This window comes from Thermobia domestica, chromosome 15 (assembly GCF_964235325.1).
Source record: "Thermobia domestica chromosome 15, izTheDome1.hap1.1, whole genome shotgun sequence".
Classification (NCBI taxonomy): Eukaryota; Metazoa; Arthropoda; class Insecta; order Zygentoma; family Lepismatidae; genus Thermobia; species Thermobia domestica.
Window position 1 is genome coordinate 75,418,208 of NC_137468.1, and position 144,179 is coordinate 75,562,386.

Below are 144,179 nucleotides of genomic sequence, written 5' to 3' on the forward strand. Positions count from 1 at the left end.
GTAGGCGCTTTATTTACCTTTGTATTATGAAACGATGCATTGTTCAAACCAATAGTGGAGCGAGGAGGAATATTCGCGAGAAGAGTCTTGAAACCACGACTTAAATGTTTCGGATGTCATTTAATATTGGTAGTCCACTGTTTTTCTCGACTGGAAAAGAAGCATGCAATGTGGAACAAATCTATTTATTGACCCTGCATGTAAAAGAATGAGGCGACCGTCTTTTCCTATTGGGGTTTTAGAAGTCCTACGAATTGAGTTATTTGTCCAACCCCTAGACTTAGGCCAGTTTTAGACGAAAGCATTTATCGTAGCAGATGTGCTGCCAAAAATCTCGTATAATATTCTATGGCATGAAAAGTATATTGTGCTTTTACATGGTAGCATTTTGATAAGCATTTTGTCGTGACGTAGCAAACAAATCACTGAAGAAGAGCGCAATTATGGCTCCAAAACTAAAAACAGATATTTCAGTCACTATTTCTTCTAAAGCCCGTTTTCGCATATGGTTATTATGATACAAAGGACTTTTAACGGTGCAGTTATACTATACAGATCCATAGATTTTAAAATTTACAGAAGACATTTCTAATGTTTTAATAGAGTAGTGTAAAAGTAGTGAAAATATGGTGTGCACTTACATCTGAGATGTGTATTTATGTGGAAATATAGAAATTAAAGTCGAACCTGAAATGCACGTAATTGTCAATAAGCTGCCATAAAATTTTAGCAGGTCTGTAACTTCCCCATTTTGTATCGAAAACAGAACCCAACCATCTCCATCGGGGCTTCTAACCCGTTCCCACTACTTACTTCTCCTCCTACTACTAGTACTACTACTACTATTATTCTTACTACTACTACTACTGCTTACTACTACTACTTACTCCTCCTCCTCCTCTTACTACTACTACTACTACTTATACTTTGGATCCATATAGTAAAACTACACGTTACCACCTGCTAAAGTGAACCTGCACCGGAGAATGCAAGAGCACACCAATAAATGAAATGAGAAAGTTTTTTTTTTTTTAAATGAATTTCTGTATGTATCCGTATAGTGAAACTGCACGCTTTAACTTTGTACAAACAAGGATGTTCCTCATATTTTTTTAATCAACATAATAATAGTATCCCTACTCTAACTTTTTTCTTTACTACAATTCAATTTAACACACATCGCTTCCTTTTAACACACCACGGCGCTGCAATCGGAGCAGAAATGCTGGGGAAAATGCTACGAAATAGAGCAGGTTCTATCGACAGGAAATGCCATAGGATATGCCATGGCATGTGAAATGGTATAGCATTTGCTACTTTACACGGTAGGATATCGATGATACGATTTTTGCTACGAGAAATGCTACGATAAATGCTTCCGTCTAAAACTAGCCTAACTCTTACAAGAAGGCATTTGGTTTGGGAATTTTAGTTTCGAGCTAACTGTAGCCTGACAAGTATTGAAGAAGTGAAATACGTGTACTCGTAAAAACAATAATAATAATAATAATAATAATAATAATAATAATAATAATAATAATAATAATAATAATAATAATAATAATAATAATAATAATAATAATAATTTCAATACTTGTCAGGCTACAGTTAGCTCGAAACTAAAATTCCCAAACCGAATGCCTTCTTGTAAGAGTTAGGCTAGTTTTAGACGGAAGCATTTATCGTAGCATTTCTCGTAGCAAAAATCGTATCATCGATATCCTACCGTGTAAAGTAGCAAATGCTATACCATTTCACATGCCATGGCATATCCTATGGCATTTCCTGTCGATAGAACCTGCTCTATTTCGTAGCATTTTCCCCAGCATTTCTGCTCCGATTGCAGCGCCGTGGTGTGTTAAAAGGAAGCGATGTGTGTTAAATTGAATTGTAGTAAAGAAAAAAGTTAGAGTAGGGATACTATTATTATGTTGATTAAAAAAATATGAGGAACATCCTTGTTTGTACAAAGTTAAAGCGTGCAGTTTCACTATACGGATACATACAGAAATTCATTTAAAAAAAAAAAAACTTTCTCATTTCATTTATTGGTGTGCTCTTGCATTCTCCGGTGCAGGTTCACTTTAGCAGGTGGTAACGTGTAGTTTTACTATATGGATCCAAAGTATAAGTAGTAGTAGTAGTAGTAATAGGAGGAGGAGGAGTAAGTAGTAGTAGTAAGCAGTAGTAGTAGTAGTAAGAATAATAGTAGTAGTAGTACTAGTAGTAGGAGGAGAAGTAAGTAGTGGGAACGGGTTAGAAGCCCCGATGGGGATGGTTGGGTTCTGTTTTCGATACAAAATGGGGAAGTTACAGACCTGCTAAAATTTTATGGCAGCTTATTGAAAATTACGTGCATTTCAGGTTCGACTTTAATTTTTATATTTCCACATAAATACGCATCTCAGATGTAAGTGCACACCATATTTTCACTACTTTTACACTACTCTATTAAAACATTAGAAATGTCTTCTGTAAATTTTAAAATCTATGGATCTGTATAGTATAACTGCACCGTTAAAAGTCCTTTGTATCATAATAACCATATGCGAAAATGGGCTTTAGAAGAAATAGTGACTGAAATATCTGTTTTTAGTTTTGGAGCCATAATTGCGCTCTTCTCCAGTGATTTGTTTGCTACGTCACGACAAAATGCTTATCAAAATGCTACCATGTAAAAGCACAATATACTTTTCATGCCATAGAATATTATACGAGATTTTTGGCAGCACATCTGCTACGAGAAATGCTACGATAAATGCTTTCGTCTAAAACTGGCCTTAGCGTGTCCTGCATTTACCCATGTTTTATCAACCACACTATTTCCTCAACAGGAATATGAGTTATTTCCCTTACAAACCGATCACGATGCGCCACTGCATCTTCCGTTTCAACAAGAACAGTTATTCCGGAAATTTTCTTTCAAGTGAAGCCTAAGTTGTGCAAAATTTTGCTGAAACTACTTTTCCTTCCGTTGAACAATCTACTTTCCTTCAAAGACATTAGAAGTTTTTTTCTTGTTGGGTATTCTTTCCTCTTATAATAATCGTGGATATGACGTCGAATAGAATCTATGTCAAAATCATATAAATTTGTGACTGTACATGGCCTATTACGCTTTTTTCCTGGGGTAGATAAAGTTTCCGTCGGTTCAGCGACGTATTTCGAACGCTTCTCTTTTGTGATTCTTTTCAATTGCAGGGCTAATGTGTAAAGCTGAAGCTACTCTTTCAATTACTTTATTCAATGGCAATAAAGGGCCGTCGTTGTTACGTTCTTTTTTCGAAATATTCCCTAAGATTAAACACAAATTCCCGTGCCTGACTTGTTAAGGGCACCCCGTTTCCACACTTCTTGCGCACTTCAGCCATTGTGTTCATAAACACCAAGGATGTTAAAAATAGAGGATCTGCCCATATGTATCTTCATCCTATTAAATCGACGAAGCCAAAAAACAACCGAGCATCGGCACGTCTGGTTGGCTACTCTCGTTTCTGCCATCGTCTGATTGGCTACTTTCGCTTCCGCCATGATTGTTGGCTCAAAACATTGGTATCCTATTGGGCGGAGTGGGCAGAGTAGGGGTGGCGAAACTGTGACGTATGGCTTCAAGATTTTGTTGCAAGGGCAGATCCTCTATTTTATAAGATCCTTGATAAACACAAACACACATAATCTTACACACGCTAAATTTATTCGTTAGGTCTATATGAATAATACGAATACAAATTATGTTCCAATGATACCTAAGTGTATAGGACAAATACACTACGAAGGCGGGGTGAAAAGTTCCCGGCTGACCCAGAGATGGCACTCCAATCAGTAAAATTTTATTGTTCTTGCCTGGAGGTGCTTTTCAGTTGTTCATATCTCAGTTGTTGTGTTGTGTTGTTCTCTCAAGTAGTTTGTGTGCAGGCATTGTTGCAGTTAGACGTCTTGCGTATTAGTTGTGAAAATGGATAAACTTGAATATCGTGCGGTAATCAAATTTTGTTCTGGATGGATTAACCCTTACGGAAACTCATTAGAAGTTGACAAAAGTTTACAGGGACTCTGTTCCTTCTATGTCAACCGTTGAAAAGTGGGCAGCTGAATTTAAACGTGGTCGCACATCCCTCGAAGATGACCCACGTGAAGGAAGGAAGAAAACCGCAACCACACCGGAAACAATCGAAAAAGTGCATGATATTGTGTTGGACGACAGGCAAGTGAAGGTGAGTGAGATAGCTAAGAATGTTGGGATATCGGAGGAACGGGTGCGTAACATCTTGCACAAAGAACTAGGGATGCGAAAGCTTTGCGCAAGATGACTGCCGACCAAAAGCAAATGCGTAAACAATTTTCGCAGCAATCTTCGGACCGATTCAAAAGGGATCCGACCGATTTTGTATGGCGATTTGTGACAATGAATGAGTCATGAGTTCACCACAACACGCCAGAAATGAAACAGCAGTCCAAGCAGTGGGTGGAATCCGGTAGTGCAACGCCGAAGAAAGCGAAGACCATCGAATCGGCCGGATAGGTCATGGTCAGTGTGTTTTGGGATGCGAAAGGGATCCTGCTAATTGATTATCTTGCAAAAGGGAGAACAATTAAGGTGAATATTACTCCAATCTTCTTGAGCAGCTGGATGCCAAAATTCGCGAGAAGAGGCCTGGCTTGAAGAAGAAAATCATCTTTCACCAGGACAATGCACCTGTGCACAAGGGTGCGTTGGCGATGGGAAAACAGGGATTTGGGGTACAATTTGCTAGGCCATCCCCCATATTCTCCTGATTTGGCACCATCGGACTTTTATCTGTTCCCAAACTTTTAGCAATTTCTTGCTGGGAAGCGCTTCACATCGAATGAAGAAGTTGAGAGGGTCGTGAATGACTATTTTCACAACCTTCCTGACTCTCACTTCCGGGAAGGAGAAACGCTGGACAAAGTGTATTGAAGTTAAGGGAGATTATGTCGAAAAATAAAATCATTTTTGAACTAAAATTCACAGTCTTTCATTGTTCAGGTCGAGAACTTATCACCCCGCTCTCGTATTTCATTTTCACAAGTTTGAAATAAATGTAAATTTTATATTGTAGATTCTCCTGAAATGAATCTAATTATGAATCAAACAAATGCATTTGTCCTCAAACACATATTACTACATTAGAATTTCGCAAAAATGAAATTAAATGGAAGATTTGTTTTATGCCGTGCACGCTAAAAGAGTGTTATTCTGAGAATGGACGAAATTCCGAAATGAAGAAAACAGAAGGAAACGAGAAAACCCACACACACATGGTAATCATCCACCAGAAAGCTTACTTGTCACAAGCCGGGGTCGAACCAGAGATGAATGCTTTATAATTGACCCACCGCGGAACACTGCCGAGATTCAAAATAAAAATCTGAACAACGTCCATTATAATGATTGACTAAGCTGAAATTGATATACAATTAATGTTAGAAAGGATAAATTTTATAAAATTTCCCTGATTTCCAGTCTTTTTCCCTGAACTTCCCTGACCTGCACCATTTTCCCTGAGTATTTCCTCACCAGTAGGAACCCTATATATATATATGTAGGTAATAAGTGAACTTACCTCTTCGTTAAAAAAAAAGTTTAACGTCCCACGGTTATGCCGGTTAGGCTAAAGGAGACGGTGATAATGAGAAATGAGTGAAATGAAGAAAGTGGGAGGAAACGGGAGAACACCGAGAAAACCCACGAACACGGTGTTTGTCCACCACAAAGTCCACACGGCGCGAGCTGGGATCGAACCAGGGACCCCAAGCACCGGAGGTGAACGCTCTACCACTGAGCCACCGCGCCCCCGTAAAAGCACAAAAGGAACCCAGTAAACCTGCTTTAGTAATTTTCTCCTTTTTAAACTTCATAGTGTTCGGTACTGTAATGAATCAGTTTTCAGAAACCCTCCTTCCCTAACTATATAAATATCGCAGTTTGCAGAATTGTAGAAAGATATAATTATGTAGTATTCTTTAATTAAAAAAAATTCTCGCGCTATCTGCTTCACTCTATAACGATCAGCGTTAAAACGGGAAGTAGTTTTCTGCCACTTTCGATTTGAATATATTGTTCGGATGCTTGATTTCAGAAAACTGCTTCTGATTATCTATTGCTGTTTTTAGTCCATAGCGCTCAATATTAAACCGAAAGTAGTTGATTTTTGCCAGTTCCGGTTTGAATACAGGTTAAAAGAAGATGGCATCTATTCTTGGAACACTAAATCGATTCCAAAAATACTGCTTCTCGCTGTACTTTACCCTTTTTGCCTTATGTAGAGCCTTGGAAGTTGTCGTGCATTTCTACCACTTTCGGTTTTAGTACAGAGTTAAGGTCGGAAGTAAAATGTATTTTTGGAGTGCTTAATCGATTGCAGAAAACCACTAGCTATTAGTTTTTCCTCTGTGCCAATCTGTTAAATCCGAAGTGGTTTTCTGAAACTTCTGATTTAACAAAGAAATTAAAGAGAGGAAATATGTTCTTGACTGCAGAAAACGCTTTTCGCTATTACCCTTTCAATCTATAATGATAACGTTAAAACCGAAATTGTTGATTTCTACCACGTCTGGTTTTAGTACAGAGGTTACATTGGGATGGATTATGTAACTTGGGACACTTAACCGACTACAGAAAACAGCTTTTTGCTATCTACTACGGTTTTTATTTTATGGGAACAAACTTAAGAGCAGAACTCATTTATTTTTGCCACTTCCAGTTTGTATACGGTATTAAGAGAGATGGCACATATTCTTAGAACGCTAAATCGTTTTTAAAAATCTCGCCATATATTACCGTTCTTCCTCTATAACTGTAATTTCAAAATCTGACAATTAGTTTCTTTGGTTAAAGTAAGACAAATTCCCAGAAATATACTGTAGTATTGAAAGCTCTCCCTTTTTAAATTACAGTCCTACAATATATATATATATATATATATATATATATATATATATATATATATATATATATATATATATATAGTTTTCTACCTAAACTGTGTAGGGGTATATTAATTGTAGCAAAAGCGAGAAGAAAGTGTTTCAAAGGAATTCAATATGAAAAACAGTTAATATGGAAGAGGTATTTAACTTAAATAGAGCAAGATAATTATCAGGGTTATTTAAAAAGTATTCGGAATAATATACAAAACACTGATTACCTTTTGAAAATGATTTTTCAACCAGAAACCAGCTTTCTCCAACCTTTCAAAATATTCCTCCAATGATGCTTTCTGAAGAAAATCGAATTTTTTTTTTCTTCAGGTTCCTGAAGAGAAGTCGGATTAGGTGAAGAGCTTTTTCTTCGATAAATCCAGCCTTTCCCCCCCGTTATTTTTGTGTGTGGTTGGCTCACAAATTTTGAATAGTGTTGAGCGGCCCAAATTTTGAATAGTGTTGTTTTTCCAGATAGTATAACAGTCAAGAAAATAAATTTTGCATTCCAAAACAGAAGACAACCATTCCGGTAGAGTTCAAACACATGATCTTTGGAGGTAGAGGATCAGAAATGTTTCCATATTTTGACTTGTAATGGGAACTCATGTTGCATCGGTAGCCATCAACCATAAAATGTTCGGTTTTTTTTTCTTTTTTTTTAACAGGAGAATTTGTCCTTAAAATGTGCGTTCCAATTCGTTTTTCGTTAAGTGTCGGCAATCTCGGCATCGATCTTGCAGTTTTCTCATAAACAATTCTTCAGTCAAAATGCGAAATACAATGTACTTGTCCATCTCAAATGCCCTGAGTTTTTGTAATATCTATCAACTTTTAACTGACGATCCTGGAATACATATCGTGCACTTCTTCAATGATGTCTGGTCTAGTGGCAGATTTAGGTCGTCTATTTCACAGGTTATTTTCAATGCTTTTTCATGACTGTTTAAATACAGATGTTCACTTGTCAATTGTTAAAAATTACAGAGTCGTGAATTCAAAATGAACTGTGAATATTTTGATTGAAGATTATTACGTGAGGCATAGTGGGTTTCTCTACAAATAATTACTAGACCTCAAGTTAGAGAGGATTACATGAAAAATCAACGAACACAAAGTCGATGAGTTGGTTATTTCACATGCTAGAGCTGAGAATTGGGATTTCTTAAGTTCATTAATGAATAGATCAGATTTTGTGTTTTTTTTTCAACAGTGACAATTGAAAAAAGTACTTAAAAAATCAAAATAAATAGTAAAAAAAAAAAACTCTACAAAACTGACAAAGTATTTGATTACTTGTTCTCAATACGTCAATAATTAAAAAGTGACTATCTATTCAGTTCAAATGTCTGGTAAGCGATAAGATCCGGATTACTGAGTAAAATATAAATTCTCATGCTATTAAAACATTGTCCCCTGCATTTCACAAGACCAAGCCAGGACGTTCCTACCTCACCATAATGGAGATGTGCTAGTAATTTAAAAATTACACAATGAGACAGGGGTGCCCACAAGGGGGGGCTATGACGCAAACTGCGTCATTGAAATATTTGGGGGGGGTTAAAAATCTATATAAATATGTTTGATGGGGGGGGGGTAAAATTAATCGAAAAGAAGATTTTTTCATGGAAAAACACCTACGGATAGACAATTGGGGGGGGGTGCGTCATGGACATAAGGGGGGGTGGGCACCACTGCAATGAGAAAGTTGGCACCTACGCAATATATGTGCTAATTTATCTATACAGGTTCGTTCAATTTATGTTACAGCCAGAAAATTAGGCGGCGATAGCATATTGGACAAATCGAATACCGAGATGTAGCTAAGTTCTTCCGTCTTGAAGGAAAACTGGCACAAATGATACGTAACAGAGATGACAGCTGTATGGTAAGGAATGCCGATCTTACGACACTGTGGAACAATAGAAAAGAATTCAAATGTGATCCTGTAAGTCTACAAAATGACCTAACAGAAGGTCGTCCCTTAATAGTTACAAACCCAAACATGCTGGCAAAAGCTGAGCAGCTAGGCTTGAAGATAAACGTGTGACTATTGTTTAATTATTGAGGTGAATATTAGTCGAGTGCAGGCGCGGATCCAAAGGAAGGGCTATAGAGGAGACCTTTCCCCTTGACGCTCAGGTATACACTAGATAAAATAGGCTTCAATCCTACTTTCTTTACACTGGATAAAGTGGCAAAGTATGGTTTAGTCCCTCCCTTGATTATATCCCGAATCCGCGGCTCGTAGAGTGTCATATCATACTACACGATATTCTGCATATAGCAAAGTAGAAGCAAAGCGAGTTTCCAATTGTTGACAACTTTTCAGAAACACCTACATGTGCAATGTGCACAAAACATTTTTGCTCTATACCATAAGTACAAGAATGCTTTTGTAACCAGATTAGTGATTATGGATGAATGCTGGATTGACTCTGAAATCAAAGAATTAGGAGAACTTGGAAGCATAACTCAATCCCCTTTATCCCTTTCGCGACGTACCCGCACGATTGTGCGGATACCAACTAAAGTGAAACCTGTCTATGTTGGCCACCATCGGTTCCATTGAAAAGTGGCCAACTTACAGAAAATAAGTGTGATCGGTGTACTTTTAGAATAGGATTTCTAATATTACTTGATTGTAAAATTTTAATAAGCAATGACACGACAGCTAGTCTTAAATCATTTATATAGAGTAATCATAACAATATACAGTACTAGAAAAAATAGTACAGTATGTTTAATCTGAAAACTAGTTTGGTACACTGAATTATTCGGATTGAAAACAATAACAGAAACAACCATAAAATAGAAACATATGTATGCAGTTTATTGAAATTGATATTGTAGCACACTGAGTTATTCAGATTGAAAATAAGAAAAGCAAAATTATAAATTGAACAATTTATATGTAGTTTATATGACTTGTTTTCAGTTGTTACTGTTCTTTCTTGTTTTTGATTTTGTTTCCTTTTCATTTTGGATAAACTCCAATGTACTTCAATTCTGTTGTACAGACGAAGCATATCATTTGCAAACTCATTCTAGACTAGTGGCGGGCACAAAAACAGGTTTTTCGTTTTTTTTTAGAAAAACCGAAACCGGTTTCGGTTTTTCACCTGATCCGGTTTCGTTTTTTCACCTGATCCGGTTTCGGTTTTTCACCTGATCCGGTTTCGGTTTTCTTCAAAACCGATTCCGTTTTTTTTTAAAAATTTATTCTATTTCTGACCAGAATGGTGTTTCGTTGTTCTCCGGAAACCGAATCCATTTCCACAGAAATAGTCTTAAGTGTTTTCGAAAAGTTTTCACCGAAACCAGTTTCGGTGAAAACCAGTAGCGTAGCCAGGATATGTGTTTGGGGGGGGAGGCCCAAGTGCTGTTATAGGTACATATAGAAAATTTACAAACAAAAAAATATATAAACATAAAAATATATAAAAAATTACAAACATCAAAGTACTAAAGTACATTGTCGGACCTCTTTGGGGGGGGGCTCCTCCGGGCCCCCCCTTCCCTACGCCACTGGTGAAAACCGAACCGGTTTTGGAGAAAACCGAAATGTCGGTTTTTCGGGTTTCGGTTTTTATAGAAACCGGTTTTCGGTTTTTATAAAAACCGGTTTTGCAAATCCCTATTCTAGACGTATCTCTTTTATTCTTTTTGCCTTGATGAGCTACAAGTGTTTCCCTCGGAGCAAAAATGTTTTGAAAAAATGTTAGGGGAATTCACATCTCAAAACCTCCACTACTTTCCAACAAGTCGTCATGTGTCAATAGTTGACAACTGAGAATTTCAAGGAATTACTAAAGTTTTCCACTGATGAAAGGAGCAGATATAGCTAATGGCTTTACCGAAACGGATAGGGTAAACACATATATACGTACAACCATTTCCTGAATACGTGCTTTTTCTTATTCCCATCTGAGGGCGCGGTGGCTCAGTGGTAGAGCGTTCACCTCCGGTGCTTGGGGTCCCTGCTTCGATCCCAGCTCGCGCCGTGTGGCTTTTGTGGTGGACAAACACTGTGCTCGTGGGTTTTCTCGGGGTACTCCTGTTTCCTCCCACTATTCATTCCACCATTTCATTTATCTCTCATCATCACCGTCTCCTTTAGCCTAACCGGCATAACCGTGGGACGTAAAACTCAAAGATTTCATTTCATTTTCTTATTCACATCTTTCTTCACCATCCCTCATCAGGGCAGTGTTCTGGTCATTGACCTCCAAGAACAATTCGTGCGAATCCATGCTTCTCTGTCTGCAGTTACAAATACAGAATATCTGCCTCTTATATGAGAATACGATACAGTTAAGAAAGATAACAAAACGGTATTTTGCGTGGCCAAGATACGCAGGTAAATTTATCATTATCATGATAGGTAAACAATTCTTCAATGCGGCCAACTTTCAAAGTAATAAGTAACGAATGTCTTACGGGAAAATGCAGGTTCAAGACGAACCAGGCTAAGATAAGCAGGTAGCCGACTTAAAGAGGTGGCCAAGTTGACAGGTTTTACTGTAGAATCATTAATAATTATATATTTTTGTGTTGCATTTTATAGCTTCGGCCAGGGACGGCTCGCTACAATTTTGCGGGTTACATGAGTTGTACAGATGCGTCAATCCCATACGATAGTGCGTATTTCTTTTGTTTGCAGTTGAAGTTTGGTGGGGATTTATAAAGATGTTGAAAAGTTTCCTGTACGGAAAGGGCTATAATAAAGAAGTGAGTTTCGCTTCACGGTGTGAAACTACAGTAGACTTCCAAACTATGGCAATTCAATACTCAAACTTCAAGTACAGGGTGTTTGAAAAAGTACTCCTACCTATAAATATAAATTTAATTGGGAAATGAATGAAAACTTACATCAATGAGTACAGTAAAACCTGTCAACTTGGCCACCTCTTTAAGTCGGCCATCTGCTTACACCCTCCATTCCAAAAGAAACCGAACGTTTTAAAAAAACAAAAAAGCAATGTATATTTTGGAACAAATCATTTTTATTAATCAATGTATTCCCCTTCTGCATCGATACACATATTTGCACGCTCCAACAAGTTGTCAAACGACTTCTCCATGTCCTTTATTGGAATGGTCTTTAGGACGGCGGTCGTCGCCTTCTCAATGGCATCAATCGATGCGTGCCACTTTCCTTTCATCGCCAAATGCAGTTTCGGGAACAGAGAGAAATCGCACGGAGCGAGATCTGGTGAATACGGCGGATGATGCAACCGAATAATGTGATTTTTGACCAAAAATTCAGTTACAAGTCGCGAACGATGTGATGGTGCATTATCGTCCAAAAGAGTCCAACTGCCGATTTCGCGATATTCGGGCCGAATACGACGAATTCTTGCCAGCAAACGCTTCATGACGCGCAAGTAAAACTCTCCAGTGGCTGTCTGGCCGGGTATGAAGGAGTTGGGTTCGACTACCGTTTGTTCCTGTTTTATAAGAGGAGTTGGTTCCCGTGACGAAAGCCAGATATAATAATATTGAGATTCGAACCTTGGATCTCTTTTAGAGTCTTCTTAAGAACATCATTCATTTGTCAAAGACTAATAGATCCAATAAGGAACTGGCAAGTAAACAAATAGTCTCACTCCCACGGTCCTAGGATTCGGGCGTTAAATGTATCAGAGGCATGAGCCGTATACCCACCATCGCTGAAGCGTCAGCTCCAAAATACACTGGTCAATACCTGTAAAAGAGTGCAAGTGGGGCAGCAATGCATGATTCACGCCAGATGGATAGTGAGAGACGAAAGTAACGTTTGTTCTCCACTGCTTAGAAGTACCTTACCTGTTTGGTTTTATACCTGTTTGGTTCTAATCTAAGCCATGTACACTCTAAGAAGGTAATATTCTCCATTTACTGAGAAAGAGACAATATGGATCACACACTTTGAAATTATTAATATTATTTTCACTGCATATTAATAAAGAAAATATTATCGAAACACTTATATTTAATTTTTATCTTCAATGAATATAGAACATTTACAAGCGTATAACAACACAAGACACAATATTTCACTTAGACGAAAAAGATGGCCCAATCACGGTGGTGAACGTACCGAGACGATACCGAAATAATACGCGAAATTTTCGACCGAACGAAGATAATGAATCGGTTAGTGGCTATGCAGTTCACTACAAACTCTTCACTTCGATCGCTGTATAAAATTCACAAAACATACTTGTTTTCATGAGGAGGCGTAAAACTATTACTTGAACAGTAGACTATCAAGATTTACGTAGTATGAGTTCATTACATTCTTCCTGTTGGTTACACTTATACTTGATGCAGATTAATATTTGAAAATGTAAATTCAGTACGTTGCACTAGCCTGACATTGTAAAATATTCTAATTTTCACATTTTGAAAGAATAATACTCTCTCTTTTGAGAGTTCTTAGAAGATTTTGTTTGTGTGAAAACTACTAACACACTTTTACACTTCACATCTTGGAAGAGAATGAGTGTCCTCTCTTGCAGTCCTTGTCCTGCGTCGCATCGTTGCCAGTTAGCGGCGCAGGAATACACTGACAAACTAAAATATAGTTCGTAGAGAACATTAAGTTTTTACGTTATTATATTGCTAATAATATATAATGAATGGTCCATAGGTTAATAGAAATCACATTAAAACACTGATTGTTCCAATAAGTTGTAGAATTGACGATTATTAATAATTTTTACATTGTCACGTAAAAATCTGTCATCGTCATGAGGGCTTGTGCGTGGGTGTTTACAACGAGAGTAGCTAAATTTTTCCTCCAAATATGGGCTGACGGGAGGAAGCAAGACTGTCTAGAAAAGTGAGGTACCTTCTGGGTGACAAATTCTTAAGTATTGTTCTCCTCCAACTGTTAGCTGATTGCATTATATTTCTAAGAATTGACGCTGGGGAAATACGAGGGTTGGTTTAAAAATCCAAGCCAATCCATACTGTTATACGGGCTGAACAAATTCTTTGTGGATAATTCCTTTTGAATCGTAAAAACAAATCAGCATCACCTTAACTTTTGACTTCACCAAGCGACTTTTTTTTTGGGTGTTCCTTCACCGGCGCTCTCCATTCAGCACTTTGCCGCTTTGTTTCGGGCTCATATTCAAAACACCACGTCTCGTCACCAGTTACAATCGATTTCAAGAAGTTTCGATCCTGCCGAGCACTTTTAACGATGTCTTTGCAATGCGCAATTCGATCAACTTTTTGGTCTTCGGTGAGTTTGTGTGGTACAAACCGCGAACTAACCTTCTTAAGGCCCAAAACTTCGGTCAAAATGCGGTTGTTTGAGGAATGCCTAATTCCATTTAAATAACGTTCACCGACGATTTTTTGTTATGTTTGATGAATTCACGCACTTTTTCGATGTTCTCTTCCGATAATCCGGTTCTGGGACGGCCTGATCTTTCGTCATCATCCAGCGTCTCTCTACCCGATTTGAATCGCCTGAACCACTCGTAAACTTGCGTACGGGATAGACACTCATTACCATATGCATTTTGTAGCATTTGGTGCGTTTCACTAAAAGTTTTACCCAGTTTAACACAAAACTCAATTGCAGCTCGTTGTTTGAAACTCATTTTCCGACCGATGTACACAACACACTGACAGTTGAAACGCAATAACTTTGTTGCCGTGCATCCAAATGTCATGACATTTATACCAGTTGTCAATGAGGAACTACGCCATCTATCGGTAAAATATTACAACAGATGGCACTAGTGGTACTATTTGTTTTCAAAAGTTCGGTTTCTTTTGGAATGGAGGGTGTATCTTGGCCTGGTTCGTCTTGAACCTGCATTTTCCCGTAAGACATTCGTTACTTATTACTTTGAAAGATGGCCGCATTGAAGAATTGTTTACCTGTCATGGTAATGATAAATTTACCTGCGTATCTTGGCCACGCAAAATACCGTTTTGCTATCTTTCTTAACTGTATCGTATTCTCATATGAGGGGCAGATATTCTGTATTTGTAACTGCAGACAGAAGCATGGATTCGCACGAATTGTTCTTGGAGGTCAATGACCAGAACACTGCCCTGATGAGGGATGGTGAAGAAAGATGTGAATAAGAAAATGAAATGAAATCTGAGTTTTACGTCCCACGGTTATGCCGGTTAGGCTAAAGGAGACGGTGATGATGAGAGATAAATGAAATGGTGGAATGAATAGTGGGAGGAAACGGGAGTACCCCGAGAAAACCCACGAGCACGGTGTTTGTCCACCACAAAGGCCACACGGCGAGAGTTGGGATCGAAGCAGGAACCCCAAAACCGGAGGTGAACGCTCTACCACTGAGCCACCGCGCCCTCAGAACGACCCGCTCGGGAGAGTAATACTCCCGGAAGTACTTTTTTTCGCGCGCTACTCTAGCCAGCTGTTTTACGCGCTATCCTAGTCAGTTGTTTTAAGTTGGTCACAAAATCTATATCATTTAGTACAAGGGGAACTAAACGAGCCTTATATCATGAAGTACAAGGGTAACAAAACGAGCCCTGCGGGGCTTCTAACCCGTTCCTACTACTACTACTACTTATCTGCACAAAAATAAGTAAATCACATTTTTGAGTATTATTTTCGTATTATTTTAATTTAAAGTGTTATAAAAATGTAAAAAAAATGTTAAAAATTTCCTCGGGCCGGGTTTGAACTCACGCCAAAATAGATTTTCGTTAGTAGCTTATAGCGCTAGCCCACTCGGCCACGAGGACCGACAACAACAATTGTCTGAATTCTGCTATTTGAATGCAACGTGGCAAGACATAGATAACGCCAACCAATCAGAACTGTGTTTTCCGTTCCTACTTCCGGGAGCATTACTCTCCTGAGCTAGTCCTGCCCTCAGATGGGAATAAGAAAAAGCACGTACAGGAATTCAGGAAATGATTGTACGTATATATGTGTTTACCCTATCTGTTTTGGTAAAGCCATTAGCTATATCGGCTCCTTTCATCAGTGGAAAGCTTTAGTAATTCCTTGAAATTCTCAATTGTCAACTATTGACACATGACGGCTTGTCGGAAAGTAGTGGAGGTTTTGAGATGTGAATTCCCTTAAGATTTTTTCAAAACATTTTTGCTCCGAGGGAAACACTTGTAGCTCATCAACAAGGCAAAAAGAATAAAAGAGATACGTCTAGAATGAGTTTGCTAATGCTATGCTTCATCTGTACAACAGAATTGAAGTACATTGGAGTTTATCCAAAATGAAAAGGAAACAAAAACAAAAACAAGAAAGAACAGTAACAACTGAAAACAAGTCATATAAACTACATATAAATTGTTCAATTTATAATTTTGCTTTTCTTATTTTCAATCTGAATAACTCAGTGTGCTACAATATCAATTTCAATAAACTGCATACATATGTTTCTATTTTATGGTTGTTTCTGTTATTGTTTTCAATCCGAATAATTCAGTGTACCAAACTAGTTTTCAGATTAAACATACTGTACTATTTTTTCTAGTACTGTATATTGTTATGATTACTCTATATAGATGATTTAAGACTAGCTGTCGTGTCATTGCTTATTAAAATTTTACAATCAAGTAATAGAAATTCTATTCTAAAAGTACACCGATCACACTTATTTTCTGTAAGTTGGCCACTTTTCAATGGAACCGATGGTGGCCAACATAGACAGGTTTCACTGTACATATCATGAAAGAGAATTCCTTCAAGTTTTGTTTAATGTTGGAAGACTTCAACGTGGGATTCATTTGTGGCCATGCACACGTCAAGACGATATTCCACTTCTCGCCACGTATTCACCAACATTTCAGGTGTAACTGTCCCAATCGCCGCGACGATTCTTTCCCATAAATGATTGATGTCTCTGATCTTTTCACTGTACACATTTTTTATGTGGACCCAAAAGAAAAAGTCCAGTGGGGCTTCGTGGTGGGCAAGGTATTGGGCCAGCCCTGCCTATCCACCTTCCTGGAAAGCGAGTGTCAAGAGCCGCACGCACATGGTTACTGAATGAGGTGGAGCGCCATCTTGTTGGAAAAACAAGCTCCTATTCCGCCTCAAAATCGTCCATTTTGGGAAAGACGTACTCTGTCAGCATGTTATAGTAAACGTCCCCGTTTATTACTTTTTCTACAAAAATGAAAGGACCAATCATACGATCTTCCGTCAAACCGCACCAGACATTAAGTTTGGGAGAGTCGCGTTGATGCTGAATAACTTCATGTGGATGCTCTGCCCCCCAAATTCTGCAGTTATGACGATTAACTGTTTCATTAACATGAAATGTAGCCTCATCAGAAAAGAGAATCTTTTTTAAAAAATTGACATCATCAATTCCGTATAGAAAGTGAGCAGCAAACTCATACCTTTAGATTTTATCAGTAGGTTTAATTTCATGTAACAGTTGCAATTTGTAGGCGCGCAACTAAAGTCTTTTACACACATCATTATACACAGTATCTTTAGGCATTCCTAATTGTAGACTACGTAGGGCTAATGACTACTTCGGGCTCCGAACACAAGAAACACGGATCTGTTCAACATCATCTTCAGAAGTTTTCGGTCTACCTGGTGATTTTGCTTTTAAAACACTACCGGTTTCCTTGGAAGTCTTTAGCCAATGACGGATAGTTTTTACTGTAGGTGGTTCACCATCATACTGACTCTAAAATTACGTTGCACTGTTATAACTGACTCAGTTTTTACAAGCCAAATAACACACTGCGTTTTCCATTGCGGAGTACACATTGTTGCTGAGTTGCTCTGCACTGAACTGAGGAAACAGAGGGGGAAAAAACACAGCACAGGTGCCGTCTTAAGGTCAAGCAGACCTGCCAACTGCAGGTGAGCCAACCTTGGAGAGCTGATGAATCAAACACCACAAACTAGAATAGTGTATGTCACTTTGTACAGATTCTAGGACATATTAAAACTAGGGAGTTCTTTTTCAAACACACTGTATTACGTTTATAATTAGTGGCTGCAATAGGTTAATAAAATCACAGAGAACCTATTCCTCGGACGCTGAATCCCCATCAAAAAGTCATTACTCGCTCTGCCTTACTATTTTTGTTGTATGGTGATACAGGTTGAAACCGGAAATCGCTCATTTAAGCCACTTCCGATTTTAATATATGGTTAAGGAAAGAGAGAGAACTTCTCTTGCGAAACTGAATCGATTGAAAAAAACTGCATTTCGATCTCTCTTACAGTTCTTGCTCTTCGGTAATCAATGAAATAGTAGTAAATTAAAACCATATCTGGTTCTGGTAGAGTATTGCGGATTGACATATTGTCTCGACACCTTGAATCGATTCCAGAAAAACAACTTGTCGCTATTACTATTTTTCACGACGATAAGTGTTGAAACCGGAAAGTTAATTTCAACCACTTCCGGTTTGAACAGAGGGTTAATGGAGAAGGTAGAACCTATTCTTGGAAAACTGAATCAATTGCAAAAAAACGCATCTCGATGTCTTACCGTTTTTGGTCTATGAAAATCAGTATTGAAACCAGAAGTAGTAAATTTCAACCAATTCCGGCTTTGATAAAGTGTTGCAGTACTGATGGTATGTTCTCTTGACAGTCTGAATCACTTGCAGAAAACCGGTTCTCGCTATCTAATACCGTTTTGGACTCTGGGGTAACAGCTGAAATCTGGAAGTCTTATTTTAACCACTTTCGGTTTGAACATACGTTTAACAGGAGAGACTGAACCTATTCTTGGAACGCTGAATGAATTGCAAAAAACCGCATCTCAATATACCTTATTTTCGGTCTGCGGATATCAGTATTGAAACTGGAATATTAAATTTGAACCACTTCCGATTTTTGTAGAGTGTTCGTTATAGTCACGGTACACTACCTTGGACCGCTGAATCATTTGAAAAAACCGCTTCTCGCTATGTTTTCGTTTTATGGCGATAAATGTTGAAACTGAACTAACTTGGGCCACTTCCGACTTGAATAGTTAACGAAGGAGATTGAACCTATCTTTGGGACGCCGAACCAATTGCAAAAACCACATATCGATATCTCTTATCGTTTTTGCTCTGATACCTGTAGACGGACGGACGTTCGGACAAAGGTGTTCTATAATATTTCCAAAAACTTATACATAGCACTTTGAAAGTTAATTAATTAATTATTATTAATAATAGCTAACTGGACAATTCATCAAGCAAAATCATGTTGTCTCTGTTTGAGGACATGAATTTGTACTCTTGGCTGATTACTTACGAAAAAGGGGTTACACAAACAGAAACATATTACAGAAATCTGCTCCAAAAATGTTATGAGATGCTATCAAAACAAGAGACGGAATTTACTCTAGGAAAGTAGTTGCTGCTTGCGGACAATGCAACCTGCACACCGAGCAACAGAAACACTCACCTTTGTGTGTCATGTGACTACGAACCTACCCGATCTGGCTCCGTTTGACTACTTCTGTTTTCCAAGTATGAAGAAACATTTCCGAAGTAGGCCTTTTGTGAATGATAGAAAGTCTTTAATGTTTAAAAAACCGAGTTTGCTCAAACTCCGCAGCCCTTTATGCAGGTAGTATTAACTGGACTGATCCATACACACAAGGAATGTACGGAAACACGAGATCAATATGTAGAAAAGGACACGTTCATAAACTAAACTGCAGGTCTCTAACTCATCTCATTATGGTGAGGATAAGAACTTTCTGATCTTTCCTCATAGCATTGTATGAAAATAATATGAGAAGTCAAAAAGTAAAGGAACTTTTGCAATTTCTCGCACTAGGGTTGGGTAACAATGCTAGTATCCAGCGTTGAATTGATGTTGTCCGCTACATTTCTATGCAACGTGTCATTCTTAATCCCGCGTTAGTCGTTGTAGTGTAGCAGACCGTTAAACATGGCAACTCCAGTGTCGATCTGCACCAAGGAGGAAATGAGTGTAGTGATTCGCTTTTTGTTTGCGAAAGGTGTTAAACATGCGGAAATTATTCGTCTAATACAGTGCTGTCCAAATGGCGGCCCGCCAAACCGTTTTCTACGACCCACAAAACTTTCACGATTCACGATTTTTATTACTGATAATATTTTCATTTATATTTATTTATTCGTTTAATGTTTCCACTCTTCTTTTGAAATAACGCATCCATTTAGGGCTTCTGTACAACAAAAAAGGGCGTAGACATCCATTTCAACAGTTTTCCCTAAAAACTGTGAGTTTGGTGGGAAAATAGTGTCAATGTTTGATAGTACTTATGTGTGTGAAAGTGCATTTAGCACCATGAAAATTGTGAAGAATCGCTTCAGAAATTGCCTTGGAGATTCTTCTCTTTTACATCTCCTGCGGCTCGTAACAATAGGAATGGATGTAGATATCCCAGCCTTGTAAGCTGCTAGTCACCCTCATTTGTCACAGATTGAATAGGTAATATTTCAAATACCTTTTTTATATTTTTCTTTTGTAGCGTAATAATAATAATAATAATAATTATTATTATTATTATTATTATTATTATTTAGCTGCGGCCCTCCACTTTACTAGTAAAGACGGTTATGGCCCTCAGGCTCATTATAATTGGACACCACTGGTCTAATACAAGCGCAGTACGGTGACAGCTATTTATCGCGAAGCAAGATTTACGAAGGGATAGAGCGTTTCAAACAGGGAAGAACTTTATGTAACGAGCAAAAATCGCACAGGCCATCTACGTCAACGATTGAAGAACTTGGGTACATCATCATGAACCGGAAAGTAAGGTTGCGAGCATTGTTTGAAAACACCCAAAAACTTTTTTCCGACGGAATCGAAACACGTGTGAAACGTTGGGGAAAATGCGTTGAAGTGCAGGGAGATTATGTAGAAAAATTGTGTATTTCAGATTTCTATCATTAGAATAAATGTATATTTTCTCAAAAGTCCCTTTACTTTTTGACTCTCGTATACTTTTGGTATTACCTTCATTTAATTTTCGTTTCCGCCTCAAGATATGTTTGTTTATATAAAATGGCAAATCTAGGGGGGGCGACATTCAATATATTGAAAATATAGACACTATATGAATCTGAATGCAAGTAACAATTCTTATGTACACACACACACAATATATATATATTTTATTGCCTTTTATTTATTGCCCATACAGATATATATATGTACATATGTAATTTACATATGTAATTTACATACACACCATGTAATTTACAACATGCTTTGTACTTCAGTTACCTTCTTTGACATATACGTTTTTTGTCTTTATAAGAAATTTTTACAAATCCAATTTTTTGGTTTTATTTACCTAATATTACATAGTTAGCTAGTTTCTGAATATATATGTTTTGTATATATATATATATAAAAGTATTCAAATTTATAAAAATTTTGTACTATTTAAAAGAAGAAACAGGATTAATAAATTATTGCATTGATTACAAGCTATGCAAATGTTTTCTTTCAGTAATATCTGACTTTAAAGTAATGAAAAAACAATGTTATAGCACAAAATAGGAAGTAGATAGTACGAAGAAGTTACCATTTTTAAATGTTACCACACCTACTACGTATCACACGTCACAACTTCAGTTTGTTTAGTATGTTTTCAGCCTTAGATATAATAAGGGAAGAAAAAGTTTGGATATTTCACAAACAAACAAAACAAACAAACATTATAAGAAATAACAAATATACTTACAATCACGCTTGAGATTTTCCCAGAGTTCTCGCCACGCAAACACTGAACACATCACATATTTTTTTAAGTACCAAAACTCTGAGGCACTTCTATAAACATTACTTTATATTTTTATTCTCTTATTACTAAATATATATATTTTATACTATATTTTCTCATATATATATATTCTTATATATTCTTAAACTTCAGTAACGTAATATATTCACAAAGGCACTTTTTTTTTTAATCAATATTTGGACAGTCTGCTCACAGCCTCAAGATGCAAGTGTTAATTTATTTTTCTTAAATCTCTGACTTGCAAATCGTATCTGTTCTAGGTATCTTTCATGTCCCTCACTAGCAATGACTAGCTAAAACCTGAGAAAAAAAAATCTGAAAGAACTATTTCATTGAAGTTAGATGGATATAAACATCTAGCCATAGAACTATTTAGGAACTTGCGATGATGGTAGCACGTGATGTTCTACTTTGAGCAATACCTTCATCTTGCTTATACACTTGTGGTCCCTCGAAATATTTTATCCACCTTTCATTTCACTTAGTAAACAAAAGCACCGACATATCTCACTTCAATATCAATTCCTACTATATGGCTAAATTCAAAATTCTCTAATTTACTATTAATATTAATAATATATATACCTATATATTTATAAATTCTTATATGTATCACATAACATGCATCGTTTTAGCTGTGAGTATACACATACAATATTTTTGGTTACATCAATTTATGACACAAAACACTTATATATGCGTATGTACTAAACACATTAAACAAACAAACAAACAAACGAAACTCATGCATTACTTATATCAAACTCAATGAAAAAGAAGAGAGGAAACGAACAAGGATAATATATATATATAGAGCTGAAGTTTACACAGAATTTTAGAGGCTCAAGGCCTGCATTTGACATACAGATTCTTGAACAGCATTTTGGATGTGGGTTACTTCACGACTCATCCCGCCAGAAGAAGCCACAGTGGAATGTGGTGTAGGAGGGGGAGTCATAGGCAGATGGGATAACGGCGGAGCATCACCGGCGCCACCCAAGGAATTATCCATCTTGTCAGTCGGGATCACTTGTACTCCATTCACGGTTTTAGCAATGAATTTTCCCCGATGCTGTCCTGTGCGTCCTCCTCCTCCTTGACCTGGTGAATTTGACTTTCGTGGACTAGCATAGCGGCGCTGCTTATTGGTCTGATTGTAAACGTGGGTGCTAGGAGGTGCCTGTGTTGAGGAAGAAACATTCTCAGATACGCGAATAACAGGGCAGGATAATGGTGAGTAGGGAGCAGAAGTGTACTTCTTGTTAGGAGTAGGAGGTGGTGGGGATTTTGGTTGGCTCTTAGATGCAGGTGTGTTATTCATAGGACTGTTATGTCTGGGTTTTAATCTGTTATCACGGGAATAGGATGGCTGAAAGGGACCAGAATCCGTGGAAGAAAATGACTGATGTTGAGGTTTATTTGTTGAAGGATTATTGTTACTGGTTACCATATTATCCCTTCCATAGTATCTTGAATTATACACATGAGATGGAGGAGCACACTGAGGATAGTAAGGATACTGTCCCACGCATGATGTCAGATATACTGTATGATGTGGATACACTGTTGATGAAAATGGATATATATAAGTTTTGTGACTTGGACAAAATGAGGAATGTGTTATATTGTCATGGGTAGTTGTTACCTTCTTTGTTAAAACCCGATGTGTCACTGCCGAAGAGGAGTCCTGCTCCTCACACATCTGCAGCTTCAACAGAGACACTATGGGGGCTGATGGCGGATGATGTGGTTTCGTCCAACCCGTACCAGCTTCCAATTTAACAGAGTCTGGTCCATTCTTTTTCTCTACATCTTTGTCTCCTGACCCAGACACATCTTTTTCTCCGCTTGAATTTGATGCACTATCCTACAGAAAAGACGGATGGACTGGTAGAGAACTACTTTTAACAAACCTTAGAAGTGTAGAGGATGATTTGTAAAGGTATGTTTTAATGGATTCTTGCGTCAAATACTACAATTTAAAACAAAGAATGAAAAAAAAGTATCTAATTTGTAATTTACTAGACTGCATACTCCTATTAAAAAAAAAAAAAAAAAAAAAAAAAGTTTGACGAAGGCTTTGTCCTTCTGAAGAATTTCTGGCAAATGTGCGTGAGAGAACATGACACTTACAAGCAAAAACTTTTTAGATTAATGGATGTAGTTATTTTATAATAATAATAATAATAATAATAATAATAATAATAATAATAATAATAATAATAATAATAATAATAATAATAATAATAATAATAATAATTATTATTATTATTATTATTATTATTATTATTATTATTATTATTATTATTATTATTATTATTATTATTAACATGAATGTACAATCATGATGTATAACAAAGGTAAAAACACTTTGTTTCAAGATCTTTTTAAAATCACTTTATAGAACTATATTTCTATGGGTCTTAATACAGAGACTGGTCCGTTTTCATCAGAACAGTTTGCAGACAGTGATATCTATCAAACAGTTTCACACAGCAAGAAAACTGAACACACATGTTTATCAGACACTCAGCTTTATGCAGTAGAGTGAAGATGTAAATGGGCACAAATATCGCTGATATATCAACTTCAGCATTTTCCGCGAAGCAGAACTTTGTTACAATTAATCCTGATGCACACTAGCCTCCTCAATCTACATCAGTACGTTTCATTCAAAGAGGGCGTCAGTGAACTATAGACCTGGGCTAAAGATACATGGTATTGTGGCTGTGTGAGGATACATTAGTATAGTGTGTTATGGCGAAACAATTATATGTAGTCCAATCAACAGCGAATCATACAACCCATCATAAATTCAGGCTGCAAACTGTCCACAGCGCAAACTTATGTGCGTTAACACTACAGCGTATCATGGGCCAAAAGAACACTGTATTATCTAGCTAGTGATCACTGGAAATTTGCTGTGATAATGGACGAACCTGTACCTAACTGATTGTGCAAATGTTCGGGCTATCACTTACGGAGGTTTATGAAAAAGACCGATGTAACTTCGCTGAAGTTAAGTTTCAATGCCAAGAAAGTTTTCTAAAGGTTTAATGATTGTTCCTGGCTTTTACTAGAGGAAGCTCAAGATTCGTAAGGTGGAAAGAACTTCGAAATTAGTATTGTTAATTACTAGGAACATGTTCTATCCCCTGCTTACAAAAACGAAATGTCTGCATTCTATGTTGATGACATCCATCGTATCGAACTGCACGACGCTTCAAGTCACACGGCGAAAACATCGACGCATGGTAGTTGCAACTGATATCCATGCTATTCCGTTAGAGGATATTCTTAAGATTCCAGATGCTAGTCCCATGTATTACTCTGCTTTTGGACTTCACAAATGGCGCCCCTCATATATCGGGTTTGCATGGTAAATGGCCTCGAAAAAGCCTGCAAATCAGGAGTCGTATATAATTCTGGTGCAGCTGCAACGAGATGCGCTTCAGTGGAAATTACGATGTTGAGCAATAGTCCATACTGGTGGTAATCACATCGAGCATGACTGATGGTGGCGGGGTGAAGTATTTTAGGTAAGCAACATTTTCAGTTTGTTCCGATAAAAGCGGATTAACCTCTGTATTGTACATACTGAAATAAATATATGAATAGCACAATATATACAGAGTGTTGTTTAATTCGTGTGTCAATTTCATTTGTTCACTGTGCAAAATTGGTATGAGGTAAAGCCGTGGAATTTGGTGTAACTTTAGACGAAGGAAATAAGTTTTGTTTCGCCATAGAAGCATGTCACTTGTACTGAAGATTGAAGAGATATAGGGTCAAAGATCAAATTTCGATTTTTTCCTTATGGGATTCCAATGTTAAATTCTGAAACAGACTGAAAAAACGTAAATCGAAGTGATAACAAAGAAAAAGCTGTATGGTATGATTCTATGACGCAAGCCGACCAAATATGCGTCAATCAAGCGTCAAGATCAGAAGTGACGGTCAGATCAAGGTCACAGGTCATCTTGAGAACCCACTTGAATACACTGAAAACAACGCAATGTCCGTACCTCATCATGTCAAATGGTACATTAAGGCTACTTTTCAACATAGCCACCAAGTCTCTCAACGTAGTCCTCTCATCATGGTAGTTCGCGCCATAGAAATCGTTACACAAATTTTAAGTCCAAATTAATAACAAACTCTTGCCCCGTTTTCTTATGCATCCAGAAATACACTGGTCTCAATCGATTAGTTGCTTCTAGTATTGAATCCAACTCCTCCCCCACCTTCACCTCCTTGTCTAAAGCAGTGTGTCTGACGTAGTACACTCTTTCCATTCAGCTGAAAAAGAAACAGGAATCAAATTTGCAACGTTATAGCTTTAAAACAGTCTTTTCCATTCGTTTGTTCTGAAATATTTTCAAGAGCCCAAATTTAAAAAAAGTCACACAATGTTCCCAGAGCTTCATAAATACCTTTAGTTTCATTCTTTCCTGTCTTTAAAGACTGCAAGCTAGTAAGATGCTCCCTAAGAAATTGCCAATAAGGGCAGTAGGTTTTGTGCTTCCTAAAGTCTGTAATGCACGCACAGAGCTCTAAAATATCTACTGACAGAAATGAGTGTTATTCAATGATTCATTTAATTTCTTTTCAGCAATTGCAAGCAAATGTTCCAGGGGCGTCATTTGGCAAGACAGGAGGGTGTAATTCCCACTCCCGAGCTTCATAAATACGTATTGTTTGATCAATGTATAGTAATACACTAATAACAAGTGAAAATCTCATGTCGGCGGACAATTCCCCCCCTCCCGAATAAAATATAAAAGACACTGCTTTTAGCAAACCTATAGAGTTACGATAGCACATTGCTAGAGAGATTACATTTGCTTTCAAGAGTCGAAGGTTTGATCTCAAGCCATATGAGTTCCTGGGCGACATTGAGTGAGAGAGAGAGAGAGAGAGAGAGAGAGAGAGAGAGAGAGAGAGAGAGAGAGGTTGATTCAAGTGTGGAGACAGAGAGGGATGATTTATACACAGATTTAGAATTGGGGAAAAAATGATCGGACAGCATTCGTATTATGACGAAAATTGTGATTTTGTAGAACAGAAGGGAAGGTTTCGAACTGAGAGGATCACATTAGGCAGTTGTCGAATTAAGGTGGAGAACTCTTTTTAGAACATCAGATGATTACGAAGGGAGAGAAAGATCTTGAGAACTGAGGAATTAAGAATTTAAAAAATCTGCAGCTTCCGAGACGGGTTTCGAACCACGAACCTTGTAGTTATCGAACCATGACTTTATCCATTCTGCTACGGAGAATATGTACTCGTTCAGTTATTATGTTTCCTTTAGCTACGTTGAAAGCTAACTTAATGGGATATTCCAAAACTCGACTCGGTGGATGCGCCATTCAGATAGGACGTAAACCTCTTGTAACTTAAGTACAATGTGCATAATGAACTTCCCCTTGTTCAGGACACTTTTAAAAGCAGTACAATTTGTTACTAATTGTGTTAATTAAGCTACATTTGATAGAACCATCAGATAAAGTAGTGCCAAACCCTTTGCGTCATTGTCTGTTAGGTGAATGGTTAACGTAAATTACTCCTACGTGGATGGTCCAAGCTTCGAATCAAGACCATTCTTATTGATTATTTTCTTTGAGCTATGCTCATACTGTGCATTCTACAAGTTCAATTATGAAGTGATGTAGTCACAGCTAGTTTAATTCGAAATTATTTTCAAATATAATTGTTATTACATGGCACTCCTCACTTGTTTGTAGCCCTGCACAAATGCAAAATTGTTTTAAATGTATATTTTACTTTCAAGTATGATTGCTTAAAAAAAAATCTTTTCCTTCAACTTTAATTTATAATTATTTTCTATTTCTTAGTTATAACATATTTTCTATTTATATTGTATTCTATGGTATACGTTTATTATTTACATTTTATGTCTTACATTTGAAGAGGAGCTTATGATAATTCAGAGCAGCAGGGACATACACAGGATGCACGACTTGGCAATCCAGAGCTCCTGCCCCCACGAAATCACTACTACTTTTCTGTAAATTATATCTAATTTTAGAGATGATAGACATTTTAGTAAAATATGCCCTCAATCGCTGAAATAAATTCCTGTCAAGCTTTCGATCGCTGAAATAAATTCCTATCTACGCCCCTGCAAAGCAGTGACGATATTAGGGAGTGATCAGTTAGTGATGCCTCCCTGGAGCAACGGCACTCCAGGTTACAAGAGGTTTACGTCCTATCTGAACGGCGCATCCAACGAGTCGAAGTTTTGGAATATCCCATTAAGTTAGCTTTCAACGTAGCTAAAGGAAACATAATAACTGAACGAGTACATATTCTCCGTAGCAGAATGGATAAAGTCATGGTTCGATAACTACAAGGTTCGTGGTTCGAAACCCGTCTCGGAAGCTGCAGATTTTTTAAATTCTTAATTCCTCAGTTCTCAAGATCTTTCTCTCCCTTCGTAATCATCTGATGCTCTAAAAAGAGTTCTCCACCTTAATTCGACAACTGCCTAATGTGATCCTCTCAGTTCGAAACCTTCCCTTCTGTTCTACAAAATCACAATTTTCGTCATAATACGAATGCTGTCCGATCATTTTTTTCCCAATTCTAAATCTGTGTATAAATCATCCCTCTCTGTCTCCACACTTGAATCAACCTCTCTCTCTCTCTCTCTCAATGTCGCCCAGGAACTCATATGGCTTGAGATCAAACCTTCGACTCTTGAAAGCAAATGTAATCTCTCTAGCAATGTGCTATCGTAACTCTATAGGTTTGCTAAAAGCAGTGTCTTTTATATTTTATTCGGGAGGGGGGGAATTGTCCGCCGACATGAGATTTTCACTTGTTATTAGTGTATTACTATACATTGATCAAACAATACGTATTTATGAAGCTCAAGGGAGGGGGAATTACACCCTCCTGTCTTGCCAAATGACGCCCCTGGAACATTTGCTTGCAATTACTGAAAAGAAATTAAATGAATCATTGAATAACACTCATTTCTGTCAGTAGATATTTTAGAGCTCTGTGCGTGCATTACAGACTTTAGGAAGCACAAAACCTACTGCCCTTATTGGCAATTTCTTAGGGAGCATCTTACTAGCTTGCAGTCTTTAAAGACAGGAAAGAATGAAACTAAAGGTATTTATGAAGCTCTGGGAACATTGTGAGACTTTTTTTTTTTAAATTTGGGCTCTTAAAAATATTTCAGAACAAACGAATGGAAAAGACTGTTTTAAAGCTATAACGTTGTAAACTTGATTCCTGTTTCTTTTTCAGCTGAATGGAAAGAGTGTACTACGTCAGACACACTGCTTTAGACAAGGAGGTGAAGGTGGGGGAGGAGTTGGATTCAATACTAGAAGCAACTAATCGATTGAGTCGTGTATTTCTGGATGCATAAGAAAACGGGGCAAGAGTGTTATTAATTTGGACTTAAAATTTGTGTAACGATTTCTATGCCGCAAATTGTACAAGTGGCTGTTCATAGTATAGTATAGTATAGTCATCTGTATACTCAGTCGCTCAGACTTAATCATCGGTATTGAAACGTTGGCCAGCCAAGAATTTCTTCATCGTGCCATATACTACCCTACGAAATGCTGAAATGTTCGAAAATGGATTTGCCTATCATTACGAAATATCCAATGGCAGTGACATTCTGTTTGCTTGATGCTGTTATTAGATATAACCCGCTTCGAAAAATTTGCACCGTCTGGAGATGTTGCTATGGTCCATACAGTATTACCCATACACGCATACAATTTTCCTGTGCATTCCGCTTAGGTTTTGTTCACAAAAGATGAACACATGGGTCTCATTCTTCATAAGGCGCTATAGGTATACTTACTCCAATAATTGCCGACTGCAGTACGAACTTCAAACAACAACTACTACAATTTTCACGTCCCAGATCAACATGATATCTCGTCAAAAGGAAGTTGTGCGTTACTTATCAATCCGATACATAATTTAACAACACTGAATAACGAAGTTAAACGAGTGTAATGTACTTGGAAAACTATGGATTTATTTATCATATAGAAACACTACCAAAGCATTAATTCGTGCTAAGTTCTCACCGAGATTCTCCATTAAACTGATTTCTAAATGAATGAAGAATGCTGTCTACATTTCCTATTATTTCTATGCTCCAAGCAAGTATTATTTTTGACTCAAAAATCCATTAATTACCTCTACTAATCACCCTGTATGATGATGCTAAAATTATTCAAAGTAAAAGTAAGTTCTAAAATGATTACACACCTGCTGATGGTGAAGTACACTTCGCTCCGTTAACTTTATATTTAGCGCTAGTATTTAGTATATTACATGAAAAAAAAAGCACAAAGTATTATTTTCTGTACGCTAATATCGCTATCAAACACTGAAAATATACGGTCAATTCAGAATATAGTTCTAACTACCTAATTTTAAAAACAAGTAATGTTCATTCACTACGACGCATATTTTCGTTAATTTTATCTCCAAGTACAAGTTACCCCGGGTTTAATGTCGAAAGGATGCCCAGGTCTCATACATGTACAAGAGGCCACTATACTACTTAGCAAATTATTAACATTATTGCCACAATTTGTATGAAGAAAATATGTGTGTTTTTCTTAAGACACAAATCCGAACACCTGAAACGGTTTCTAGTTGTGACAGACTCATGCAGATCCCATATGCAAATAAAAGGAAGGGATCTTTTCAGTATAATAATGATAAAGAAAAGGAAATCTTCCCATTGTTAAAGCAAATTTTTAAAAACGATAACAGCAATTACATCCTAACGCGTATTTGCTTAGAACAATAAGAACTCAAAAAACAATGAAATAACTTTTACCTAAAATAAAATTCCTTTACATTTATACACACAACTAAAATTTACAATGACACTTTACGTAGACCTGGGTAAATTTACATAAGCACGCAACTGCATATGTTACAGCTGTTACTAACGTTTAAAGTTAGCTTATCATTATCAGAATATGTGTAGAAGTGCGAAGATTCAAATTCTGGCTTTACAAGTAGTAGTACTATGTGTGTCATCTTTAGAATCAAATAATAGATACAACCTACTACGTAGCAGTATATATTTTATATATTATATATATATATATATATATATATATATATATATATATGGGATGGCCAAATTTTCTTCCTTTTTTTTACGAAGGGTGACTGAAAAGTTTCGAGCCTAATATAGAAAATGAGAATCTAGAATAGAATAATTATTTGCATTAGAATAGTACAACCTTTGATATTAATATGTATCAAGCTCTTGGGTCTAAGTACTTTCTTTTGACTTTTACAGGCTCTTGAAGTGAGTGAGATGGCAGAACTTGGGAAAATGGGGGGAAAAAATCGAGTACAGGTCAGTCATCAAATAACTGCAATCCAAAGGAATGTCGACGTCTGAGATCCACCAGGATATCGTCAATACCGTAGATGAATCTGCCCCTTCATATGCCACCATCAAAAGATGATGCAGCAATTCAAGCATGGTAGAGGAGTGTTAAAAAGGAGCCGAGATCTGGGAGACCAAGTGCTACCACTACGGAAAACATTGGCCTGGTACTCGATACGATCACGGAAAATCGCCGATAGTCAACTCGACAGATAGCAGACAGGCTAAGCATATCACAAGAGCGAACAGATCATATTCTGAAGAATGAGCTTGGTTTAATGAAAGTTTCTGCTCGATGGGTCCTACGTTTTCTAACCCCGAATAAAAACAAACTCGGTACCTCCTATCCGTGGACAATTTGAAACTGTTAGAACGTAATGTCGACGGCTTTCTCTATCGATTCATCACTATGGACGAGGGTTGGGTATACCATTACCAGCCAGAAACAAAACAACAATCCAAACAATGGAAGCACCCCTCCTCCCCTTCCCCAAAGAAGGCAAAAGTGATTCCCTCCGTTCGCAAAGTGATGGCCTCGTCCGTGCGAATTTTATCACTGATAGAGAATTTGATTACTTCGAAAAATTTTTATCAGATATAGTAAAGATTTCCAGGTTTAGCCTTTTAAGCAAAATGATTTATTATTTATTTAAGAACGAAACTATTAAGTAGTTTCTGCATACTTTTGTATTATAGTGGACAACCTTACGACCTTTCTTGTTTTACTTAACTTTACAAATTAATAATTCAATGTGACACACACACATACATACAGAAATATCCATAAGTTACGAATAAAAACTACGTTAATTTTAGATGAAACATTATATAACAAACAAACACATTATATTAGTTCAATTTTATCATCATACAAACTCATGATTTTCATTATTATATTATTTTGGAACGCATTATTTTCTTTATAGTGTTAAAGTTTTCAGTTATAAATGTACATATTGTAACACGTTGCAATCCACTTTAGCTGTAATTTTCTTTTAAATAATTTTCCTTAAGAAATTCTGAAAGTATGATAATAGAAACTATGGAGAATATAATTATCAAATAATATACATTATTGTGATACGCTTTTCAACAGCACTTGCAAACTTTCGCCGAGATGATTACAGAAAAAAGATCTCCAGTTCCTTACCAGAGGGTAGCGTTCCCAAAACTGATGCAACGTTCCCTCTTTGTACTGCCATACTGATGCGTTGCAGTAGAAAAGAGGTTGCTCTAGCGTCTCCTGACGATAAATAAATGCGGTGTCCGACTTCTTTTATAAAGTTAAGACCTTCGGGACCCCAGGAACCACATGATTCTATAGCTATAGTGACAAAATGATATTTGTCAAGTAAATGCTGTACTTCTTGCGTTTTTCTGTTTCACGGCGACTAGCCACGTTGCCAGCTTGTGCTGAAGAAGAATGTAGATTTGATGGGGCGAAGGTATCGGAACAAGTAAAATCCCATAGAAGTGCTTTCCTTTCTTCCACGGTATTAGGGTCATACCATCTGGCCTCTTACCGTCTGCACGACTGCATCCCAACGGTTCGCGCATAAAAGGAACGCCTGCTGAAATTAGTGCCCTCATGATAATGTCGCTGACGCTGGAGTGGCGTGAATGTCTGCCCGCACTATTGGCACAGGAGAGTCCGAAGGCCCTTCTTGTTTACGACAATTCTACAGACAGGACATTCCAAACGCAGTGCACTGGAAATTCGAAAACTGTCATTGGGAATATGCAATCCTAAAGAAGGCGATGGGATAGCAATCCTAAAGGCGCCTGCTTCAGGAGATGATGTAGCTAGGAGTTTGGTCTTGTCTTCTGGGTTATCGGATGACTGAAGTAGAGAAAAAAAGTGATGATTTATAAGGGGATCGCCCCAAGAGGATTGTAATCCTCTCTTATCAAGATCAGGGGGATCTGATCCCACCATAAATGACCACTTAGAAATGCTGTCGTTGACATCTGAATCCGTTACAAGGTTAAGATCTTGTTGGAGAATGGTCTCGATCAATGGCTTAGCGCCACAGAATGAAGACAGAAAGGATGAAATAGCCAGGTCCATGGCGCGGCGAATGCCAAGACTTCCGTGGTTAACAGGGAGGGACGCCTGCAACCAAGAGTTATTGTTGAGTGAGCAATTCAGGATAGATTCTAGGCCGGCTTTTAAGGTGTTGTCATAGCATTCCAGAAGATCAGCATCCCGCCAAGATGGAGCACAGAGAAGAAAGTATAGCAGCCTTGGCATGGACAATGAGGCGCGTAGTAGGTAAAAGGCAGTGTATGCTGAAATCAAGGAAAGACGTGTAAAGAAGAATTCTAATTTAGAAATTTTGTCTTTTAGTATTGTTCGTCTTGCCTCATTAGATAATGCTACTCTTAGTAAGCTGGCGTTATCTGTCGAAATTCTTTGAATCCCAGGCGCGGCTTCGTCAAACAGATTGAAGAGGTTATTAACCTCCTCATTGGAGACTCCGAGAAAGCTGACCTCACATTTGGAGAAATTCATTTGCAATCCGATCTCCTTAGCCTGTCTATGGATCATTTCTAATGTCTCTAGTACTGTATCCTTGTCTCCAGCTACAGTCCCGTCATCCAAATACCATATGTTCAGTTACGTATTGATACTGGTAACGATGGATTGTAAAGTTAGTGCGAACACACCAGGGCCAAGAAGGTCGCCTTGCTGTACGCCACGCTGAGAGAGGATTATCTCGTCTCCTAAGTATAAGTTGCTCGGTTGCGAGTAACACTGATGGACGTATCGATAAATTGACGGAAAACTGTTTTTTACCTGTATGAGCATAGAATCACGATTCAAGTCGTTAAATGCGTTTCTAAAGTCTATCTTCAGAAACTTTCTCCTGATGGTGTGGAAAATAGTAGTACATACGAGCAGCGTGAACTGCTGCTTCTGCTTCATGTGGGACGCATACTCCTAGTTGGTGTGGGGATAGAAAATGTTAGAGGTTCTCTAATTCTATGGCAAATGATTTTGGCTGACAATCTCCTCTACACATTGCCTACTGCGAAGAGACGAATGCCACCACTTTTCTTCCTCAAAGCTATTAGTGATGCTCCAAAGAAAATAGGTCTAATTTCCGTGGGCACATCACCCGAAATAATCAGGTGAAGAATATCACAGATGGTGTTAGTCAGGTGGTCTTTAGCTTTGCAGTCTTGGGATAGTAGGAGGTCCTTTAATATTGAAGGACGGAGATTGTCCATACCTCCTGATGACCCGGAGGGAAAGATTTAAGTGCCTTCGTTAACTCGTCAGCTGATACTCTAAGCGCTACAATACTGGGCTCAATGAGATCGGGAGGTTCAAAAGGGTGGCTGTGAGCCGGATGTTTCTCTTTTAATGCTTCTAATACAGTTCTACTCGGAGAAGCTATAGTATCTTCTGAGATGAGAAGCCGTACTGCGCTGCGGACATCACCGTCTACTAATTTGTTCTCGGCACTCTTGATGTTAAAAGTGGAATTTGCTGGTCGTCGAGCTTTAAAGAATTTTTTACTGTGGTTAGGAAGGGCTTCGCAGCGAGAATCAGAACATTGCACTCTTTGTTCAACCCATGATGTTAAATTATTCACTTTGGCAGCTTTTGATGGAACGCACAGTGTTACGTAAGGAAAAAAGAAGAGATCCACTCAAGCTTCTGAGTTGTTTGTATGTACTATCTGTTGCAATACCTCGCACAGAGAGTCTGCCACTGTAGCTCTAGCCCCTCGAGGTACCCTGCGTAACATGGGAGTAGAAGACTTTAATCTTGCTAGAAGCTTATTGCATTTGGAGATCAACATTTTTCTTAGGTACTCGACATTATCAATGGATGATTGTGACTTCCGTGAAAGCGAGCATGGTTTGGTTTTATTGATTCCATAATGGCACCTGCTATTATGAATTGCTAGGCCTTTCAAACTAACACACAATTTGTTACCACGCTTACAGGTAGTCTCGTTAGGCCTGTTTGAAAATTCAATGCTTTTGTTTAAAGCGGTATCATTTTGGGTTTGATTTTTTTTGGCTAAATTTTGATCCTGATGCGTTGCTTACATGGGAGATATCAGCATTTATGGACCTGCAGTCTTTATTGATGTCATCTCTAGTAACAGGTAAAGGATTACTGATATTGTTAGAAGAATCCCGATTATCTTCAATAGTTATTATAAAATTTTAAATAATTTTGGAACTATATTCAGAACTGCACCCTAAGACAAAACACTAAAATGCAATAAACTGACTTTCACCTCTAACAAAAATGTTAATAATCGGTCCTTAAAAAAAAAAAGTTTGAACTTAGTAACTTAAGGTTGAGTAGTAAGTAATTTCTATTGAAAATATTTGCATCTCGCGAAGTTATACAGACATCACAACGAAATTATCTTAACTAATTGTATCATTTACATGATTAATTTTGCCCTTTAAAATTTGTTTCACATTTTAAATATTTAACTGTTTCAAATATGAGACACTGCTAGTTAGCTCGGGCAGAACTGAAATTGCTGCAAGTGATGAGATATATCACTCTGTGTCCAAGTGAAACAACGATGAAGGAATCAATATACTATTACAGAAAGTTAGTGACCACCGGTGGTGTATTGGATATCCAGAGAACTGGTAAGCTTTCAACATTACGGTCTGGGGAAGACTGAAAACATTAAAGGAGATGTCTCGATCGAAGTCTTTTCAAATCCACAAATACGCAGCAAAAGAAAAGTGTAAAACATGCCATACTATGCGTATTGTTTCCCGAGAAGAATTACACTTCCGACCGTGGAAGTTTCATTATGTCTGAATTATTTTCGGAAAATTATAACAAGTACGTAATTCTGTGTTACGATACTTGAATGGAAGGAAGAGCACCTGTAAGAAAATATTCTTTGAAGCAATGAAGCTGTGTTGCATAAAGGAGAAATTCGTTAACAGACATTAAAAATCACAATTGGGCAGATGAAGATCTCGTAGAGAAGTTGAAAAGGATACAGAACGAGATAAAATGTGACGGTCTGATTCGGTGTCACTTCTAGTATTTGTGAATCTACCTTTTGCGAGATATGTCAAGAATGCTGAAATTACATGGATATATTACAGACGTTCGTGTGGTCAAGAATTTCTGCATGGGAAGAGATGCGCGAGCTGGTATTTAGGCAAGACTGTGCTCCCTTGTATTTTGTCTGGGATGTTGGGAATTTACTCAGTAGTCTTTCAGAACGGACGTTCAGGGCCCATAGAATGGAATGCAACGTGTTGCATTTCATTCCCTGTCATATTTTTTATCGGTGGGCAAAGAAACAAGAATACCGGAATAAACCAACTCCAGATGAACATGAAAACAAATTGTATTCATATTTGCTTGTTGAATTTCCAAGGAAGGCCGTAAAACATATTTCGTTCGTTTCGAAAACGTGCGGAAAATACTGCAGACCATCGAAATGAAGTAACTGCATAAAATAAGTGAGAAAGAATGTGCGTTCTAATTTACATACGTGGGTCGATATTATTAAATTATCTGACACATAAATGTTATTTCTGATCTGGAATAAGCTGTAAGAAGACTTTTACAATGAAATCAAAAGTTAAGTTCCCATAATTAATTTTGACTTTCTAGTCTAAGTTACGCATATGGCGGAAACAGTTTTTATGTTTTTTTTTTTTGGTTATGTTAGTTTTCTTCTTTTAACTTCAATCAGAAAACAATATTTCTACAATGATATTAAAAACATATCTGGTATTACTATTAATGCAATTCCTTTTCAGAGTTCAAGTAGTAATATTAGAAAACAATCATTGTTGCTTGCGAGCATATTAGCACGAATAACTTTCACATGGTGGCGAACTAGCTGTAACTACAAGAAAGATGAAAATACTTTAACATTATTGATAAATATCAGATATGCTATTGGCGCCTTGAACAATAAGATTTCCCATGTAAAAATAAATAAATGAAAAACAAGTAAGGCCTGACCCCGTACAGATAGTTGAATTTTGAAAAAAAAAAAAAAAAAAAAAAAAAAAAAAAAATTCACGAAGAGAGAAGAATGTCATGTTTTTAAAAAGCCTCTATTACAATTCAGAAGCTAGTCTTAACAATAACTAAATACTGCAAATACATAAATAAATTGGAATACAAAATTACAGGGACAAAGCAAAAGCAGGTTACCTCTTGCGAATACCTTACATGCATTAAGCCAAACAGTACAATGGTTAATGATTTGATTATATATTATTATTCTGAACAGAAATTCATGTAAGTCCAAATTTCAATACATTCGGTGATGCAAAAGCTTGATGTACAAGTAGCTAGTATTAGCGAGTCAAAAGATAAGTTACCTTTGCTTACTGACTAATTTTATTAAATAATAAACTAATTGCTGAGCAAAGCAAAGCAACTTTATTACAAAACCGATATCTTGTAACAGTTTTGCCAACTAAATATATTAAGCCTAGTGTTTAGCTGGCGAAACTGTCACAAGATATAAGTTTTACAATAAAAACTGGTTTGCTTTGCTCAACAATTAATTTATTATTTAATTATAGTATATAATAGACTAAGCTGGTATAATGAGGAATATGACTTAAGTTTACAGCAACAAGGCTACATGAGATGAAGCCTGTTTGAGGAGGAATACGAATTACTACTCGCACTTTTAACTAAGAGAAGTATTCTCGGTATGAAAAAAGGCTACGATACAATCACGATTTCCAGATCTCAGTCAAGATTTAATAATTACTCCAGTGAATATGACGTTAATTAAAACCACTACTTGCCTGTGTTAACTGAAGTTCGTGAAAATTAGCTGAATTATTTCAGAATTGTTTTACTCGAGCCGGCTCGTATGTAATACCCAATACCGAAGTTGTGTAGATATAAAACAGTAATTTGGAAATGCAATCTCTATCACAGGATGAATATGGCCCTATTCTGCATAATGAATCAAACTGACAATTTAGATTACGAAAGAAAAAGAAAAAAGAAAGAAAAGAAATAAACCGAAAGGCAGTTATTACCTATATTTGGTGATGGTATAGGGTTATGATGAAAGGTTTTAGAATAAACTTAACTACTGCAGTCTTTTTGCAGATCAAGAATTTGTGTTTCTTCATTTTGACGATACAACCTGTTCAGGACTTTAGTAATAACGTTTATATCTTCAACAAACAGAACATTCCTTAAATGTATAAAACATATCACAAAATGAGGATTTGAAATAATTTTGAGAGAAAGTATTCAGCAAGCTGCAAGACCGCCTTCTTGATTTGAAAGGTTAAATTCTCGCAACGGAGAAAAGTTATAAGGCACGACCAATACACATACAAATTTCTTACTAGAATTTAATTTCTGGATTGGGTAACTTAAATCTCAAAGCTTCGATGCTGAAAGTGACGATCAACTCCAATCCAACCAATTTATTAGCTTATTTGCTGTAATGTGTATGTTTTATTAAAATTCTTTTTCGGAGATAATTTGTATCCAATTTTTCCAACGTTAGAAACTGTCACAATTTTTAGTACGACTGAATTTGAGAGTGTTTATCACTTATTAGTTCTTATAAATTGAATAACTAGTTATTCTGCATATTTAATTGTAATTTCCATGTAAAAACTCTGTTTAGAAAGAATTTAATATTTATGTATATGTTAGGATAAGAAGTATTATATGATCTTCGCTTCCGAGTAAATTTGTAGGGATGAAATCAGTTTTACACAGAAATTGAATCGAGTTTTTAATAAAGGTCTGCAGCTCTACGAAAATTAAAAGTTCTTAAGGTATAAATCCTACAGTTTTCAGTAAAAGTGAGAGTAACTTGGCTTAAAACTGTTATTAATGGTCCACATCATTTTCTACTTTCAATACTATAAGATGAAAGAGAATAAGAGTATTTTTAGGAACTTCCCAGTACTTAAAATAACTACGAATTAAAGATTATCCCAAATGCAGAGCTCATAGTGGTCTGGTCTCTTGTAAATAGTTAAAAAGTGACCGAAAGCACACGAAAAAGTGACCAAAATCTCATCATGCCCCTTTTGTCCTTTGTCAATTTCTGCATCACCTCTCTGTTTGTTGTTTTGTTTCATCTTTTCTTCTTTACTTCTTTTTGAGCTTCCTTCTTTCTTAGGGTTTCTAAGTATGCTTTGTAGCTACGGTAAGCAGACTTAGCAGATGTAAGAAGCTTCTGAGTAAGTGGAACCAGTTCTGGCCTATTTCCGAATTTCTTCATCCCAGACATTATATTGAACTTAGCATCGAGAGTTCTCAAAGCCATGAAATATTCAAATTCATCATCTACTCTTAAGAAGAACATACAAGAAGCGTAACACAAGACAAACATGATGAATTACACAAACACACACACAATGTTGAGCGGAGCGTTAACTATTACGAGAGAAAACTAAAAGACTATTATGATAGAAGAAAGAATAGACACAGAAGGGTTCTCAACCCCACCTTGAGAGCTTAAGCATCCACCAACCATCCACTATGCTTTAGAAAGAATAAAAGCTGAAGTGAGAATAAAGCTGTAACAAGTTTCGGCCTTTTTCCATTTATTTTTATAATATTTTTCTTAGAAAACTGCCAATGCAGAACAAAAATCACATGGAAAAGTCACTTTACCTCCCAAAAAAGTAACTTTTAGAGACCAACTTAAAAAAAAGTAACTTTTACTTAAAAAAAGGGACTTGCTATGAGCCCTGCAAATGGGTGTTAATTGTTACAAAAATAGTCTCCTACTCAATTAAAATTCATAAACATACATGCAACAAGGGGCAAAATACTAACAATATTATTTTAATGTACAATATTTTGAAAATACTAGAAACTACACACAATATTTGACGTTGTTCTTCAACTGAAATACTTACAGCAAAGAAGAAAACAATCTGATTTCTATTATATATACACAACACACGCTCTCACTCGTTTTCTCTCTCACTCTCACACTCACTCACTCTCTCTCTCTCTCTCTCTCTCTCTCACTCACTCACTCACTCACAATCACTGTATGATTTTAATTACATACAAATAATTCATGCTCTTCACCAATGAACACAATTAACGTTAATCCAAGTCTAGTATCAGGTGAATATACGGAAAGGAAGATAGAATACATTCTGAATTTTTATTACTAACACAAAATAGACATGTGTAGAATAAATGTATCCCACAACAATCATAAGAAAATTAAAATAAAAGAAAGTACTTATATGATAATACGAAGAAAGGAAAAAAAGGAAGCACTATTATAAAGTCACACTTAATATTCAAGATTAGTACAACGAGACGTTAGTCCAAGTAAAGAGATTTCACTTAGAATTTTCAGTGTACTTTTGATCACAACCATCACGTAAGTACCTTAATTATTTTATATAAACAAATTTAACTACATTCTAGATAATAACTTGGCAATCAATACATGTATGTACAACTATGGCAGTCTGACACTAAAATGGACTGCGAGAGTTGTTTGTTTATGAACTTTTAATATCAGATCGTATAAATACATTAGTACGAATGACGTTTTTGAATAAAATCGAACTTTAGATTACAATACTTTCACAAGTGTGTTTCCCTGTGCGAAAAAAAAAAAAAAAGTCCTTCATTGATTTTTAAAGTAAATCTTTATTAATATGGTTTTGCTAAATTTCGAGAGAATCAAAATCCTGCAAACCATAATATTTCACACGTTTCTATAGTAGATTAGATCTACCACCAGGCGAACTATGATTCAGATCGAATGAGTTCGGTTGAACTCGTACGATCGAACCTCAAATTTGATACCCCCATAATTTCGGAACTAAACGCCTGTACAGTACAGCGTAATATTACATATGAGTACTAAGCTTGTCAAAAACTACAACCACGTCATGTTTCGGTCAAGATCGAAGAGTTTCATCGACTGCATAGAGAATTCTTTTGCGAATCACTCAGTCCAAACCTCAAATTTGATGGCTTATAACTTGGGAATTGAAAGCATGCACAACATAATATTTTACAGACTTGTACAGCAGGTCAACGTCTATCACCATGCTAAGTTTGATCCAGATCGGACGAGTTCGTTTGAACTCGTCTCGTAAATTCTTCCGTGAAAAATCAATGAAGGTTAGAAACAAATGAGTAAATAACTTACGAATCATGTATTGTTTGGAGAAACTTACCTCCGACGACTGGGTGACTGAAGTATCTAATGGTGGAGTTTCATAGACTTCTGTTTGGAAAGACTGGTTTGGTTGTCCATAAGATGGATACATATCTTGATTCATTCCCTGTTGAGGGGGTGGCAGTGGAGCTGATGTGTAGTACGTGGGTCCAGGGCTGTGCGTTGCTAGTACTGGTGGAGCGGCACCTGGGAGTGTCATTGGTGAAGGGGCAGAAGCGTACACATATTGCGACGGAACAGGGCTAGTAGGCTGGAAAGTAGATATTAGAATTTATATTCAAACCGAGGTCAGAAACAAAATTTACAATATAAATACTGAATACTAAATTTGTATTTGTAAAGCTATGATTACTTAACACACAAAGTTTTAAAATACGTAACTCTATATTTAATTTCTTCACATCATTCATTAATTAATGCATATTGCTTTCTACGTAGATTAACATTTGATTATTACATTACAATTTAATCAATAAAATAGACTTCCATTTCCCAACTACTAACCTTTAAAAAGAAAATAAAATGGATCGACTTTAGATTAGAATATCATCAACTGAACTGATTTTCCATATGAAATCTCGATACTCCATACGGAAAAAAAGTGGCCACGAACCTCTCTTTTAATGGTATTCTACTACTTACAAGCATAATTACATTTTATTAATGAGGCTTGCACCTAATGACTGAGAACACTAAAGAAAGTAAGCCTTCGTTTGCTATATTTCGTGAGGCAGTAAATACAGAGTTTTTCAAAGTCAAGTAAATGGCCAGATTTTTAATTTTTATATAAAAAGCTTCCATTTGTCGAAAAATATTTGATATTGTTTTCTCTTACATTATATTATGCTCACAAAAGAATACCAGAATATTAACTAGCCTATGGGCACGTAAGCAAATGTGAGCAGATATGGAAATTTTGTCACTTAAAAGTTATTTCTTCATCCTACCGTGTGACAACCCCAGAGTTTAAGATAGTGTAATATTAAGTTTTGTGTGCACTGCAGTTTGCGAAATGCAATGCAGTCGTTACACTTCTCTTCAAATTCATGCCTTGACGCCCGAAGGTGTTGCCCAATCTGACAAGAACATTACAAGGTGCGCCACTCTGGTCACAAACTGCTCGGCGGTTCAAGTACAAAAAATTGAACCAGATCCACCTTAATTCCCACAGATCTTCACACAAGGAAATCCACTTTCTCTTCATCATAGAGGGAAATATCCCTACCTACAGAAGCAAGCTATCTGGATGTGTAATTGGCATGTAGAGAACAGCATATAGATCATAAAGGATTCAAACGTCTGCAGGGCGCAGGATCAGGCGCGGAAGGTCCACGTTCGATTTCCAGTGAGAGCTCATGTGGTTCGTATTCACGTAACTCTGCAGCTCCACGTCTCATGTAGCCTCACTGCTGAAAGGGATGCAAAACTCAATCATATCACGGGAGCGTATGCGTGGTATAGTCATGGGTAAATTTCCTGTTCATTTTAGTATCAATACGATGATTTCGAAGTTTTTTTTAAATATTTTTTTAAAGAACCTACGTTTGCTCAAAAAAAAAAAAAAAAAAAAAAAACTTTTCAGTTGAACATTCCACGATTATGCCTCGAGGCTAAGGGAGACAGGGACGATAATGAACGAAGTGATGAAATGAAGGAAGTAAGTGGAAACGTGAGAACCCTGATTAAACCTATGCACACGGTATTTGTCCACCACAAATCCCACCTTGGCGCGAGCTGGAATCGAACCAGGAACCCTAGCAACAGAGGTGAAGGCTTTACCACTGAGCTGTTCGGTTTATATCTGGCTAGTTCTCAAAGTGTATTTACTTTATGAAAAGCCGTGGCACCACTACTTGTATTTTAACGAACTACCAACATTATGACTATTAAACGACACTGTAAACAACTAGGTTGTAGTACCTAGTAATTTTATACCATTTCCACTGCCAGTGAGAGTGATGTTAACGTCGTTTTAACAGTCCAAATATATAGGAATCAACTGAGATTGCGTCAGGGCTTTATTTTTTATTTTTATTTATTTATTTATTTTTGACAGGATGTAATGGAAGAGAATAATACGGATTTCTGTTTCACGTCATGACAAAACCTGAGAATGCTGGAGGATAGGCTTTGTTTATGTGGCTCTGCACCTGATTCTTCTTGGCTTACAAATAGGTTATCTTTCCTCTACACTGAGAGTCATGATGAATTCCTGGAAGCAGCACCAATTAGCCCTCCTCTGTCCATATTATGCACCTTTATCTTCCCTTATAACCGTATCAGGTGACAAAGATTTCCTGCAGGAAAGTTACTCTGCACTGGAGGTAAAAAACGGTATGTTCCTTTCCAGAGGTACCAAGGTACGAAATTACCCAAATGATACCATTACGCTTATTAAAAAAAAAAAAAAAAGACAAGTCTTTTACTTTGACCTTCCTATCTCTCTTTCATGCTTCTTTGCCACAGGGTGACAGTTTACCTAATGTTCTGCAATATGGCACCTGAGGAGAAAGTGGTTCGACGAATTCACGAGGCACCTGAGGCGACACTTTTGCTGGTCGGTGTATTTCTGCATGGATACTATTTGTGTTTGTCTGGCCACATTATCCTTAACTGTGATCCTTCCGATGGTTAAACATTTTCCCGACATTGTTTCACTATTCGGTTTCCCCCCCCCCCCCCCAAAAAAAAAGTGCGTGAAAAAAATCCATTATGTATTCTTCCCAACGGAAGTTCACTTTCGGTAGCATTTCACTACCATCAACACGATGCTCTACCTGCAAGCTGAGAAAGTACAGCAGGGGACAGCAGTGCTGTCAAATCGGTCGGATATAAACCGAACAATATTCTGTGTTTTAAATCTACGTGTAAAACGAAATCCTACAAGATCAAAGTTGATATACAACATTGCAAATTAAGGCCGTTACAGAATTATAAAAATTTACAATTTAAAGGTCTGTACAACATTAACAACATGAGTGTTAAAGTCCACGAGAAAAGATATAAAAATATGATGTGTTCTTTGTTGATATGAACACTAGGACCACAAATTACGGATCAATCAAGTCATAATTAACAAGATGTTGAAAATCAATATTTTTAAAGGATTATAGCTCAAAAACATAGTTACAGAAGAGTTAAATGGGGTCGGTCGTCAAACCTCGAAAGACATAGTTAAGTAGTTGTGGCCTCAAAGGTTCCCAACATCACATCGTATGAATTCTTTTATGGGGATATCTAAAGATCTATTTATGTGCCACCATTACTTAAGAGTAAATCTGATTTGAGGAACAGGTTTGCTGAGGCTCTTCCATTCATTATACTGCACATGTTGAGCCAAGTGTGGCAAGCATGGGCGGCGATTAAAGGGGGCAAAGGGGGACAGTTGCCCCCCCACTTTTCTGAAATGGCCTATTAATGTATATAGTTTCAACCAGGGAAATTCGTATATTAACATTGATATACAAATATTCAGATCATGTCTTCCCCCCCCCCCACTTTTAACGTCCAATCGCCGCCACTGGTGGCAAGGACTCTACTGTCGGTTGGATAAAAGCCGTGTATTAAATGGTGCTCACACTGAACACATGTAGAGGATGTATGTGGTAGCTGTTTTAATAAAACTTGTAGATTTATTGTTCCATCTCATTTTTGGTTTCTTACTTTATATCATAGGTAAGATATATTACAAAATTATTAAAACTCTTGATAAATCTTTGTGTACACCCGCTACATTGTAATTATCTTGTAAGCAATTATTCCGTTTCCCAATTTCCGTTTGACTCTTCATCGTGAAATGTAAAACTAAAAAAATATAGTACTTATCAGATAATAAAACACAAAAGTAAAATATATTGTATATACCTATAACATGTTCTGCATAACATTAACAATGTACTATCACAACAACTGCGTCGCAGCAACTGATCTGCATGTTACATTTTCTTATGTTGGTGTAAAGCAATAATATATTGATATAATGCTCAATACTCAAAAACTATTCATGTTTCTAAATAGCATTCCGATACAGTTCTGTACCAGTGAAAATCATTTATTACGTTTCATCAAGTAAGAAAATAATGCTTCATAACCGGTAAATAGCAGCATATTAAAATAATTGATCTTCACAACAAAATGTATGCAGAACAAACACAGAAACGATACAATCTACAGTAAGGCTTTACTTATGCACTGCGATTGTTGCATGAATTATGAAACACTGACCTAAGTTAAACGTTCCTATTTATTAACTGCGACACCGTTCTGAGAGTCAAGAACGAATGGCGACAATTTCCACTCGTTGGAAGGGGCAATTTGTGTGAAGGAAAATGGGTGTGTATATGAGGCTATTTATGCACGTCCGGTTTGTCGTGAGAGTTTCCCAGTGTAGCTACTGCCATATTGTTCTCCGACTTTGTACTAAATAGGAACAATTGAACTGTGCGGTTTTGTCACTCGTAACTTGACCGTATGTTTCCTTCCTATATCTTCAGCCCTTTATCTCTTCTGGATTCAGGCTTCTGATCGCTCTCGCACAAGACAATTGTTTCCGGACTGTTTATATTATGCTGTGATGGCGGATAGACGTAGACATGGATGAAGTAACTGGCGTCAACCTTGACTGCTATGTTTATCAGCGAACATTTTCCTTCTTTTCCAAACATTTTTTAATAACTCGCGCGAAAACAATAGGAGTAAAAATGGAGAAATAAATGTTCCTGTCATTTGTGTCGCGCATAGGCCTCGCTTGTGCATAAATGCAGCCTGAACATTTTCAATATACCAACCCAAGATTTACGAAATCTTACGTGTGTAATTCTATAAAGGTAACCAAGAAAGTTTTGTCGCTTTTTGTGAAGGTCTGTGTTCAATTAGCTCTAACAGCGTGAATTGAATTAGGGATACCAGAACCGGTTCAAGATACGGTTTTTCGGATTTAGGTATGGAACAGTTTTTTTGGATCCAGATCTGGAACCTGTTCCCAAGATCTTGTTCCGGAAACGGTTTTTCGGATCCAGGTCTGGATCCGGAACTTTGTGGCCATCCCAACGCTAAACCCGAGCTGCTGGCAGGCTGTGAACAGTGTGCTAGATGAATTGGTAGAAGCTACAGACAGGTGCTCAGGCGGCGTCCGCTTGTCTCATTTGCTTAAACAAACTGGGTAACTGGCAAACTCATTGGCTAAACAGGGAAACTCATTTAGCTAAATACCCACTGGTGGAGCAAAACTGTTTTTCTGGGGGCACAAGCGGGTCTGGGCGGGGAGGGCACAAGCGCATGGTCCTCTTTGCAGTGTTTTGAAGGTGAACTTTGTACCTCCTTTGCGGGTCTTTCGGGGCTTTCGGATCCAGGTCTGGAACCGGTTCCTAAGATCATTCTGGAACCGGGTTTTCGGATCTAAGTCTGGAACCGGTTCTGAAAACTGGATCTTCAAGAACCGGTTCCTCGAGGAACCGGAAATTTGTGGCCATCCCTAAATTGAATACAAATGAAGATAAGGCGAAGGTCAGTTATTGGTGTGGACATATCCAACATACTACCTGGTTGTGGCAATTCAGTTACACCATGAACTTGCGTAAGGACAGAGTGAACAGAACATGGGAACTCCACAGAGCGCCATAAGGACTTGTATGCTCTACGAGTTCAAACTGGGGTCAAACGCCGCTGCAGCGGAGCGGAAGATATGACAGGCCTTTGGTGAGGGTGTCGTGACTACGCGGACAGTACAGCGGTGATTTAACAAGTTTAAGGACGGTGACGAAGCGCTCGAAGACGCACCATGTGCCGGAAGACCAACACATGTACAAAATGAAGATCTTCAGATAGAAATTGAGGCGAACAGTGGCCAGACATGTGAGGAACTGGGACTACAACTCAGTGTGAGTGGAGAAACCATTCGGCAGCATCTCCATCAACTTGAGAAGCGTTACAAGTTGGGTCGATGGTTAGCATCCCACGAACCGGTTCCAAAACAAACGAAACCAACACTACACCAGAAGCTCCCCCTGTGTGTTTGGTGGACTGCTTGCTGCATCGTGCATCGGGAACTGCTACCAGCTGGTCAGAGCATCAATGCAACTGTGCAGTGTTAGCAGTTGAGCCGTCAAGAAAAACTCAAAACTCTGGAAACAGCACTTCTGAATCGCAACGGGGTTATCCTATTACAGGACAACGCTAAGCCACACGTGGCTAGGATGACCCGGGACACCATTCTATGCCTTAGATGGAAAACACTATTGCATCCGCCATAATCGCCGGACATTGCACCGTCCGATTACCACCTGTTGCATTCCTTGGACAATCACCTTGGAGGACAGTTCAATCCCTAGTAGAGGTGCAAAATGCACTTGATATCTCCTTTGCTTCACGGTCACCAAGTTCTAACGCGATGGAATCCATAGTCTTCAAAAACGTTGACAGGTCGTCGATGTTAACGGGGACTATTTTTGTTCTTCCAGGTGTGTCTTAGGTGACATATCGATGTTCGAAGGTGGTGGGTGAAAAAGCGACAAAACTTTTTTAATTACCTTTATATTATATTGTATCTCTGAAATTCAACTATTTTTATGCATATACATAATATTGTGTTGACAGAGTGAAACATTTACGATTTACACAAAATATTCAAAGGGAAGCATAAAACATTTCTTAAGCCATTTATCGAAATATTTTAAAATGTGCATACACCACATAAAAAAGTGGGAAAACAAAGGTCCACCCACGCTCAGTTACATATTACAGAACAAATAGGAAACAGCGACAAGTATTTTTGTGGTACAGCAAGGTAACATTAGAAGTGTTGACAAAAAAATAACTAATAAATAAATAAACCTACTTCTATTGCAACTTACCATCCAGATGTAAGAGACACTGTAGAGAAGGTATTTCTCTCTTCCAATCTCGAAATACAGCAAGTAAATTATAAAAAAACAGTATTACTAAACTGATCGTATTTGACTACGATCGCTAAACATGGAAAGTTATCGAGTTGCGGAACAAATCACCTGCCACTAACGGCTCAATACGATGATTAGATACGAGCCTTATTATAACAGATTACATAAAATAATTATTTTAAGTTGTAAATTTTCTGTCGCCCTCAATAACGAAAGGAGCTGAAAATAATTCTTCAACGTTGGAAGGCATGTCGTAATAAATAACGGCTCCCTTCAATGGGATTTTTTTTAAAGAAGAAGAATTGCATAAATTGATTATTATGTCCAGTTTTGGGTAGCATTTATTGGATTGCTTAAGTATTTGTTTGACGTCTAAATTTTATATATACGTTTATATTTATTAGTAGTTCCTATGGAAATACTAAAATGTATTAAAGTGCACTTCTGATGTTGGTAATGATTTGTTTGCTATACAGATATATATCTTATATTATGTATGGTGAAGTTTAGGTGTCGTTAGGCCTAACAATTACGCCTGAAGTATAAGTGGAAGATACTTCTGAAGTACCCAAAGAAGGAATCTTTATTATGAAATTATAGATTTAACAAAGACGTGACATTCGGCTTCTTCAATCTTTTATCGTTATCTATAAAAAGAATACAAAGCCAACTGGGTTAAGATTATGTTATCTATTGTTGTTTTAATTGGAAAGACACCTCTATACCCGAGTGACTGAACGAAGAACGTCACAGACAATACATCACAGTGTCCACAGGACTACTACAGTAAATAATATTAGTAGAATGATTTTGTTCGAATATACAGAATTTTAACAACACTAACAGCTATATAGTTGTTAAGCATGGATATTTAATATGGAGAACTGACAATCAAGAGTAATTTTCCTGTAACGCTTATATTGAAATATTCTCAACTTGTGGCAAATATCAGGTACGGAGCGAAAACGATAAATGAATGTACAAAATTCAGTACTGACAATACAATGCTGGACAATAAACTAGGTCCATGGCAATAAGCTAGTTCCATGGCTACTGACCTATGATTTCAGATGAACTATGGAGGGTTACATTAAGTGTTTAATGCAATACGAGATAAGGATGACATACATACATACATACACACATATATATCATACCACATTGTCTGAAAGCAGATAAAAAAATTGGGAACATGTCAGAAATAGGCACTAAGGTTTTATGAATCAGACTGTAATGTGTATATAAGAAGTTCGTATGATATTCTACTACTGCTATGGTACGTATGGTACTTAGCACAAGGGCTAAATAAAGAAAGTCTAGGATGGGCATTGTCCAAAAGCGCTCCCTCACTCACAAAAGTGACTGTAGCTTGTATGATAAATATGATGCTCTGCAGTTGGAACTATCAATACCTCTTCCTCAACAGAAGACTGTTCCATTGCGGGTTGATACTGTGTTGCATTACGGAAAGTGATTTACAGGCTGTCTTCAAGCCTTCATTGGTCAAAAAGCATATTGCCATGTTCCACGAAACGGGTTATCCGCAGACTGCACAACAGACCAAGTATACTTTAAATTGCAGTATGAAACACCTATCCATATTTCTTCTCCAATCTCATACTGATTATCACGTATGTGTCCATTTCAATCCTTTCTTACAAGATAATATTCGTTGAAGACAAAACTTCATCTTTCTGTCGGCAGCTTCTTCGGAATTTCTACAGCTATGGGATACAGACATGCCTGAATGGCACAAGGCTGTGGACGCACCATATTTTGATTGGATTGCTGAAAGTTACGGGTCTATCCTAACAGTATCAGCAAAAGTATTTGTACGCTTCACAAACGTTGAGTAATCTAATTACACGGAAAATTGACTGCCAAGATGAACAACATTTCAGACACTAGCACAATGTTTTGTATTTTCTTAGTACATTGCGAGCTCAAATTTTGATATTCTGTAAACTAAATAATAATAATAATAATAATAATAATAATAATAATAATAATAATAATAATAATAATAATAATAATAATAATAATAATAATAATAATCCTCTTAACATGTACCTTATTTCACTGGGAGTGGAGGATACAGTGATTCTAATATAAAGATGGTCCATTATAGATAGTTTCCGATTTTAAGATCTATTCAAGCAGTAAATTGCTACCATAGTTTCAACATCTACTTATCAGATTCGACATAAATTTTATTAATACTGAGTGTTTCAAAAAGAAAGAACAGATTTCATCCAAACTGTACAAGGTAAAAACATATTACGCACATCATTAGACACAGGAAAGTCCGAAATTGGTCTATGGTTCGTTAGGTTGCATTAACTCAACAAACCCATCCCTTCTAGCGCGGCAAACATCAGACCGGTAATCACCACTTCTTGCCACATTAGTTAACTGATCCCTAGTTACTGAATTCACGGCTCCCACAATTCGATTTCGAAATTCTCGAAGATTAGCAGGCATAGATGGGATATGTACTCCCATACATCAAGATCTCAGGAGGAAGTCTAGAAACCTGGAAGGATATAGACGATGAACATTATTTTGAGGACTTCTTCCTACCATCGTCCTGGGATTGTGTCGTTCAGGTAACGCCCGACCACCAAGTGGAAATAACAAAGGACATTATCTTGCATGAAAATGAAGCATTCGCATTATCTTGTAATTGGGAGAACAACCAGTTTTCTAGCATGTCCAGGTATTACAATTCTGTCAGTTTCCTTCGCAAAACAGAAAGGTCCATAAACTTAAGGAAGAAATGGCACAACACACATTTTATTACTGATCTCGCCATTTTAATATACGCAAAAATAGCGATCGGTGCTTCTGATATTAAACTTTGGACTTTCTTGTATCCATTGATGAGGGGAATATGTGTGTGTGTTTTTCACAGTTTGTATAGAATAAATTCTTGAAATCTGCTCTTTCTTTTTTGAAACAAAATATATGTTCACACTCACTTGAGAAATGACACATCTAAACGTCAAACTTATCATGTCTTTGGCTCACACACGCAACAACAGAAATATAAATTTACTCACGAAACGGGGAGAGACGGGGTGTTCACATGCCACTCACCAAAGAAGAATAAACGATAAACCACAACACCGAAAGAAGGAAAAAAGGACAAATAGGCCTCAATGTCTACCTGGGATAACGAAGACAATTAATCTACGTTGGAGATATTCTAAAAGACACTTCTGCTGCTACTGGGGCTTCGGAGGTAACTTGTTTTCTTCCACGACTTTCTTCTTATCTTTGGTTTTATCTAGCCACTGTCTTCGTATGTTTACAGGTCACGATGATCGTTCCGAATCGGTTTGTATTTCAACTTCTTTTCTGCGGAGCAAATTTCACTAAGCCACAAGGCGCTTCGCGACTCTTGCAACAGTGTGGCTATCTTGTCCTTCTTTCCATTTCTTTATCCACTTAACTATCCATACATATAAACACACACTTCAACGCACAAGTGACATGCTGGAGCACAGCTTATTTCCCCAAAAAACACATGCGCTTTCATTATGCTCAGCATGCGAAGTGTAACAGTACACTAATTCCCACCTTATGCATGTTTTAGATCCACCTAGCCTCCTCCTGGCATTAACATCAATACATTCGATCCAGAAGTACATATGGTACGGGTGATGATACGTACGTTACTGCTTCGGGCACATAACCACTATTTGACTACGTTATAAGAAAAATAAAATATTTTTAATGAAATTAATAAAATTAATGGATTTCAGAAAGAAAAATATCTGACCTTGCTAATATCTGAAAGAATTTGGTGCTTCCTGCGTCATAAAATGAGCTTTAACTTAGAAAGTAATCTGGTAGTAATAAGTAAACTATAAAATACTATCCACATGTATGACTTACATATTAGAAAAATCAACATTAAATTTACGCGATGTTTTCACGATCATTTTACTAGGGAAAAGTAGACCTTAACATCATAATATTTAGATTCTAAATGTATGCTTAAAATAAAACAAGAAACACAAAATGTCTACCACAGGATCACTTTCAAATTAATTCCCTACGAATTCTATTGGAATTTTATTTAAAAAGGTTTGTCGGGCTCCGATATGCAATAATTTCTGAAATCTGAGATTGTACGCAAGAAATATATTCTATAGGTCGTCCCAAAATTCACACAAGAAGTAATTTTGAGAAAAAAAACGCAAGTTTATAATTTTTAAAAATTGTAAATTTTTTATCGATTCATAGTATACAGGGTTATGTATGGAATAGCATATCGGGTAAAAGGCACCCACGGCTTTGTTGGCACATACGAATTCTTTTGTTGAAATCTGCCGTGACCGTTTTGTATAAATATGGCTGAATTTCGTTGATACAAAGTTCTATTTCCTCTTTCAAGGCATGAATGATCGTGGGCTTGTTGGCATAAACCTTACACTTCAACCCATCCAACCCTTAAAAAAAATTCTAGACGTTAAATCGCATTATATGGGGCGGTCAATTCTGATCACCAAAACGGGATATTACACGATGAGGAAATGACTCATGAATTGTTTCTCAAGCTGCATGGGATGTGGCGTCGTTTTGTTGAAACCAAATGTTACCCATATCTTGCAATTTAGGCATGTAAAACTAGTTTACGATGTTGTGATAACGAGCACCATTTCATTGTTATTCCTTGATCGGCCGGATTTTCGAAGAAGAATGGTCCGATGATGCCTCCAGTCCAAAATCTGCACCAATGACACGCTGTGGATGCATTTGTTTCTTAACAATCACTCGTAGATTTTCTGAACCCCAAATGTAACAATTTTGCCGATTAACAAAGACATCAAGATGAAAATGAGCCTTATCACTGAAGATGAGTTTGTTCCAGAACCCATTCAACGAACCCTCTTCGCTGTTCGTAGTCAGTAGGTTTCAGTTCGTGAGTCAATTGAACTTTCTAAGCATGAAGATGCAAATCTTTCGTGAGAATATGCTGTAGAGAGTTTCTCGAAATGTCAAATTCTTGCCCACGGTGCCGAATTGATGTTTCTAGACTCTTAGCAACACTATCACGAACTGCTTTGATGTTCTGTGTTGAACGATGCCCAAAGTGTTTCAATTCACGAATTGATCCAGTCTTCCTAAATTTTTATTTAATCTCCTCATAATTAATGAAATTAAATCAGTACCCCGACGAAAATTGCGAACTGTAGCTGCCAAACCTTCATTACTTTAAAATATTGCTCAACAATGAAAACGCATTGTTCTTTCGTGTAGCGCTCCATTTTTAATAACTCTGAACTGTCAGTTTTTTTTTTTTTTTTCAACGCCTTACCACACAAATGGCACAAAATTCAAATTTTGCGTGAATTTTAGGACCCATTACTAAATAAACAGTTTACTCAATGTTCTTGGCTTCGTTTGTCAGTGAATCATCGGGTTACGAACCCCTCCGTTTGCGAACAATTTTTCTCTCATCTTACAAGCAATATTTCGGGATACGAATATACACATACGCTCGTGTACTCACAGTTCCCCAAGTCCAGTAGTGATTTTGTGTGTTTGTCGTAAACATTATCTGTCAAAAGTGCTGTGATCAAAAAGTACTTTACGTTCTTTCTCGCACTTTTTGAGCTTCTTAGCCCTTATACTGTTTTGTTCAATTTACGACTACTTACTTGTTTTTAAAACGGTAAGGATATTTTCGTTCTATATTCTTCCTCACAGAAAAGCACTTACAAATGTAAAAATTGGAATATATATATATATTAGTGCCATGTTTCTGTGGCTAAAACGGTTTAATTTTTTTTTTTTTTATTTCAATGATTTAAAAAAATCTGTTTACAAACAGCGTTACGGAACGGATTAAGTTCGTAACCCGTTGGTCAACTGTATTAAACTGTAGTTAATGTAAGTTTTACTTGAGTGTAGCATTTATATTATGTTACATTTAAAATAAAAATGAACGTTTAAATATAAGAAGTAACGGGTTTTTACAGATGAACTACCAAGTTTACCTTGTATATAAGTGACAGTTACACTCCTAGTATCAATTTATCCATAATATTACTAAATGATAAAGAATCAGTGAAGTTTGAAAGAAAAGATCCTTAACTTCCAAGATTATATTGATGAGGTCTGCAACCATAAACTCGAAGTCGTTTGACCTAAACCGTGAAGTGTGCGCGAGGTTGAATGAGCGCAAGTTCTACACTGTGATAAGAACTTAAGGTCAAGTAAATGTGATGTTGGATTGATGATATGAGTTCAGAACGACGGAGTGTGAGAATGAACAAGAGATGTGAGCGTGATATTAGATTGTTGATGGAATGCGAGGTCGAGTATGAGTCATATCAGACTGGTGATGTGAGCGTGAGGTTGTGTGAGCTGATGTTCGATTGACGATTTGAGTATGAGGTCAAATAAGCGTGATATCAGACTAAAAATGTGAACGTGAAGTTGATATGAATTTGAGGTCAAGTGAGCGTAATGCCGGAGTGATGACGTGGGATGAGGTTAGGTCAAAGCTGGGCACCTCTGTTATTCTGATTTGAAACTTTGGATGAATAAAGCAAAAACAAAAAAGCCGCCACTGGTTGAAGTCAGTTGGTCAAAGGTACAGAACGCAAGATTTCTCGAGAACCTGCTGAGTAAACAACTTCTTACGGGGTAACGGAACTGTCAACTAACATGTTAACGAAAGTAAAAATATATTTGTGTGGTAGGCTATTTCAATTCTGCATATGACTTGTTACATAATTAGTGTTGAAATGGTTAATTGGACATATGAAAAGGAATTCATCAAACGGAAATGCTAATCATCAATAGATGTGGAAACGAACACGTTCAAGTATGTTCACACGAACACGTACGATCAGTTGTATTTTATACTTTAGTATGTTGTTATATTCTACAGAGGTTGTTCAGTCTACATTTGACCAATTTCGCCTTACCTAAAAATTTAGAAGAATCCATGGCGCCAGGTCCGTAAGTGTTCGATGTGTTTCCCTTGGTTCCTAACAATAGCCCGACAGCGTAATTTCCACTGTAATAGGCTTCTCTGAAGAACTGGGAGGGAAATCTTGTCCCATTCCCTTTGCACTGCTTTCCAAAGTCCTTCCACAGTTGTCACACGCCGTTTTCCCAAAGCCCGCTTCAGCAATCCAAATCCACAATAGTCCATAGGACTTGCATCTGGAGATTTAACAGGTACCTCATTGAAAGGTATCACCTGTATACCACTTGCCTCCTCCATCTCCCTGTAGAATGCGAGAGACGATCGTGAGGTATGTGATGAGGCCTTGTCCATGTGAATGTGCATCAGATTGGCGTCATTTCCGTACATTGTTGGAACCTCATGCTCGTAGATCGGCCGCATGGTCTGCTCCTGAAAATACTGTGAATTTATTTTGCAGTTCTTCGCCACCCTACGAATCTTCAGTTCATCTCACAGTAGTAACAGTAGCCAGTAACGACCATGAACCCTTTTGGGAAGGATTCTTTATCGACACGGACCCACCTCCTGAAGTTCTTGGCACCTTTCTTTCGGTACATGATGGCTCTCGGTTTGCTGCAGTCGGAAAGGTAAATCCATGCTTCATCGAGCGTTACGACGTACATCCACCTTTGTTTTGCCAGATGCCGTTCGTACAGCTTCCGGGCGTTACAGTTTCGTTCCGTTTGGTGGGCATTTGTAAGAAGATGGCCGCGAGCTTTCATGACTTTTTCCAGCTTGAGTTGATGGTGTAACGTCCGGCTCAAGACCCCAAAGACACGTCAAGACGATTAGCCATACACCTTTATGTTGGCGGATTTTCTTGCTTTGCCATTTTGCGAAGTTTTCTCTGCATGGTGGAGGTGGCCTTGGTGCATTCTCGCTTCCTAGGCAACTTGGTTCGTGATCCAAATGGTGGAGCTTCGTTGCCCTTGTACTTTTTAATAACATTTTTTATTCCACTTAAACTGATGTTGCAACCATTCTTCTTGCACTGTTTTCTAATGACAGAAACACTAAAGTAGGCGTTATAAACAGCCGCAACATAGCCTTCCCAAAACCGGCTTAGTTTGGGCGGCATTTTGGTCACAGAGCGGAAACCCACACACTTGGAAACAAATTTAACACAACACTCACAAAATGGTCCTATTTTGTGCATTATTGTAGCGGAAAAACAACTCCGTTCCCAGGAAGTCATGCACAACACTGCAGGACGCCACGAGCCAGGTCGGGTGAGTCCATTCTGCCCGGGAGGGGGAAGGAACGAAATCGGCCAAACGTAGGCTGAACAACCCCTGTATTTGCATGTGCTCTATGCTTTAAACACTTCCTTTTTTCGTTTTTATTTCTTTGGGACACTCGTGGTTGTAATGCTGAGTCCCCAATGAACATTTCAATTATTTTTAACAGTTCATGTTTAGGCGAGGCAAGGGCGTAAGATATGAAATTGAATTATCAAAGGTAATCGGTGAAAGGTTTATAGAAAAACGGACAGAGGTGTTTTATACTTATTGATCCAGAAAAAGCTTTTGACTGCGTGAATCGGAAATTATTGTTGGAAGTTCTAAAGGGTGGGTTGGACTGGAAAGATCGAAGACTCATAAGAAACACATATGAAATAACACGTAAATTTCAGAATAGGTGAGAAATGACAAAGGAGAGTGTAACCGGAAGGAGAGTTCGACAAGGATGTTATTTCTCGTCAATTAGTTAATACATATCTAGAAGAGATAGTGAAAAAGAGCCTACATAATGAAGACGGCATGGCGGTCCTTGCGGATATGTGAAAAGAATACCAATAAGATGATAGAGAACTTGAGGAAGGGCTGTCAAGAATATGAGATGAAATAAATGTTAGAAAGATAAAAGCCATGGTGTTTGGAACGAAGCGGTCGGTGTCAAATTTAGAAGTAGGAGAGAAAATACAACAGGTGACTAGTTTTCGATATCTGCGTAGAATTATTAGTGATGATATGAAGTACGAACGTGAAATAAAAGCAAGCATAGGAGTGGCGAAAGAAGGCTTTAGGGGGAACATTGTTTATTTTGCGGGTCCTTGAATCAAGAGTTGAGGAAAAGTTATGCAAGATGCTTCGTGTGGAATACTGTACTGTATGAGGTAGAAACATGCATGTTACGCAAAAGCGATGAAAAACGACTGGAAGTTTTCGAAATTTTAGTAAAGAAGAATGGAATTACGTAAGTCGAGCAGTAAACGAATGAGAGGATGTTAGAAATGGTCGGGGAGAAAAGAACAATTTTAGATGTAACCCAAAAGAGGAAGAGAAACTGGTTGGAACATTGGCTGAGAGGAATTGTGTCATGAGACACGTGCTAGTAAGTACGTACCAGGAAAGGTTGGGGGGAGTGAAGGAGGCTACAGTTGATGGTTCGAACAGAAAAATCGTATGTGAAGACGAAGAAGTTAGCTGAAGATTGTGGAGCATGGAAGCTTCTCAGTTGCAGCAAGTGACCGTCAATAATGGCAGAACACCTATGATGATTATTATAAGATATCTGTATCTCGGAATCTGTTAAGGTTCAAGACGTAAAAGTGAGTATTTGGATTTCTCATTTAAAATAATTAGACACGTGTTTCAGAGTTTTTCTCTTAATATTTGACCTAGGAAGAAAATGGTATGCGTACGAAAAAAGTAGAAAAGGAGAGATTACAATTAATACAACAAGATGGTTATATTTCGGAATCCCTTAACTTTCTAGACATGAAATTTGATATTTGGATTTTTTATTTAAAATAACTAAACAAATATTTCAGCATTCCTTGATATTTGTTCTACAACGGAAGAAAAGAGATGAGGACTCGAATTCATTTAAAAGAATTAAATACGGGTTTCATTGTTTTGTCATTTATCCTAGAATGGAAGAAAAAGGGATGAGTATCTCTCTGAGATGCCCATACGAGACGTTCGAATTTTGTGCGAGAGTTCCATGATTGTATTTGAGGGTTGCGTCCCTATCAATAGTGATCTGCAAGTTAACGTACGATGTGAACTACATGAGCAATCGCCGGGAATCGAACACAGGTCTCCCGCGCCAAAGGTGCCCATGCTAACCACATAGCCACGAGGGAGCTCCGCGAGACAGAGTTCATACGAATTGTGTATGAAGCGTGCGGAAGGAAGAACCCAATATATTGCAAACAGTAACCGTGGGAGCACTTACTAGTATTTGATAAATTCCATTCCAGTAATATAAAATTGTCTGATAGCAATGTGACTTTAAAAATAATACAAATTCGTGAGGCGAGGTAAAACAGAAAAATAAAACTTTAAATCAAAATTTCTTGCATTGATTTTTCTACCAGCTTCTCAACGACATTATGTAAGTACACATACAGTGCGTAAAACCTGAAGTTGAATGGAGGCGAAATATGATAAAAGTACTGTACAAATTTAAACGAGACCCTGATTACTGTACCCAAGTAGACACATTACAAATATTAACTGTTTAATTTAACTTACTGAAACTTTTATTGTATGCATAGTATCTGGAAATTTCTAAATTCTATACAAATTAATCATATGGTCACCGAAACTACTAAACCGCTTCTTTGAACAACACGAATTAAAATATCTGATAATAGCATTCCATTAATCACGAGAAAGAATGTCTGGCCAAAACAGCTTTTAGTTAGATCTATGGTTAGCAACGGCTCTCATTCTCGTTATTTCTGATTTCTTTGATCGAAATTTGTTACCTCGTCACGTAGCTGTTGGACAGGTTTATGGCAGAGTAAAAGTTCTTCCATTCACTAGACGAGTTCACAGGATTAACAGCTTATAACAAGCTTCGTAAAATAACTAATGGAAGTAAAAAGATCCTAATAAAATAAAATTTCGTGACTAGAAACTGTGTGACGTTTATCTGCCTCAAGATTCATTGACAGGGTGTAAGGGTAACATGCTCAAAAGCTGGTACTTAAATCATTCGTACCATGCCTGCCGAGGAATGAGATTCCTCACACATCCAAATGGATGGTCTTCACGAGCCAATAGATCTGGTAGTCCTCGTGATACTTCAACTATAATCTTAGGTAGACAGGGCTGCATCTCCCCTCCTCCCATAAACATACCTAGCTTTCACGGATTCTCAGAAATGGATCGAACTGTCAACTGTTGTCATACCGTGTGATTCGGTATCTTGCGGAGCCGAGACACCGAGGCCAAAGGACACATGTGACTATGCCTTCAAACACTCTGGTATGGACGTTGGAGATGCCGGTAGACTCCCAATCGCTAATGCCCCCCTCCCCCCAGTAAAATAATATCAAGCTTACCTCTTTCGTAACAAAAGACGTTATTTCTCGTATATTCAGAAAGCATAACTGTCTTCGTCAGAAATGATATATGTTTTTCAATCAATACTTCTTACCGAACTTACACATTCAGAAGCGACTGTAACTCGTACTGGTATTCTCATATAGCCTCGCTGCTGAAAGGGACGTTAAACTCAAATCAACTCGTACTGCTATAACCTGGATTCAAACTGCAATTTAAACTTCAAATATTTGAAAATATACCTAAACGAACGGGAATGGGAAACTTCGTGACGAGAAACTACACAATTTATACCGTTTAACAAATACTGTTAGGGTCATCAAATCTACAAGGCTCAGGTGGACAGGTCATGGTAGCCAGAATGGAAGAAAGTAGAACGCTTTCAAATCCAATCGGAAACGACCATTAGGAAGACCTAGGAACAGATGAGAGGACAATATTAAGATGAATCTTGCAGAAATAGGAATACAAAGTAGAAACCGGATCCAATTGGCCAAGGATTGAAGTCGATGGCCAGCATTTGTGAGTGCTGCATTGAACCTCTGGGTTCCATAGGCCATAGAGTGAGTGAGTGAATTATACCTACACGAAAAGCAGAAAAGCATGCATATATATATATATATATATATATACACCGGCATTTCTTTAGACAATAACTCGTTTTCGATTCTTTGATTCTTTTTCAACTACTTTCATTTCTACAATTACGGGAGTGCCTTTACATTAGTATTTGTGACTGGATGGATCCCGAACTAACTGTCGTGATCGGTTTTCAAATTGGTTATTGCCTTATTTATCTGCAAAGTTATCATTAATTCTGTTCTGGTTACCTAATTACACCAGCAATGACTAGTCACTTGAGTTTTTTGTGTTGCTTAATAAGACACCAATACTATTTGTTTTGGTACATTAGTATTTTCTCCGATCAAAGAGAAATACTCTTATATCAGTTGCAAATATTCTAATTGAAAATCCTATAATGTGAATTGTTTGCTTAATTAAAAATACGAACTGATATTCTGAATACACTCAGTTCAACACACAAGAAATTGGTCTTTATCCAACGAATTTCTTTCTTCACTGTTATGTCGTGTGAATAAATTTTGAATAGAAGGCTTGGGAAAAGCGTAAAAGTAAATTTCACCGTGCTCATCTGAGGAATACAATAATTCAATACTCTTCCGGCAGGAAAAGGGAGATGAAGCAAACTGTTATTTTTTTATTTTTATTTTTTTTAAATACCGATTCTCTCCGAGCTCTTCCACACCTATAGTTTCAGACTACGATGGACTATGCATACTAACTTGTAAATGATTTGTAAAGGCACTCTTATTTATTGTGCTTAATATTTAATGTATTGTTAACTATACTATTCATCGTTCGCGGATTCCTTCCTCCGCAGATCCAGACAATCATATTTCATCTCTTAGAATTCTACAACAACAACAACAACAACAATAATAATAATAATAATAATAATAATAATAATAATAATAATAATAATAATAATAATAATAATAATAATAATAATAATAATAATAATAATAATAGTAGTAGTAGTAGTAGTAGTAGTAGTAGTAGTAGTAGTAGTAACTTCCTGACACTAGAATACTCTTCTTTTAGTTTTCCTACCGTAAAAACTTATGGAGAAAATTTTTATGAAGACAATTTTGTGCTAGTTCGTAAAAAATCCTGCTTACATCTAACAAGCACTGTGTGAAAATACTCTTATAATTGTTCGTTACCTTCGATGATTGCACATTTCTTTATCTTGCCGAGAAATTTTCCATCTTCTGCATAAGTTTTACCTTTAAAAGAAGAGAATTTTAATGCAAGGAAATTACATTATCATATTAAGTATTTGGCCACATAGCTGTTTACATGCACAAGAAACGGTGTAAGATAAAATTCTAAAAAGTGAAATGAACTGCCCACATCTGCTGAAGAAGATGTCAGAACACCGAAACAGTACATTGAATACGCAGTAAATAAGAGAGTTATCTTTACAAATTATAAGCATGTGTCAAATCATATTCTTAAATAATTATACGGGAAATAAGTTTCCTCTTAAGAAATCTTTGATTATAACCAATGTTTACTAGAACCCCTTACGCTGACCTTCCTAATTTGGCTGCTTATCTGTGGAACATATAGGCATAGCCAAATTCCCTTACCGCTCTTTACGTTGGTAACTTGTTTAAACTGACTTTTTCTGAGTAAGTATGACCAAAATCTATCACTATAACTATCATTTTAATGCATACTTTCGTAATTATATGCATTAATATTTAAATTAATTTCTCTATACATACTTACAGGCATTGCTTGATATTGATACTGGTGTGGAACATATACAGGCTGAGGATACATCATTGGGTAGGCAGCCTGGGGTTGGGGGAATGCATATGATTCTGGAGCTGCAGTGAAAAATGCCATACCATTCTGGTATGTGTATGGGACGCCATTGTGATAAAACACAGTATTGCTCGGTACTGCGGGAGGAGCCTCGTAAGTTCTGCTGTAGGGCTGCTGCAAAAAAAGCATTAATTACTCTTTGAACATAAAATTCATTATACCATTACCCTTACACATATACAGTTGATTATCAAAATAATGGAAACACCTTACCAAAATTCAAATTAACTGATTAATACGGCGTGAGACAACCGTTAGTGGGCAGACAGATCTAATTCTTCACGAAATGGAGGCATGTCATGAATTGTTGCCAGAGGAATATTATATAATTCTTCATCCAGTGCAACATTTAATTCTGTCAGCGAGGATGGAAAGGATACCTGCTCCAGCTTCTGGGCTCCAGAACAGACCACGGTGTTCAATAATGTTGAAGTCTGGAGATTGGGTGAGCCAGGGCAGAGTTGGTAATTCAGACCGATGTTCATAAAACAATACCTCAATTGCTCCAGGAGTATGAATTGGCGCAATGTTAACTTGGAATATTGCGTTAATGGCCGGAATCAACATCTGGATGCAAGCTCTTAAGACTAACGTAATCATGGGCAGTCATGCATTCTGTGAAAGTAATCACATGACTCACGGAATACCAGGAAATTACGAACCATGGTATTGCAGAGCTGCCGCCATGTTTCATGGTAGAGAGAAAACAGTTCAGAACATAAGTTTTTTGGACTAAACCATTAAAACACAGCCAATTGATGGAAGTAAAGTGAAAAATGACTTATCGGTCCACATTACATGTTTCCACTCTTCGGTGGTACATTCTGCACATTTTCGGTACCATTTTCTCCGCTAAAGCTAAATCGTTATTGGCAGTGATCAGCGGCTTGGTCACTGCAACCCGACCGCGAATGTTCAGGATATGCAACTCACGTCGAATTGTAATCGTAGCAATGCGCTGTTTGAGGCGCTGATTTAAATCCGGAGTAATTTTTGCCACATTCACTCTACGGTCCTTGTTGACAATCCTCTTCAATGTTCAGAAATCCCGGCTACTGAATATTCTCTTCCATCCACTATTATTCATTGCTAATGTTGTTCTTAATATCTATAGGCTATCATAACCTTGGACAGTTACAAGCGACACACGTAACACTAGCCACATTAGATATACTATGCCGACTAACCGCGCACCTACATTTGAAACACAGATATGTTTCCATTTTGTATCACCACCGTTTGCCCGCTTCAACACATACCTCTGTTCTACCCCGCCTCATGTATTACACAGAGATCGTCTACACACATCTTACGAACTACAAGTGTTTCTATTTAGATAATCATCTGTAGGTCTTGGATATAATAATTCGAATTACAGCAAATACATAATTACAGCACTATACTTACGATGTTTCGCAATGACTAGGTTTCGTAAGTCAAATATAAATTATAAAAAAATATGATCATACATGTATAGGAACTGTCATGTGAGACGAGTGACCTCTGTAGTATTAATTTTTTATTGTTATTTATTTTTTCTCTTCTCGCAACACATTCATAGCTCGAAACATGTTTCTATTAAATCAGTTTTCAGTTCTTAGATTTTTTATTCATTACTCTGAAAATGTTCGCATAATACTGTGCCACATACTACTATTCAAACATTTCACTGATCAAATGATCAACAGTGAAACATGGAGAAGACATTGGTTAGAGCTTATATTTAAAGGTACTATACCCCCAGCGTTTGCCTGATTTTGAAAAAGCAGGCAGGGTGTTCGGCCGCCGTAGCTGAACCCAGGATATTCCCATTGCAAAGTAAGAACTATACCAGTCCATGTACTCCTACCTGGTGATTATTTCATGATTACTAAAGTCTTGTTCTTATTTTCGGAGGTCAAACCAAACAAATTTGTTACTGATATTTTTCATTCACTGAAATACTAATAGAGGTAAACTCACGTTATTTATTCATTTTTATTTATTTATTTACTTAACAATCACCAGATACAGCTCAGAGGCCATTTTATACTGGATATCCAACAACAACAAAGGAAAGGATTTGGGAAGGTGTCGGCCAGGGCCTGTTTAGAAGGTACCATCCCGTATTTGCCTGGTAGGACTGAGGAAAACCCTGGAAAACCTGTCAGGATGGTCGGCAGCGGGAATCGAACCCACGACCTCCCGAATGCGAAGCCAACGCTCTACCACTTGAGCTATACATTTTCCTAAATTAAATCTAATTTTCTTTTGGTTCTACCAGAAATGGTTAAACCACTGCATTCTCAACAATAATGAAATGTAGACTTGGATACTTATCAAGCATCAGTGAGAACGATTGTACCTTATTTATTTATTTTTTTTTTTTTAACCTAACATTATTATAAAACTAACAGTCTTCTAATCATATCTGTTGCCCAAGTTTCTCAATTTTTTTTCAGAGAGCAATGTTCCAAATTCCACTGTACATTTTCCTACATTAACCTATTATTTCGCAAAATGAGAACATTTTCGTTTACGAAACATACCTGCTTCTTAATGGCTGGTGCTATGTTCAACTTCCTTTCCTTCAATGTAATGCAATCAGACTGTTAAAATAAAAATAAAACAAAGTTAGAACTCGCTCTACAAATCGCAATATTAAGTAAACACAAAATAAATATGATTTTTTAAATTTGTTTTAATTAGAAACAATATTAGTTTTGGCAACATTACTCGTAACTACGAACAGTTTAAGGATGACAGGAAAATGCCGCAAGTACTTTTGTTGCAATTAAATTGTGTCTAACAAGTAAACCTTACGTTTGGGTGAATCGAGTTGCTGACTGAGACACATATGAAAAATTAGTACTAAATGTAGTCAGTATTTCAGGGAAGTTGTAGGTGCGAAGCTCCAGGGGTTTACGAGATATAGCTACCAGAACATCACATGGAAGTACAGAATAGTCTTCATACAGTTGGAGGTAAAAGCCCTGTAAGACCTCTTGTAACGACAAAAGGTGAATAACAAATATATGGGTACATATTACGACTAGGAGGAAGTCATATAGTAAGGGTATATCTGACGGCGGCCATCTTGAAATCCGCCATTTTGAATTAAGGTTAAGTTTTTAAAATAGGAATAGGGTCATGTGATACATGATTTAAGGCGCAAATTTAATCAGAAGAACAATGGTGACGTTAATTTTGATTTACGCGCAATTGGTAAAAAGTTACAGGGAAATTAAATATTGTTGCACCATATGTATTAGTCCTTTACCCCACCTTGTAAATTTTGTGTTAATGATAATAATTAAATAAAAAGCAGGTGGATAAATATTAGGTCTATGGTAAGAGTTGCCTTGATGGCGACCATGTTGAAATCCGCCATGTTGAATCAGACAAAAGTTTTAAACAAAACGCATAACATTGACATCTTATTAATAGCAAATTTTACCATAAATCCAATGGTATAACCATTTTTGCTTTATCATTAACCAGCATTTGTTATCGCATAAAAAACTTGCTAATTTAAGGAAAAATGATATACCATAGACCTAATATTTATCCACCTGCTTTTTATTTAATTATTATCATTAACAAAATTTACAAGGTGGGGTAAAGGACTAATACATATGGTGCAACAATATTTAATTTCCCTGTAACTTTTTACCAATTGCGCGTAAATCAAAATTAACGTCACCATTGTTCTTCTGATTAAATTTGCGCCTTAAATCATGTATCACATGACCCTATTCCTATTTTAAAAACTTAACCTTAATTCAAAATGGCGGATTTCAAGATGGCCGCCGTCAGATATACCCTTACTATATGACTTCCTCCTAGTCGTAATATGTACCCATATATTTGTTATTCACCTTTTGTCGTTACAAGAGGTCTTACAGGGCTTTTACCTCCAACTGTATGAAGACTATTCTGTACTTCCATGTGATGTTCTGGTAGCTGTATCTCTTAAACCCCTGGAGCTTCGCACCTACAACTTCACTGAAATACTGACCACATTTAGTACTACTTTCTCATATGTGTCTCAGTCAGCAACTCGATTCACCCAAACGTAAGGTTTACTTGTAAGATGTTTTAATTTATGAAATACTAACATTGAAATCTACTTAAGCATTCATATTATTAATTTATTCGCATACGTTTCGAAGACTACTTAATAAATAAATAACTGCAAAAAGGTTTTTTATTATTATTATTATTTCATCGGATAACGGACATTGGAGTTCAAAAATTTTACAACAGGAAGCAATATCCCATATTTTATTGAAATAATTTGAGTTCAGCTATGATTTTTAGATTATGGTCGTAGAATTAAAATGGTGAGTTTCTTATCCACAAGACTTAAACAGGAGAAAACGATTGTAAGACACGGAATTTCATCAACTCTTCAAGTGATTTATTCGAGCATAAATTTCAGTTGTGTTTTGTTGTTAACGAAGTTTATTTTTTATTTCTTCCCTTAGAACTATAAATTTACTATTGTCGGCACAAGCGTGGGACGTAAAACTTATTTATTTATATAAATTTACCATTATGAAAGTCCACGAATGAACACGCATTGATGACGATAATAAGCAGTAATTGAAACGTATAGGAATAACTTAATAATACCCGTGCTTAAGTGGAGTTCAAAGGTAGTATTTCATTAATATACATCCTACCAGTTCATTTACTATTTTTTAAAATTTAGTGTTCATAACAATATCTCCCAATAGAATAGATATTAATTCTCTATTATATTTCTACTTCGTTTCAGGAATCACAATAATGCATTTTTGTTGCACTACGCAGAAAAGATCATACACTTTTGCCTTTGCTGTTCTAATATGTATAGTATGACCTTGTTTTCTGATCATGATTGCACGATATTGCTGCAAACACTTTCTTCAATAAAAGCAGAGCACTTGTTATTTAATGAACTGATGGGATGCTTATCTAATAATGAAAGAAACAAATCTTGAACTCACTTAAGCACCCGTCTTATAGAGTAAGTTCAAAGTTTGTTTCTTCTACGAATAGGAATGATACAGGTATTTTAAGTCCATGAATCAACGTAAACATTCCTTAAGACTCTTCGTTAAGCTCAGAACTACTTTTTTTTCCTTTCAGTTAATAACATCAAGACAGTGAAGAATATCAAAATGTAACAAGTAAGCCAGAAAGTATCTACAAAACGATATTAAATAAATTAACAACTGTTTCCAAACATTTTCTTTTAGTCCACAAATTTGGGCGCAGTTTATGACGTCATAATTGCTGGGTACCCAAATTTATACTCTATACGAAAAGTCTTGAAACGATTATAACTTCTTGTGGAATGAGCTGAACTCAATTTCAACAACAAATGGGAAGAGACATTCAACGTATTGACGTGCAGTGCGACTTGCCACTAATAGTTATTGCACTGATAGAATATGATGCAAGAAACGAGTAAGAGAAAAAGGAAAAGCAAATGAATGGAACAGCGGTGACTCAATAATACGAATGTCAATATTATTGATCCGTTTTCAGTCTTGCATTACGTTATTTTAAGGATTGTTTTAATTTTTGCTAATTGATGTTAATCAACAAAATCGCACCAAAAAATCACTGAATTCGTTGTCAATTAATAGCAAAGTTGGCTGGTTTAAACCATGGTTTAAAAAAAGCTTTAAATCGTATGAACTTCATGGTGACGTTGCCACATATCAAACCATCTGCACTGGTTTTATCTCCTTTTCACCTTTTAATCGAGGCGTCCCATGTTCGATTCTCGGTCGAACCACAACCCTTCTTTCAAGTGTAAACCAGGTAAGCGGTTCGGATGTCACTTTAAGCGAAAATCTTCTTACCTCGGTATTACATAAGGATGTTAAACCTAAACATACGAAACGAAACCAAATTGTATGCCTAAATGCTTGTTTTATAACGAAGCCAAGGCTGCCTAAATATATTGATAGAAATTGGCAAAATTTATCGACCACCTACGTAGCTTCCAACATTAGCTTGGATTGGACTTTCAGTTTTAATTTAATTCAATGATATCTACATACTAAATTTGTAATTTAATACCTCAGTTTTAGCGTACTGATTACGATATGTTGACCATAAAATTTTACATGCAAGGAATTTTTCCGTTATTGCTTTGCATTTAAAGTAATAACAGGATTTTCCCAATAGATAAGGCGGGAGTTTCCCGATTTATATATAATTTTGTGTAATAGTTTCATTTGTGCAACTGTTTGCCATTTTGTCCTTCTGAAATGACTCTTGACAATTATATTAACAAGTATGTAAAGATCAGTACAACGTAGACTCGTCGCATTTGTGGCCAATTAGTCCCGGTTTCGAGTCCAAATGGAGGGCAATTTCTCTTGGATGTAAGCCGAGAAGCGGTTTGGATTCCGCTTTAAGCTTATGTGACCCCTTCCAGCACAACCCCGTTGTTGCATAATAACAAAAAGGTGAAAAAAAATCTGTCCATATGTAATATAAATAGAGAAAATTATTTAAACAAAAACAGTTTAAAGTTTTTTTTTGTTTTTTCAATAAAAAATCGCGCTGAACTATATAATGGATGTGAGTTAATGTTGCCGTAATTACCTGATCATAACGAATTTCACCAACACAGAATGTCATTTTCCTATTGTTACTTGAAGTCATTCCTACTTTTATCGTTTATCTACTGCAAAAATAATTACACCAACTGAAACTTATTCGATATATTTCTCTTTTAGCTAGAGTAAATCTGACGATCTCCTTGTGTCAATGCATCTCCTTTTATTGTCGGCTACAGTTAGGGTTGCAAGGACTGGACTGCACAGATCATACCTAAAAATACTTTTATGAATACTACAGAAAGTCACTGAGCCTATGTCGCTCCTCTTCCAATTGTTCTGTGAATAGATGCAACAGTTACATTTTGAAGAAATAAACAGCCTTAAATGTGGTAAATATTACTCTAAGTATAGCCTGAAAAGCAGTAAGCTTTTAGCGCATGGGTGAACTTGGTGTCCCAAATCTTAGGGTATGGGTAGCAGCGCATCTCGACTAACGTCATTTGACAGCTAAAAGTCGAAGCTAGGATTTAGGATTGAGATTTCTGGGTTTTCGGCATCAATGGTCATTTAGCCCGTCACGTATGAGGGATGACGTCTCTCGGTGAGCACACTATCCGGGGAAAGGGAGTTGAGTTGATTTTAGTTTAGCGTCCCTTTCAGCAGCGAGGCTATATGAGACGTGGACCTACTGATTAACGTGGAATCCGAACCACATGAGCTCCCGCCGGGAAGCCGGGGAAAGGGAAGGAAGCGGGCTGGAACCTATAAGTTAGGTACCAACCCGGCATTTGCCTGGTGTGAATGAGGAAAACTCAGGAAAACCTCATTCAGGATGGCTGGCCTAAAAATGCTTTTTATACTTTTTCGACCGAGTGCCCCCACCGGGAACCGAACCCGGAGGCGCTCGCACCGAAGGAGAAAGTGTTAGCGACTATGCTACGCGGAGCCACAAAAGCTGATCCTAGTAGATGTGTAAACAAATACTGAAATTCTTATAATCAGACTTAAACTATTACGCCGTGAAGATTAGTGAACTTCCTTGCTACGCACGTCCGTGAAGAAAATTGTACTGTTTAGGGATAAGACACGTTATTAAAAGTAATATTCAAAAGATAGTTCAATCGTTTTCGTTCTGGAAATTTCATGTCCAAGATGCTCGTCGCAATGGGCAAAGAAATCATTGAAACAGTGAATGATATTCTGCCAAAAGTCGAGCAACACCGGGATGTAAACAGAAATAATATCGCCAATGACTACACATCCATCACTAAAGAGTATTAAACCATTTGAAGAACGCTGGCTACAAAAAGAAGCTAGAGATTTGGATAAAACAAGAGTTGACTCAAAATATTGATCGATTGGATTGCTATCTGCGAATCTTTATTTAAACGTAAGTAATCAATTCATGCCATTTCTGAAGCGATTAATCGCAACTGAGAAAAAGTGGATAATCTACAACCACAATGTGCGAAAAAGATCATGGTCGAAGCAAGAAGCAGCTTCACAACTTGTGGCAAAGCTCACACTGACGCCCAAAAAGTTCTGCTGTTCATTTGGTGGAATTGGAAGTGCGTCGTGCATCACGAGCTGCTGCTGCCGCGGGGCACAACGATAGACTCGGACCTGCACTGTCAACATTTAGCGTAACTACGCCTATCAATTCATGACCACAAAGGGCATCCTATACTACGCTGACAACGGCCAATCGCATACATCTTTAACGACCCGTTAGAAATTAAGACGACTTGGCTGGGAGGTATTAATGCATCCATCGTATAATCCAGACTTGGTACACCAGCCGACTATCATTCATTTCGGTCTCTCCGGAACTCCCTGAATGGTATTAAGTTAGTTTTAAGAGGCCTCTGAAAACTACGCGTCACAATTTTTTGACCAGAAACCAGAGAAGTTCTATAGCGACGGGAATATGGTGCTGCCATAAAGTTATTTTTAAATAACAATAAATGTACTGCCATAAAGTTATTTTTAAATAACAATAAATGTATTCTCAATTTGGATCTCCAAAGGTTCAATACTTTCTAGACAACCTGATAGTTTATAATTTTTCTGACAGTGAAGGATACCCTTTGCTACTGGCTACGTTGCTTGAAAGTATTTTACGTACTTCCACTTTAATACTCTCTAAAACAGAAACAGAGTTTAGTGTGGAAATATGGTGCAAATTCCAACTACATAGCTTTCAGAAAAAAATAAATAAATAAAATTAAAAAATCTTACGTCTGTTTTCAAAACAACACGATTGATTGGATAATAAAGCCTTTAAACTGGGTTAAGAATCAGTTATATGATCCATTCTTTGAAAGTCAGTTAACGTGGCTGAAGAACAGTAGTCTGGAAAAGTGACTAAAAGCAAACGACCAGATATTTACTACTTGCCAAATATTCGAAATCATCACGGCACGGTACAGCAATTATTTGATTTCAGAACGGCTTACAACTCTGTTAGGAGTGAAACATTGTACAATATCCTTACAGAACTTAGTGTATCAAAACAGCTAGTAAGATGTGCTTAAAAAAAAAACCAAAGTGAAGTTTGAATAGCGAAATACTTGTCAACGAGCTTTCACATTGTGAATGGCCTGAAACAAGAAGATGCGTTGTCGCCCTTATTAAATTCTGTTCTGGAATACGCTATAAAGAAAATCAAAGATAGTAACAAGGGACCAGAGACGAATAATACTCACCAGGTTATGACTTATTCTGATTGTGTCAATGTATGCGGGCAATACAAAGAAACGCAGATGTTTTACTAAACGACTGCAGGGACATGGGTATACAAGTAAATGCAGAGAGAAATGCATGGAAAGTCACCATGGCCGAATACTGGAAATTATAGATACGTTAAAATATTAAGTAATATTTTCAACAGAATGGACACTTTCAAATAGCTAGGATCAACATTAACAGACCAAAACCATGTCCATAAAGATAATGTCGACTGGAAGCAAGGAATTGGTGTTATTATACAGTTCAAACTCTTTTGTCTAGAATTTGAAGGTTGAAGTATATAAAAAGATAATAATTCCTGTTGTGCTGTACGGTTACGAAACAGGGTCGCTTGCTTTGAGGGAAGAAAGCTGACTGGAAATATTTGAAAATAAAATCTTGAAATGAACATTTGAACCCAAGAGGAGCGGAAATAGAGAATGGAGGAAACTCCATGCAGAGGAACAGCATAATTTATACAGTTTTCCTAAGGTGGGAAGGTCATGTAGCCAGGAAGGAAAAAAAGTAGGAACGCTTGCAAAATTTTAACTGGAATAAAACCATTAGGAAGACTTAGGCATAGATGGGAAGACAATATTAAAATGTATCTCGCAGAAATAGAAATACAACGAGGAAATTGGATCTAGTTGGTTAAGGACAGAAGTTAATGGACAGCTTTTGAGAATGCGCAGTTAAATCTAAGTCATACAAGCCACAGAGTTCGTTAAGTAGTTAGTTATACCCAAGTAAGAAATAAAACAAATGAACTTTGTAAAATCTTGCACCATATTTTTAGAATAAATATTTATAATATGTAACACCTGTCCATCTTTCGAGCTTCATCCAACGATACAAGTCTGAAGTTATCTGCATGTAAATTATTTTAGTCATCCACAAAATTCTATAGAATCATTCAGCTCTAAATCCTTAGTCTGAACGGCGCTACCACAAGATCTCACCAGAAAGAATTCCATTAAAATGCCAAACTGAATTATTTCCAAGAGATTGTGTGGGCCAGAAATTAGAACAAAATGCAAAGAAAATAAATTAGACAATTTATTGACACTTTTAATGTTAATTTCTCAAAACTATGTCCTTCTGACACCGAACTCTTCAACTTAGTATTCTGGATAAGACTTCTGTGCTTCTAATCAGGGGCGTCATTTCACACTTCGCTTGAGGGGGGCAAGAGCACCACAGACATAAGATTTTTACGTTTTGTACTAGTATATTAGTAGACAATCGATTAAAGTATATGTATTCCTCAAACTCTGGGGGGGGGGGAACAATTGCCCCCTCCTGCCCTCCCTAAATGACGCCCCTGCTTCTAATGTTTAATCAATACTCACCTCACGCTGTAAACGTTTAGCTTCTTCCTCCGTTTCGAAGGTAACAAATCCATACCCTTTCGATACACCAGCTCGATCACTAATTATCTTCGTAGCCTTGACGTTTCCGTAAGCTGAAAAGAGTTGTGCTAATTCGGATTCTGTTGTGTTCGCAGAAATTCCACCAACAAAAATGCGGTTAGGAACCAGAGTACCATATTTGGGTGCATTATTTATGTTGATAGATGATGCTGGTGAGGAGGAGGTGGTAGATGCCTCTGTTGTACTTGCAGATGACTGAAAATAAAAGCACAATACCAATATTATACACTAAAGTGCAATATTCTTTTGTTTCTGCTTTCATTTGACACACGCTCAAATCACTGATCGATTAAACACTGGGAGTTTAACGTTTTCAGGACGAACGGTTCACGAGTTGAGCCACCAGTTTAAACCTCCATAGCTCGGCTCCTAAATAACCTAAAGGGAAGATTTAGGTGTATATCTCTTCAGGAAGACTGAAACTTTCCAACGGTATGCATTTCATTTACATCAAGAGTCCCGAAGCGGAAGGTTAGGGGTGAAATTTGGATGTTTTTAGTTCTCCCTCAGCATTTGGGAGAGGGGAAAACTTGTCCCTAATTGTCACAGAGACATAAGCCATACCTCACTAGAAAGCTTATGGGACAAGATTCCAACGAGTTAACTTTTGTGCTTCTAATGCCCAACCCATAAAAGAAGAAAGTCAAAAAAGTCGGGAAAAAATAAACTTTTTCGAAGTTTGTGGGTCTATGGCAACAGGTGTTATTTGTTGTACGCAAAGGGAACACAAAAGTTACCTCGTTGGAATCTGTATCCCTTGAGCTTTGCAATGAAGTATGCTCATATCTCTGTGACAATTAGGAGCATCGCAAGCCAACGTCAGAGTAGACGATAATCCATCGAAAATATATAGAATAGCTCACGTAGGTAGGATGTTCCGAATATTTTGCTCCGTTGTTATACGCCCTTCATTTTTTTGTACAGTAGTTACCAGTGCTTGGCATATATGTGAGAACATTCTTTTTCTTGCGAACAAAAAGTGTTGCCGAAGTCCCACAAACTTCGAAGTTTTTTTTTTTTTTTTCATTTTTTAATTTTTTTCTTCTTTTACGGGTTGGACACAGCTTGGACACGGAGCGCACAAAAGTTACCTCGTTTGAATCTGTGTTCCGTAAGATTTCTAACGAGATAAGGTTCATATTTCTGTGACAGGGGCGTTGCTAGGGCTACCAACGTCAGGATAGACCAACATATATTTTGAAAAAATATGTACAGGGTGATTCTCATAGGAAACACGTTCGGAACTTTATATTGAACTTTTGCCTTTTTTTAAATACATAATTGTACCCAATGGCCGGCGTACTTGTGAAAATATTTCTTCCCGCGTACAAGTAACAGTGTTGCCAGCCTCTCACAAATTTCCCAATTTTTTAGAAATCTTTTTCTTCTACGGGTTTGGCACGGGGGGGGGGGGGAGCCACAAAAGTTAACATGTTAGAGCCTGTGTTCCATAAACTTTACAACGAGGTCTAGTTCTTGTCACTATGACAAATAGAAAGGGTACTACGGCCGCCAACGTAAAGGTCTACGATTTTCGTAAAATCCCTGTCCGTCCTGAAAAGGTCAATTGGGACGTAAGCGGCGAGGCTATTTGTTCCGCCTGCTCAAATCATGTTTTCGTAAGAACTTATTGAGCGTAGAACGCATTAAAAATATATCAAATTATTCACCTAGTAATGTTCCTTGTCAATTTTTCTCTAATATTTCAAGAAACGCTCGACTATTTAAATACAGAGGTACACAATGGCCAACTTTTATTTTACAACACGATCTTATTTTTTTTCTTTCTTTTGATTTAATAATGGTTGCTTATGAATACTGCGTAAAATGTTTTGATACTTTTCGTCGTCTACCTTTCCCAAGTTATAGATCGCTATTATTACTTTTTCCTAACAATAGACATATACAGGGTGCTTCAAAACAACACCGACACGTTTGGGAGGTGATTCCTGTCACCAAGATAAGACAAAAAGTATTGACCAACCTGGATGCACAAATGATTCTTTTCGGAGTTATAGGCTGCAGAAAACATGAAAGAATGAACTTTAAATGTCCATAGCTTCAAAACTATGGGACCTACCGTAGTCGGGTCAGAACTTCACTAAGGAAGTAATATGTGCCCTATCCAAAAATCCATGTTTCAGAATCCTAAGGTACTCACGCAACAATTTTTATAGAGGGAATTTGGCTACGAGCATATAATTTGAAGTACTCACCAACTAGTATATTGTTAACTATTCCAACGGGGAAATGACCATCGACATTTAAGACGAAAATTCTTTTGTGTGCGCGTCTGTTTTTCCCCCGACAATAGAGGCGTATGTAGAGGGGTCCAATCCCCTCTCCGAAACTTTTTTTTTTTTTTTTTTTAACATTTTATAACTTTAGGCAAAATGTATGTATTCTAAGCGTATATGTATTTCGTGCTGCAAGCTAGTTCCGATTTTTCAAAAATATGCAACTGGCAAAAATCAGTAACTTTCGTATATATATATATATATATATATATATATATATATATATAATGTTTATAAACGTTGCTGTATTTTTTCCTAATGCTTGTGAAACATTGTTTGGGACTGAAATAGGTTAACGAGTGGGATTAATTCAAAATTCAATCCCAATACTTTCATTTAAATGGCCCAATTAACATTTAATATTAATTCCTAATGTTTTCTCTTCAATTCGCGACCTGTATTATACGAGAAGAAAGATTAAAAAAAAAAAATCAACAAAAATTATTTTTTAAAAAGATAATTTTTCCCCTCCCCCACCCTGTTCAGGGGTCTACAGTAATTTGTGCAAATGTACTGAATCCTATATTGGCATTACAAACATCATCATTTCAACCGAAGTTAAGAGGATATCAGCGACGCTAACAAGAATAAACTTCCAGCCTCTCCAAACATCTGCAGGATACGGGACATAACATAGGGCACATCATGGTTTTATACCCATGTTCCAATAATACAAGAAGAAATATTTTTGAGTTTCTTTTTGTTGTCAGGACTGAAGGACCTAAACTCAACTTTGGTAACGGCAATCTAGATCACAGATGGAACAATATAATCAACATCTCAAGTAAAACATAAAATTTATGGAAAATGTTTATTTATACTTGTTACAGATCATTTCCAGTTTACCTAACTTCACCTTTACGAAGATTATCAATCTTCTTAAGGAATCTAAATAGGCTTCAATGGATGTTTTCAGAGGATATTTCCATTACTTCGAAAATTTGGTTGAGTTGAATTGATTTTAGGTTAGCCTCCCTTTCAGCAGCGAGGCTATATGAGACGTGGACCGACTGATTAACGTGGAATCCGAACCACATGAGCTCCCACCGGGAATCGAACTCTGTCTCCCACATCTACTTCGAAAATTGGATTTGGACACATTGCCCTTGCTTTGAGTTGACTTGTGAATTGAAAATTATTTCACAAATTCACACCTGATGCCAACAAAAATGTGGAACTAGCTTTCAGAAGAAATCTCATTGACAAACTACATAAGCCAAAGCAAGTGTTCAACCATCTTAGTCCTTAAAATTCACAAAATTTGTGAAGTGTAAAATCTGTCAGTGGAATTAATGATTAGAACAGCCAGAAATAAATTAAGGGACAATAACATATAGCATAAATTAAAGACATTGTGGAATTCCGCATAAATTATTAATGAGGATGGTGTTTCTGTAAGATCAGTGAATCGACAGGAAATACAGGAACAATTGCTAACGACAATCAAAATCTCAATTAAGTCTCTGCATAATTTGCACTAATTGTTCTTTGAAAGAAGCAAAACTTACAATACGAGATTTAAAAAAAGTTACGATCCGGTGACACAGTAATAAAAATGGTGCTGATGACGTTCCCAGAGAGAAAGGAAATATTTAGTTGAAAAGGGCAAAAGGTGAGATCCTTGCATTACAGTTTCCATTAATAGAAAGTCCAATGAAAAAGTAATTAGAAAAAGCGAGAAAAGAAGTATATTAGAAATCAGAAAAAATAATACGACTCTATTACGAAATTGAATTCTGGAAAAGTGGTAGACAAGATTGTAAAACAGAAAAGAAAAGAAAACAACTCTTGCGTCAGGACGAAAATATTGACAGCGAACAGTAGTGTTATAATTTTTTTTTTTAAATTTCCAAAAAGGCCTGATAGTGACGGAACAATACTTATACAGTAAGAAAAAAAAAAAACTATTACTATTGAATACAAACTAATTGGAGTTACGGGGCCGCGATGGCTCAGCAGTAAAGCGCTTACCTCGGGCGCGGGGGTCCCTGGTTCGATTCCAGTTCCTACCAATGGGTTTTGTGAAGGACAAACACCGTGTAGGTTGGTTTTCTCGGGGTTCTCCCTTTTCCTCCCACTTTTGTCATTCTACTATTATCTCCTATCTCATTATGAACACCTCTTTTAGCTTTGATACATAATTACGGGAAGTTACAAATATAAGACTTACAAGATTGAAAAATGATTAGGACAGTCAGAAATAAAGTAAGTTATGTACAGATTCCTGAAATAGCAATTTTGAATTCTTAACATTTTTCTAGCAGAATAACTCACAAATTGATTGAAAAGCCCTGAATTAAAATTATGAAGCAAAAGAAGTCAAAACTTCTTTATTTCTTGGTGCTGGGGCACTTTCGTGGAACACGTTTCTAGTTTCGGAGTTCTTATTCGTTCGTAAGCAATCAGGCCTATCATTTTTCATTGATTGTACACAACTACCCGATTTTGAATTAAAGGCTATTGCGCACAATAAAGCATTTATTTGGAAAATTCACAGATATATATTAAAACCGAACCTAGCAGCAAAACCTTACACTAACTTCAGCGCTGAGCATTTTTATTTATACGTAAGAACTGATGGTTATAAACCATTGAGTTGCTGAATGTCAACAGTTTTTCATAATACTAAAAGAGAACTATTATTCGCATTACGAACCCGGATTCAAATATTTAACACTATCACTAACAATTTGTATTCATATTTATTGTTATTTGTTTTTGAAATTTAAAATGTCTATCACTGTTGTATACTGACTATCATGTATACTTTTATTAATTTTTGGCTCAATGTTAATACACGAGTAAAATTCTGGGACAATGTTTAGCAGAAGGGGTCCAGCTAATTTTTCTTAAAAATGTTACAATTTCGATAGTTTCTGTTCACATTAGGTTACTTTACGTTAGGTTAGTTTATGTTCGATTAGCCTATATTAGTGTAGGGATCCAGCATAATTTTCGAAAAAATGATAGAACTTCGCTTATTTCTATTAATATCAGTTTAGTTCAGATTAGTTTAAGTCAGTTTAGGTTAATTTATGATAGGTCTAAGTACTTGCATCTTCCATTTCTCCCGTCAATTTTGTATTTCTTACGTACTTCTGAAGCCCTTCTGCTAAACATGGACCAAGTTCTGTGATAAAAAATGTTTACATGAGATCACACTCTTATAATATACTGTTGTACTATATACAGACTGTATTACGATATGATACCCCTTTAAGTTTAATTAAAACATTACTTCGTGTTATTCTAGATTAGGAAACTATACATAAATTCATGATGAACTAAACATAAATATGACTTATTTATTTATATATATATACAGGATGCAGACATGCCATAAAACGATGCAAAATTACCAACCAACCTGTGGTAGGTGGCCACTGAAAAGCACTGACTATCTAACCCGCGTAACGGTAAGGCAAAGTAGTGAACCTACGCGGCAACCCATACGGAACAGGCGCGTGAGCGACGATGGGTATGTGCGTGAGCGAAAATAATGGAAACACATTTAGCCTATGTTACTAGATCCCTTACGTGTCCCAGTTTTATTGTTATGGATCATAACTTACTGCGCTGGCGTAGGAATTCAGTTGGCATTGGCTTCAGTATGGACTAAGTTTATTACATTGTGAAAAACCTACACTTTGCATTACTTTCTTAATATTATTACTGATGTCAGAGGTAAGATCCCTATTTTGATTTGATTACTCATACTCCTTTGAAGTATCATCAGATATTTCAGGTCAACTTTACAACACACGCAATTAAAAAATAAATAAATCGTAAGTTGCAAGTTACATTTCAACGTAAAGAAATTCAGTTGCCCGTGGCGGGAACAAAAAGCCTCAGAGCTGACGTCACCACTCATACAACAATTAAATATCTTAATTACAGGCTCATAATCCAAAAACATGGCGAACTATATACCATATATAAAAGCAAACAAACGTATGCTTATTTATGGATTTTTCACACATATCGCTACACAAATATACTTGGACTGTTAAATATACATATAGATTATACTTCTGAAATTGTTCTGTCATGTTGATACACAACCTTGAAACACGGAAGCTGCATATTCTGCAAAAAAAGAGCAGCATTGCTCATTACTCACATAAAAGCTTAAAACGCAACTAGAAGGGTAAGCTGTCCTAATTACAAAAACAAGGGGTTGCATTGTATTGTATAACTACATAATGATGTCACGCTTGCATTTTCTAACTTCCTCAAAGGAACGACAATATTTTGTTTGCAACAATTAAATAAAGTAAAAATTGTACCGGTATTCGTTTGTTGTTCTCGAAGCGTGTAGCTATGCCAACGATATTCTTTTTAAGAATGACGTCTTTGTTTCGTATGTCTCAAATTACAGCAACAAGTGCTTCGAAGTTAAGTATTCCTCAATTGATTATTATATGAGCATTAATCTACTTATATTTCTGTAATGTTATTAACTCATTACAATAATCCTGTCTCTCAAGCTATTTACAAGAACAAACATACCGTAAATGCACGAAAGAATGTAGGTTGAAACTTCTTCCTTAAAATTTTACGTAAATACAACACACATATCTCATTCTTATTTCAGATATCTGCATAGTATGACAACATATTATTTATGTATTATATTATTTTCTCATACACTTAACTCACCATTAGCAGTGATATTGGTAGGTTTCGTCAACCACCAGACCCCTACCCCACAACAAGATTCACTGCACGAATCTCGTCTGCTTTTCAGCAAATTTTATGTACTGAATTGTGGGAAGAAAATGGCGGAGATTTCACTATATAATTAATAATTCAGGATCAGTAACTTTTTAATAACTTAAGTGAGCAATGTATTCTTTAAAATACCAACGTATTTTAGAAAGTTAAAATGAATCTCTGGTGGAGATAATAAATATTTTAATAGTTAATTTGAAGTCTTTGGTCAGGGTATTGGTCTAAGACTTTACGAATTGTGCAGTCAAATAATGTAATCAGAGCGCTTTGATCGGTGTTATCAAATACACATCGACATCAAGCTGAAGTTGGTACAATAGTTTTCAAATACTTTATTATTATTATTATTATTATTATTATTATTATTATTATTATTATTATTATTATTATTATTATTATTATTATTATTATTATTATTATTATTATTATTATTATTGTAAACTTCGATATACAAAGTCAACATAGGAAGGGAGGTAGTGACCATTCATCTCCCAAAAGGGATGATTGCGACAAACAGAATGGTAGGCCCTAGCACCCAAAGCGCTTTAAATCTGTTTTGCCGCGAAAATCTGTAACGCATTTCACACGGAACATGGAAGACAGAAATTTCCAAAAAAATTGGGAGAGTCTTAATACAGAAAATATTCATTACTTCGTAAAATCAATGTACGTACAACCTGCCGACGAAAAGCAAAGATCTATTGCGTAGAAAATTTCTTAACCCCCCCCCCCCAAAAAAAAGAACATGGACAGCAAATTGCCTGATCGCAGCACTTCCCGAAACATATACTGCAGTGGAAATACATTTGGGAACACTCGATAGCAATTCACAAATCTCACATAAGAAATTAGAGTGATAAATATTAGTGCGTTGGCCAGTAGTTTTTATTTGATTCTGTGGTGATAGAAGCTGTGGTGATGTATTCATTGTTGGTAACTTCACATATACAGTACCTAAACATTCAATTGTGTGCAACTTTGGCGTGGGAGACCCGGGTTCGATTCCCGGCGGGAGCTCATGTGGTTCGGATTCCACGTTAATCAGTAGGTCCACGTCTCATATAGCCTCGCTGCTGAAAGGGACGCTAAACTGAAATCACTCAACACTCAATTGTGTGCAAAATTTCTCCTCGAGATGGCAACACGCAGCACTTAATTCACATTCAACAGGAGCTCTTAACGTGAAGCACATACCCATTTTAAATTGCCGCAACGCGCATGACTTCACGATAGGAGCAAGTGGATATTCGATAACAAAAATTAAAATGACATTAATGTGTCGCCTTTTCAGAAGAAGATAGCTGAATCAATTGAAGTAAGTTTTTAAATATATTCAACACCCGGCTTGTCGTGTTTATATCATTGCATTTTTATTCAAATGAGTATTGTAAGGCGGGACAAAGAAGGTCCAAATTGCATGTCAAAAGAAGAATATCTCATCAGCACTCACAAGGGAACATCTTATATGGATAGTAGCATTTCGCGCTCAAAGAGTGCACAATCGATAGAGGACTGAAAAAAAAAGGAGAAATCCAAATTTATACGTGCGGGCACCCAAAAACACACGAGATACAGAGGAAAGAAGGTGGAATAATTATGTGCAGATAGGAATGTAAAATAGATATTGACATAGTAATACCCACAAAAGGAGTAAAGTCATCAAAACGAGACTTGCACAACAGTATCGTAAGCAAACATTGTACCCACACACGTGCTCAATAACGTCAGAGGTAATGCAGTATTGCCAACTGAGCAAAAAATAAACTTTTTGCAATGGCACGGGGCACAAATGATAACATATATAAAATCTAATTATAATAAGTAACATAACTGTGAATTACGGATGGACAATGTTGCCAACTTGTGAAGATAGCCCTGTATGAAGTCCAAAGGTAGATGTAGAAGAGTACATACAGTACACGAGTATAACTCGTGGAAACCAAAATATGAGACCACTAATAAAAATAGAAGCACTGAAGTACAAAAATAATGGACGAAGCACAGTGTTGAAGCAGTGTTGCCAAAGTGGAAAATCAGAAAAGCATAAAAACACAGCACAAACGCCGAAATGATGCATGCTGTGGGATGACCTATCTCCGATCATAGTCGTGGTGGGCGTGTTTGACGTTCTACTCCCCCCACGTGACGAGGCTGTAGCGCCGCCCCTGTCTACTTTCGGACGATAGGTCACGATTATGTGGTTAGTTTTGTGTCAGGAATGTCTGGTGTAATTTGTACCAGTACTTTTGGACACACCATATATATATATATATATATATATATATATATAGAGAGAGAGAGAGAGAGAGAGAGAGAGATAGGTAGATAGATAGATAGTAATCTGCAAGTGGTCTAGTTGCGGAAATTTGTCAGCAAAAAGACCACTTTCCATTATCTACTTTTATGAAAGTGGCCTATATGCTGATTGAGGTGGTCTATTGGCGGAATCTTGGTGGTCTATTTGCTGACTTGAGAAATTTGTGGTCTAAATGCGTAATAAGGCTTGCCAACCTCTGTATTTTCTACAATATAACTATGCTCAGTAGATAGCCTCATTGCTTGCCAATCATGCGAGTTTACCGCTAGTCGGCAATACTTGCTTAGGTTTATCTGGGTAAATCCCATTTCAGGGGTAGACGTAACATATCATTTCCATCAGAATATATACTTCTTCTCTAAAAATTTCCACCTTACTAGTTCATCACATTTTATTTCTCACGCTAGTGACTACGCCTTCTACTCATTTGACATAGTTCTTATCATCTTAAGCCGCTAGGCGGTAAGAGTTAAATTCTTTTCAGGGGTACACATTTTATAAATGAAACCAAAAAAGTTATTTCGGTTTTTCACCCACCACCTTCTAACATCAATATGTCACCTAAGACGTATCTCGAAGATCAAAAATGACCCCCAAAAACCGACGTGCTTGCCAACGTTTCGGATGACTATGGATTCCATCGCGGTGGGCCGTGAAGCAAAGAAGGTATCAAGTGCATTTTGCACCTCTACTAGGAATTTGAACTGGCGTCCTCTAAGGTGATTGTCCAAAAAATGTAACAGATAATAATCTGAGGTGCAATGTCCGGGGAGTGTGGCGGATGCAATAGGGTTTCCAATCCAAGGCGTAGAATGGTGTCCCGGATCATCCTAGCCGCGTGGGGCTGAGCGTTGTCCTCTGGTTCTTTTGCGATTCAGAAGCGCTGGCTCCAGAGTTTTAAGTTTTTCTTGAACACGATTCAACTTCTTGTAACAGATCTCGATACATGATGCCGCGAGCAGTCCATCAAACACACAAGAAAACGTTCTTCGGTGCAGTGCTAGTTTCGGCTGTTTTGGAACCGGGTGCTAACCAATGATGAAGGTACCGTGGAGCTTCGTACAGGACCCACTTTTTATCACATGTCAACACCCTATCCAGAAATAGCCCCTTCTTCAGTCACGAAAACAAACAAACACATGTGTCTGCTCATGTTGCCATCTTTTCCGGAGTCAATTCATGTGGAACGCATCTCCCCAACTCGTAGTGCTTCCCAAGTTGATGGAGGTGCTGCTGAATGGTTTACCCACTTAGGGCCTACATTGAATTGTAGTTCCAGTACCTCGTATGTCTGGAAAACATTCTCCTGAATTGCTGGCTGACGATCTTCATTTTGTACATGTTTTCTGGCACGTTGTGCGTCTTTGAGTGTTTCGTCACCGTCCTTAAACTTGTTAAACCATCGCTGCACTGTCCGCGTAGTCACGACAATCTCACCAAAGGCCTGGTATATCTTCCGCCCCTCTGCAGCGGCGTTTGACCCGAGTTTGAGCTCGTACACCATACACGCACTTATGACGTTCTGTGGAGGTCCCATGCTCACTCTGTCCTTAAGCAAGTTCACGTTGTAAGTGAACTGCCACAACCAGGTAGTATGTTGGATATACCCACAACAACAACTGACCTTGGCATTATCTCCATCCGCATTCAACTCACGGTGTGGGAGCCAATTGAACACAAATCTCCACAAAGAGCGACATAATTTTCTTGGTTACCTTTATAATAAGTTGTCTTGGAAGCCCAAGCCCGTCAATACAGTTTTGTTAATATAGTCATCTTTTAATACTCTCAAAGTTATAAGACACTGATATTCTTGGATTACGATTTCTAAATGACGACAGTTTAAGTTAGTGAAACTTGTTTGTTTATTAATAATATGAATTAAAGATGCACTGATTTTTTAAATTGAGATAAGAAATTAACAGTGATGCTTATATAATTAGAAAACTCAAGTGCATTGCAACGTGCTACAATCACTCTCAAAAAATATGCATAATTCAAGTGCATTTCACATCATGATATTCATTTTAAACGTGTGACTATAAGAAATACTGTATTCAGAAATTTTGCTGTATTTTTTTAATGTAACATATTTATCAATATACATATTTAAGTTATGTAGAATTTATTACTTTTATAGAAAACATAAATTCAGATTTCTAATACAGTACTTTAATTCATTTTTCGTTAAATAGGTAAAGAACTCAACTATAGATGCTCAATGGTAAAGCGTTTATCTATGGTGCGTAAAGTCCCCGGTTCGATCCCGGTTTTCATTAAGTTCTTTTTGTGGTGGCAAACAGTGTGTGCATCGAAATTTCAAGGGGTTCTCCTGTTCTCTCTCGTCTTCATTCCACAATTTCGTTCACTATCATCATCACCGTCCCCCTTAATCTAGATGCATAACGTGAGACGTTAACTAAAGAAAACATTGTGTTCTTGGGTTCTCTCTTTCCTCCCATATTCTCCCTCTACACCCCTACGAGTAATCTATAATCTCGAACAAAACACAGACTGTTTTATAAAAATAGGAGACCTATGAAGTTGCCGTGGAAATATTTTATTTACAATCAGGAGGGATTCACTCCCTCATTATTGACATGTCGAAATAGAACAATGATACGTATGTAATTGTAGAACACTTATTTATTTGAACACCAGGGAAATGAGATAATTTCGATGTCTACTTTTCGATTGATTTTAAATTCACGTAGTAGGGATGATTGTGAAGCCTCAAATAATATGCACCATATTGAGTCAAATTTATTATTATTATTACGAAAGCTTATCCTGCAAAATTATTTTGAAGGTTTACAACGTTGTGTTGCTTTGATCCACCTTTCACCCATTTAGGGGGAATTTATCCTATACTAGAGGTAAAGCCATCGATTTATTCCTGAATGAACGCAAGTACTAAAGACTGTGAAGAATCCTAAAAGAAAATAGTAACTAAAGAACTTTTATCAAAATCGATTAACATTTATCCGATATCTTGGATTTTTTAAAAATATTCGGATGGGGTGTAATCTATCTCTTTATACTTCACTGATTTCAGCTCCTCCCAGAGAGGTTCAAAGAAAATATATGCCATATTGTGTCAACATTTTTTTTAAAACGAAAGTTATCCTAGAACATATTTATTTAAATGAGGTATAAATTCACCCTTCCATTCTTGGCAAATTTTTGTGGCGAACTGGGATATCATTGGAATCCCCTAAAAAAATTTACATTGTGTCTTCTCAAAATCGAATAATTATTAATAATATTAATATAATATATATGCAATTATTAATATATATACATTTATAACTAATGTAATGTACTGAACAAAAAGGAGAATGTCGTAAAATAAGCTACTAAATGTTTTATAAAATGAAGTATGTTACATTGTGTTTTTGCAGGGAAGAATTTGCTATTAATATTATTCCTAACATAAATATTTTGTTCAATGAACTAGCTTTCGTTCCTGTATACATTGAAACTGATGTAAGAATGTAACTACAGGAAATTTTACAGTAATTTATTCACGTAATAATCTACTTCTACACTTAAGGTTTATAAGATGTTCGTATTAATATACTTCTAAAACAACCACGTATATTATCTCTTTAAATTCGACAATAGATTATTGTATACACGACTCCAAAAGTGCATTACCACCTGCAATTCTCCCTTTCCTGCAATAGCAGGCAACCCAAAAAGCTCAGCGCTTGGGTTGGTTGCACATTCGAAAGGCGTTGGACCAAACCTTAATTTTGTTACAAATATATCAGTGTGGCAAACTGCAAATAAGAGAATAAAATAAATTGTTAAGACTTACCATTTTATTATCGTGATGGCAATGGATGACATAAAAGTTACAAAATCATCTTACCTAAGCAGTTCAAACAAGGTGAATGGTAAGAAACACACATAAGAGGAAAGCAGTTTCTTTCCTTTTCCAAAAGAAAATCTCGTAAAAAAGAAAAAGATTTTATAATGTAAAGGTTTAATATAAAAGCCTAACACCCCAAAACAAACATCCACACGACACAGAAAGAGAGAGAAACACAGAATAAGGAACACCAATGGCTTAGCTGACTAGCGGGCCTCTCATACAAGATAAAGAGATGGAACCCTAGTTGTAAACCTAATTGTTATAATAATAATAATAATAATAATAATAATAATAATAATAATAATAATAATTATTATTATTATTATTATTATTATTATTAAAAATCGTCTACTTTCCCAATCTCTGACCTACCTAAGAGCATGTCTGTATATAGCGGTCATGTGAGTACCTTTTGTCAATGAGTGGCCCTAAAGGTAAAAGGGATGCAAATCTGTGAGAGAGAGGAACAAAAAACTTTCTTCTGATAAATTCTAGGGGAAAGTTCGAGGAATTGCTTTTGACGGGTGCTTTCTTGTTTTTCGGGGACAGAAAATTGTATCGGCTAAGAAATTACAGTATATAATATTGCAAATTTGCAAGTGCATTTATTTACAATGCAATTTGAGGTAATAAAGAAATTGAGGACTTCGGGACAAACGACTTGTCAAATCCAAAAAGTGAAACTATAAAGGAGATAGCTTCACAAGGATTTCTATTCATCTGATTTTCTTCAAACTTGGCACATATATACTAGACCGAAAATAAATGCAAACATGTTTTTTTGTTTCTTTCGGAGAACAGGTTAAAGGAGGCAAAGGATCCCTTTTAAAAAAAGGGTACCTTTGATTTAAAAGGACCAAATTAAAGGAACGATACTCTGCCGATGCAAAGATGACTTCAAAGTACAAAATACGGGTTTTGAAGTTTTTCACAGAGAAGTTTTGCAGAGGCAATGCTCCTTCGAAATGAGAAAGGACTCCGAACAATCTTTATGGAAATTGGATTTCGGTGGAATTGCTTGGAACCGTGTTATGTTGTAGATATTATGTTCCTGAGAAAAAGTCTCAATGGACACAACCAAAAATCGTTGGCCGTTTGGCCACCATGAGGCCACTTTCTTAAAAAAAGCCGAAGAAAGTGGCATTCGAGATTTTGGACAAAAATACTAAAACAGTGATGTTGTAGATATTGTGATTCCGAAAAGGTCCTAATGGCCATAACCACCAAACACTGATATTTGGCCACTACAGGGGTACTTTTTTGAAAACAGCCAAAAATAGTGATATTTTGGATTTCAATGAAAATCAGTAAAACTTGATGGGTTGTAGGTGTTGTGATCCTGAGAAAAAGTCTCAATAAGCACAACCACCAATCACTGACCGTTTGGCAACTACAGAGCCACATTTTTGGCGACAGCAGAACTTAACGTTATTTTGGATTTCATAGCAATTGCTTGAAACGGTGATATGTTGTAGATATTGTGATTCTGGGAAAAGGTATTAATGAGCAAAACCACTAATCACTGATCGTTTGGCCACTATGAGGCCACTGTTTTGAAAGTAACCGAAGATGGCGATGTTCTTGATTTCGGTAAAAATGACTAAAACTGTGATATGTTGTAGATATTGAGATTCTGAGAAAAGGTCTTAATGGGCACAAACACTAATCAATGACCGTTTGGCCACAACGAGGCCACTTTCTTAAAAGTAACCGAAGATGGCTATGTTCTGGATTCCGGTAAAATCACTGAAACTGTGATATTTTGTAGATATTGTGATTCTGAGAAAAGCTCTTAATGAGCACAACCACTAATCACTGATCGTTTGGCCACCACGAGGCCACTATTTTGAAAGTAACCGAAGATAGCCACTTTCTGGATTTCGGTAAAATGACTGAAACTGTGATATGTTGTAGATGTGGTAATTCTGAGAAAAGGTCTTAATGGGCACAAACACTTATCAATGACCGTTTGGCCACAACGAGGCCACTTTCTTGAAAGTGACCGAAGATGGCCATGTTCTGGATTTCGGTAAAATCACTGAAACTGTGATATTTTGTAGATATTGTGATTCTGAGAAAAGGTCTTAATGAGCACAACCACTAATCACTGATCGTTTGGCCATTACAGGCCACTATTTTGAAAGTAACCGAAGATGGCGATGTTCTTGATTTCGGTAAAAATGACTAAAACTGTGATATGTTGTAGATATTGTGATTCTGATAAAATGTCCTAATGGGCACAACCAATATTTACTGACCGTTAGGTCACTTTTTTGAAAGTAACGGAACATGGTGATGTTCTGGATTTCGGTAAAAATGACTGAAACTGTGATATGTTGTAGATGTGGTGATTCTAAGAAAAGGTCTTAATAGGCACAACCATTAGTCACTGACCTTTGGCCACAACCAGGCCACTTTCTTGAAAGTAACCGAAAATATTGATGGCCTGTATTTCGGTAAAATTGACTGAAATTGCGATATGTTGTAACCATTGTGATTGTGAGAAAAGTCTTAATGGGTACAGCCAATAATCACTGGCCGTTTGGACACTACGAGGGCACTTTTTTGAAAGTAACGGAACATGGTGATATTCTGAATTTCGGTAAAAATAACTGAAACTGTGATATGTTGTAGATGTGGCGATTCTGAGAAAATGTCCTAATGGGCACAACCAATAATTACCGACCGTTTGGCCACTACAGGGCCACGGTGATGTTCTGGATTTCGGTAAAAATGACTGAAACTGTGATATGTTGTAGATCTTCTGATTCCGAGAAAAGGTCTCAATGGGCACACCCACTAATCACTGACCGTTTGACAACAACCAAGCCACTTTCTTGAAAGTAACCGAAGATGGTGATGTTCTGGATTTCGGTAAAAATTACTGAAACTGTGATATGTTGTAGATCTTGTGATTCTGAGAAAATGTCCTAATGGGCACAACCAATAAATACTGAGCGTTTGGCCATTACCGGGCCACTTCCTTGAAAGTAACGGAACATGGTGTTGTTCTAGATTTCGATAGAAATGACTGAAACTGTGATATATTGTAGATATTGTGATTCTGAGAAAATGTCCTAATGGGCACAACCAATAAATACTGAGCGTTTGGCCATTACAGGGCCAGTTTTTTTAAAGTAACGGAACATGGTGATGTTCTGGATTTAGGTAAAAATGACTGAAACTTTGATATGTTATGGATCTTGTGATTTCACGAAAAGGTCTCCATGGGCACACAAACTAATCACTGACCTTTGGCCACAACCAGGCCACTTTCTTGAAAGTAACCGAAGATGGTGATGTTCTGGGTTTCGGTAAAAATGACTGAAACTGTGATATGTTGTAGATCTTGTGATTCTGAGAAAAGGACACAACCACTAATCACTGACCGTTTGGCCACTACAGGGCCACTTTTTGGAAAGTAATCCAAAATATTGATTTTCTGGATTTCATTAAAAATGACTGAAACTGTGATATGTTGTAGATATTGTGATTCTGAGAAAATGTCCTAATGGGCACAACCAATAATTACTGACCATTTGGCCACTACCGGGCCACTTTCTTGAAATAACGGAACATAGTGATGTTCTGGATTTCGATAGAAATAACTGAAACTGTGATATGTTGTAGATCTTGTGATTCCGAGAAAAGGTCTCAATGGTCACACATACTACTCAGTTTCCGTTTGGGCATTACAGGCCACTATCTTGAAAGTAACCGAAAATGTTGATGTCCTGGATTTCGGTAAAAATGACTGAAACTGTGATATGATGTAGATTGCTGATTCTGAGGGAAGGTCCTAATAGGCACAACCACTAATCGCTGACCATTGGCCAGAAGCAGGCCGCTTTCTTGAAAGAACCGAAAATATTGATGTTCTGGATTTCGGTAAAAATGACTGAAACTGTGATACGTTGTAGATATTGTGGTTCTGAGAAAAAGTCTTAATGGGTACAGCCAATAATTTCTGGCCGTTTGGACACTACGAGACCACATTTTTGAAAGTAAGCTAAAATGGTGATGTTCTGGAATTAGGTAAAATGACTAAAACTGTGAGATGTTGTAGATATTGTGATTATGAGAAAATGTCCTAATGGGAACAACCAAAAAATTACTGACCGTTTAGCCACAACCAGGCCAATTGAAAGTAACCAAAGATGGTGACATTCTAGATTTCGGTAAAAATGACTGAAACTGAGATATGTTGTAGATATTGTGATTCTGAGAAAAGGATTTAATAGGCACAGCCACTACTCACTGACCGTTTCGCCACTACAGGGCCAATTTTGGAAAGTAATCGAAAATGTTGATTTTCTGGATTTCGGTAAAAATGACTGAAACTGTGATATGTTGTAGATATTGTGATCCTGAGAAAAGGATTTAATAGGCACAACCACTAATCACTGATCGTTTTGATACTACAGGGCCACTTTTTTTTTGAAAGTAACGGAAAATGGTGATGTTCTGGATTTCTTAAAAAAATAACTGAAACTGTGATATGTTGTAGATCTTGAGATTCAGAGAAAATTTCTCAATGGGCACACCCACTAATCACTGACCGTTTGGCCACAACCAGGCCACTTTCTTGAAAGTAAGCGAGGATGGTGATGTTTTGGATTTCGGTAAAAATGACTGAAACTGTGATATGTTGTAGATCTTGTAATTCTGAGAAAATGGTATCCTCGTCGCCAAAAGTGCCTTTACATCGCCGTGACGGGTATGTGACACCGCAGTACTCTAAGGAAGGGATGGTTGCATAAGAAATTTTGATTAATTTTGAAGAGTTTTTATTTTGACTAGGGAAATAACGTAGGTATAGGGAGTAAGGGCATAGATTTAAAGCATCAGTGCACTGTCATCTCTGAAAAGATTTGTATTCTCAGTTTTTCAAATTATTGTCTTATATGTTAAGTTAAAAACTGCTACTAGCGCTTTTCACTCTTCAGGAATTTACTACGACATGTTCGGGCTTGAATTATTTCATTCGCCTCACTGTAATTATTTGTGAATGGAAACTGATTACGCTGAACATGAATATGTTTCGTTGTCGTAAAGCAAGGGCCGTAATAAATGTAGATCAGGTTCTTATTATTATATAAAACACATAAGTATTTATTCCGTGTATAGAATAATATAATACAGTAACTAAGCAACATCATAATCACTAACGCCCGCAGGATTTTTTCTAACGGGGGGGGGGGAGACCGATATAAAGTTTTTCGTTTTATTCCCTATATATATATTACGTTAACAGTCATAACACTGATAACGTATATCGTCTTTCGCCGCTGTAGGCTATTAGTCAGAACACTGATCTCCAGATATGTCAAAAGAAAAAATAAATTGATATGAACAGTGATGTAATTAATTTTACTGCGCCCTGGATCGATCTACCTTCGATTTACTCATACTCCCCCAGGCCCCCTGCCCCAGGTATTTCAGTTACTGCGTTATATATACGGTTCCATGTCAAAAGGGCCTGACAAAAGGGAAAAGACCGAAAGGCCAGAGTCAATATGGCCCGCAACAAAAGGACCCGAGTCCAAACAGCCCTGCTTCAAACGGACCCGGGTTGAAAGAGGCCCCGCTACAAAGGGGCCTGAGTCAAAATGGCCCATGTGAAAAGGACCCAGGTCGAAACGTCTCCGCAACAAAAGGGCCCAAGTCAAAAGGGCCCGAGTCAAAATGGACCATGTTACAAAAAGCTAGACCACAATGACCCCGCAACAAAAGTGCTCGAGTCAAAAGGTTTCCGCAAGGGGCATCGCTCAAGTCAAAAGGGCAGGAGTCCGAATTGCCCGAATCAAAACGACCCTCATCAAAAGGGTCCATGACAAAAGGGCCCGAGTAAAAAGGGACTTGCTGCAAACGAACCCGGCTGAAAAAGAGCCCTGCTACAAAAGAACCCGAGTCAAACGGCCCGGGCTAAAAGGCCTCCGCAAGAAAAGGGCACGAGTCAAAAGGGACCCGCGAAAAAAGGACATGGGTCAAACTTCTTTGCAAGAAAAGGGCATGAGTCAAAAGGGTTCGAATCAAAAGTGCCGCGTCAAAAGGGTCCCACGACAAAAGAGCCCGAGTCAAAAGAGACCTGCCTGAAATGAACCCGTGTCAAATGGTGCCGCGCTACAAGAGGGCCCGAGTCAAAATGGCCCTAGTCAAAATTGCCCGGGTCAAAACCTCTCCGCAATAAAAGGGTTTGATTCAAAAAGACCCGAATCAAAACGCCCTTCATTTAAAGAGCCCGTGTCAAAAGGGTCCCACGACAAAATGACCCGAGTCAGAATGCCCCGCGTCAAACGGACCCGAATCAAAACACCCCTCATCAATAGGGCCCGAGTCAAAGGTTCCCAGTACAAAGGTGCTCGAGTCGCAAGGGCTCTGCGTGAAAAAAAGCCCCGCTACAAAAGGACCCGAGTCAAATGGCCCCCTATCAAAAGGGCCTGGGTCAAAAGGTCTACGCAACAAAAGGACCCGAGTCAAAAGGGGCCGAATCAAAACGCTCCTCATGAAAAGGGCCTGGGTCAAAAGAGTACCACGACAAAAGGATCCGAGTCAAAAGGGCCCTGCGTCAAACGGATCCGAGTCAAAAGGGGGCCCGCTACAAAATGCCCGAGTCAAAACAGCCCCGCGTCGAAAGGGCCTAGGTAAAAAGGTCTCCGCGATAAAATGGCTCTGCGTTAAAAGGGCCCGGGCCAAAAGGATCTGCAACAAAAGGAGCCGAGTTATAAGGACGCTGCGTCAAAAGGGTCCGGATCCAAAGGGTTCTGCGACAAAAGGGCCAGAGTCAACAAGAAACTTCGTCAAACGGGCCCTGATCAAAAGGAGCACCATTAGAATAGGGCACGGGTCAAAACGGCCAGGCGTCAACTGGGTGCGAGTCAAAAGGGCCCTGCGTCAAAAAGGCACAAGTCAGAAAGACCCCGCGTCCAAAGGGCCCGGTAAATACGCTTCCACGTGTAAAAAGCTTGAGATCAAAGCAAGAGTGGAGATCAATCATGCAAAAGAGGATTGTGTCCCCTTAGTAAGTTGAAGTGTTTATGCAAATGAAGGAAATATATCTGTGGTTATTAATAACAAATAGGAAATTTGAATGATAATATTAGTTTTGTTTGCTTGTTGATTGTTTTGGAACAATCGCTATCGCTTAAGTCGTTCTCCATGAAAGTTTGCTTGCACTCCCGTCATAGGCGGACTGGGTGTATTAGGGCCTAGGCCGCGGTTACTATGGAGGGAGCTCAGACTATAACACCAATTTCTAAAATAACGTACAATCACTGGCGCAACGAGCTATGAACTCGGGGGCCCATGCCCTCTCCGAAGCAAACCTGATCTATCTTATACAGCAGCGTTGCAGACAAATTTTGGTGAAATTTCAAAATAGATCAAAGCATAAATGAATATTGAATTAAGTCAAAGCACTGTACGAAAGGAGAAATACCCAGTGAAAACCCCTACATTAATTTCTTAGAGTAATAAATGTTAGTAAAGAGTGCGTCATTTTATGCAAAAATAAAGATGTTCAAAATATTTATTATAGCGCAAATTTTAAAACTTGTAACCGTTAATAATAGGGAATTTGTGAATTGGAATTTTCATTTTAAGGTTTTTTAGCATGTTAATAAGGATAACTAAATTGCTTGTAATGAGGAGAATTCAAAATTTCAATTTTGTCCACATCAAATGGTGCAGCACGTCGTTTGCAGACTACTGTACTGGATATTCTTGGCCCCTCCCGAAATAAAATCCTGGTTGCGCCACTGCGTACAATGAACATCTGCGATGAGCCATCGCGTTGTGCAGTTGTAAATTCGTTGTTACTTGATAGTTTTTGCAAGCTATAATTTATCATTGGTCGTTGAAAATTTGATGACACAGCAAGCACAGAATTTCCAGAAACAAACTTTCAAGAGAATATTTTATAATTATTATTGCATTGCCACACGGGGTGTCTAAAAAGTCCCCTGACATGGATAACTCTGTTGTTATCAGAGTTACAACAAATTGTAAAAGAGGAAACCGCCTACAAATATAATGTTTTTAATAGACAGTAACTTCATTCATTTATGTTGTGGGTCCGGGTAAATGGTAACGTTGCATTTTCATGTAACATTGGGCGCATATAGAGTGTACAGCCCAAACGGCTGGTCCGATTTGAAAAATTCTTTCACTTTAGATTGAAAACATCATATTTGGAGACCGTTTCCCCGCCTATATTTTGTTGTAACTCTGATAATAAGAGAGTTATCGTATGTCACGGGACTTTTGAGACACTCTGTATAGTAGCTGAAACACTAAAAAAATAATAGCGAATAACTTTTACTATGGAATGAACAGGGCAGCTTACTAAAAATTGTAACACTAAACAACTAATAATAACTTTTGACTGTGGAATGAACACGACAGTTTTACTGAAAATGATAAACACTGCTGAACCACGAAACAACTAATAATTTTAAAAAGCTAAGATTCTTTGCAGTTCAGCTTATGAATCGTGGAGTTTCTGAATAACTTCGTTCACAGACACTAAATTTAACCTGTCTCTTTCCATATTCATTAGCAAAAATGTGTCCAAATGTCTTCACACAAACTAGCTCTGAGATTTGTTTACTCTAACTTTGAGAAGCACCTTCCACATGTCACTTGTGTGCATGGTAGAGACAACGCATGTTTGTATACAATGTATAAATTATTAAAGCAACTAGACTGACGGAAATTGGTGCAAAATTTTCCCTGCACATGACAAACAATTTTTATACAAGGTGTTTGCAGCATCATTATCACTCTTACCGTGAATCCCGTCCAAAGATGTTCCATCTTCCATAGCATGCTCAGATGCATAATCATCATCATCTACGGATTCAGGGGCATCATTCTCTTCAGGATCATCAAAAACGAGAACGTTTTGTGACAGTGAAATACACGACAGAGAACTGCTGGAGCTCTTTGTATATTTTCTCCTGTTTTATATTTAGTTTTTTTTTGGAAGAACTCTGAAAGCTCTTGCAGATACACCATTCTTCTTGATTTCTGAAAAGTCCTTAGGTTCCAGTATTTGGAGTTCTTTCGGCTGCTGAAATCTATCACTGACACATGTAACAGCTGTATTCAGAATTTTCGTTGAAGTTTTTTTATTCTGAATAAATCATTTTCACTTATATTTAATTTCTTTTCCAGTTCATCTGCTCTCCTGGCATTTTCTTTTTCTTTAAGATTCTTCTGTGCAAAAAGTTTTTTTCCATTGCTATCTCTACACCAGATTGCGCAAGCTGTTGATTTATAATCACACAAAATATTTTTGTGTTTTCGTAAAGCATTAAACAGACATCTTTTGCCTCTATTTTCTTCTGAAGCTGCTGCTGCAAATTGTCTAGAAATCTCCAGGTAGTAAGATAGTCCAATCCGTGAGACTGCAGGTATTTTGAAACAGGCTCCGTTTCCGTAAATAAGTCCTGAAACATAGAAGTCCTCATTACAGTGTTAAATTCTGTTCATTTATTCAGCAAAGTTTAGCTTAAAATTTTCATTTCGCATTAAAACCCCTGTTCTGTACATCATCACTGAGGAACAATAAAAATGAAAGAAATCTTGATGATAGACAGTCATCCTCGTCTTGGTTTCCTGTTTCGTAGCGAAACTCATTAGTGTCCACTACTGCATTCAGTGCCTTGTTTCTGCTCCATCATCGTTTTGTACCAACTTGTTGAACTTTTCGTAGTCTGTCATGTCCCTCGTGGCTTGCATCAATCATTTTCTTACAAACATCCTTTCTTTTGTAGTATTCAGACAGAACATGGCACTGGTTTCAAATAAATTTGCAGCTTCAGGTATCTACTCAGTCGAATTTGTCATAACGAAATTAAGAGCATAAGCCATGCATTGGGTGTAAATGATTTCAGGATTATCCTTCTCCAGTAATGCTTTAACTCCTTAATAGCATCCACTGAAGTTAGCAGCTCCATCAAAAAAGCAACTTACAATATCATCACAAGCATCAAAACATTTTTGTCACAAAGTACTCTTTTGATTTCATTATAAGTTACTTGTCTTGTAGTGTCATTGTTTACCACTGGCGTCTCTGGCATATACAATTTGGGGAGGACATCAAAGAAAGTTATTTAAATGGTACTATCTAGCCCAACCTGTTTATTATCTTTAATTCCATTTGTTACATTTCTGCTTACCTTCACGGACCCTGTGAGGCATATCAAGAACTCTGTTATAATTGTTACACAGCCTGAATATTATATGACAAATAAATATAATTATTATCATTTATATGTTATTCTGCCGTTAGTAAATAAATTAAATTAGAACAAAATATTGAATATTTTGTACTTCAAAATATTGGAGGGACGCGTCCCCATCGTCCCCCCGCCAGAGACGCCCAAGCTGTTTACGACAACTACTAACAGCCGCTCAAATACTTGACCGTTTATAACGCAGAGAATTACTATAGCCAGCTGATTAAGCCCTGAAATATCTTGGATAGAATCAACCATTATGTTGAAATGCCCGCTTTCTTGGCGTTTTCCACTGTTTTCTCCTGTTATTTTGTAAACTTTTTGATAGAAAATAAATTTTTAAAAATGCGTTGTTTTTCCATTTTTGAATTATCAAATATAGACCTACAAGGTGTATTAACATCCATAAAGAACCAATCAGCCTGTGGTTAAATATGAACCCAGCTACAAACCAGGCACCAGTCTTCAACCTTGAAAGGGATGCAACTACCCTACATTATGAAAAAGGTCCCAGGTCCCAACAGCCCAACATGATGAAAAACATGCCTAGGACCGCAACTGCTCAATGAAATGAAAGAAGGGTCCCAACTGCCCAATATAATGAATAAAGGGCCCAGGGCCCCAACTTCTCAATGTAATGAAAGAAGGACCCAACTGTCCAATATATTGAAAGAAGGGCCCAAGGCCCCAGGTACAAACTAAATCACAGTTTCTGATAATAAAAGACCATAGTGAAAGATGGACCTAGCCACAAATCTAGTAACGAAAGGACCCTATTAAAAAAGATAACTTACTGATTGATGGAAGGGTGGAAGAGGAGTGTGTGTTGGTAGCATAATAACACTGAGCTACCGAATTATTTAGCTCTCTTTTGTTTTAGCTTTTCTTTCTCTTTCTTTCTTTATTCTTTCATCATTGTTTTCTTAGAGGGCCTAGGCCGCGATTGCGACCTAAGGGCCCTGGCCAGTCCGCCCCTAACTACCGTCTTTCTGAGTTTGTATTCTCGTGACATAGCTCAATCAAACTTTATCTATTGCTGACTTTTCCCTTACTTCTAGAATTCCACTTCTACTCCTGGATCAAAGTATAAAAATACATATTAGTATGAAAAATATTCTGTGGAGAACATTAGATTAATTTTGCTGTGAGAAGACATGTGGATCTGTATACAGGGTTACTGAAAAGTATTGGGACAGAACAATAATAACGACATAAATGATTTAGTGCACATCATGGGAGCCATCTTGAATTCCGAATATTGTATACCACACAATATTTTTAAATAGAAAGAGGTATGTGTTGAGTTTTGATTTAGAGTTTAACGTCCCGTTCAACAGCGATGTTATATAAAAAGAGGTATGTGTGTCACATAAATTGATGCTAGAATCTTCGTACAAAAAACTACATTCATCGTCCGTTTCAAAAGCATCGGAGTCTACATTATTTGTTATTTCCATAATTTCTCCGGACGAAAATACGCCATTATCATAAGAACCACGACTTGTCGCGGTGGTATTCATTAGGGATGGCATTTTTAAAAAATCTCTTTTTCGATTTTCGGAAATTTCATTTCTCGTTTTTTCGTTCGTTTTTCGAAAAAAAAAATGTTTTTCGTTTTTCGGAAATTTTTTCGTCTTTCATTTTTCGAAAAAATTTGTTTTCCGTTTTTTCGAAAGATTTTTCGTTTTTCGAAAAAAATCGTTTTTCGTTTTTTCGAAAAGATTTTTTTCGAAAAATTCGTTTTCCCTTTTTCGATGATTTTTTGTTTCTCGAAAAGTTTTCGGAATTTGTGGAATGATAATGTGGGAGGAAATGGGGGTACCTCGGGAAAATACACGGACACGATGTTGTCTGCCACGAACTTACTTGGTCTGGGATCAAATGCACAAGAGGTAAGCGTTCTAACACTGAGCTACCGTGCTCCTTGGATTTGGATCTAATGAAAGGTTGAATTGATTTTGAGTTTAACGTCCCGTTCAGCAGCGAGGCTATATGAGACGTGGACCTACTGATTAACGTGGACGTTCACCTCTGGTGCTTGGGGTCCCGGGTTCGATCCCAGCCCCCGCCAAGTGAACTTTGTAGTGGACAAACACCGTGCTCGTTGGTTTTCTCGGGGTTCTCCCGTTTTCTCCCACTTTCTTCATTCCACCATTTTCATTCATCTCTCATCATCACCGTCTCCTTTAGCCTAACCGGCATAACCGTGGGACGTAAAACTCAAAGATTTCATTTCATTTCATTGATTAACGTGGAATCCGAACCACATGAGCTCCCGCCGGGAATCGAACGCGGGTCTAACACGCCAAAGGCGCGTACGCTAACCGCTAAGCCACGGAGGAGCTCGATCTAATGAAAGGATAGTGTGTAGTGCTACTATTGACGAAACTCATCCAATCACGACCAAAATTAGTATGGTTATGGACTGCAATGTATTTAGTACACATGTTAAATATTATGGTGTTTGGGACTTTGGTTCCAGAGTTATTGCTAATCAAATTTGTGTTTTAAGTTAGTGATATCAAGAAATTTCACTAAGTCGCATTTGATTAAACTCAAATGATCTTGACTAAAGTTGGTAGGATTGTAAATATTGACAAGCTTGGTATGCATGGAAGCTCATATAAAATATTATGATGTGCAGACTTTTTGTTCCTGAGTTATTAGCTATCAATGTTAGGTTTGGAATCAGTGAAATCAAGAAATTTCATTAAAGCGCGAAAGATGGAACTCATCCAATTTTTACCAAACTTGGTAAGGTGGTAGATCTTGACGAGCTTAGTAACTATAAAGGTAACCAAGAAAGATCTGTCACTTTTTCACCCAACACCTTCAAACATCGATATTTAACCTAAGACATACCTGGAAGATCAAAAATAGTCTCCTTCTGCCAACGTTTTGGAAGACCATGTATTCCATCGCGGTAGAACTTGGTGGGCCGTGAATCGAAAAAGGTATCAAGTGCATTTTGCACCTCTACTAGGGATTTCAACTGGTGTCCTCTAAGCTGATTGTCCAAGGAATGGAACAGGTGGTAATCGGACGGTGCAATGTCCGGGGAGTATGGCGGATGCAATAGTGTTTCCCATCCAAAGTGTAGAATGGTGTCCCGGGTTATCCTAGCCACGTGGGGCTTAGCTTTGTCCTGTAAGAGGAGGACCCCTTTGCGATTCAGAAGTGCTGGCTCCAGTCTTTTTTTTTTTTTTTTTAACACGGCTCAACTGCTGACAGTACAGAGTTGCATTGATGCTCTGACTAGCCTGTAGCAGTATTTTTTCTCAAAATACTGTTCAGAAAATTTGGACTTGAACTTAGTTAAATGAATAAATTTCATTAAAACGCGTTAATATCATCCGATATTGGCCAAAGTTGATATGGTGATAAACTTTAACAAGTCTAGTACGTGTGCAAGCTCAGCATGAAATATTGTGATCCACAGACCCTTGGTTCTCGGTTCTTGAGGGATATAAATTAGAAATAATAATTCACAAAGGTAAACAGTGTAAAATTTATATTTTACAGAATATTAAAAAATAATTATTTACTAGTGATTATTAATGTGTTATCGACAATATGGCATTACTGCTGAATCGCCGGATCAATTTGAAAATCGAAAAACTGGAACAAAATATACTACATTCGGTTATATTTGGTTGGATTACATTAAGTTACGTTAGATTATGTTATTAGGTGCGCAGTTTTACTATACGGATCCGTAGTATAAGTAGGAGTAGCAGTAGTAGTAGTAGGAGGAGTAGGAGTAGGGGTAGTGATAGTAGTAGGAACGGATTAGAAGCCCCACAGGGGTTTGTTGGTTTCTGTTCTCGACATGAAATGGGCAAATTAAAGATTTGCTCAAATTTATCTATACATTTTACAATCTATGGATTCGTATAGTAAAACAAGTGTACCTCTCCGCGAAATAGTCCATCCGTCTCCACATACAGTGCCGCTTACAACATCAAAAACAACCAGCAAATGCAATCACTATCTGAGCTTTTGCTATTCCGCTTACCTGACTTTCAATCACTCTTCCTCATAAACTTAAATAAATTCTCCAATTGACCCGGTAAATTTCCTAAAATTAGTCTGGCGATACAGCAATTAGCCCGACATTATATTTTATAATATAAAAAAAGACTAATAAATTACCAAATAGAAGGATGCTGTATAAACTGATCGTGATAGTATCAGGCAACTCTGTAATAAATTGACTTTTAACAATTGATTTTAACAAAATATGAAACATGAAGTGATTATATGTACTGATACTAAAGACTTCTCACTAAGATCCCCCATTCATTTATCTTATTTTCTATAACTAATTAAGTCAGTATCAAAAACAATTTGATTGCTTTCAAAAATAGGCAATTTAATACTAACAAAATACTATTGAATGGTTTATTTGTTCTAAAGATGTTTTATATACGGTAAGACAAAGAACTAAGTATCTGACTATAATAATCTCATCAAACGAGAATTCAAATTTTAAATAGGTGGGTCTTCGTTTTCGTATTAGTTTTTACTGCTACTAACTTCAGTAGAAGAATACTACTAAGATGAAATATTTTTTATTTGGTTGTTTGTTGAAGTTCAGCGTCCCTTTTCAGAATCGAGCAAGACTATACAAGACGTGGACCTACATTATAAAGTGGAATCCGAACCACCATAACACGTTCAATGTTTTCCCACTCGGGACCCTGTGCATCAAAGGAATACGCGCTAGCCACTAGACCAGTTGCAGGGCTTGAAATCTTTTCTTGGAATTATGAAATTATATATTTAAAAGAAACGTTTGTCGCTTCCTAGTACTTCTCTCGTTCTATGAGAAAGAAAGATTGTAACCAGAGATATAGTAAGTATTTATCACTTTCGGTTGCATTAAACTTAGAGATGGAAACTACCATTGTGGCACAGAATCCATATCAAAAACTGCTTCCGGTTATCGCCTTTTCTTTACTATGAAATCGGAAATGGTAGTTTCTCACTATTTCCGGTTTACATAGAGGGATAGCGATCGATATGACAATCTTCGAATCCTGGATTCATATATATAAACATATCTCATTATCTCTTATTATTTTTGCTCTATGGTGATCACTATTGAAATTAGAAGTGGTAGTAAATTTCTACCACAGGATAAAACTTGGAGATAGTCTATTGCGAAGGTACTGAATTCATGCTTCTCGCTTGCTCTATGGTGATCAATACTGAAACCGGGAGTTGTGATCAGGGGCAGATCCAGGACGGACTTCTGGGGGGGGGGTTTGTAATACTGCTACTTAGAGCTATTTTTACGAGCTCCAACTCTGGGATGGGTTTTATTTATATATAAAATAGGAGTGTTTTCTTCTGGGGGGCGATCGACCCCTGGATCCCCCCTGATTGTGATACATTTTTTCCTGTTTTTGTAGAGAAACAAATGAGTTTCGTTTCACAGTGTAAAACTGAGGCAGACTTGCAATCCATGCGAATTGAATATTCAAAACTTCAGTACAACAAGTAGCACAACTAAAACTCTTGGTTGGAATAGGTTAATAAAATCAAAGATAGAATCTGTTCCTCGGATGCTAAATCCATATCAAAAAGCCATTATTAGCTATCACTTATCGTTTTTGTTCTATGGCGATAAAGATTGAAAGCAGGAATGGCTAATTTGAACCACTTCCGGCTTGAATAGAGGGTTAAGGGAGGAGACGGAATCTATTATTAGGACGCTGAATCGATTTCAGAAAACTTCTCGATATCTTTTATAGTTATTGTTCTATGCATATAAGTATTGGAACCGAAAGTAGTAGTAAATATCAAGCATTTCCGTTTCAGAAGAGTGGTGCAGGTTATGAAGATATGTTCTCTTAAAACCCTGAATTGATTCCAGAAAATTGCTTGTCGCTAACTATTACAATTTTGTTTTATCGCGACAAGTGTTAACACCGGAAGTGGTTAATTTGAACACTTTCGGTTCAAATAAAGTGTTAACGAAGAAGGTGGAATCTATTCTTGGGATGCTGGATTAATTTTAAAAAATGCATCTCGATATCTCTGACCGATTTTGCTCTATGGAAATTAGTATTACCTATAAAATCAAAAATAGTAATAACCTTCAACCATTTCTGCCTTTGTGGAGTGTTGTGGATTGTAATTGTATTTCCTCTTGAGAACCTGAATCGATTGTAAATGAACCACTTGTCGCTATCTATTACCAATTTTGTTCTGTGGCGATTAATGTTGAAACTTGTAATCGTTAATTTGAACCACTTCTGGTGTGAATAGAGATCAAGGGAGAAGGTAGAGCCTATTCTTAGAACGCTTAGTCGATCGCAAAAAAACGCATCACTATTTCTTCAATCTTTTGCTTTATAAAAATCCGTATTGAATCCCTATTGAATATACTAGTAAATTCAGCCACTTTCAATTTCGATAGTATTGTGCGTTGAGATGATATATAGCTTATATACTCTTGAGACGCTGTATAGATTAAAAAAAAAAAAAAAAAAACACTTGTGGCTATCTATTACTATTTTTGTTCTATATCGATCAATGTTAAACCGAAAATGATTATTTTAAACAACTTCCGATCTGAATAGAGGATTAATGGAAATGGTACAGCTATTTCTAGGTAGTTGAATCGATTGCCAAAATCTACATCTCGATATCTCGTAATTCAGTATTAAAACCGGAAATAATAGTAAATATAAACAATTTCTGGTTTTGATTAAATGTTGTGGATAGTTGTATGTTGTCTAAGACGCTAAATTGTTTGCAACAAATCGCTTCTCGCTATCTATTACGATTTTCGTTCTATAGCGATACAAATTGAAACCAAAAATGGTATTAGAACCACTTACGGTTTTAAATGGAGGGTTAATTTAGGAGATCGAACCTATTTTAGGGGCTCTAAATCGACCGCAAGAAACGACTTCTCAATATTTGTTACTGTTTTGCTCTGACACCTCTCGACAGACAGACGGACAAAGCCATTCTCAAGACTTTCGACACTTATGCATAGCTTAAGCTGCAAGTGTAATAAGGGCGAACATTGAATATATTCTTGGGACACTGAATTGGTTCTGGAAAATCGCGTCTTTCTATATGTTACCGTTTGTGTTCTGTGTTGATCAACAATGTAGCAGAATTCAGTATTAAAACCGGAAATAATAGTAAATATAAACAATTTCTGGTTTTGATTAAATGTTGTGGATAGTTGTATGTTGTCTAAGACGCTAAATTGTTTGCAACAAATCGCTTCTCGCTATCTATTACGATTTTCGTTCTATAGCGATACAAATTGAAACCAAAAATGGTATTAGAACCACTTACGGTTTTAAATGGAGAGTTAATTTAGGAGATCGAACCTATTTTAGGGGCTCTAAATCGACCGCAAGAAACGACTTCTCAATATTTGTTACTGTTTTGCTCTGACACCTCTCGACAGACAGACGGACAAAGCCATTCTCAAGACTTTCGACACTTATGCATAGCTTAAGCTGCAAGTGTAATAAGGGCGAACATTGAATATATTCTTGGGACACTGAATTGGTTCTGGAAAATCGCGTCTTTCTATATGTTACCGTTTGTGTTCTGTGTTGATCAACAATGTAGCAGAATTCAGTATTAAAACCGGAAATAATAGTAAATATAAACAATTTCTGGTTTTGATTAAATGTTGTGGATAGTTGTATGTTGTCTAAGACGCTAAATTGTTTGCAACAAATCGCTTCTCGCTATCTATTACGATTTTCGTTCTATAGCGATACAAATTGAAACCAAAAATGGTATTAGAACCACTTACGGTTTTAAATGGAGGGTTAATTTAGGAGATCGAACCTATTTTAGGGGCTCTAAATCGACCGCAAGAAACGACTTCTCAATATTTGTTACTGTTTTGCTCTGACACCTCTCGACAGACAGACGGACAAAGCCATTCTCAAGACTTTCGACACTTATGCATAGCTTAAGCTGCAAGTGTAATAAGGGCGAACATTGAATATATTCTTGGGACACTGAATTGGTTCTGGAAAATCGCGTCTTTCTATATGTTACCGTTTGTGTTCTGTGTTGATCAACAATGTAGCAGAAAGCGATAGATCTCTACCACTTCTGGATTATTAAATAAAAGTCAAATGCATTAGATGAATCTATTCGTGTTGCAAACTTACATGTATGCTTCTCGCTATTTCTTGCCGCTCTTGCTCTGATACCAGCTGACAGACGAACGGATGGATAGGCAGACAGATGAACATAGCCCTTCTATAAGACTTCCTATACGTATGCATAGTATACTATAGTTTGGAAGTATAACTAACAAATGAAATAAACTCAGTTTGTTTTACAAAAATTATCCGTTTTCCGTTTCTCGGTAGTTTTCGTTTTCCGGTTTTCGGAAAAATTTCGTTTTCGTTTTTTCGAAAAAAGATCGTTTTTCGTTTCTCGAAAAAAATTTCGTATTTTCGAAAAAAATTTCGTTTTTGAAAAATTCATTTTTCGAAAAAGTATTTTTCGAAAAAATGTGGCCATCCCTAGTATTCATAGCCGAAAGCTCAACTAAAAAGAGGAAGTGAAAGTGCTAAGCAAGCTACAAGAAGGATGTTGAAACAACGCTTCCACTGGCTTATAGAAAAAGGAAAACAAAAGTAGCTACAGGTTTTTGCCTTTTGAGTACTCATATCTTTTTGGGAATATATACTTGACACAGCATGCCTTTTAAATGTACGCCAGACGTGATCTGTACACATGAAGGTGAAAAATATTCGTGAAAAGTAAACAGATGAGACTAGTTATATGCTTCTGTTTTCTAACAGTCAACTTCATGTTCAACTGCAGGAACTGACCTTGATACTACCTGACTCAACACCTTGTAACAAGAGGGCAACTATAGTTACCCATAGGTCTCTTGCAGCTACACAGCGAGCTGTGTGTTCTGTGTGTGTGTCTCTCTCTCTGCCCCTGGCTGTGTTTGCTTTTCATGCTTTGGGGGAAGGGGTAAGACACCCATGCACACCTTCGAACATAAAATGATCGAAAGACGACCTATGTTAATGTAGAGTTCATAGTTTCAAACAGTGGGCTACCACTGACCTTGCATATTATTATTAATAAAAATGGTAATAATAATAAAAGTAATATAATAATAATAATAATAATAATAATAATAATAATCACAATATGCATAACAATGAACAAAAAGTGATTGATGTGTTTTGTTTAGTGATGAGCAAATGCAAGGTCTTGGTCTGAGCTCCTCCGTGGCTAAGCGGTTAGCGTACGCGCCTTTGGCGTGGGAGACCCGGGTTCGATTCCCGGCGGGAGCTCATGTGGTTCGGATTCCACGTTAATCAGTAGGTCCACGTCTCATATAGCCTCGCTGCTGAAAGGGACGCTAAACTAAAATCAACTCAACTCAACGCAAGGTCTTGGTCTTGGTCTTGCACATCGAGCCTTGGTCTTGGTCTTGCACATCGAGTCTTGGTCTTGGCCTTGCACTGGAACCCTTGGTCTTGGTCTTGGTCTTGCATTCAAGAGTCTTGCAAGTGTTGCATTTAAGAAATCTCAAGCTTTTCATAGGTAAATTTTACTATGGATATAAGGGATAATAAACTCTACAAACCACCAGTAGTAACGGAAATACAATGTATGTTTCTAAATGTAATATAATTTAACGTCGTGTAACTATGATAGCGTACAACATAGGTTATGACCTTTATTTTTTTTAATGGGTGCCCATGCTTCACTACTTATAAGATATGCCTAAATCACAGGGTTTCGTAATCTGTTTATATATATATATATATATATATATATATATATATATATATATATATATATATATATATATATTTAACAGATCCAACATTCCACTGGTTCCCAAACTGAGGAGGCTACCCCTGTTTCGCATGAAAGAAAATCAGACGGCACAGATTATTCAAATACCATGAATTGCAAAATTATTTTTACACTCTAAAGGCGTCAGATTTTTCTTTCCAACCACGATTAGCTAATTCTTGTATTAAACAAACTTCCAATTAAATATTGAATTTTTGTTTTACTGATTCCAATATGTACTCCATGGGGCAGAGACATTCACATTACGCAAAAGCGATGAAAAAAATTGCAGACTTTCGAAACATGGGCATGGAGAGAAAAGGAGAGAATTAGCCGTGTTGAACGAAAACGAATGTGTTAGAAATATTAGCAGTAGGAGAAAAAAAGAAGAATTTTAGATATTGTTAAGAGGGGGAAAGGGAACTGTTTAGGACATTGGCTGACGAGGAACTGTATTACAAGGGACGTGCTAGAGAGTATTGTGGAAGGAAAAAGAGGGAGGGAGCGAAGCAGACTAGTTAAAGGAAGGTATTGAAACAGAAAATTGCCACGTCAAGACGAAGAGACCAGCTGAGGACCACCGAACGTCAAACCTTGTTTGTTGAAGCAAATAATCTGCCAATAATAGCAGAATAGCTATTATGATGATGATATGTTTAGCAATATTGACAAAAAAAAAAAGGGAAAGAAAATTAAAATAATAATTATTATAATCAAACCTCTTAATATTTTAGAATAATTTGAGGGAAAACTGAAAACGACTCAACTGTCTATGTCTTTTGTGTAGACTCAATTTATATAAATACTGTTGACCTGTATTAGAAATACAAAATAAGGGCATCAAACTCCAAGTTATTTGAAGTCTCACTTGTGAATATGGATTACTAGCATCAACTATCTACTTTGTTGGGTTAAACTAAAATAATATATATATATATATATATATATATATATATATATATATATATATATATATATATATATATATATATATATATCGTTAGTCAATCACTTTTTTACTATTAGTAAAGCGCTCTCTAATATCGGTCATCTTCGATTATTTTTGTTTCCCTCTCTTCCTCCTCCCCAAGTTGCCGGGCTGAATTTGGATTTAAACGGCATTACAAGTGTCACTGTTCGTGTCAGAGACCACGAAACTATGGATTCGGCTCTAATGTTTGGTCATTTTTAATCATTATTATGCATATCCCTCTTCCTCAAATTACGAGGCTGAATTTGGTCGTAAATGGTATAGGAAGTCTCAGTATTCAACTCAGCGACCTCGAAAACTATGGATTCGACACTAATATTCGCCATTTTCGATCATTTTTATATATCTCCCCTCCCCTCCGCCAAGCTACGGGGCTGAATTTTGATTTAAACAGCACCGGAAGTATCATTGTTTACCTTAGCGGTCCCCAAAACTATAGATTCCATTTTAATGTCGGTCATTTTCCATCATTTTTAAATATCTTTCCTCTCCCCTAAACTTCAAGATCAAAGTGATATGATAGAAACCATCTCAGGCCCGATCCTCATCTATCTTAAAATAAGATCGAGTTCGGTCAGGTGGTTCAAGAGTTATTAAGTTATATATATATATATATATATATATATATATATATATATATATATATATATATATATATATATATATACCCCCTTTCGCTCTTCTCCCCCTAGGTTCTACCACCAAAGTGAACTGACATATAACATTCCAGGCTTGAACCTCATCTATGTTAAAAATTTGATCGAGATTACTCGTTTGATTGAAGTTGTTAAGTTTTATTTATTATTATATAACTCCCCCTTCTCCCCTCTCCTAAGCTTACCGTCAAAGTGAAATGATGAAAACACTCCCAGGCTCAAACTCCATCTGTGTTGAAAATTTGATCGAGATCGGTTGGGTGGTTCAAGAGATTAGGAGTCACAAAAATAGTCACTTTCAATTTTATGACATAGATTTATTGTTGTATGATAATGTTATATCGCTCAACCCTCGATGTGTCGTATACCTAAGGATGCTAAAAGTTATATTGATAAACAATTATTCAACGTATAAGCATCCGCCCATGAAATCAAACTTGCGGTTACATGTATTAAGTTTTTACAAAGTCATGAAAATGTTATTTCGATATTAATTTTATGAGCACACATTAAAAATTCCCAACGGATGCTTGAGTCTGGGAGCCAAGGCCATACCCATGTAGTCGACACCTATGGTGTACGGTATCACCAATGTTCAGTACTACATTTCACTTTAGTTTTGGAAGAAAAACACCACTAATATGTTTTAAAACGAAACGAAATATCTAGTTTAACGTCCCACGATTATGCATCGGGGCTAAGGGAGACGGTATTCATGAGAAATGAATGAAATAGTGGATTGAAGAAAGTAGGAGGGAACATCAAAACACCGAGAAATAGAGACCTGCACGGGCCGAAGTTTTCGGCCCGAGCCCAATCCAGCCCGAATGTACGTAGGCGCGGCCCAGCCCGGACCCGAAACGTTTTGGAGATTTTCGGCCCGAGCCCGGCCCGGCCCTATAAGTTTTTTAAAATTCTTGGCCCAAGCCCGGCCCGGGCCCGATAAATTTTCGAAGTTTCATTTTATAACATTTTTCACGGGCACACTTCTTCAACGTTTGCCTTTATTCTAATTATCGTTTAACGAATGTCAATAATTATTAACCCTCGAGTAGTCGCGCCGCACTCGGGAAATTATTTTCGATCGTTTGTCCATTCTGTTTGTCCGACAGACTTCTCCGTCTAGCTAATCTTGCCCCTCACCTTCCCAAACATTCCTGCTCAATCACTCCGTTATCCGTTGTTTAGTTTAAGTACTAGTGATTGTTTAGCGATTCTGCGGTGCTTTCCACCGCGCGCGACTAACCGTGTAATGTTTTTTCTCAGTGTTTCGCTCTGCACGTGACCTTTGCTTTGGAGATGTTTTAAGCTTTATAAACATAAATATTATTTTAATGGACGGAAGAGAGGTCGACAGAGTTAACAAACTGATACCAAGTATGAGAAAAGAGAAAATTAGAACTGAACAGCTTAAAACAACGGAGGGAAATGTTAGGAATTGACTATTTGGATAAATCAGCCGACATGATCTCGTGGAAGCTTTGTCTGAGGAAGATCATAACAAATATTTATATATGAGTGAACACGAAAGGTCACGTGAGGAGTCTGCGAGCGAATCTGAAGACCTTAAACCCAGAAATGACCAGCGACTCCCCGAATGTAGTCAGAGCAAGAGGGGACGAAATAAGCGACGACGAAGTGTAGAACAGTGTAAATTTGAAGATAACCTAAAATAATTCAATGTAGTGCTGTATAGGTGAAGTTTCAAAATAACAGGACCTTAAAATAATTCAATGTAAATTTGATTTGATTTCAATTTAGCGCCCTTTTCAGCATCAAGGCTATGTAAGACGTGGACCTACTGCTTAACGAAGGATCCGAACCACATGAGGTCCCACCGGGAATCGAGCCGGCAGTCCCACGCCAAAGGCGTGTATGCTAACCGCTTAGCTACGACTGAGCTCTAATTCAATGTAAAATGCGCTGTGAAGCTTTGTTTTATTGTTATGTTTATATAATATATTTTTAACTAATTTACTATTGCATTTCTAATTTTAGACGAACCAAAGTTGACAAAAACAAAAGATCATCATCAGGTTTAGAATTTTCAATAAAACCAGTGCGTAGCTATCTAAAGAAATATGTAACGACAAAAACATTTTATTCCAAATGAGAAATAAAAAAATAACATGTCTAGTTGTAGGTTTCTCTAATAGTTATTACTGTAAAACTTATTATAATAATAAAAATGTTATTCCCTCTTAATCAGAAAATATACAAAATTACGTTTCTAATACAAGAAAACTGTTTAAAACGATTTTTGCAACACATTATGTTCGTTCGGTCCATTTGACCGCGCGCGACTACTCTCGTTACTTTTTCAGCGCGACTTCTCGAGGGTTAAAGAATTGCAATTAATCGGCCCCAGCCCGGCCCGACCTGAAAAGAAATCAGTGTCGGACCGCCAAGCCCGGCCCGACTCAAAGAAATAATAGAATCGGCCCGCCCAAGCCCTACCCGCGGGCCGGGCTTCGGGTCTCGGGCAAAGCCCGGCCCATGCAGGTCTCTACCGAGAAAACCCGCGCACACGGTGTTTGCCCACTAAAAAGTTTCCATGGCGCATGCTAGAATCCAACCAGGGACCCGTATAACCACATGTGACTGCTCTACCACCGAAACGGTACTTGTGCAAGACTCTTGCGCAAGAGTCTTGGTCTTGCAGGTGTGGTCTTGGTCTTGGTCTTGCACCCCTTGGTCTTGGTCTTGGTCTTGCATTGGGATTCCTGGTCTTGGTCTTGCATGCAAGACTCTTGCAAAACCTGCAAGACCAAGACTCTTGCGCTCATCACTAGTTTTGTTTGATCTTTTGTTTTGAGACCGTTAATGTTTTCCACCGTAAATGAAATTCCATCATACATTTGAGCAGTTAACTTCTTGTAGATTGCGTTCGTAAAATGTTAATTTTTACCAATGTCACTTCCCTCAAGAGTCGCCTCTGTTACTGACGTTGGTTGTCATTCCGTACCAGTATACACAAAAATTCTGCAGACATCATTATAATTGTTATGTTTATTATCGCTATCTAAATCTCAAATTTTTGCGTTGTGCTAACAAACGATTCTCAGGCCCTTTTGTTGCGGAGACATTCCGACCCGGGCCCTTTTGATGAGGGGCGTTTTGATTCGGGCCTTCTGTCTCGGGCCCGTTTGTTGAGGAAATATTTCGACCCGGGCCCTTTCGACGCGGGCCCGTTTGACTCCGGCTTTATTTGACCCGGGTCCATTTGACGCAGGGCCTTTTGACTCGGGTCCCTTTGTCGTGGAACACTTTTGACTTGGGTTCTTTTTATGAGGGGCGTTTTGAGTCGGCCCCTTTTGACTCCATCCCTTTAAACCATTACCCTTTTGACGCACGGCCGTTTGACTCGGGCACTTTAGTAGGGGGACCCCTTTGGACTCGGCTCCTTTTTATGAGGGGCATTATGATTCGGGCCCTTTTGTTGTGGAGACATTTGAACAGGTCCCTTTTGATGTGGGGCCAATTTCACTCGGGCCCTTTTGTAGCGGGGCCCATTTCGACGCAGGCGCGCTTAATGCAGGTCCTTTTGACTCGGGTCTTTTGTCGTGAGACTTTTGACTATGACCCTTTTGATGAGGGGCGTTTTGATTCGGGCCTTCTGGCGCGGGCCCTTTTGTTGAGGAGACCTTTCGACCCGGGCCCTTTAGACGCGGGGCCGTTTGACTCCGGCTTTATTTGACCCGGGTCCGTTTGACGCAGGGTCTTTTGACTCAGGTAACTTTGTCGTGGAACCCTTTTGACCCGGGCTCTTTTTATGAGGTGCATTTTGATTTGGCCCCTTTTGACTAGGGCCTTTTTAATCCGCGACCTTTTGACTTACGGCCGTTTGACTTCGGCCCTTTCGTAGCGGGGCCCCTTTTGACTCTGCTCCTTTTTATGACGGGCGTTTTGATTCGGGCTTTTTTGACTCGGGACTTATGTTGTAGGGACCTGTTAACCCGGGCCCTTTTGATGTGGGGTCGTTTTCACACGGACCCGTTTGTGGCAGAGCCCCTTTTGATCCGGGCACATTTGACGCAGGGCCTTTGACTCGGATCCTTTTCTTGTGGGCTCCTTTTGACTATGGCTCTTTTTATGAGGGTCGTTTTGATTCGGGGCCTTTTGACTCGGGCCCTTTTGTTGCGGAGACCTTTCGACCCGGGTCCTTTTTATGAGGGGTGTTTTGATTCGGGCCCTTTTGATCCGAGCCCGTTTGACGCAGGGTCTTTTGACTCGTGCCCTGTTGTTGCGGAGATCTTTTGACTCGGGCCCTTTTGTAGCGAGGGGGCCATCTCGACCCGGGCCCATTTGACGCAGGGCCCTTTTGGCTCGGGTCTTTCTGTCTTTGCCCTTTTGTTTGGCCCTTCTGACATGGAACCATATATATAACGCAGCAGCTGAAATACCTGTGGCAGAGGGCCTGGGGGAGTATGAGTAAATCGATGATCGATCGATCCAGGGCGCAGTAAAATTAGTTACACCACTGTTCATATCTATTTCTTTCTATTCTCTCGACATCATGTCTGGAGATGAATGTTCTGACTAATAAGCTACAGTGGCGAAAGACGATATACGCTATCAATGATAAATGTTATGACTGTTAATATATATAGGGAATAAAACGAAACATTCTATATCGGACTTCCCCTCCACCCGTTGAAAAAAATCCTGCGGGCGTTAGTGATTATGATGTTGCTTAGTTACTGTATTATATTGTTCTATACACGGAATAAATACTTATGTGTTTTATATAATAATGAGAACCTTATTTACATTTATTACGGCCCTTGCTTTACGAGAAACATTTTCACGTTCAGCGTAATCAGTTTCCATTCTAAAATAATTACAGTGAGGCGAATGAAATAATTCACGCACAGATTTAGGACTTAGAATAATGTTTTGCGAACATGTAGTAAATCCCTGAAGATTAAAAAGCGCTAGTAGCAGTAATTAGCTTAGTCGTTTCCTATAGTCCCTTAGTGAATTACATAAATCTTACAGATGTTGTATCTCTTTCTTTCTCCTCTCTATACATCATGTCTGGAGATTAATGTATGGACAAATAGGCTACAGAGGCATTTTTAAAAAGTAAGATGATCTACGCTATCAGTGACAGATGTTGTGGTGTTTAACTTAACATATAAGGCAATAATACGAATCTTTTCAGAGATGACAGTGCACTGATGCTTCAAATCTGTGTCTTTACTCCCTATACCTACTTTATTTTCCTAGTCAAAATAAAAACTCTTCAAAATTAATCACAAATTCTTATGCAACCATCCCTTCTTTAATGTACTGCGCTGTCACATACCCGTCACGGCGATGTAAAGGCACTTTTGGCGACGAGGATACAACACCTAATCAGTAACCGTTTGGCCACTACAGGGCCACTTTTTGGATAGTAATCGAAAATGTTGATGTTCTGGATTTCGGTAAAAATGACTGGAACTGTGATATGTTGTAGATCTTGTGATTCCGAGAAAAGGTCTGAATGGGCATACCCACTAATCACTGACAGTTTGGCCATTACAGGGCCATTTTTTTAAAGTAACGGAACATGGTGATGTTCTGGATTTAGGTACAAATGACTGAAAAGTGATATGTTTTCAATCTTGTAAGGTCTCCATGGGCACACAAACTAATCACTGACCTTTGGCCACAACCAGGCCACTTTCTTGAAAGTAATCGAAGATGATGTTCTGGATTTCGAAAAAATAAAACTGTGATATGTTGTAGATCTTGTGATTCTGAGAAAAGGGCACAACCACTAATCACTCAACGTTTGGCCACTACAGGGCCACTTTTTGGAAAGTAATCGAATATGTTGATTTTCTGGATTTCGCTAAAAATGACTGAAACTGTGATATGTTGTAGATATTGTGATTCTGAGAAAATGTCCTAATGGGCACAACTAATAATTACTGACCGTTTGGCCACTACCGGGCCACTTTCTTGAAAGTAACGGAACATGGTGATGCTCTGGATTTCGACAGAAGTGACTGAAACTGTGATATGATGTAAATCTTGTGATTCCGAGAAAAGATCTTAATGGGCACACACACTAATCAATTTCCGTTTGGCCATTACAGGCCACTTTCTTGAAAGTAACCGAAAATGTTGATGTCCTGGATTTCAGTAAAAATGACTGAAACTGTGATATGTTGTAGATATTCTGATTCTGAGAGAAAGTCTTAGTGGGCACAGCCAATAATCACTGGCCGTTTGGACACTACGAGATGACTTTTTTGAAAGTAAGCTAAAATGGTGATGTTCTGCATTTAGGTAAAAATGACTGAAACTGTGATATGTTGTAGATATTGTGATTCTGAGAAAATGTCCTAATGGGTACAACCAATAATTACTGACCGTTTGGCCACAATAAGGCCACTTGAAAGTAACCAAAGATGGTGATATTCTGGATTTCGGTAAAAATGACTGAAACTGTGATATGTTGTAGATATTGTGATTCTGAGAAAAGGATTTAATAAGCACAATCACTATTCACTGACCGTTTCGCCACTACAGGGCCAATTTTGGAAAGTAATCGAAAATGTTGATGTTCGCGGTAAAAATGACTGAAATAATGGAGTGTCAGTGGGTCAATTGGATTAAGATTCTTAACTGGGTTGTGGGTCAACAGGATATGACTCACTGCGACACACAACCCACCGTGACCCACTTTGACCAAACAATCCGTTCTGACCCACGCTGACCCACCGAACTACTGTGACTCACCAACCCATTCTGCTCAGTGCATTGTAGACAGCTTCTTCTGAGCACTGGTGAATTTGTCTACGTTTTACTTTCAAGGTTTTCTTTTTTCTTCTTTTTCACTTGTTTCTATTGAAGAAAGAACTTCAGGCACTCTTGCAGAACTTTAGGAAATTGATCATATTTGCAATTGTAATAATAGCAATAGGACTTACTTCTTGACTTTTCAGACACAGCCTAATAGTTTTTAGAGGAGCTAACTACTTGTTTTATTTTGAATCATCTATAATGTATGAATTATTATATAAAAATTTAATATCACTATGTATGTGTGATCATCAACATCAAAGTCAACTGAAATTACATTTGGCATATACATAGTTAGGCCCTAATCTCAATATCATTTTTTAAAACTCCCTTTTGTTGGGGGGGGGGCATTTTCTATATATAGGATTGATTTCTAAAAATAATCAAAAACGATCGATATTAGTTGACTGCCTAATATTGATATTAGGCAGTCCTTGATATGAACCACCGTGACTGCCATGATATAAATTTAACTTCAACTGCTTCTTCAATGTTCTTCTTTTTAGTTTTTACTTTCTATGGCTAGAGTCGAGGGTGAAAAAAGATATGCTGTTCAGAAAATGCTGTTTACAATGCAGTGAGCAGAGTGGGTCATGGTGGGTGATGGGTCGCAGTGGGTCACGGTGGGTGGTGGGTCACATGCTGTTGACCCACGTCCCACTCAGAAAACTCGACCCACCGACCCACTGACCCACTCCAACTCTGGTTAACGTTTCGGCGTCTGGAGTAAACAAGTTCTGCCAGGTGAACTTTTTTCTTTCAAAATGTATTTTTATATGTTCATATTTATTATTATTATTAATTATTTTCTTGTATTTTTTCCTACATTATCTTAGATTAGTGACCGCGGTTTAGGATAGATTATGTAAAGTCAAATACGGTTAGGTATATTTACATTTTCGTTTCTTTCTTTCAAAATGCACTCCTATCTGTTCACGTAGTCCAAACGTAGGCATACACCTCTGTATTGATCAACTATAACATTCTAGTGTATGAGTTTATTTGCTTCTGCTCTTCTGAGCTTAAGATGTAAGTAAAAACATATTAAGAACAAATAATAAAGAAACTAAGTCTACTTGATGGATAAAAATAGGAAATTATATAAAATGCAATGAGCTGATCAGTACGATACTGTATACGTACTTTTGGGCCACCCTGTATATTATTAATAATTTACTTCTTGCATTTAATAATAACTAGCTGAAAATAACCACTTTTTGCATGGGTCAGATAAAATATCTATGTAAACAAACTGAACAACGAAACGAAAATATATCGGTAATTTTCTACTACTTTTACATATCGCGGGAAACGCCCCTTGAGACCCCCTGATTCAAAATTTAAAAAGAACGCCTCTGGCTCCCAAGAATCACGATTCATCTCAGCGACCGTGAAAACTAAGGATTCGACACAAATATCGGCAATTTTCTAATATTATTACATGTCTCGGTAAACGTCCCCCTCCCCTGAGACCCCTGGTTCGATTTTTTAAAAATAAAAACCACTTGGTCCTGGTCTGGGGCCTGGACAAAAGTATCCGTTATTAAAATTTAGTAACTTTTTGTCAACTCGTCTGATCCCCAGGCCGCACACAGACAGACACACAAGCAAACTCGAACAAATAGAACAAACAGCGTTCTTTCGCATAGAATGTTGTTGCTTCCACCCAGCCTAAGTGCCGGAGGGCTTCTTTTATACGTAAACACGTCTATTGAATCTGCCTCTTCTATCGAAGTAATGGGTCACGTGTAGTGCTAGTATTAGCTACTTTGTTGTTATTGACCTTGAAGAACTAACAAATGGTTTCACATCAAGTCATAAGTCGCTTTGGTCCGTGAAGTTGATATACAGTAGAAATGACCTATGCATTACTCACCCGGTGTGAAATAGAAATATTATGTTGGTTTTATCTGAACACCCACAAATCTGTTATAGCAAGAGGCCTTTCCACAACTACTTCCAATCTAGATTAAATTTCACGGCTAACTTTTTGAATCATACACAAGAGTATCATTGATATGTTAGTGTTAATAATATTTATGGAACCAAAGACAGGTTTTAAACTACCAAACTGTGCTGTGCATAAAGTCGGAAATCTTATAGAGTGGTTTCATCCGTGTGTCTGTTGATAGATACCAAAGCAAAGACAGAAAGTGATATAGAGACAGGGGCGAATCCTAGGGGGGGCGATCGGGGCGATCGCCCCCCCCCCAGAAGAGGAAACTTTCTTATTTTTTATATATAAATAAAATCCATCCCAGAGTTTGGAACCCTTAAAAGTAGCATTATGACAATCCACCGCCCCCCCCCCAGAAGTCGGTCCTGGATCCGCTCCTGTATAGAGAAATGGTTTTCTGCTATTGATTCTTCATCCAATGAATAGAATAGGTTCCATCTCATCCCTTAACTTTATATTGATCCCAGAAGTGGTTCAAATTAGCAATTTCCGGTTCTAACATTTAACCCATAGATGAAAACGGTAACATACATGAAAACTTTTTTTTCTTTTTCTTTTTTTTCTTCTTTTTTTTTTTTTTTTTTTTTTGTAAACGATTGCGCGTGTATAGGCAACATATCATGGTCATTCACAATCTCTACTAAAATGGAATATGGTTTAAATTTAATATTACTTCCGGTTTCAAAAACAGTTTCAACTTTCATCGTCATAGCATAAAACGGTAACATAGCGAGAACTGATTTTTGAAAACGAGTTATCATCTAGAGTCAACATCATGGGTACATAAAATATTCTACCGAAATTATAAATGGTTGAAATTTACTATTACTTCCGGTTTCAATTTCCAATTTCCGCCTAATAGAAATAGTAAATGCTTCAAGATGTGGTCTTTTGCAATTAATTCAGTATCCAAAGAATATATTTTATTTCCTCCGTTAACCTTCTACTCAAACCGGAATTGCTTCAAATTAGCCATTTCCGATTTCAACGTTTGTCAATATATAAAGAAAATGATAACGGATAGTGAGAAGTGGTTTCTGCAAACGATGTAGAGTCTAAAGACAAATATCTACAATACTAAATTCGGCTGTAGTTAGAATTTATTACAACTTCTGGTTTCAATAACGGTTTCAACGTTTATCGCTATAGAATGAAAACGGCAGCAGATAGCTAGAAACAGTTTTAAGCAAACGATTCAGCCTCTCAACAAACATATCGTTACTATCCATATAACTCTACTAAAACTGGAAATTATTCAAATTTACTAGTACTTCCTGTTCCAATACTGATTTCCGTAGAGCAAAAATGGTAAAAGATATTAAAAAGTGGCTTTTTGCAATCGATTCATCGTCTCAAGAATAGCCTCCTCCATCTCCGTGGCAGCTTTGATCAAACCAGAATTTATTAAAATTAGCCATATTATGTTTGAACGTTCCTCCCCATAGAGCAAAAACAGTAACAGATAGAACATTTTTGTCCAAACGATTTACCGTCTCTAGGCAACATACCATAACTATTGTCAACACCCTACCGGAACAGGAAGTGGTTCAAATTAACTATTACTTCCTATCTCAATTCTTTTTTCCATAGATCAAAACAATAGGAGATATCAGGATACGTCTTTTTTTTTACGATCAACAGGAAGTGGTTCCAATTAACTATCATTTCCTATTTCAATTGTTGTTTGCAGGAATCAAAGCAATAGGAGATATCAAGATACGGCTTTTTTAAATATATCAGAGTTGAGTTGATTTTGAGTTTAACGTCCCGTTCAGCAGCGAGGCTATATGAGACGTGGACCTACTGATTAACGTGGAATCCGAACCACATGAGCTCCCGCCGGGATTAAATATATCAGAGTCGTAAGGAAATGTTCCTCCAAGAATTCAGCATCCCAAGAATACTTTCCACCAATTCCTATTCAAAAAAGAAGTAGCTGAAGTTAGCCAAGCTCGGTTTCAACGTGTATTGCTACATTTTTAATCTATGACTAAGAGTTTCAACTTGTTGCATATATTAGAGGAGTTACCAGTACCAATACCAAACTAAAAGAAGTGAGTATCGTTTCACAGTATGAAACGAAGATTTCCAAACAATATGAATTCAATAGTGAAACTTGAAGTAGTGTTATCATCTGTCACAAAAGAAAATGTACGTTTTTCGCGGGATAGTATGTTTCTATCACCTCTCGATTTAATTAAATGTTTTAAAGGACCAATCCCTAACCATAAATCGATAAACGTATTACCTCTCGTTTTGCAGCTCAGACAAGATACGATAGAAATATCGTAAACCTTAATAGAAAGACAAAACAGCTACGTTCTTTTACAAGCTTGAAACTTACGAATATTAGCAGTATATATTTACAGAGTAGGGAGTTTCTGCTACGTTATTCCGTAGTTCATTGGATCCGTACAGAACTACCACCCAGATGCTATGTGAGCTTTGTGGTGGACAAATACCGTGTGCGTGGGAGTTTCCGGGGTGGTCCCGCTTCCTCCCACTGTTTTCGTTCCACCAATTCATCCCATCATCATCCATACAGCCTGAGCCGTAGTTACCTAAAGAACGTATGACAAAGTCAAGTACTTGACCTACTAAGTAGAATTTGGTACGTTACCTTTAGACCACGGAGGCCAAAACCGTGAACTGGCGTGCTCATAAAATCAGTGCAATTTGTAGTTATGTTCAATTAGCAAGCCAAATACCAAATGATGTTACATGTTCCTGTATTCTTTATATCATAGTATGATACTACAAATATAACAAAATATTATGATAAAATAAATCACCAAGACGCCAGGGCGGATTAGGTGTTCCTGGAACGGTGGCTCAGTGATTGAGCGTTCACCACTGGTGGATGGGGTCCCTGCTTCGATCCCAGGTCTCGCCAAATGAAATTTGTGGTGGACAAACACCGTGTGTGGGGGTTCTCGACGTTCTCCCGTTTCCTCCCACTTTATCAATTCCACCATTTCATTTCATTTATTCCACCATCATCACCGTCTCCTTTAGCCTAGCCGGCATAACTGTGGGACGTAAAACTCAAAGATTTCATTTGCATTGTTTTGTTTTCGTATTACTAGTAATAGCAGTAGTGGTATTCGCTGTCGTATTAGTATAGTAATAAGTAGTAGCAGTAGTTGTAATAGTAACAGTAGTAGCAGTGGCGGCAATAGTGGAATTAGCACTAGCATTCGTAATCGCAATAGTAATAATAGTATTAGCAGTAGTAGTTGTAGTATTAGTATCACATACGGTGTAGAAGTTTTACGTATCTTCTCTGTTACTTGTAATGCATTAATGAGTGTAGTATAAGACTTTTACGTCCATGAGCTGTATTATTGTATAATAAACATGGCTGGACAGAGCAAACACAAATAACAAATAGACAGACAGTATAGGGATATAGAAAACAAACCTTGGGTAACTTTTCACACGATTTTCCTATTTGAGAAGGACAAATAGACAGTGCAATATTATGACGACATATTTCTCATTTTCCATTACATATTGAAGGATTGACTTGATTTATCAACTTGGTTGTTCTCAGGCCGGTTACGCCCGGCCCGTTTAGAGCCCGGCTCCTTTGTGCCCGGCCAGTTTAGAGTCCGGCCCATTCTCTGCCAGGCTCGAGATTCGGGCCGGATCGGGTCGAGACGGACACAGAATACAGATCCATCCGGGCCGTCTTCGGACCTGGCTTTGCAGGGCTCTGGTCTACAGACACACGGATAAAACCGTTTTATAAGACTTCCAGCATTTATGCACAGCATAGGTTTGAAGGTCATTTCTATATTAACTTCATGAATTAAAGGGAACTTGTATTCCTCGAAAGGCATTTGTTGGTCCTTCAAGGTCAATCGAACAATGAAAAAACTGATACTAGGAGTATTTTAACACGCCACTCACTACAACGATATAACAGAATGCTGCCTCCGGCTGTTAATAAAAGGCTTAACTAGCTGGAACTCGCTAGTACAGGAGCAACGTTATATGCCAAACAACGTTGTACTGTGTAAGAAATGCTAGGGGTTGTTCTGTCTATGTGCGCCGCCTCCTTGGTTTTCCCTGGTTAAAGCACTCACACAAATAATCTTGTCAGGGCGCTGCAGGCAAGATTTTTAGTTTCGAAACATAATAAACATAATAAAATAAATATTTCTCTCTTGACACTATTAAAAAATAAACAATTAAAACATAGAGATGGGAGTTAAAATTTCTAACCTCTAAAACATAATTGATTGTTTCAAATGTGTTTTTGCAAAGGCAACCAAGGAACACATTAAGTTAGTCACTTTATACTTTATGTCCACAACAAAATCCTTGCAGGGGGCGCGGTGGCTCAGTGGTAGAATATTCACCTCTGGTGCTTGGGGTCCCGGGTTCGATCACAGTCCCCGCCATGTGAACCTTGTGGTGGACAAACACCGTGCTCGTGGGTTTTCTCGGGGCACTCCCGTTTCCTACCACTTTCTTCATTCCACCATTTCATTCATCTCTCATCATCACCGTCTCCTTTAGCCTAACCGGCATAACCGTGGGACGCAAGACTCAAAGATTTCATTTTCAAAATCCTTGCAAGTTCTTTTTGCAATACCGTTAAAATTATTTTCTTTTATGAAAATATTTTCATTTTAATTTGTATGAATGTAGTATTTTCTTTTAGTAACGTTTGATAATATCACTGCCTCTTGCACTCATTGTGCATCATGTAAGTTGTTGAAAATATACACTAAATACCACGATTATATATGTTGGGAATATGCATTACAGGAATTAAACTTGAACCCGGGTTTCAACCTGTTTCTTTACGTTTAAGTCAGCCGTGTTACCGACTGAGCTAGGACAGTCCCAACTTATCCTTATATTACCAGTATATTTTACTTTATCACAGCACAGCCCTTTATGACAGTGTTCATAAAAGATTTTAACTAAAAAGAAATCAATCAAAAAAAATCGAGACTCCCCTGAAAACATATAACTCGTCCCACCATTTATATGCACCCACATACATTTTGGAAAGTCGGCGCCGTTGGTTCTATCTGTTGTGTTTGAAATCAGTGTTTCTATCAGAAACTATGTTCCGGGGGCGGGGCACACTTCGTATTCCGGGGGCACTATCGATAACTTTCTAGTTTTAATTATATTATAGATGTATTATTTTGGTCTCTTCCGGGGGGCACTCTCAGAGCTCCGGGCGGGCAGTACCCCTAAAAACACTTCTGGAAGAAGCACTGTTTGAAATACACCTAATCTAATATAAATAAAATAAAAAGTTTGTTTGTGTGTCTGTCTGTCTATATGTATGTATCGTGTGCTGCCTGGAGACCACACAAGAGGACCGAGAGTTACCAAATTTTGATCTTGGGTACCTTGGCCCAGGTTCCGGATCAAGACGAAGCGTTTTTTTTAAATCGAACCAGGAAGTCTCAGGAGACGTTTACAGGGACATGTAAAAGTAGTAGAAGATAACCGATATTAGTGTCGAATTCAAAGTTTTGGCGGTCGCTGAGATCAATGGTGAAACTCCGATTGCATTAACTTCCAAATTAACCCCACTTAGTTGAGGGTCGGGGTACCGGAGATGATAACTGACATGTAAAAATAATCCAAAATGGCCGATATTAATGTCAAATCCAAAGTTTTCGCACTCGCTGAAATCAACAGTGATACTATAGAGGCGTTGACTTCCAAATACAGCCACCATGCGAATAATGGGTTTTTCTGATAGTTATTAATAAATGCAAGAAATAAATTATTAATAATAAATGGGAACAGATAGGAATGCATTTTGAAAGAAAGTAACGAAATTGTAAACATACATAACCATGTCTGACTTTACATAATCTATCCTAAACCACGATCACTAATCTAACAAGAAGAAAGTAGACTTTGGTAAATTAACTTCGGGGTCATTTTTCGCGAGGTAGTATTGCACATTTAAAATATGAATATTTAGGGATGCGCACGAGTCGAGACATGTCTCGAATCTGGACTGAAATTCGAGTTGACACACTTTGTAAAATTCGAGACGAGTCAAGACAAATTTATTTCTCGACTAATTTTCGAGCCGAGACACGAGTCGAGTCGAGACTTTTCGTAAAAATCTCGACTCGACTCGAATGTGTCGAAAATCTTTCTATAATTTTTAATATTATTTTGAAGAAAGTATTCAGTCAGAAACAGCCTTGAAACCAATTCCAGTATTTATTACTTAAAAAGGTACCGAACGCATAAACTTAATGGTTAATCTTTCGAAATCAAGATTTAATTTTCAGCTCAATTCCGTTAATTAAAACTAATAATTAATGTCGTGATATTTGATTGTACTTCAAATATAATAATAATAATAATAATAATAATAATAATAATAATAATAATAATAATAATAATAATAATAATAATAATAATAATGCACTGGGGGACATACACGTGAGCATGTATCTAGTATAGCTCGAGCAAGGCACAATGACGGCCGACGCGTATCGCACACTGCTTGCAGACTACGTACACCCCTTGATGACGACCATGTTTCCCAACGGTAGTGGCATTTTTCGACAAAATAATGCACCATGTCACAAGGCTAGGAGTGTGATGAAGTGGTTCAAGAAATGTTCAACAATGTTCTATATCTGTTGACGATGTGCGAATTACAAGGGGGATGAGGGAAATCCCCATTGGTAATACTATATGCTCCTATAGCCAAAGGAAATTTCCCTCCATGTCAAAGAACTATGTGCTGTGTAATTAAAATGTATGAGTTGTTTTATCTGTTGTGTGTATGAAATAAATTATTAAAAAATGCAACAAATAAATTATTAACAATACATGTGATCTGTATTTTGAAAAAAAGAAAAGAAACGGTAAACATACGTAACCGTATTTAATTATACATAATGTGACTAAACTAACCGATGGTAACTAATCTAGAATAATGTAGGAAAGATACAAGAAAGCAATTAATAATAATAAATATCAATATATAGAAATATATTTTGAAAGAACAATGTTTCCCAGAAGTAACTTTGTAAATTTAGGATTTAGGATTTAGATTTCTGGGCTTTGGGCATCTGAGACCATTTAACCCGTCACGTTCGAGGGATGACATCTCTAGGCGAACACATTTTCCGGGGAAAGGGAAGGAAGAAAGGATTGGGGAAGAAAGAAAGTGATCTGAAACCTAAGGTATCACCCTGGCATCTTCCTGGTGTGAATGTGGAAAACCAAGGAAAATCTCATTCAAGGTGACTGGCCTGAAAAACTTTTAAATTTTTCGACCGAGTGCCCCCACCAGGAATCGAACACGGGACCGCCTTCATGTAACCATATAAACGTATGTTTGTCTATTCCATTACATTGCGAATAGGCGAAATTGGAACAATGTTGCATCGGAGTCAGTCAATTAGTTCGAATAAAATCTGTTATTCATAGCACAATCCCTTCGAGGACATTTCCAAGATCGAGGCAGTAACCCACATGGTCGAAAGTAGTGTTTCCACGAGATGAGACGAGAGAAGACTTCAAGCTGTCTAGTCTCGTGAGACGAGACACGAGAAATGTCTCGTCTCGTGGCAACACTAGAGCGGATGAGGCCCACAAAAAGGAGCTGTTATACAAAGTGGTTAAAATTACAGCTTTTAACCACTTTTGTTTGGTTATCAGCACAACACACAACACGACTACAATCTTCCAATCAGTGTTTCTTTCAGAAAAAATGGTATATTTAGGATTCCGGGGGTACTGCTGGTATTATACTATTATAGATGTATTATTTTGGTCTCCCCGTGGGGGGTATTCTTAGAGTTCCAGGGGGCAGCACCCCAAAAACATGTCTGGAAGAAACACTGCTTAAAACAACGACTACTTAGTTTCGACCACGGGCGCCCGAAGGGAAGGGGAAGGGGCCCGGCCGCCCTTGCTCACGAAAATATATGTGTAATATAGCAAACTACGTATATTAAATATCAGGCGTAATATAGCAATCAAGGAGATGACACCCTTAAAAATTTTTCGGGTGCCAATGGTTTCCAGTAATGAATTATTACGACAGGAATATTTGTCAATATCGTCGGTACAGTCGAAAGGCAAGCCTTCCCCACTTATTCTGAAATCCTTTTTTCAAAACCTCTGGCGCCACTTCAAAATATAAGAAGGCCCATGTGACTTTCTGATTTCAAAAATGACTTTGGTTCGAATAACATCATAAAACAATAAAACGAAACTAAATTTTATTGTCAAACCAGCATCCTTTAAAACTCAGTACAGGAAAAGGCCTACACGTTTCTGTCTTTGTTCGGAACGAGAAAACTCATGAACAATGGTTAGTTGCTGATGAAACTGGCATTAAGAGAACTTGTATTTCTATAAAGGATTTTTATACATAGATATAACCACCAGCCCTCGGAATGAAATATTCTGAAACACTGATCTCAAAGAATGGTTTAACATTTTACTTGAATCTGGAACAATATCACTAAATATTTAAACTTGAATCGGTTGGAAAATAGAAATGAAAGCTGTTTGTAAGAATCATTTAAAAAATAACTTTAGGTCTTCCTTGTTCTTTTAGGATAGTCCTCATTTGAAATAATAAACGCTGGTATACTTTCGAAGGCAATAATTTATTCCGAATTTTTAAACAATTTCAAAAACTGTCTTTTCATTTTTGAGATATGAGACGATACGAGGAATTTCAAGAGACGTCTCGTCTCGTCTCGGAAACGAGACGGGACAAGTAGTCTGTCTCGTCTCGTGTCTCGTATCAAAGGTTTCTGTCTGGTCTCGTGGCAACACTAGTTGAAAGAAAGAAACTAATGAAATCTTTGGGTTTTACGTCCCACGATTATGCCGGTTAGGCTAAAGGAGACGGTGATGATGAGTAATGAATGAAATGGTGAAATGAACAATGCGGGAGAACCCCGAGAAAACCCACGCACACGGTGTTTGTCCACTACAAAGTTCACTTGTCGGGGACTGGGATCGAACCCGGACCCCAAGCACCAAAGTTGAACGCACTACCACTGAGCCGCCGCGGCCCCAAGAAAGAAACAAATATGTAAAGATACATATATGAGTACACACACACGGATAGTCATACATGTATTTTAATCTTCTGACTACTTAACCCTGACTAATTTAAGATTGCAAGAAAGTAATTATTAAGAAGAAATATAAACATATAGAAATGTATTTTGAAAGGGAAAAAAAGCAAACCGTACCAGCCGTAATATGAATCTGGGTTGCCCACTCAACAAGCAGACACCTTACCGAATTATCTGCGGCAGAACTTGCAATTTGTGGTTTTGAAGCTTTATTTATACTGTGTGTGTTACGTAACGACGCTACGGGATGTCATTACCAGTGCGACCACCTCATTCAAGACCCTTTTTGTAAATTGTTTGAGGAAAAAAGAGTGATTTCGTAAATCAACAAAACGGATCTTGTATATAGAGGGTGTAACTAAAAGGTACGACAAAACTTCATGGGTGGATTCCTTATTGGTAGACAAGCAAAAACGTTCCGATGACCATATGTCGGGAAATGCATCGTTCCAGAATTACGGCCTTTGAGCTGACTACTGGTGTGAAATAGTCACATTCTGGTCGCTCCTTAATGTGTCTCAATTTAAACCTCAATATATCAAACTCTGATTAAGATAGGAAGGTAATTTTAGTAGCAACGTGTTCTGCAAAAATTAAGCTTTCCGCTGATATGCATTTTATGAGTATATCCCCAAGGAATGCCATCTCCAAAATGCTGATGCAAAAATCAAACAAAAAACAATTACCCTCCCATGTCCACCGTGGTATTCCCACACATACATAAAATATACAGCGTGAGTCAAAAGTCCTTGGACACCTGCATAAGTGAAAATCGACGGGAAAAGTAAAAAGTAATGATGGGAACAGAGGTTTGACGAGGGGCCGCAACTTTTGAAGTGTATGTCATCTTGAAATCCGCCATTTTGGATTCACGTCATTTTTTTAAATGGGAAGGGGGTGTATGACCCATCAAATAACACTAGCTTGAGCTCAGGAATTTAGTGGTGTAATTTGTTTTTCCTATCTAGTACAGTTTAGAAGTTATTAATGTTCAAAGGTGGGAAATTACCTTGATACTGAATGCTACAACACATGTTCTACGTGTTGTCCATTTCGTGCAATGCACAACTGTAGTCCTGCAACCACTCTGACTGGAGTCTCACACGGAGGAGATGTCTCCTGAAGTTTGGTCACAGGCTTGTTGGATGCGTTCCTCCAGGTGTCTCAATTCACGGATTGTCTCAGCATACACTATCTGCTTAAGATGTCCCCATAGATAAAAATCAAGTGGCGTTAAGTCAAGGGATCTGGGCAGCCACTCCACGGGACCACGGCGACCAATTCACTTCCGTGGCAGTTGTTCATCCAACCATTGACGGACACCAAGTCTATAGTGTGGAAGGGTCCATCGTGCTGAAAATAAGATGGGAAAATGCCGTCAGCGTTCAGTGTGGCAGGGAACACAAAGTCCTGCAACAGCATCAGATACTGTGGTGCAGTTAAGGTGTTGTAACTGAAAAATGGCCCAATGATGCGGGTGTCCCATATGCCACACCAAACCATCACCTTCGCTGGACTATGTTCTCGACTCGGATCAACCCAGATCGGATTTACGTCACACCAGTGTCGACAATTATGTCGATTAACCTCCCCGTTCAAAGTGACATACGCCTCGTCACTGAACAGTATGCCCTTGACAAACGCAGGATCCAGTTCGTGTTGTTCAGTAGCCCACATGCAGAACTCCAACCGGCGATCAGGGTCATCCTCGTTCAGTTTATGTTGCATGTGCAGCTTGTAAGGATGCCACTGATTGGTGTGCAATATCCGGATAACGAAGGATTGGCTTATTGGACATGCTAGGGACACACGACGGGTACTTCGTGTAGGACTTTTCACAAACGACGCAACAACCGCCGTTGCAGTTTCGTCATTGGTGGCAGTCTTTGGTCGCCCACTACGTGCCCTATCTTGAACAGAGCCCGTCTCTCGGAATTTGGTGATTACGTGAGCCACCATGCTGTGCGATACCGGTTCTCTGTCTGAGTACCGTCAGTTGTAGTCAGCTGCTATTGTTCGGTAGCTGCGTTCCACTGATATAAGGATGATTTCGATCTTCTGTTCACGTGTCAGACCTATTTTAGATCACCTGGAACAGAGAGAACTGGGTCAGTATCAAGGTAATTTCCCACTTTTGAACATTAATAACTCCTAAACTGTACAAGATAGAAAAAAACAAATTACACCACTAAATTTCTGAGCTCAAGCTAGTGTTATTTGATGTGACATACTTTCCCATTTAAAACAAGACTTGAATCCAAAATGGCGGATTTCGAGATGGCGGCCATGAATTACAGACTCCAAAAGTTGCAGCCCCTCATCAAACCTCTTTTCCCATCATCACTTTTTACTTTTCCCGTCGATTTTAAAACTTATGCATTTGTCCAAGACTTTTGACTCACCCTATATATAGGCGGAAAGCATCGTCCTTTAGAAATACATAGATGCCAAAAATATCTTCCTAGGTTAATTAGGGTCTGAGTTATTGAGGTTTAAATTGAGTCACATTAAGGAGCGACCAGAATATGACTATTTCCACCATTAGGCGGCTCAATGGCCGTAACTTTGTAATGATACATTTCCCGACATATGGTCATATGAACGATTTTGCTTGTCTACCCATAAGGAATCCACCTCTGAAACTTTGCCGTACCTTTTAGTTACACCCTGTATATATGTGTGTTGGTGCAACAATAAGTTCCCAAGAATATAGATTAATTCATTTTTGATTTTAATCTACACAACAAATGCTTTTTATGAAAGCAAGGAGCCTGCGAGTTAAAGATGGTTAAAGACCGTAAATAAAATTGAAGATCTGAATTGCAGAACATCCGAAGTCCACCGGAGTACTTTTTTTGTTTTTAGAAGAAAGACAAGAAGATTATACTTGGAATGCTATTCTGTTTAGCTGAAATTATTTTGATTTTTTTTTTTAAGTTTTGACTTGGACTTACGTATTATGCAAGTGAATAACCCTGAAACATAGATGCTAACATAAAAAACAGAAAACGAAAAATACGAAGAAAAAGAGTGGACTTGGGATGTTTTGTAATTCAGGTTTTCAATTCAAACTTCAAATGGAACTGGGGTAACTCGCAGACAATGGCTGACTTAACACTTTGATAATAGCTTGTGTAATGGCTGGTTTGAGAACACAATTGATATGGCCTCTGTAGCTAAGTAGACTCCCACCCTTCCCCCTCAACATTGGATACGGAAATGAAAAACTTATTTAGAATTTGATTGTTGATTCCAGTATATTTCAAGCATCACTTCTCGAAATCTGGGCCTGTGATATGTCGATATATCGCTATCATCGATATCTATATTATCATATATCAACATTCGATATCCCAAATATATGGACATGAATATAATCATTCTAAATTTTCGATATCGATATTCGGGGAGTGGGGATGCGAGGTATAAAGGTCCCCTAAGACTTGCGATGGATGAAGAAATTAAACTTACTTTTTGCAAGATTGTTTTCTAATCATAATATCTTTATTACCAAACATTGCAATGTAAATACATCCACTTGCAAATTTGCAATATTATATGATGTAATTTCTTAGCCGCTAGAACTTTTTTGTTCCCTGAAGAAAGAAACAAAAACTCACGTGGAAAAGCAAGTACTTCGAACTTTGAACTAGAATTTACCGTAAGAAAGTTTTGTGTTTCTCTTCCTTGGAAATTTCCATCCCTTTTGGCCTTTGGGACCGCTAATTGGCAAAAGGTGCACACATGATCGCTATATGCATTTATGCTCTGAGGCAGAGTCAGAGACTTAGAAAAGGAAACGACTTTTTAATAATAATAATAATAATAATAATAATAAAAATCATTATTATTATTATTATTATTATTATTGTTATAACAATGGGGTTTACAACTAGGGTCTTGTCTCTTTATCTTGCATGGGAAGGCCGCAAGTCTGCTACGCCACTGGTGTCCCCTATTCTGTGTTTGTCTCTTTTTCGTTTCGTGTAGATATTTGTTTTTGTGCTGTTAGGCTTTTATATGAAACTTTTATATGATGTAACTTTTTCTTTTTATGAGTTTCTTTTTTTTTGGGTGGGGCGGGGGGAAAGAGAGAAATGCTTTCTTCTGATATCTGTTTCTTACCATTCATCTTGTTTGAACTGCTTAAGTAAGTCATTTTGTAACTTTTGATGTCATCCAACTCCATCACAAGAATAAAATTGTCATTCTTAACAATTTGTTTTATTCCCTTATTTGCAGTTTGCCACACTGATATATTTGTGACAAAATTGTGGTTTTGTCCAACGCCTTTCGAATTCGCAAACAACCCAACCGCCGAGCTTTTTGGGTTGCCTGCTATTGCAGGAAAAGGAGAATTGCAGGTGGTAATGCACTTTTGGAGTCGTGTATACAATAATTGTCCAAAGATGAGATATGCATATCAATCGATAAAGCTAGTTGAACCTAAGAAACTGACATGCGGGAGGATAAAACCTTATGTGTACTTTTCGAGAAACTCTGCAAAAATAAATATTAATGGCGCTAATAAAATGTTATTAGTGGCCAAAAATAGCAGACGTAATAACATTACACCTATTAAAGCGAAATTCATAAAAAAAAAAAAAAAACTTCATAAATCATTTCATTATGACACCAGCAAGAAGTCAGTACACTCTTTGGTTAAAAATACAATAACTTAAACTTATCATTAACTTTAATTGTAATAGAATATATCAAAAATCCTGGATTGTAATTGTAATAATTTATCCCCTTTAACTAGGACCATATGAGTCTTTCCCCCTCGGACAAGGAGCTGATAACAACTATAGCAAATATATGAAAGACCTTTGTGAATTGCCCACCCGCCACTTTCTAATTTTGATTCGGAACCGAAGTCATACATTCAGGCCCGTATTTACGTAAGTGCTATTCTGTGCTCGAGCACAGAGAGGTGGAATTTAGTGAACTGCAAAATTTTGGACTTTTTTACGATTCACAATAAAGTAACATTGAAAACTAGCAACTCGCAGAGTCCCGCGCAAACGCGAGAAAATATCTTAATGTGTTTAATTCGCTCTAATTACAATAGTTACTAATAAGCTAGGTTATCTGATTATTTTAAAGAAGTCATTTTCTCCCACCCTCACCCCAAGGGGTGAGGATGAACTTGAACATAATGAAAACTGATACCATTAAACTCAGAGACCTCGAAAACTATGAATTCAACACTAATATTTGTTGCTTTCTATTACCTTTAAAATCTCGCTCCCTCCCTGGGGAGTGAAGTAAGATCTTAAAGTTGAATTGGACTAAAACTGTCACTATTCATCTCATTGATCTCAAAAACTATGAATAAACTCTAATAGCGTTTTCGATTATTTTTAAAATGTTCCATGTTATTCTTATGGGTACTTTGCACCCCCATATCTCAGCTCAAGTGTGACCTAAGAACCTGGAGCAGTTTGGATCATTTTTAAGTTTGGATCATTTCTCTTAGAGCTTTAAAACATATTAAAATTTCATCTTTCTATCTATTATGGTTCTCGAGTTGAAAAGCGCTACAGACAGACAGGCAGACAAACAGCTTATTGTATCATTAATATAGATGCTATTAAACCATTGCTGATGGTGAATAATGCAAACAGTTATTTTTCTTATAAGTTATCACCAATAATTATTGGCGTCTCAGTGATGGATGTCAGCCAATCCCAGCTTTGAAATCACGTCCCCATTAGATCTCTAGTGGGCTACTCTCTCTCTCTCTAGAAATTAATAAAATGTATTTTCTCCGGACAATAAATTAAAACATAAATGAATAAATTACATGCCAGTAGAGAATGTGTCCCCAATGAATGAGCGGTTAAGCTCATTGCCTTGTAATCAAAGGGTTCTGGGTTAGATTCCCGGTGGGAACACAAGAGGTTCGGATCCCAAGTTAAGCTGTAGGTCTCGTCCTTGGTACGTCATCATCATCTCATGGAAGGCAATGGCACTATCCATGGGTTCAGCTTGCCCAGGAACCTCCGGGTTAAACACCTACCTTTGGACAGAATACCACATCGTAGTCATCATTGAGAGAATTAGGCTATTTAAAATTACGTTGTAACGTTTGTAACTTGTAATACCTAAACTGCTACTAAACAAGAGCTGGTATCTTTGCAAAATCAAAGGTTGTTTCCTTGTTTGAGACATAAGTTTGTTTGCAGCTCCTTCGTGGCTAAGCGGTTAGCGTACGCGCCTATGGCGTGGAACACCCGGGTTTGATTCCGGGATCGGGAGCTCGTGTGGTTCGGATTTCACGTTACTCAGTAGGTCCACGTCTCATATAGCCTCGCTGCTAAACGGGACGTTAAACTCAATTTCATAATCATCAATCATAAGGTTGTGTGGGAGGTGACGGCAAATTATGTAGAACACAGGAGTGCACAATTAATAAATACGGGGCTGCAAACCTTTGCTTTTCGTTTGTTATTGATTATTTTGTACATAGAGATATATACAAAATTAAGTTAGTGTGGGCAGTGTGAAGTGGCCCTCTATCAAATTTCGATTCAAAACCAAAATCAATAGCATGTATTTTTTTGCTGGTTATCGATTCTTTTGAAGACAAATATTTTGTTTCAAAAACCTTCAAAAGATATTTATAACATAAAATTGGGGGCAACTTCACACTGTCCCCCACTTTCAAATTTTGTTTTAAAACCGATCTGAATCGTTTGTTTCTCGTTTGTTATTGATTGTTTTGAAGAAAAAATAGTTTGTTTCGATAAACGTACTGACAAGGGAACCTTCCGAAAATGATAGTTGCAGTGAAAGATGCGACCTACGCCAATTGAAAGAGCTGTAAAAGAGATGAGCATTACCAAAAAATTAGCTGCCCATAGCAATAGGTTCAAGAAATATAAGGGGTGGAAGTTCGGGAAACAGCAAGGTTGGACAAGGGGGGAAAGTGCAAATTCCGCAAAAAAAAAGGGGGGGGGGCACGGCAAAATAAAATGCTGACAAGTGATGTATAGAAAGAGACTTGCCACAATAGGGAACAAATGAAGGCCACCAGTGGTTTAACGGTGTTGCCAACTGCAATGAAAAGTACATGTTTTGCAAAGAGCACTATATGAAGTGAGTGTAATATTCAGTGTCAACCTGTCATGTAGAACATAAGATATGTCGTGTATAATCAATGGTACCATCTAAGAAAACAAAATAGAAAAAAGACAGAAGCACGAAAAATACGGAAAAGACGGAGTTGGCCATAATGCGCCACATTTGATCACGAGCTGTGCATATTAGAATGAACAAAACAAGAAGCACCAACTATCCAGGAAGCCGACGTACCTAGAGTCGAAAAGAAAAACGAGTTCCAAAGTTGGCAACACTGGCAATGAACATCCAGACAATTCTAATATAGTTAGGCCACTCGCTTCACAAAAAGAAAATTCCGGCAACAAGCACCACTCGGAATGCTTCTATGCTAGAGTGATTGAGGCAATCGGGGAACATGAAATGGTTGGGTTGAGCCAACAACCGATAATAGAAGTAGTGAACATTATGTCATGGTTGGGTCGTATGTGGGAATATACAGGGTGTCCCACCAAACTTTGTGAGCTGAAAGATTTGCGAAACGAACAAAAATATGACGGATCCAGTTGTGCAGGAGTGTACCAATATCAGGGGGTGATAAGTCTGTGAGAAGCAAGTGCCCCCAGGATACCCACCATAGGGCCCCAGGAGCCATCTTCAAACTTTCAAATGGCAACAGGGACCGAGTGGTACCTCTTTCGATAGATCATGGAATGTGCAACAACACCTATAGGAAACATTTGCTATATGAAGCATGGTTTTCAAAATGACCGCCACACATATATGTTGTGTCTTAACATGGCATCGAACATTGTGATCTCAAATTGCTGCGAAGCGAAAAGAGATGTTGCAAACCCAATTGCACAGGAATGTAATCATGTCGAGGGTCAAGAAAACTTTGTAAGAAGCAAGTCCCCCAGGGCCCCCATCATAAGGCTCGAGGGGTCAAACGCAACATTTCAAATGGGAACAGGGGGCGGATGACATTTCTCTGGATAGATGCAACACCGCCTATAAGAACCATTTGCTATATGAAGCATTGGTTTCAAAATGGCCGCCAAAAATGCACGTTGTTCTTGTCACCGAGCAGATATTTTTGGCGGCCATTTTGAAATCCCATATAGTAAATATTTCTGATATGCGTTGTTGCATATTCCAAGATTTATCGAAAGAAATATAATTCGACCGATGGTGCTATTTGAAATTTTGAAGTTGGCCCCTGGGATCCTGCACAACTGGATGTGTCACATTTTTTTCACTTTGAAACTATTTCAGTCGCAGAGTTAGGTGGGACACTCTGGATATATCATATAGGCGGTAATAGTACCGCAGACAGCAGCACACAGCAGATCAAGCCTTTGATTGTGTTTGCTTTCTACAGGTGTGGATATGTGATAGAAAGACCACCAAAGGTTCCGACACCTCTAGAGTACTGTTTCGAGACATTCAAAGGCGATCATTGTACCATGTGTGACGGATTGGCAGGATTCCGCTGTGCTCACTGCAAATGTATCTTCTGTTTGGACCATTGTCTCATCGAACAATTGCACGTACAATGTTGACGAGCATGTACAAATGATGCGAAGGCTAATGCCTGTTGCCGGAATTTTCTTTTTGTGAAGCGAGTGGCCTAACTATATTAGAATTGTCTGGATTTTCATGGCCAGTGCTGCCAACTTTGGAACTCGTTTTCCTTTTCGACTCTAGGTACGTCGGCTTCCTGCATAGTTGGTGCTTCTTGTTTTGTTCATTCTAATATGCACAGCTCGTGACCAAATGTGGCGCATTATGGCCAACTTCGTCTTTTCCGTATTTTTGTACCACTACATATCTTATGTTCTACATGACAGGTTGACACTGAATATTTCACTCACTTCATATAGTGCTCTTTGCAAAACATGTACTTTTCATTGCATTTGGCAACACTGTTAACCCCACTGGTGGCCTTCATTTGTTCCCTATTGTGGCAAGTCTCTTTCTATACCTCACTTGTGAGCATTTTATTTTGCCGTGCCCCCTTTTTTTGCGGAATTTGCGCTTTTCCACCTTGTCCAACCTTGCTCTTTCCCGAACTTCCACCTCTTATATTTCTTGAACCTATTGCTATGGGCAGCTAATTTTTTGGGAATGAACATCTCTGTTACAGCTCTTTCAATTGGCATAGGTCACATCTTTCACTGCAACTATCATTTTCGAAAGGTTCCCTTGTGAGATATTTACAAACTGGACTGTAGTTAACTTTCGGATTGGGATGTAGCTAACTTTACTTTCGATTCTCACATTTCAATTCTGATTCAAAATCCAAGCCAATCGTTTGTTTTTCGTTTGTTATTGATTCTTTTGAAGAAAAAGTAGTTACCTTCAAAAATTATGAAGAGATATTTACCCTTTCACTGTAATTCCCCTACTTTTAAATTTTGATCCAAACCCAGAGCCAATCCTTTGTATTTGATTGTTTTGAAGAAGAAAAATATTTATTTCGAAAATCATAAAGATATATTTACAAAACAAATTTTGAATATGGACAGATTTGCCCTGGTCCCTCTACTTACAAATTTCGATTGAAAACTAAAATCAGTCGTTTGATATGGGTTTGTTGTTGATTATTTTGAAGAAAGGTAGTTTGTTTCGTTAAACATAAGAATATATTTACGATGTGGTTTGGATGAAAGTAGTTTGTTTCTCGATCGTTGTTGATTGTTTTAAAGAAAAAAAAAATCAAAAAACAATAAGAGATATTTACAGAATACATTTGATGGGCCACTTCACACCGCTTATTCTGCTTTTAAATTTCGATTCAAAGCTGAAGTCAAGTTTGGTTTTCGTTTCTTATTGATTAGTTTAAGAGAAAATAGTTTGTTTCGAAAAACATTAAGAGCCATTTACGAAATAAAGTTGGGTGGGTCAACTTCATACTAGTCGTTTAAATTTCAAATTTCAGTTTTAGAAAACTCAATCATTTGTTTTTTGTGTGTTATTGATAGTTTTGAAGAAAAATCGAAAAGCATTAAAATATTTTGATAATAAAGTTGGTGGTCATCTTCACGGTTGCCCTGCACTTCCAAATTGCATTCAGAGCAGAAAGTAGTAAAAAATGTAAAGAGGAAAACAATCAGTACCGTACGCAGAAATTCATCAAGGGGAGTCCAGACTTCGAAGTTCATATAATTTCAAGTGTTTATATATATAACAGAATAATTAATATCAATTGAAAATAGAACACATTTTATGATAAACTTTAAAAAGGAAAAGGCGAAATAATAATACCCGATACGATACAGATTTCATAAGAAACCAGTACGGTATTTCATTACTTTCTTTTATACTTTGATAGTAAGAAGTGAAACACAACGAATACAGATTACATAATAACGCTTTAAAATTGCTTTATTTATTACAAATTGGAAAGAAGGAAAGTAATACTATTTGATGGAACAAAGACTGAATAAAAATAGTGCTTCATTCTCCCTTTATACATTAAACAAGTGTCACATATACACCACGTGATGGTGTTTAATTTTAATGGCATGATATTTTTTCAATTATTATTGAAATCATAAGTGGTTAAAATTTATATCACTTCTAGTTTTAGTAGAGATATTAGAGTGGAGACCAAATATATTCTTGGGATGCTTAATTGATTACAGTTGACCGCGTCTTGCTATATAATACCGTTTTCACTTTATGACGATCAACGTTGGAAGCGGACTCATATTGTTTTTGTTATATGTAGAGCAATACTTAATACTTTTCGAAAGAAACTATTTCTTTCAACAGAATCAGTAACAACTGAAAAACAAACGATTGACTTCGGTTTCGAATCAAAATTTGAAAGTGGGGTGAGTGTAAAGTTAGTCCCAGCTTTATTTTTAAATATTTCTTAAAGTTTTTTGAAATAAATTATTTTTTCTTTCTTCAAAACAATCAAAAAATGAAAAGAAAACGATTGATTTTGGTTTCGAGTCGGATTTCAAAACTGAAGGACAATGCAACGAAGCCCCAAACTTTATTTTGCAAATATCTCCTAAAGTTTTTGTTCTGAATCGAAATTTGAAAGTGAGGGAGTTAGTGTGAATTTGTCCCAACTTTGTTTTGTATATATCTCTTAATGTTTATCGAAACAAACGATTGTTTCTTCCAAAGAGTCAACAACACACAAAAAATAAACGGTTGGTTTTAGTTTCAAGTCGAAATTTGAAAGTCCAGGGGGAGGAGGGGGCAAGGCAACTTTATAGATGTATGTGAAAGTAGTCTCACAAATATCAAGTATCACTAACTCGTAAGATAAGAAAACTCTGTCTCTGTCTGTGTAATTTTCTGCATCTCCTCCCTAATGTTCGTAAATAATTTTTGCTTTTTTGGCAATATAATGGCATTTTTCCATATTTAAACGATTGAAATCTAGTTTTAATTTCGTGAAAAAAAAACGTTGTATGGCAAGTAAATTTCATTTTCGACATCAGAAAATTTTATCTATTGTGTATCGTTATATTGTAGTTTATCTACTGTGCAAGGTTGGCAGCCTTACTCCGCATTTAGACCACAAAAACACAATGTTGCAAACTAAGTAGCACGTAATAAAACATTAATTGGGCAAGAAAATTAATCATGTGACGATTGAAAAGAACCGAATGGTGCATTTTCTAATGTCAATTAGGAATTCCTGTTCATAAATTGAATGTCACCATTAACTTACACTCGGTTTTAAGTACCGGTATTTGATTTAAAACACTGGTCAAATGAGATTGAAGTTTTCAGATAGGAGATGGTGACACTGAATTCTGCAAATAGACCACAAGCAGCTTAAATTATTGTATGTGCATTATTAAACATTTTAATGAAAATATTGAAGTAAAAATTGTCATGTATAATCTCACCCTAAAGGGAAATATGTTTCAAACCTTATTTTCCTTAAACGTTTACAGAAAATTAGATTATTCCGGTTTTTCGCGGAATCTGGTCCATTTTTCCGCATATAGACCACTTTTTTCGGTTTATAATAAATATTTGCATATTAAACGCTCAATCAAGATGTAAAACCTATTTTAATGGCTAATAATACCACATTAAACAATTACAGATACTCACAATAGTTAATATCAGAAATTTTAAAAATTCAATTTTTTTTCACTTTTCCCTCTGATGACCGAACATCATTCTTGACTAACACATTGACTTTTTTGTCCCCAAAATGCAAACTTTTTTATTTGAAGGTTGATAATATAGTTGATAAAGATTAAATTGTTCCTTTCAGCTCTCTAATGCCTATCAAACATCACTATTCTAAAAATAAAACAATTTTCTTTGTGATTTTTATAGTCGGCAAATAGACCACTTTGGGACATGTTTTTCTCAGTTGATAGCACAATTTTGCAATGAAACACTACCGGCTTTTACTTTTTTAGTTAATTCTACGCAATTCACTGCACCTACTATAATTGATTATGCCGTCCTACTATTTTTAGACCTATAAATTACGAATCCGCAAATAAGCCACTTTCAAGCAGCTATAGATAGATAGATATTTAGATAGATAGATATAGTATTCTGCATCCCGCAATCGTAAACTGCGTATCAGCCAATTGAAACGTCCTGACGTGGGGCTGTGACGAAGGCGCTATTTAACCAAACGTGCCCAAGCGTGCCGTCCCCGGGAATCACAAACACGTATACATAAACAAAACAAAATCAATTGGGTGCAACCGGGTACGCCACTGGGAAGACATTCGTGTATGTATAGTTATCATTGAGGAGTACGTCGCTGGCAAGGAAGTTGTAACAAACCTAGTTGTATGTTAGGACAGTTCCGCGGTGCGTATGAGCGTATGAAGGGCTAGTTGACAGACAAAGCCTGTGACATTGCTACTGTTATTTCATGGTGTTTTTTTATGGCAAAGAAAGGGGCGGTACAGTACACATATGATGTTTGCGAGAAAGAACGTGTCTTCCAAGTGCTGTCTGTGTATATGTGTGTATGTGTGTTACTTTGCATTGAGTGCGCGTCTTTGCTATCATTAAGACACCAATTCGGGGTTTACTCTATTCACAAGGCATGTACGTACGTTTCATAAGTGCAAAGCAATACAATGGACCCAGGGCGTGTTGTTGCTCTTTTGAAAAATGAATTCGGTATCAACGAAACCACGCCAACTCCAGCTGGTGTGATTATGTTTCGACAAATTAGACAGTAACTGACGATTAATGCTATCGATGTGCAAGAAATCAGCACACTCGACGTCCTTGATTTGGAATCGGATCATAATGACGTGAACGTGATCGATAGTGACATTGAAGAGGCAGAAACAAGTCTCCAATCACAGAAGAAACCCTGCACGCCACAACAATCACCGACAAGTAGTAGTTCCGATTATCTGCCATCACCTCCAAAGAGACAACATATAGATCTTCCAACTGAATATCTGGAAAATGCGTACAAGTATTGGATCAGACAGCCAAAACACGGCAAGATGCAATTAGCAACACGTCACAAGGCAATTGACTGGGCTTCCAACAGATAAAAATTCATAATGGTTCAGAGCAAATTTAGACGCCTGCGTTACGCACACTAACTTTCTAGATTTGAGAACAGTCGGAAAGGAATATCCATCAGACCTATCAACGAGGAAGTCTGGAAATTGTTCAAAGAAGCCCGAGCTAGCAACGCCATCGTTCATGACCGAACTCTTCGCGTGTGAGGATTGCACGTAAAACACCAATTGATGGCTGAACCGACGTTTAGTTGTCATATTGGCACCTGCAATTTCACAGCTTCACGGACATGATTATACAATTTTAAGCGAAAATATAATATAGGTATTCGAACAGCTACCCATCGAGTTGGAAGAGGTTACCACCTGGATAAGAATAAGATAAAGGAAAGTGCAGATCACTTTATTTCTGATACGAGAACCGTAATCGCATCAAAGTACACTCCTGAACAGGTATTTAATGCCGACCAATGTCGCTTCGAAAAGGAGCTGCATTCCCACCGGATTCTTGTTGTGAAAGGAGCTAAATGAATAAATATTGAGGTGGGGTCTCTTGCCGCTACTACACATTGTTATATGATCATGCCGGTGATTTCCATGTCTGGTAATATTCTTTCTCCTCTCTATGTGCTCGTGGCGGAACCCGCTGGTCGCTTTCCTAGGACTAAAGCTGATGATCCTCCAAACATTAGATCGTTCGCCGGAACTACTGCTAACATGAAAAAAGGCGATCTGCAAACGTTCATTGCACAAGTGTTTAGGCCTTGAATCCAATAAACTTCTACCAGTCGTGTTCTGCTTGTGGACTCATGGAGTACAAATAAGGATGTGATGCTTGTTCAGGACACAGTTCCTGACAGCATCGACTTTGAGCGAAAATTAATTCCCGAGAAATGCAAGGGACTCATACTGCTCTTTGATGTTGGTTTCTTTCGCTCGTTCAAAAACTTCGTCCGCTTCATTACGGACACTGTTTTGCCTACTGGCGAGTTCGACATTTGGAGAAGAGATAGTTTTCTACGTGTGCAATCCTTTGCTCATTGCCAGTTTTCTACCGACAGCTTTCGGGACATGATCAAGTTTACCTTCTTCAGATGCGGTTATACTGATGAAGTGTCGGCGTACTTTCTGACACCAATTGAATACTGTTTCGATGCCAGGCTATCAGAGTTACACCTTTGGACTTCATACAGAGCTATCTTCACAAGGTGGCAACACTGTCCATCCGGAATTCACAGGTGTTACTTATTATAATTAGATTCTATATATGTTATCATTTGTGCCCCGTGCCATTGCACAAAAGTTTATTTTTTGCTCAGTTGGCAACATTGCATTACCTCTGACGTTATTGAGCACGTCTGTGAGTACAATGTTTGCTTACGATACTGTTGTGCAAGCCTCCTTTTGATGACTACTCCTTTTGCAGGTATTTCTATGTCAATGTCTATTTTACATTGCTATCTGTACATAATTATTGCTCCTTCTTTCCTCTGTATCTCCTGTGTTTTTGAGTGCCCGCACGTATAAATTTGGATTTCTCCCTTTTTTCAGTCCTTATCGATTACGCAATCTTTGAGTGCGAAATGCTACTATCATTATAAGATGTTCCCTTGTATACAAATTTCTAAGTATATGTAAGTGAACACTTGTCTCAGCGTTTGTGAAAATATCATTTCTAAAGGGGGAAGGGAGTAATTTCTATAGAATTTTCATTCCGATTTGAAATTATAATATGTGTAATTATGAAATGGCTGAACCATTTGCAATGAAATTTTGAAAATATTGTAGTTTTTTAGTCGATTTGTGTATTTATCTTTTCTCTTTGAATAAAATGCATATCTAAAGGGATAGAAAAAGGTTTGATACTTTTCATAAACTTCACTCTTCCCAAGCGAAGAATTAATATATTCATAAGGGAAAACAAATGGGAAAGTTCTCGGTTTTCGCAGTTGGCGAGAGGTATTGAAATGTTTATTATTTTTAAAACAATAATAATAATAGGCTATATTCTTATTTCGGAGATTTAATACTAGTACACTAATATTTTAGTTTTCTGATTGGTGTTCTATTGTATATATGTGTTTATGCATGTGTAGGTGGGTAGTATATAATCCTATGCAGCAGTTCCTAATGACATATTCCGTGGAGATTCTCAACATTCGACAGTTCTTAATGCTATATTTTTAATATGTTGTAGTTATATTCACGGGCGGTCGTTTTATAGTATGACAGTTTGAATAATTGATGCTTTCTTTCTCCGTATATTAATGAAGCATCAAATTAATATATTTTTTGTTTTATTTATATGCATGACATCTCGTATCTCTTTCTCAGCATGGCTGCGGATGTTTGTTGGTCCTTGGAAGGGGAAAAGAATATTCTGGAATTTTGGTCCTTGGAAGAGGGAAAGAATGTTCTAGAATTTTCGAGATTGCTCTCAAGATTATTAGAGTTATATAAATACCGATTCATTTGCATGTTCTGTACACTTACGAAGAAGAACATATGAAGAACAAGTGTTAACCTTAGGAAGAAGAGAATAGTTTACTACTAGCGGAGACTGGAAGATTGGTAATTACTTACTGTGTAGCTTTTTTGTTTTATACTTGTTCATTTTTATATGGGAAGGGACATTGTAAATGAAATACATGTAAAACACATTGTAATTGTCGGGAGTATAACGGGACGGAAGTGATTATCTTTTACCTGGAATTAGGGGCGGATCCAGAACGGACTTCTGTTGGGGCGGTAGGTTGTAATACTGCTACTTAGAGCTACTTTTAAGAGCGCCAAACTTTGGGTTGGATTTAATTTATATATAACATAAAAAAAACTTTCCTCTTCGGTAGGGGGACGATTGCCTCGATCGCCCCCTGGATCCGCCGCTGCTGGGAATTGATTGAGGATTTTCCAGCATTGAAAACCATATCACTCGGTGTACTTCTATGTAATTATAAATTAACTAACAAGGGACATCACCCAATTGTTTGGCTCCGATTTCAATGACTGTTTTTGCTGATAGAGGACATGTATTCATTATTTGTGATGACAGAAATTTTTGCCATGGTGCGTTTTCTATTTTAAAGAATTGTGATGTGATTACTAGAGATTAATGCAGAAGTTCCTTACTACTCTTTGTAAACGGAGTGTTAATGAAAGAACAGCCATGCAGATACATATAAGGCCTAGAAGAAAATCGTATGGTAGGTATGACCTTGACCGCAGCTATCTTGAAATCCGCCATTTTGAATTAAGATCAAGTTTTCTAAACAAGAATAGGGTAATGTGATACATAATTTCGAGCTAGAATTTATTCAGGAAGACAATGATGAAGTTAGTTTTAAGATACGCACATTTGGGAAAAAGTTAAAGGCATATTAATTGTTTATACTTACTATGTGCGTAAGTCCCTTACCTCCGCTTCTAACCGGCGTATTAATGATAATAAGTGGATAAAAGCTTCGGTAATACATACTATGCTTAGGGAGAAGTGATACGATAAGGCTATCCTTGACGGCAGCTATCTTGAAATCCGCCATTTGGAATTAAAGTGAAGTTTGAAAAATGAAAACCATAACATGTGACACCTTATTTTAATAGAAAATTTTCCCCAAAAGTCAATGGCATGCTTATTTCTGTTCTATAGTTAACCAGTATGAATTTAGGACTGGTTTTAATATGCACCAAACGTCCATTATTCGATCTTTCAAATTGGCAACACTCCTACTTTTCACCGCATGTTTTAAGATTCCAACTGGCACTTTACAATTGTTGCCATGGCTCATGTTTTCTAAATTTATTAAATTTTTGTTAAGAGTTTCGATTTGTGAGCTCATGAATGGTGTTGAGATAAGCATCTAGCAATCTTTCTCAATTTTGAAGACTTGACATGTAATTATTTATTTCCTATGCCATGTAATTATTTATTTCCTATACCTTCCCTTCAAAAACTCGTTTACTGACACGAATCATTGCATAACGAAACAACTCCAACTTTGCATTCAGGTAATACCGAAGACATAGCTTGTAATGGATAGTAGATGAGACGAGAAATCAAATGAAAACGCACTTCAAAAAGGTAAACGAAATATGATTGTTGTGTAGATCAATGGTCTTTTATTTTGTATTATATTTATTGTATATTTATTCATATATTTATTTTCTATGGTAATTTTTTTAGGTAGCCAGACAAAAATTCATTCGTTTGCTAGTGATTGTTGTCTATGGTTTGTGACGCTGAATCCAAAAATATGGTTACATTGCTCTTTATTGAAAGAATTGAAAAGATCATTTTGAATTAATTTGCATTTTAAAAGACATTTTTCTCTTTAGACTTGCCACAAGCTAGTAACAGAGAAAGGAAATACATAAACCTTCTGAAGGTGACTGATGTTGCTTTTGCTGCGCAATTTTGTGGGAAGTTTACTTGTCGAAGGTTACTCATAGTCATCATACAGGATATATAATCATGATTTTGATAACGTGATGCCGCATTAATGTGCGGAAATTGGTTAAATAGTTAAGAATCTATGAATAAGTCTAGAAATCATGCTATTGATTTCATCCGGCTGTGACAGTACACGTGTGTACATGTGTGTCACGCCACGTATTCTGGGTGCGGCAGTCTCTAAGAGCCAATCAGAATGCAAAAGAGCAATAAGTTTCCATATTTGTGGAGATGATAAAACGGATGAACTGACTGATATGAGGCTTGGGTGTGTCCCTCGAAAATAATATAAAAGGACCTCAAGGTCTCAAACGATTGTTCAGAAGTTCCGAAGTCCAGAGGAGCAGAGGTTCAAAAATTTCGAGACGTCGGTTGTGAGCAGACAGAATCATCGTCAAAGTTTCTAAGAGTTACAAGAATACTACCATAAGGTATGTATAAGCCCTTGTTGCATCATAAAATTCAAGTTTAGAGATGTCATGCAGTACTTCAAAATGATTTGTCTACCTACCGTAAAACTTTCAAGGTTAAGAACTGTTGTCGCATATTCGTATATCATCTTTCATCTCCAATAACTTAAATATCTGAATAACTTGCCTGTTAATCGATCTATATTAAAACATATAACTATCAAATGAAGTATCAGATATCAAATAACTCTTGTGAATTACTCAATTAAATGTTGTTGTATATTACCATATGTAATAAACTTACTTTTTATAAATAATGTTGTCATTCCCCTAGATTAAACCACCTTTTCCCATGAAAATCATGGTGTAATTTAAATATAGTACTTCTGTGACACCCGCTAAATTATAGCGTGAGCAGTTCTCTAATGAATGTGGAATTTAACGAGCTAAG

At 37.4% G+C, this 144,179-nt stretch overlaps 1 protein-coding gene across 3 annotated transcripts; it reads right to left on the reverse strand.

The window, feature by feature from the left end:
• Nucleotides 1-21,024: 21,024 nt before the first annotated feature.
• Nucleotides 21,025-79,672, reverse strand: LOC145671093 (uncharacterized). 3 transcript variants are annotated; one of them, XM_081739852.1, is made up of 6 exons: nucleotides 79,490-79,672; nucleotides 72,453-72,728; nucleotides 64,363-64,422; nucleotides 61,736-61,948; nucleotides 41,242-41,493; nucleotides 21,025-23,532 (listed from the first exon to the last, which is right to left on the reverse strand). In XM_081739852.1, exons 1-6 carry the CDS (start codon nucleotides 79,490-79,492, stop codon nucleotides 22,501-22,503), a joined length of 1,836 nt encoding a protein of 611 aa, XP_081595978.1. In that variant the 5' UTR covers nucleotides 79,493-79,672; the 3' UTR covers nucleotides 21,025-22,500. The 3 variants fall into 3 exon arrangements, with proteins under 3 accessions (XP_081595978.1, XP_081595976.1, XP_081595977.1); XM_081739850.1 differs by lacking the exon at nucleotides 79,490-79,672 and adding an exon at nucleotides 78,951-79,072; XM_081739851.1 differs by lacking the exon at nucleotides 79,490-79,672 and adding an exon at nucleotides 78,951-79,071 and having other exon boundaries at nucleotides 61,736-61,945.
• Between the last annotated feature and the right edge of the window lie 64,507 nt (nucleotides 79,673-144,179).

Excerpts from the sequence above, each read along its gene's own strand:
- LOC145671093 (XM_081739850.1), bottom strand. The coding sequence starts at position 79,013 with ATGCAACCCCTTGTTTTTGTAATTAGGACAGCTTACCCTTCTAGTTGC. Across the intron at positions 72,729-78,950 it reads GTTGCGTTTTAAGCTTTTAT|TCATCTGCAAGTACAACAGA; the intron begins GTGAGTAATGAG and ends TTTTATTTTCAG. Across the intron at positions 61,949-64,362 it reads CACCAGCCATTAAGAAGCAG|CAGCCCTACAGCAGAACTTA; the intron begins GTATGTTTCGTA and ends CTTTTTTTGCAG.